A 140533-nucleotide genomic window follows, 5' to 3' on the forward strand; every position below is an offset into this window, starting at 1 on the left:
TACTAGCGTGGAAGCTGGGGTTAAGAACAAGCGTCCCAAGAAACAGATAGTGGAAGTTGACCTCTTCCTTTTTAAAAAACAGCTTCACTGAGATATTCACACACTATGCAATTCACTTATTTAAAGTGTACAATTCGGCGACTTCCCTGGTGGTCCAGTGGCTAAGATTCTGCACTCCCAATGCAAGAGGCCAGAGTTCAATCCCTGATCAGGGAACTAGATCCCCAATGCCACAGCTAAGACTTGATGCAGCCAAATACATAATTTTTTTTTTTTAAAAGTGTACAATTCAGTCTCTTTGGGTATATTACATTATTAATTTTTAAACATTTTACTAATTTTTTATTTTTAAATCATTTTCAAATGTACAATTCAATGTAATTAAGTACAGTAAGTGTCACACAACCACCACCACTGCCTAGTTCTTCTTTCATCACCTTTTGTACCTGAGTTCTTTCACTTAACATAATATCCTCAAGGTTCATCCAAGTTATGCCCTGTATCAGTGCTTCATCCTTTTTACGGGTGAATATGTTTTCATTGTATTGTTTTACCACATTTTGTTTATCCACTCATCACTTGATGGGTGGATTGGGTTGTTTCACATTTGGCTTTTGTGAATAATTGTCATAATGATCAGCATACAAATATCTGTTTGAGATATTTGCAAATGGAAATTGCTGGGTCCTATGATAATTCAAAGTTTTGCTTTTTCGAAGGAAGGCTGCCCATTTCTCAAGGGCTGGACCCAAACATTGGCCTAGCATTCACTCCAATCATATATTATTAATCAAGCAGCCGTAGAACACAGATTCAAGGACAGGAGATCTAGATTCCTTCCCTCCCTCCCAATACAAATGAAGAATATCAAAGGAGTTGAGGACATGTTTTTATCCCTCCCACAGAAAGTCTGGGAGGGAGAGGCGGTGGTGAGGGCCAAGGAGAGACTCTCAAGGAGTCAGACAAAGAGAATTAACTCAGACTCTGGGTCTTGGCAGGGGAAGCCATGCTCTCAGCTTGGGGTTCTTTCGCTGGTTTGGTAGTTTCAATCTTTATCGACTGCAAATATCAGCTGAAAGTTTACACTCTCAAAATATTTTTTCCTGACTCCTACGTTAAGTCAGATACTGTCATATCTCCCTCTTCTTTTCTCTTTCTCAAAGTTCTATTTCTTTTTTTCTTTTTTATTAAAAAATATATTTAATTGTTTTTGGCTGTGCTGGGTCTTTGTTCCTATGAGGGTTTTTCTTTAGTTGCAGTGAGCTGGGGTCACTCTGTAGCTACAGAGAGTGGGCTTCTCATCGCAGTGACTTCTCTTGTTGCAGAGCACCGGCTCTAGGGTGAAAGGCTTCAGTAGTTACAGCTCTCAGGCTCTAGAGCACAGGCTCAGTAGTTGTGGTGAACGGGCTTAGTCGCTCCGACGCATATGGGACCTTCCCAGATCAAGGCTCGAACCCGTGTCCCCTGCATTGGCAGGTGGATTTTTTACAACTGAGACACCAGGGAAGCCCTAAATTTTAAAATTTTTTTGCCATACCACAAGGCTTGTGGGATCTTAGTTCCCCAGACAGCAAGCGCGGAGTCCTAACCACTGGTGTTCCCTGGAATGTGTCCAAGTTTATCATGATTGTATCCCCAGGGCCTGGCCCAAAGTTGAATACATAGTTGGAATTTGGTAAATAGTTGTTGAGAAGTTGCATTAGTGAATGCCTTTGATGAAGTACTGTCTGTCCTCCCTGCTAGAGTGTCAGCACCACACAGGGCAGGTGTTTGCTTTGTTCACCGTATTTTCACAGGGCAAGATGTGTAGTCAGTGGAGTAACGTGCCTCCAGGATGGTCCCCAAATGATCTTTGCCCTCTAGTATTCACACCCTTGTATAATCCCCTCCCGCAATGAACAGAGCTGGCCAGTACGTGGCCAATAGCATACTGGTGAGAACGCGTGACTTTCAAAGCAGCTCTGAGGATCACTTGCTCTGGGGTATGCCAGTCGGTATGTCATGAAGACACTCTTAGCAGGCTGGTGGATAGTCCCAGAGGGAGAGGAATTGAGGTCCCCAGCCATCAGCCAACATCAACTCACCAGCCACAATTATGAGTCATTTTGGAAGGAGATCTCCCCGCACCCCAAGCCATCAGAAAGTTGTAGCCCCAGCTGCCATCTGACTTCGTCCCTATGAAAAACCTTGAGCCAGAACTACCCCGCCAAACTGCTCCTGAGTTCCTGATTCACAGAAACTCTAAGAGATAACAAATATCTATTGTTGTTTTAGGTCCTTAAATGTTTATATAATTTGTTCCATAACCATAACCAACACAGTAGGTATTGCTACCCTTTTCTGAATGCCAGAGTCATATTGCAAAAGGGGAAGAAATATCTCTCTCCGAGGTTCATAGAGAACGCACCTCACTGGGCAAGGTCATAGAACATGTGCGTGCATGTGACTATGTGCTAAGGTTGCTTCAGTTGTCTGACTCTTTTGAGACCTAGTGGACAGTAGCCCTGCCAGGCTCCTTTGTCCATGGGATTCTCCAGGCAATAATACTGGAGTGGGTTGCCATGCCCTCCTCCAAGGGATTTTTCCGACCCAGGGATTGATCCCATGTCTCCTATGTCTCCTGCATTGGCAGGCAGGTTCTTTACCACTAGGTCAGAGGACATAGTAAGAGCTTAATGTACCACCAGAAGTGTAACTTCCTGAGGAAGCATGTGGGCCTGGGTTTGAATCCTAGCTTCACTACTTCTAAGATATTAAGACTTTGTTTGGGCCACTAATACTTAACTTTGCTGGATCTCATACTCCTCAGCTATGAAATGGGAATACTAAAGGATATATCTACTCTTCCAAGGGTTAGAGAAATAATCCATGTAAAGCCCATTTAAGCTCCATGAGAGGGCAGATACTGTTTTTTCCTTTTCACTGTTCTATCCCTAGCACAAAGATTGGTGGTTGACAGTTTATTAATAAATATTTGTAGACTGAGCCATAAAAAGGCACTTTGCCTAAGTACACATTAGCTATTACTAGCCTATAACATCCTGCACGGGGCTTTCCAGGTGGCTCAGTGCTAAAGAATCCGCCTGCCAATGCATGAGACATAGGTTCAATCCTTGGGTTGGGAAGATCCCCTGGAGAAGGAAATGGCAACCCACTTCAGCATTCTTGACTGGAAAATTCCACAGACAGAGAAGACTAGTAGGCTACATTCCTTGGGGTTGCAAAGAGTCAGACACAACTTAGCGGTGGTGGTGGTTTAGTTGCTAAGTCGTGTCCCACTCTTGCAACCCCATGGACTGTAACCTACCAGGCTTCTCTGTCCATGGACTTCTCCAGGCAAGAATACTGGAGTGGGTTGCCATTTCCTTTTCCAGGGGATCTTCCCAACCCAGGAATCGAACCCTGGTCTCCAGCATCGCAGGCAGATTCTTTACTGACTGAGCTCGGAGGGAAGCCCCACAACTTGGTGACTAAACAACAAAAAAAGTCCTAGTGATTTCCCACCTGCTTCATTTTATGATTTAATCTTGTGCCATTTGCCACCCTCTCACTCTGCTCCATCTGCCCTCCCCTCTCCATAGCTCCTCAAATATGTCACATGTGCCAGCTTCAGGGCTTTTGCACCTGCTGGCCCCACCACCCCAAAGAAATACTCCATCTACATAGCTTGTTATTGCAGGTCCTTCAGCTCTCTACTCAATGTCACCTTTTCTGAGAGACCTCCTCTGGCCGCTCCTGTCACCCTCTAGTCCCATATTCTGTTTTACTTTTCTCCAAAACATTTACTGAGGGCCTGACTTCCCCTCCCCCTTCCCCGCTTTGGGCTCTCTTCAGTGTAATGTAAGCTCCATGAGGGCAGGGCTTTGTCTATTTTACTCGCCACTCTATTTCACAACTCCCGCGTTGCCAGGATTCAGCCGATTTCATTATATTTGCTGAATTAAAATGGCAACCCACTCCAGTACTCTCGTCTGGAAAATCCCATGGACAGAGAAGCCCGGTAGGCTACATTCCATGGGGTCACAAAGAGTCAGACACGACTAAGCGACGACAAATGACCACCTGGCTTCCCTGGTGGCTCAGACGGTAAAGCGTCTGCCTGCAATGTGGGAGACCAGGGTTCGATCCCTGGGTCGGGAAGATCCTCTGGAGAAGGAAATGGCATCCCACTGCTGTACCCTTGCCTGTAAAATCCCAGGGACGGAGGAGCCTGGTATGCTAGGGTCCATGGAGTCGCAGAGAGTCCGACATGATTGAGCAACTTCACTTTCCTTTGCTTTACAAACGACCAGCTGGGTAGCCCCGTGGGGCTAGAAGCCGCGGGGATTTTTGGCCAGGATTGGCCACAGACTCCGTCACATGACTGGCTGTGTCCCGCCCGCCTTGGCGGCTAAGGAGGTCCACGTGGTTTCGACTCCAGGGACGGGGCGGGGTGGGGGTGGGGCGCCTGGAGGCGGTACTGCGCAGGCGCAGTTCGTGGCGCAGGCGCAGACGCCTCCCGGGCGCGCGGCCGGCGGCGGTTGGCGGCGTGTGGGGCCGGCTGGCGGTTGCCGGGAGCGGGACCAGAGCTCAGGCAGCTAGAGCCGGCGCCATGGTGGAGAAGGAGGAGGCGGGCGGCGGTATCAGCGAGGAGGAGGCGGCGCAGTATGACCGGCAGATCCGTCTTTGGGGGTTGGAGGCCCAGAAACGGTCAGGGCTGGTGCGGCTTGTGGAGGCGGGGGGAGGGTGGTTGAGGATCTGCAGGGGGCGTCTGGCCTGAGGCGTTGGCGGCCTTCGGGGAGCCGGACGGTTTCATTTGAAAGGAGCAGGCGGGAATCGTGTCAGGCGTGGGCGCCCTCCTGAGAGGACTGGAGGGGGTAGATTTGGTCTGCTTCCTCAGAAGCTTTGGGAAGCAGGGACGTCCCAGGTGGTGGGAGGGTCGTTCCGAGGGGTTGGCGGCCTCTCGAAGGGGAGGTTCAGGGACTCGACGCCCGAAGGGAGTAATGGTGGGGTTTGGATCGGGGTTGCGGGCTTACGGACTAGGAGAGGGGAGGAATGCCTGGAAACGGTGAAGTGGGGGGGCATAGTTGATTCATTCATAGGTAGCAGGAACCTCGTCTCGGCTGGACGCTGGGGGAGACTGGCGAGCCAAACAGATGCGAACTTGGATTCATTCTTGTGGCCTCTAAGTGGTGGGCCAGTCTGAAAGAATGAGGACTTTTTTCTTTTTTTGTTTTTTTTGTTTTTTTTTTGAGGAATTTTGGAGCACTTTATTTCAAATGGGCATCCCGAGAGGCTCGGAGGGTCTCGGGGCGCTGGAGGTACCCGAAGAGGCTGCTTATGTGTAGATCTGGGGATGCCTCCAGAGAGGACAGGATTGGGCATGCCTTCGTCTTGGGCGAGTAATTTTCGGAGGGGATGAAGTCTTTCAAAGAGGTGATGGATTTGATCAGATATTTATTGAGCACCTACCACAGACACCGGTGTAGGCACTGAGCGGGTGTCAATGAACGATGGAGACTACATTCTTGTGGGGAACGCAGTAAACCTAAAGAAATAGCAAAATATTGGGCAATGCAAGAGCCAGGGAGAAAAAATAAAGCAGGAAAAGAGGGTCAACAGAGGATGGTGAGGTGGAAGAGCTATTTTAAAATTTTATTTATTTTTGGCTGTGCTGGGTCTTCCTTGCTCTGTGGGCTTCTCATTGTGGCGACTTTTGTTGCAGAGCTGGGGCTCTAGGGTTCTCAGGCTTCAGTAGTTGTGTCTCCTGGGCTCTAGAGCTAGGGCTTAGTTGTGGCACACAGGCTCAGTCGCTCCGTGGCATGTAGAATCTTCCCCGGATCAGGGATCGAATCCTTCATTGGTAGACGGGTTCTCCACCATTGAGCCACCAGGGAAACCCTGTTGTGTTTTTTTTTGTTTGTTTGTTTTACTGGAGTATAGTTGCTTTACAGTGTTGTGTTAGTGGGAGAGCTGCTTTGGTAGGGTGGCCAGGGGAGTTATCTGAGAGGTAACACTGAGCCTCGGTTCTCTATGCAAGGAAGGAGCCAAAGAGCCGTGTGGTCATCTCGAAGGACCTTCCAAGCCTAGATAACAGCAAAATCCTGGAGGCCAGGGCATGCTTGGCAAAACAGAGCAACAGAAGTGGCTGGAACCAAACCAGGGGAAGCTTTTTAATACTAAGTGCTGAGGAACCTGTTGGAGAGTTCTGAGCAGAGGAGTAACACGATCTGCTTTGTGTTCAAAAAGGATCAGTCTTCTCTGTTCGAGTGTGCAGAAGTGGGAAGAAGGATTCTGTTTAAGAAGTAGCTGCAATAATCCTCTTGAGACGGAAGTAGTGACGGCTTGGAACTCTAGAGAAGGGGTCAAATTAGATTCTTACAATTTGAAGGTAGAGAGAACAGGCTTTGCTGAAGGATTCAATGTGTGGGGTGTGAAACACAGAACTCAAGGATGCCTCCAAGGTTTTGGGCCTAAGCAAGTGGAAAGATGGAAGTGCCTTTACTGAGTGAGGTGGGGAAATTGGAGGTGTGGTGTGAAGAATCGGGAGTTCACTTTTGGACTTAGGTTTTAACTGTTTACTAGACATATAAGTAGCAATATGAAAGTGGTTGAGTTCAGTGATGAGGTCTGGGTGATGGGGAGTGATTATGTGATGTGAGGGAGTACAAAGTGGAGAATTACTTGATTGAAGGATCGGGGAGGCAGGCAGGTCACGAGAATTTAGTTTGAGGGGTGAGAGCTTGTAGAATTTTTGTGTGAGTGTGTGTGTGGGGGGGGTGAGGTGGGGGTTACTTCAGGCTCATTCTGGAATCTTCTCTGATTGTGGAGGAAGGTACATCATGAGGTATTAGTAAGCAGTGGTCCGAGGGTTGCAGGCACCTGAAATAGACGATTGGTAATTAAATAATGAGAATGGGCCTGAAGACATAGGTGGGGTGGATTGAACTTAGGGTCTCCTGATTGAAGGATTGAAGCATTAGGAGGTCCTAAAGAATTGGGACGCGAATCCTAGATGTTCTGGAAGGGTTGATCCAAGGGTTTAGGAGCAGCAGGTAGGTCTTATTTGAAGTGGTGTAGTGTCGGTGAGGATTAAAGGGAGCTGTCAGAGGCTTAGGAACCAGTGATTTATCCGAGGAGCAATAAAGGATGGATGGGGGCTCTTGAGGGAGAGAAGACCTAAGGGGCAAATCAGAGTCAGGGTAAGGAATTCTTGGGAGGTTGGAGTTATTCTGAGGAAATGGAGATGTACTGAGCTCAGTGGAGAACCTGTAAAGGGTTGGCTGAGGGTCCTGGGGGAAGGAAGGGGTTACCTATCGTTTGAGAGCTATAGATTTGTAGACAGTCTTACAGAGTTGATAAAATGCTCTTGAGTCTCATAGCAGCTCTTTGGAGAAGGAAGGCAGTGGTTTCCTCCTCTGTTCAGAAAGGAAGGAAGCACCACAAAGCAAACTGATTCGTCTCTAAGGGAACTCCAGGTGGGGTAGGAGAGCTTCGGAGACTGGAGCAACTTCGTGAAATAGAAAGCAGCCTGGGAATCGACAACTGCATTCTGGCTACAGGTTTGCCTCTGACTCTGTCATGTTGGACCAGGGTTGTCAGAGAACTGTAAGGGAGAGAAATTATAATAAAAATGGCCTTCAGGGGAACTCATACAGTCTGGAGGTTAAAAACGGGTGTCTCTCTCATACAGTGTTTTAATTTTTTTGAAATTAGTTGCCAGCATTAAAAATTCTAAAAGAATTGGCCAAATTTGGGACAATTTGAGCATGGAAAGAATAAAATCGACCTCACTTAGAAATATGTAATAATGTATTTTCTGATGTGGTGATATAAGAACCTCAATGTATCATCTTTGATGTTTTCCTACCAAATATCTTTTACCCTAATCATGTTTTTAGAGAACAGGGGAACAGGTTAAAGGACACTATTGAGGTAATGATGAGATGTCCAGCATGTGGAACATTTTACAAGACAGCTGCCCTGGTTCTCTTCCAGAAGTCAGTGTCATGGGAAAAGCAAGCAGTGGGACTGTTCTCAATTAAGAGAGTAAAGTGGTGGAGCCCAATGCAAGGTGTGATCCTAATTGGATCCTGGTTCAAAAAGAAAACTTCTATAAAAAATATCTTTTAGGCAATAGGGAAATTTGAGTATTTAGTCCTGTTAGACGATTTGGGGAATTATTTTCTAGATGTGATAGTAGTGTGGTTATGAAGGAGAACATCATATTTTTGGAGCTGCAAGCTAAAGGTGTGAAGTGCTGCCTCGTCAGCACATGGGTGAAGCCAACAGGGCAAAATATTAACTCTGCTTTCTATTTTTCTGTATGTTGGAATTTTTTAATGAGAAGTTGGGAAAATGTCTCTGTCTCCCAACTACTCTCCATGCTCCCCACATAAGGGGATGTCACAGTTTCTGATTTATGTCTTGAAAAGTAGTTAAGGTCAGACAAACAGTAAGGTCAGCATCTATCCCTATATCGGTTGGATCGAAGTGGAGGCTGCCTGTCTTACAGAGAGCTTATGTGGCCATCGTCTCCGTCAGCTCTGCTTCAATCACTGATGGAACTGCCCGGCCCAAAGCATGTGAGTTTGCAGCTCTTGGTGTGTCCCCAGCCCATGTTGTGGTTGAGGTTCAGGGAAGGGAGCCAGCTCTCCCAAGGTCACGCACCAAGTAAATAGAAGTGGGACTTCTATCTAAGCTGCTAACTTCAGGTTCACTGCCTGTTTCCATGATAGCTCATTTGCCACCCTGAGGGGGCTCATTCTTTCAATTAAAGTAACATAAAGGAGAGTGTTGAAGCTGGCAGCCCTGGTCGTTCTCAGACCATGTGCTTCAGTAGTTTTGCATTGCGTTTGTGCCAGAGACCCATTTATCCCCTGTTTCAGAGTGAGGAAGAAAGGTGCCTGGGAAGAGAGAAATAGAAGATAAGCTCTGTGAGGGTAGGTGCTTTGAAATGTCCGATAATTGAGATGTGGGTTTTGACTGGTCACTGTGAAATTCCCAGTGCTTTGTTGAGTGGATGGAACGGTTGTACACTGCAAAGACCTGGGAAGTCCAGAAACCTGGGTTCAGTTCCCGGCTCTGCTCACTGGCTCTCTGGCCTTGGGTGCGTCACACAGTTCCTTGGCCTTAGGTCCCACGTGTGCACAAAGGAGGGGTGAGTGTGACTAAATCTTTAAGGACTCAACGTTGAGTTTTAACCTTACAGGATTGGGACTCCCCAAAGCTTCGCTGTTTGGAAACACTCATTATCCTACACAGCTGCTGTTGAGACAGCACTTCAGTTGGATCCATGGGCACCTAGTTGTCATGAAAGTGACTGAGCTTGTACTGGAGGCCAGTCCTAATGGTTTCATATAAGGATCCATCTTGTAGTGGTTAATAGTTGAGTTTGAATCCAGAACTTCTTAGTTATCTAACCTTGGATACATTTCATAACTTCTCTGTGCTTCAGTTTTCTCACGTATCAAATGAAAATAACAATCTACGTTATAAGATTTTTGAGAAAGATGGGACTTCCTGGCGGGCCAGTGGTTAGGACTCCTGGCTTTGACTGTGAAGGACCTGGGTTCAGTCCCTGGTTGGGGAACTAAGATCCTACATGCTGTACAGTGCAGGAAAAAAAAGAGAAATGAGATGAAGCACGAATAGGGTCCATGCACAAATACCATTATTTGACAAATATAAATTACAGCCACAAAAGACAAGGAACTAAGTAGGAAATGGGTTGTGATAAATAAGATACAGCAGGTGTCTGTGGATGCCAGGAAACTCCAGAAGGACAAGCTAGACTGTGGGAGGAGCAGGTTTGCCCAAGCAGATTGAGGTGGGGAACAGTCTTAAGTTGTATCTTGGATTCTGACAAGACATTGATATAAGTATAATGAATAGGCAGTTGGATTGAGCAGGATCATAGATTTAAATGACAAGTTCTGTACTGTGTGTCTTGCCTGGTGTCTCAGCAGTAAGAATCCACCTGCCAGTGCAGGAGATGCAGGAGACTTGAGTTCTAGCGCTGGGTCGGGAAGGTCCCCTGGAGGAGGGCGTGGCAACCCACTCCAGTATTCTTGCCTGGAAGTCCCATGGACAGAGGAGCCTGGCATGGGGTCACAGAGAGTTGTATATGACTTAGCAACTAAACAACAACAACTGTACTGTTAATTGAAAAAGAGAAGTATTTTTAGAAGCAGGAAATGGTCAAATCTGCCAAGTGGTCCCATCATTTATCTGGTTGCACTGACCAGAAACCTAGGAGCTCTTTATTTATCTCTGTCCTTTCTGTCTTCGTCCAGTCTGCTGGGAAGTCCTCAGATCTCTGCTTCAAGGTTTATCTCACCTGCCTTTTTTCATTATACCCATCATCTCAGATCACCTCTACAGTTCCTCCTTGGTCTCCCCGTTCCACTCTTGACTCCTTATAATCCATCCTGCACTTAGTAGCCAAACTGATTTAAATGAAAAACAAACAAACAAACATCTTAACATTCCTTCTCAAAGCCTTCCCGGTGATTTTCTGAGTGCTCAGATCTTTTAAATCTGGTGCCCTTCTTGCCCTGCCTGTCTGTCCTTGCCTGCATCTCCCTGGCTTTCTCCATTCAAGCTAACGGTCCTTGAACCCCTCTGTTCCTCAGATATGCTAAAGCTCTGCCTGTCCTTGGGGACTTTGTGTTTGCCCTACTAGAAATAGTCCTATACAAGATTTTTGCATTAGACTCTCAATAAATGTGGTTTGAATGTGAATTTGGTAGTCTCAGAATTTTTAATCATGAGTGAAGTTCATTGGCTTGACTTACTTTGCAGTATGTTTTGTGAATTTAGATTATGGTATAAAGATTGGTTCCTTCCTTCCCAGAAATTTAAAAGGTATTTCTATACCAGAAGTTAGAGGGAAGTGAATCCACAAATGCTTATGTAGAACCTACTTTATCCTCATTGAAAAAGACCCTGATCCTGGGAAAGATTGAGGGCAGAAGGAGAGGAGGATGACAGAGGACCAGTTGGTTGGGTGGCATTGCCGACTCAGTGGACACAAGTGTGAGCAAGCTCCGGGAGATGGTGGAGGACAGGGAAGCCTGGCATGCTGCAGTCCATGGGGTCGCAAAGAGTCAGACACGACTGAGCAACAACATGCAAGGCAGCATGGGGGAGATGTTGAAAGAGGGAAAGAAGAGCACAGATCCTGGTTAAAACTGAATTTGGATCCCCAGTGCTGGACACCTGTTAGCTGTGAGAGCTTGGACATCTTTGCTGAACCTCGGTTTTTTTCCTTTCTCAGGATAGGCATGAATCCTTTCCTATGGAAACATAATGGCCCATGCTGGGGCCCGTGGAGCCACCTTGCCTTTTAGGGAGAGAAACTATATGCAACATTTAGTGTGTGTGTGCTTTCTGAGAGAGGAAAATGGTGAACCATAATCAAGGTTTCAGTGAGGCACTGTATGTACATATCTAGCTCAGTGCCTGTACCCTGTGAGCCCTCTGTGGATAGTAATTACTATTATTGTTACTGATAGACTGTACACAATATGTCATAATGTGACTTTACATTTATTTGCTATAGAGAGGCATATAACTTTATTTTTTCCAAAGATTTTCTTATGTGGACCGTTTTTAAAGTCTTTATTGAATTTCTTACAATATTGTTGCTCTTTTATGTTTTGGTTTTTTGGCCCCCAGTCATATGGAATCTTAGCCCTCAGAGCAGGAATTGAACCCGCATCTTTTGGAAGTATGGAGCCTAAATCCTGAGAGACATGTAACTTGATGAGCAGACTCTGGAGCAGTATTGTGCAAGTTGATATCTGCTTTGCTAAGATCCCACATCCCATGCTGCGGCATGGCCAAAAAAACCACCCAAAAAACACAGTTTTTGAATGCCAAGCACTGTTCTAAGCAACTTAATATATATATTAACTCTGCAAGGTTGGTAGTATTAGGCTCATTTTACAGATAAAGGAAGCTGAGAGTGGCAGACAAAATAATGCCTGTTGGGTAGCTGTTTTATCTTCAGCAAGGTCCCTAAGAACTCCGTGCCTCAATGGGTTAGTTTCCTTTTGGCAGCTGTAACGATTACCACAAATTTAGTGGCCTACAGCAGCCCAAATTCTGGAGGTCAGAAGTTTGGAATCTGTTTCCCTGGGCTAAATGAAAGTCAAGGCAGGGCTGTGCTCTCTGGAGGCTCTGGGAAGAATTTGTTGACTTGATTTTTCTAATGTCTAGAAGCCACCTGCATTCCTTGACTTGTGGCCCCTTCCTTCATCTCCAAAGCATCTTCAAGCCTCTCTTCTCTGAGCAAAGCCCTTGCTTTTGTCATCACTTCGCCACCTCTGACCCTTCTGTCTCCCTCTCTAAAGGACCCTTGTGATTATTTGGACCCACCTGGAAAAGCCAGGATAATTACCCCTGCCCCTCCCCCAAATGCTTAATTTGATTACATCAGCAAAATTCCTTTTGTCCTGAAGTAATTTATTCATGGACCCCAGGAATTAGGGGCATGGACGTGGCGAGAGTGGGGCTGCATTATTTTGTCTGACACTCTCAGCTTCCTTTATCTGTAAAATGAGACTAATAACGTAGCCTCGCGTTCTGGGAAACAAACTCACTCAGAAGGACAATGCAGATAGTGGAGTGGAGTTTATTACTCCGGTGGGCCCAAGGCAGAGTCTCCTCTTAGCCAAGGACCCCGACCAGTTTTAGTGAAAACCTTATATACCCTAAGTGTACATGCCCAAAGCCACCCCCCAAATTCCCTGAAACTAGTCTGAACAAAGGAAAAGAAAGATACAATCAAAGTTAACCCGTGATTCATATGCCTTAAGCCTGGGTAGGTAACAGAAGATAATTATCAATAGTCCTGTGGTCATACTCCAATAAGCATAATAGAATTTATGATTCTATTTGGTTGCGCAGATAATTAGGGTATTCTTTTAGGAGACGGAGAGTCTAGATACAGGCCCTGGGGCTCTTCCATCCCGGGGGTCTGGTTTTCCAGTTGGTATGTCATTTCCATAGATACTGGGCATATAGCTCAAAGTCCACAGTCCGGGCCAAGATGGAGTCCTGCTTTCAAGATGGAGCCTGTTCTGTTTCCTCCTTCAATAATACTACCAACCTTGCAGAGTTAATACACATAAGTTGCTTAGAACATGGCTTGGCATTCAAACATTGTGTTTTTCGGGTGTTTTTTTTGGCTGTGCCGTGGCGAGGCATGTGGGATCTTAGTTCTCTGACCAGGGCAAACCCATGCATGCCCCCCTGCATTGGAAGTGTGGATTCTTAAGCACTGAACTGCCAAGGAAGTCCCTCAGTAACTGTTTCCTAAGTGTCAACTACTGGTATTTCATTCTGTTTTATGACTGCCTCACGGGCTCCCCTGGTAGCTCAGCTGGTAAATCCACCTGCAATGCAGGAGACCCCAGTTCAATTCCTGGGTCGAGAAGATCCTCTGGAGAAGGAATAGGCTATCCACTCCAGTATTCTTGGGCCTCCGTGGTGTTTCAGATGGTAGAGAATCCACCTGCATCCGCCTGCAATGTGGGAGACTTGGGTTCAATCCCTGGGTTGGGAAGATCCTCTGGAGAAGGGAATGGCTACCCACTCCAGTATTCTGGCCTGGAGAATTCCATGGATAGAGGAGCCTGGCGGGCTACAGTCCATGGGCTCGCAAAGAGCTGGACGTGACTGAATGACTTTCACGTTGATTTTCCTAGCAGGTGCACACCAGGGCGCCGTGGCCTCTGAGCCCACCATCCCAGTCACTCCGCCTTGTTGTTGCCCTTCTCTGCTGCTGGTTCTGTCAGTTACTTTTAGCTGTGTAACCACTGTGTAAGCTAGTTCACTTCTTAGTCCCTGTTTGCTCAGCTCCAGAGTAGGGATAGCAAGGCACCAGCTCATGAGATCCTCATGGGGGTTAAATGGCATTATACAAGTGAAGAGTTTACAACAGAGGTGGGTGGTAGGGTGAGTGTTCACTGACTGTTAACTGTTCTTTGTTGTTGTTTTTTTATTTTTTTGCTATCTACCAGGTTTATGTAATTCTGCTGGGATTTCTTTTGCTGTATCTGTAACAGCTACTGGATTAACAGTGTCATATATTTCCAAGCACAGTCATAGACGCTAGAGATACTGTGGTTTCTGAAGCTCGCTTACACTCTAATGGAGGAATGAGCAATGAACACATGAACAAATAGCATAACTCCAGATGTGGACCTATTTTGGATGAGGTGGCCAGTGTGGACCTCTCTTAAGATGGAAACAGTTGAGCTGAGACCTGAAGAATAGGTCATGTTTGAGGTAGGGGAAGAAGCAGAGAGAACAGCTAATGCCAGAATCCAGCAGCGGGAGCCGACGTGGCGGCGCTTTCTAGGATCAAGGATGGCCAGCCGGGCTGTAGGCGATTACCAAGGGCGAGAGTAGGATGAGATGGCAAGGCTGACGGTACCAAGCTGGCCTGGGAACCGTTGAAGGGACTGAGCAGGAGAGTGGCATGATCTGGTGTCGGAGCTCTCTCTTCCTGAGATGGGGACAGCGGCTTGCAGAGGGCAGGGATGGGAGCAGGGAGGCTGGGTATCAGGGTGTTGCGGTTTTACAGGTGAGAAACGGAGGCCAGGGTAGGGTGGTGGCTGTGGAGTGGTGGCCCATGCTGCCGCGAACATCAGTGTGCCTGGTTTTGGCCCACCTCAGTATTTCTGTAGGCTTGATTCCCAGAAGGCAATTCCTGCCTTAGAGTGAGTAATGAGAGCGGACATTCTTTAAGTGCTGACTACGTGCCAGGTACTATTTTAAGTGTTTTTCATCTAATTGAGCCAGAAATAAGCAGTCCTCTCAGGGCCCTAGAATGGTTAAGGATTAAAAACATACCATGATATTCGGTGTTGTTGGCAGTTGAATAAAAAAACCTCCTGAGCAGTCAGAGTCCGAGGAGCTCTGTAGGATGAAGGGATCCTGGAGAGGCCGTGGGCTCCATGGGATTTCTGTCAGAGGTGTTTATATGGAGCAGGCGCTTGAAGACTTCAGAGAGAACACTGAGTCGGTTGTGATAAGGACTTCTTGAGGAAATGGTGTCTGAGTCGGGATTTGAAGTCTGCAGGAGAGGCTAGGCGAGGCCGAGGGAGGAAGACAAGGGTGTGCGTGTCAGCCGGGTGCAGTGCTTCGATTTAAAGTCTGCAGGTGGGGAACTGAAGGCATGTTGGGAGGAAGCTGGTAGTAGTGGAAGATAAGGTGGCGGAAATGGGAGAGAGCCAAGACTGAATGGATTTAAACGTCAGCTTAAATTTTGTTTCTCTGTCAGATTTTTTTTTTTTAATCAGAATCAAATCGATCACTGAGCCCTTTTGTAATTAAGGCAGTGGAGATTGAAGAGATGTTCAGGTAACTTTTATTCAGCATCTGGTAGTTGGCTGGGCCTACATTAGGTGGTTTTGCACACATTTGACCAGGTCTTTGGGGAGAGTTAATGATACAAAGTAAGAATGGGTGTCTCCATTTTACAGATGAATGGAATGAGGTTCAGAGAGATGGCTCAGTTTGCCTGGGTCACCAGTTAGGAAGTGGCAGAGCCAGAATTCAAACCCAAGTCTTCACCCCTGAAGGGCGTTAGTGCTGGGCCCTGCCTGTTGCCAAAGGAACGGCAAGGAGAACAGAGCCTGAGAAGTTAGTGGGTTTGGGGGCATCAATTTCTCAAAAGCAAGCGGGGCTGGTCTAGCTATATCCTTGGGGTGATGGAGCAGCCAAACCAGAAAAGACCATCACTCAGACTAAGAGGGACCATGAAACCTGGAATTCCAGGCACAGCAGTGTCGGGGCCAGGTGAAGGGAGATGAAGAACAGTGACAGCAGAGACCTGGGAGGTACCGCTGAATGCATGGCTGCTCAGCCTGTCTGATGTCAAAGGTTGATCTGTGCACAATATCCTCTTTGGAAACATTGCTTGTTTATTATCTGTGCTGTTTCTGGAGGGATCAGAGTGCCTCTGGAAAGATGCATAGCCTCTTTCCTCCTTCCCGCTGCTGGTGTGATGCTGTCAACCTGTAATAAGAGACCCCCCTCATTGCTAGCATCTCTGTTATTTATCTTGCTTGTATGTCATAAGTCCTTTGCCCAGTTACTCTGGTTAAGTGGAATTGTCGCATGAAAGGCTCCTCTCTGCTAGGGTGTGGTTGGCAGTGGCAGGGCAGTGTAGAAGAACAATAGTGAACAAGCTGGAACCAGACATATGTCTCTGAGGGAAATATTGTCAGAGTTCTTTCCCTCCCTCTGATTTTACCCTTTGAGCATACCACTGAAGGAAATCCCAAATCTGCTAGCATCAAGAATCAGTGCAGGACTTGATTTTATCAGCCCTCATTCCCATTCAAGATTTCTAGCCTGATGACATGCAAGTGTCCATAATTATTAGAACCATTTTTGGAAAAGAGTTTCTGCATGTTCTCCCTGTAGTGGTACTATATGAGAATGGACTCATTTCCTAAATTAGGAGCAGACTCATTGGCCAGCAGACCCTGAATTTATGTGTGACTGTTCTTAGTTCTTACTCATCCTTGTCAGTGTGAATAATCATAGATTTGCTGCAGAAATATTAATGGGTTTGATTACAAGGTGCTAAGACCTGAAAGACCCTGATGGGGTTTTTCATGATGCAAACTCTTTATTTCCTGTTTCCAATTGGAAAAATTCTGATTCTGAAACACTTTTGGTTCAGGAATTTCACATAAGGGATCGTGGACCTCTGCTGCTTTCTGCTGACCTCACAGTTAAGTCCAGGCTTCCTGGGATATAGCCTAGCCTCTGATTACTTTAAGCTTCCTCTTCTGTCACCCTACAGACTTAGAATGGTATAAACACTCCCCAGATGTCCCCTTTCTCATGCCATCTTGTGTGTGATAGCTTAAATAGTGCCCCTTCTCTTCTGCTGTCACACTAGTCCAAGCCATCGTCCTCTCTCAACTCGGACACTCTTCTAACCGCCCCCCCCCGGCCCCACTCCATGACTTTCCATCTTGTTTAAAGTCCAGCGTCCTGACGGTGCCTTTGTAAGAGCCTTCATGGTGTGAGCCCTGCTTCTCTCTGCAGCCTCATCCGTCATTCTTCCCTTTGCTGTCTGCTCTTCAGCCGCTGTCTCTGCCTTCCTGTTCCTGGAACATGCCGCGCACCCCTCTGCTTCAGGGCTCTCGCACTTGGCTGTTTTCTCTACCTGGCACGTGCTTCTCCCAAATACTACCTGTGTGCTTGTCCTTCATTTCATTTTAATTTTTGCTCAGCACCTCTGTGGAATGGCCTTCACGATCAGGCTGACAAAAGTAGCATCGTCCATCACTGATCCACGTCACGCTTGATTTTCGTCACTTTTGGACATGTTATGTGTCTCTCTTTGTCTCTACAAAATACAAGCTCTGAGAGGGCAGGGAGTGTGTCTGTTTTTTCACTGCTGTATTTCCACACTTTAGAGGGGTGCCTGGCATTGTAGGTGCTCCATAAACAGTTGTTGAATGAGTTGTTCTCTGTAGGATAGAGTGGAGCCTGTCTCTTTTCCAAGATCTGAGGTCTTGGTGCTTAAGTGCATTCAGTGAAAACCAAGGTTACTTCTCTTTGTCTTGTTTTGTTCTTCAGTGATTCGCGGTACTTCCAATGTTCTCTCTCATCCTGTTAACAATGTCTGCCTTGTAGGCTTCGGGCCTCCCAGGTGCTTCTTGTCGGCATGAAGGGACTCGGGGCTGAAATCGCCAAGAATCTCATCCTGGCTGGAGTGAAAGGACTGACCATGCTGGATCATGAGCAGGTGAGATGCGCTGTCGCGGGATCACTGTCCTTCACGGTCTCCACCCCCTCAGTATAAACACATGGAGATGGTGTGTGTTCCTGCTTGCCCCTTCGGGGCTGTGAAAGAGGAGGGCTGGCGTTAATGACACTGTAGCCGTGGAGACTGACAGTGCCGACGCCAGATTTGAATTCACTGCCACCATATCTTACATGGTCTGCCGGTGGAGACTCCCGTCCCCTCACTGAGCTTGCTTGTCTGTAAGGTGGAGTTACCATCTCCCTTGAAGGGTGATTGGCACCACAGTGCCCCCTAGTGGCAGGAACACCTCACCCAGAAGAAGAATTTGTGACAGAGGAGCCTGGTGGGCTACAGACCATGGGGTTGCTGAGAGTCGGACACGACTGAGCGACTTCACTTTCACTTTTCACTTTCATGCATTGGAGAAGGAAATGGTAACCCACTCCAGTGTTCTTGCCTGGAGAATCCCAGGGACGGGGGAGCCTGGTGGGCTGCCATCTATGGGGTCGCACAGAGTCGGACACAACTGAAGTGACTTGGCGGCAGCAGTAGCAGAGAGGGTAATGGAGAAGGCAATGACACCCCACTCCAGTACTCTTGCCTGGAAAATCCCATGGATGGAGGAGCCTGGTAGGCTACAGTCCATGGGTCGCTAAGAGTCAGACACGACTGAGCGACTTCACTTTGACTTTTCACTTTCATGCATTGGAGAAGGAAATGGCAACCCACTCCAGTGTTCTTGCCTGGAGAATCCCAGGGACGGGGGAGCCTGGTGGGCTGCCGTCTATGGGATCACATAGAATCAGACATGACTGCAGCGACTTAGCAGCAGCCACAGCAGCAGAGAGGGTAGTAGCGAAGGAGAGGGAAGCCTGGCATGCTGCAGTCCCCTGGGGTCGCAGAGAGTTGGACATGTCTGAGCAACTGAACAGCAAGAGAGGGTAAGAGTGGAGACCCAGGGAAGGATGGTTCCAAAACTTGGAGGTCCTTGGCGTGGAAAAACAAAACAACAGTGGGCCGATAGCGTCTTCATTTGGTTGTGTGATCTGAGCATGGGGAACCAGGAGAGAACGCTGAGGGCGAGTAGCCTGCTTCTGCCTCCGCCTCAGCCTGGGGACGAACGCCACTCAGTGTCGGAGCCACCCCTTAGCTCTGCAGTGCAAGCGCTGGTGGTGCTTTCTGCTTGGCTTCCGCTGCAAGGCCTAGCTCCTCTGACTGGTTTTCAAAAGCCTAACACGTGGTTCTCAGTCCCATCTGTGCTGTAGAATATTCGGGTAGTTATTTAAGAATAAAAGTTCCCCAGGTGAGTCTAAAAGTCAGGGAGGGTTGAGAAGCACTGCCTTCGTGTAACCTGGTCCCAGTCAGCTTACCCAGCCTGATGCCCATCTCATAAATTTCGTAGTTCACGAGCACGCCTCAGTAGTTCTGCCTTTTACAGTTTGCTTGAGCTTTTGTCCCTGACTACAGACATCTGTGGGAAATTCTGAAAGAGATGGGAATACCAGACCACATGACCTGCCTCTTGAGAAATCTGTATGCAGGTCAGGCGGCAACAGTTAGAACTGGACATGGAACAACAGACTGGTTCCAAATAGGAAAAGGAGTACGTCAAGGCTGTGTATTGTCACCCTGCTTATTTAACTTACATGCAGAGTACATCATGAGAAACGCTGGACTGGAAGAAACACAAGCTGGAATCAAGATTGCCGGGAGAAATATCAAGAACCTCAGATATGCAGATGACACCACCCTTATGGCAGAAAGTGAAGAGGAACTCAAAAGCCTCTTAATGAAAGTGAAAGTGGAGAGTGAAGAGTTGGCTTAAAGCTCAACATTGAGAAAACGAAGATTATGGCATCCGGTCCCATCACTTCATGGGAAATAGATGGGGAAACAGTGTCAGACTTTATTTTTCTGGGCTCCAAAATCACTGCAGATGGTGACTGCAGCCATGAAATTAAAAGACGCCTACTCCTTGGAAGGAAAGTTATGTCCAACCTAGATAGCATATTCAAAAGCAGAGACATTACTTTGCCAACAAAGATCCATCTAGTCAAGGCTATGGTTTTTCCTGTGGTCATGTATGGATGTGAGAGTTGGACTGTGAAGAAGGCTGAACACAGAAGAATTGATGCTTTTGAACTGTGGTGTTGGAGAAGACTCTTGAGAGTCCCTTGGACTGCAAGGAGATCCAACCAGTCCATTCTGAAGGAGATCAGCCCTGGGATTTCTTTGGAAGGAATGATGCTAAAGCTGTAACTCCAGTACTTTGGCCACCTCATGTGAAGAGTTGACTCATTGGAAAAGACTGATGCTGGGTGGGATTGGGGGCAGAAGGAGAAAGGGACGACAGAGGATGAGATGGCTGGATGGCATCATTGACTTGATGGACGTGAGTCTGAGTGAACTCCGGGAGTTGGTGATGGACAGGGAGGCCTGGCGTGCTGCGATTCATGGGGTTGCAGAGAGTCGGACACGACTGAGCGACTGAACTGAACTGAACTGAACAGACATCCCAGGAAGACAGTGCTGCATGATGCAAAAACTTTGGAATCGTGCAGACTTGGGCTCAAGTCCCACCTTCTGAAGCTGGGCAAGGGCATTAACCTCCCAGAGACTTAGTTTATACATCTATAAAATGAAGATATTCATTCCCACCCCTTAGAGTTCTTCATTTCAGTTACATCAGCACGCATCCAAGAACACCTGCTGGCTGCCTTGGAGTAGTCTAGGTAGGGGCAATAGAAAAGTCCACAAGAGGGACTTCCCTGGTGGTCTGGTGGTTCAGACTCTGGGTGCAGGTTCCAGCCCTGGTTTGGGAACTAAGATCCCACATGCCATGTGGTGCAGGGAGGTGGGGGGAAGGGAGGGATGCACAAGATTTGTTTCCCATTCTCAGTTTTTTCCAGAAACCAGAGAAGGCTCCCTGACTCAGGTTGTGTCAGGGAGACATGAAAGGCTTCCCGGAGTGGTAAACTCAGTCTTAAAAAACAAGTAGAGATTTTTCAAGGTTAGAGGGGCTGTGTTTTAGGCAGGGGACATTAGCACAGCATGGTAGAAATCAAAAATAACAAGCAGTTTGGTATTTGTAGAGCATGAAGCCCAAGGGATGGGGGTGAGGGTGCAGATTGCAGGTGAGGGCCAAGTCACGAAGGGCCTGCTGGTAAACTCCGCTATGAGCCTTCCCTTACTTCTCTCGGTGGCGTGGAGTCATCGGAGAGTTCCAGATGGGCGAGGCGGGCCTGAGCTTTGGGCCTTGTGTAGATCACTGATATCCTGTAGACTGGATGGCACAAGGCATGGGACAGAAGACTACTTAGAAGGCTGCCTTAGTAGTTTAGGAGAGTTGGAAAGAGTGAGGAATGGCAGTGATGATAGAGATGGCGAGAAGCACCCAGAGGTGAGAGGTGCTTAGGTGGTAGGGGCGGATGGATTCTGTATGGGGAAGCAAGGAGTAACCGCGGCCGCTGCCATGGACTGGAGGTGCTGGACACTGTGCTTAGGGCGGTAGGTGTAGTGTATCATTTAGTCTTCAAAACAGCTCTGAGATGCAGGGATTATCATCCCTCTTTTACACATAAGAAAACAGAAGGAAAGGAGGTGAAGCATGGCCCACCCAAGGTCTCAGTAGTTAGTGGGAGCACCAGAACCCAGGCCCCGACTCCTGGCAGAGCCCACCTGCTTAGTCCCGTCACCTGGTGGCTGCTGTCAAGGAAATGTCGAAGATACGAAGACCAGGTTTCTGGCTCTGGTGACTGAATGGGTGACTGGTGGGCTCATCAACAAAGACAACAAATGTAGGAATCACATATGATTGGCCCCTGGGATCTACAGCAGGAAATATCCAGTGGACAGTTTAACATAAGACTCAAATGGATCAGGACGTCTGTATCAGTAAAAGCAATTTGAGAAACAACAGTAGACTTTGGTAGATACTAAAAGGTATGGAGTTGGTTTATGGAGCTACATAGAGTGAAAATATGAGTGATTCTGAATGGAATCCTGAAGACAGCTGCACTGAAGAGGGCCATATAGAGACTGGGGTGTCCGGTGAGGGGGAAGGAGAGCTGGGAGCTGAGAGGCCAAGGAGCAAGGCCCAGATGACCCAGGTAAGCCAGGCAGAGTGTTGAGTAAGTGCATTGCTTCTAGTAAGGTCGTCATTTTCAGGCTTCTCTGTCCATGGGGATTCTCCAGGCAAGGATCCTGGAGTGGGTTACCATTTCCTTCTTCAGGGGATCTTCCCGACCCAGGGATTGAACCTGGGTCTCCCACATTGGAGGCAGATGCTTTAATCTCTGAGCCACCAGGGAAGCCCCGTTTTACATGGGATTTCTTCATATTTGCTCAAAATCACACATTTAAGTCCTTGAGCCGGGATTTGAATCACGGATTTGAATCCAAGCTTGATTATTCCAGAAACCGCTATGATGTACAATCTCTCTGTGTTGTGAGATCCCAGGATGGGTCACAGGTACTGTTAGACGGCTGGCCTGAAGCGGGAGGAGGACCAGCGCCGTGTGCTTGGAGACAGGATCCTAGGGACAGTGTGTGCTGTGCATAGTTGGCAGGAGAGCAGGATTTCCTCTACTGAGCCCAGTCTTGGTGAAGGTGGTGAGGTCATCCATGGAGATGAATGATTAAATTAGATGTTTGATGTGTGAAGAAATGCATTTTGAACAGTGGAATCTAATCCTACTTGTGGCTATCAGGGGATTATATTATCTGTCTTTGAGGCTCTCTTCTGGTGATGTCCAGCCTTCCGAGTGAAATTGTCCCTCTGCTCCAGCCTCTGCTCATCTCACCTCCTTTCTGAGTTTTAATTGAATTTAAGAGTTCGTTTCCAGCGTTCTTAATTGTGTCTGATTTTTGCATCGGTTTGATTTGAAACCACTTGTAGGCAGGGAGTGCATCTTTTAAGCTACTTATGTTTTTCTATGAATGCTTCAAGTTGGGCACATGGTAGGTATTTTTGGTCAATTCTTAGCACTCATGATTATGTCATTTTGTTGGCAGTTAAAAATTAAGAAAGCATGTACTTTTTTGTTTATAGAGTGAATTTTCATTATAAACACAAGGGGGTGCTCTTTAACCATCAATGCCCAGTTTAAAAAAGAAAAAAAAGTTAAATGTCTGTTTTAAAGCTTCGGGAGGAAAGAATATAGGGAATCTGCGTTGGACAGATTCCTATAGAAATAGTCGTAATACAATTAGATGGTAGATATTTTAGTTACTCTTTAAAATGGAAAAGTTCAGGGGAACTTCCCTGGCTGTCCAGTAGTTATGACTTTGCTTTCCAGTGCAGGGAGTTCAATCCTTGGTCCAGAAGCTAAGATCCCACATACTCTTAGCCAAAAAACCAAAACATAAAACAAGACACACTGTAACAAATTCATTAAGGAATTAAAAAAATAAAATGGAAAAGTTCATTTGTTATTTCCTGCCAAATTCAAATATTCAAAAAAAAAATTCCTTCCCAGGTATCTCCAGAAGACCCCGGAGCCCAGTTCCTGATCCGTACTGGGTCTGTTGGCCGTAACAGGGCTGAAGCCTCTTTGGAGCGAGCACAGAATCTCAACCCCATGGTGGATGTGAAGGTGGACACTGAGAATATAGAAAAGAAACCGGAGTCATTTTTCACCCAATTTGATGCTGTAAGTTTCATAGAGAATGTAAAGTCTACTGGAGGAATTAAGCCCTAGTTGTATGTATGTTAGGTCCCCTGGGGTATTAGACTCGAAAATCTGAGCTTTTCCCCCATATAGTTTGTAGGCTGTTCTGTTCTTCGCTTTTAGTATTGGGTGGGCCAAAAAGTTGCTTCGGGTTTTTCTGTACTATCTTAAGGAGAAACCCGAACCAGGTTCTTGGGCAACCCAAGCTGTTGCCCTAGTTAGGTGAAGTCTTATATTACCTTAGTCCATATATGCCTCATTAGTGTGTGGCCTTAGTTTACTGTGTGTGGGGGGTAGGCAGACCCAGGCTGTTGAATCTGCTTTAGCTGCTTGTGAGTTGCTGCCTTTTGGTTTCTTCTTTGGGCATATTTCCTCCAAGACCAGCTTTCATCATTGGTGTTTTGTCTTCCTTGCAGAATCTCCGCACACAGCTTTAATACATTTCACTGCAAATGTTTTCTTCGAAAAACTTAACAAGTTGGTGATTAATTTCTGTAGCAGAGTCATTTTTTTGTTAGAAATATCAAACTCCAGTCTGTGTTTTGTCTTTTGAAAGAGCACACCTGATCTTGGTCTGTCTATATCTCTCTCCTCCACACAGCCGCTTTGACCATGTTGCCATGGACAACTAGACAGAATCACTGCAGTCATAAGCCAAATGAAGCATATCCGACCTCACTTGATTTTACTGCCAAATCTCTGCAGAGGTGAAAGGATAAGTGAAATTCTGCTTCAGTGTCTACACGACCTTTCAGACATGGTTCCCTCCGCCCTGGAAAAGCTTAGTAAATGTTGGATAACCATGTAATAGTCAGAGATGATCTGCTTGGTTTTTCAATGAAAGACCCATTACATGAGAGGTTAGGATTTGAGTTTGGTTTCCACGCCGTTGTATCTCATATGTGCATGTATTCAAATGTGGGCTTCAAAGGACGGTTCATCTGTGCGTTTTGTCCCTTTAAGATTTTTTTTCACTCTGTTTTGTAAGTCCAGGTATTGGAACATTTTCCATTTGGACATAAGTCATCCTTCATTTCTTTATCCATAGCAACCACATTTGGTTTCTCTAGGTGTCCTTGAACTTCTAGCCACTAAAGCTTTGTTAGAACCGAAACAAGGGGTTGTTGCTTGTATTAATCTGAGGCATGTTCACAGGGCCAGCGTGACTTGTTTGAGCCGTGTTTGACTGGCCCTCATAGGTTTTCACACTCGATTTTGACTGCAGAGCTCCGTTGAGACAGTGTGCATGTTCAGCCGCACCTGTCTTGTCTTTTAGATTTGGTTTCTCCCTGGGTGGCTGTGTCCTTTGAATGGCAGTGGAGACACATGTTTCTCTGAAGCAATTATGTCAGTGTTCAGGCTCCCAGGCAGCAGCAAAGAGGTTTATCAAGTGAAAACATCCTTTGGTAATTTCTTCTCCAACTTTCTCTGTTCAGAAGAAAACATGTACGATTTAGAAGTTGTCTTCTGCTCCTGATCACAAAACTTTTCCTGAAAAGATGGTGTCCTGTGCAGTAAAACTTAGCCGTTTCCAATACCTCAACTTACTGGAACATGACCTGGAGGCCTCAGAGCAACATTGATGATTCCCCTGAGTGAATCACCAGCTCATTGTCTTAACTCTGAATGGGAGGTCACTTGGGCTATAACCTTTTCTTTTGTCCTTAAATTCAGATTAAGTTTCACATCGAAAACTGTGGAAAAATAATCTCAATGGGACTTGTTTACCTTCTTTATCATCACACATCAGTCAAAAGAAAGGGGGGAATAATGCCCTTGTATTTAAACATGACCTTTGGGTAAATTTTAAAAACTGGTTTTGTTTCTTGCTGTAGCTTAATCAGACTTTAATAGGTGTAATGATTTAGAAATAACTTAGTCTGAGTTATATTACTGTCTTTTCATGAAAACTGTGAAGTGTGGTTTATGTATGTTCATGGTTTAGGGGAAACAAATTCATTGAGTGCCTGTTACTTAATAGCTCAACGTGTTTCATTTTGGTCGCGGAACGTGAAATGATAGTCTCGATAATTTACATTTTCTGCACACTGAAGCCTGCAACTGTTCTTTTGTCTTCTAACCTGAGGATCCAAAGAACCTGTTGTACCAGTTTGAAACCGGCTTTAGACATGCCCAGAGAGACTGTTCATTACGGTTTATTTAGACATCTGGGCGGTGAGTCATGGTCTGCCTAACTCACATGCAGCCACTTTCTTTTCTTCTGCAGGTATGTCTGACTTGCTGCTCCAGGGACGTCATAGTGAAAGTTGACCAGATCTGTCACAAAAATAGCATCAAGTTCTTTACAGGAGATGTTTTTGGATACCATGGATACACGTTTGCCAATCTTGGAGAGCATGAATTTGTAGAGTAAGTTGAGGGAAAGAAGGAGAGAACATAGCATTTTAAAATGTACTTTTATTCACAGGTAGGAAATGACTGAAATGGTTAGATAGCATCACCGACTTAGTGGACATGAATTTGAGCAAACTCTGGGAGATAGTGAAGGACAGGGAAGCCTGGTGTGCCGTAGTCCATGGGATTGAAAAGAGTTGGGCGTGACTTAGCGATTGAACAGCACAACGGCAACAGGAAATGACCCGTTAAAGAAAAGTATTTTACTTTAGGACTTAGAACTTTGGGAAATCAGTTAACAGCTTATTGACTACACAGATTGTGTGTTCAGAATTGTAGGAGATGTGGCTCCTGCCTTCCAAATTGATGGTCTCCTCTAGAGCAGGGGTCCCCAACTCCCAGACCCCCGACTGGTCCCAGTCTTTGACCTGTTAGGAACCAGGCCGTGCAGCAGGAGGTGGGCAGAGCTTCACCACCTGCTCCCCATCACTTGCATTACCACTTGAACCATCCCCTGCCCTGACCATGGAAAGATTGTCTCCACAGAACTGGCGGTGCCCCCCCCAACCCCACACCGTGCCAAAAAGGTTGGAAACAGTTGCTCTAGATCATGAGACAGGCATTTCTAAGGTGATCAAAGCACACCACAGGGGTGTCTGATCAGTCTGGATCAGACTGATTTTGCTTTCTGTTTAGGAACGACTTGATTAGATTGTATACATTTGTTCCCCAGCTTGGGCTTGTGTGTGTTTAGGTTTGAGAGCTAATAAAACTGAGTACTAATTAGTTAGATGGGCAACTCTGGAGGCACTCTTAGCCAGAGTCTACCTTGGAACATCTCTAGGGTCCAGAGGCAGCTCTGGTGGAACAAACAGACCTCTTCTTGCATCTTGAGGTTGCAGATCCTGATAAGTCTCACATGATGAGACCTACCATATTTTGAACCTACAGCTTCTAGATGAAAGATGGTGATGATACCATTCTTGTAAGATGACAAGAGTTGGTTTGGGGGCTGTGACTTTTGACCACCGCCTTTCCAATGAGGGATAAAGAGAGACCCTGTGTGGTAGTGAAGCCCCCACCAGGAGTCAAGACAGGAACTGCTTTCTTTCATTGAACTTCTCAGGGGAGCCCCTGAACTCTCTTCAGTTTGCAGGTTTCTTGCCTGTGAAGTCAAGATGGGGGAAGGATAGACATGTTCAGAATCTCTTGTAACTCTAATGTGTGATGGCTTTAAGAAAATCTAGTCTTTGAGCATGTTCTAAATGGATAAAGAAGTCACTGTAGAGAAAAGAAGGCCAGATTATTTGAAGGTGAGCTCCCCATGGTAGATGGGAGGAATTGAATTCAGGGAATGTTTACAGCATTTCTTGAGAACATACTATGTGCTTGGCAGTCTGCTAACAATTGGTTATTTCTCTTAATAATCCTGCAGAGGTTATTATTCCCACATAGTAGGTAAATGCCACATCAGGTGGTCTTGGCTCCTGGGCTGGGATTTGAGCCCAGATCAGTGTGAGATGTTGCTCTTAACCACCATCCATTCCATGCAGTGAGCTGGTGATGCTCTTTTTGTTCTCATGGCATAATTCACAGAGTAAAACTCGATTCCCCCGCTTGTCATCCTCTAGGGAGAAAACCAAAGTTGCCAAAGTCAGTCAAGGAGTAGAAGATGGACCTGATACCAAGAGAGCCAAACTTGATTCATCTGAGACGACCATGGTCAAGAAGGTGTGTTGATGCAGCTGATTCACTTTGCTGTACAGTAGAAACTAACACAACATTGTAAAGCAACTGTGTAATTGTGTTGTTGTTGTTTTAGTTGCAAAGTCATACTGTTTTAGTTGCTAAGTCATATCTGACTCTTTTGTAACCCCATGGACTGTGTAGCCTGCCAGGCTCCTCTGCCCACAGGATTTCCCAGGCAAGAATGCTATACTCAGTAAAAATTAAGAAAAAAGTTATGTTGGGGGGAGTGTTAAGTCAAAAAGCCCTGGGGTCCTGTAGGCTCCAGGCCATAACCAGGAAAGGAAACATGTAGTCCTGAAGGGAGGAGTCTGGACAGAGTGGGCCAGCGCTTGTCCCCTTTAAAGGGGGGCAGATATGCTTAGTGCCAGCTAGCTGTTACCATGAGGTTGTGTGTTCAGTAGCTAAGTCATGTCTGAGTCTTTGCGACCGCATGCAGCATGCCAGGCTTCCCTGTCCTTCACTATCTCTCAGAGTTTTCCCAAGCTCGTGTCCATTGAGTTGGTGATGGCATTCAACCATCTTATCCTCTGTGGCCCTCTTCTGCCCTCAGTCTTTCTCAGCATCAGGGTCTTTTCCAATGAGTCAGCTCTTCACATCAAGTGGGCCAAATTATTGGAGCTTCAGCTTCAGCATCAGTCCTTCCAGTGAATGCTCAGGGTTGATTTCCTTTAGGACTGGTTTGATCTCCTTGCAGTCCAAGGGACTCTCAAGAGTCTTCTCTAGCACCACAGTTTGAAAGCATCAGTTCTTCAGTGCTCAACCTTCTCTGTAGTCGAACTGTCACATTCCTACATGACTATTGGAGAAACCGTAGCTTTGGCTATATGGACCTTTGTAGACAAAGTGATGTCTCTGTTTTTTAATATGCTGTCTGGGTTGGTCATAGCTTTTCTTCCAAGGAGCAAGCATCTTTTAATTTCATGGCTGCTGTCATTGTCTGCAGTGATTTTGGAGCCCAAGAAAATAAAATCTGTCACTGTTTCTGCTTTTTCCCCATCTATTTGCCGTGAAGTGATGGGACCAGATGCCATGATCTTAGTTCATTGAATGTTGAGTTTTAAGCCAGCTTTGTCACTCTCCTCTTTCACTCTCAAGAGGCTCTTTAGTTCCTCTTCGCTTTCATAGCTGAGGCTCTTCATATTTCTCCTGGCAATCTTGATTCCAGCTTGTGAGTCATCCAGGCTGGCATTTCACATGGTGTACTCTGCATATCAATTAAATAAGCAGGGTGACAATATACAGCCTTGACGTGCTCCTTTCCTAATTTGGAGCCAGTCTGTTGTTCCATATCTGGTTCTAGTTGTTGCTTCTCTCAGGGTCAGGTAAGGTGGCCTGGTGCCATCTCTTTAAAAATTTTCCACAGTTTGTTGTGATCTACACAGTCAAAGGGTTTAGCGTAGTCAATGAAGAAGTAGTAGATGTTTTTCTGGAGAAAATGTGGACCGAGTGATGCCCAGAGGTGATTTTTCTTTTCTTTTTTTTCCAGAGGTGATTTTTCAAGAGAGTGGGAAATGTAGAATTTTTTCATATGCCCTGTCCCAGACTTGTTAATGCCAGCAGCCTTTTTGCATGCTGTTCCCTTGCGCCGTGTAGAGACTGAAGAGAACATGTGCCCTCCTTACTCACCTGCTGTGGGCCAGCAGTTTGAACCTTTGGGGTATGGAGTAGCATAAAGAAGACTGTTGTTGAGCATAAGCCATTACTCTTGTACAGATTTTTTTGTTTTCAAATTGGTAGACAATTTAGTAGGCTCCTTAATGGGCAGGGAGACAGTTTAAACTTGAATTGCTTATTGCTTTTTTAAAATAAAGTTTTTGTTTTTTTCCCCACCAAATAACCTTTTAAGAAGAAAGGTCTTGCTATTGACAAGTGTTCTCAGGTGTATATATGTATTTTTTTAACGTAGTTTATGATACTGTAATTCATTTTACATAAGAAAGAGTGGAAAGGGCATCCGTAGATAGATGATGGTTTCATAGCTAGTGCTGGAATTTGAGAAGGGAATTCACGTGATGAGGAAAACAAATCCAAGTGGCCAGAATTGGTTTTGTTAAACCAAGAGGAAAGACATGGGCAAGCCCATATTTACTCTTTACTTTGTAGATTTAAACGTTGAGAAAAAAAATCAACTGGTCAGGGCGTTGAGTTAAAATTGCTCTAAAGGGGGGATTCTAAGAGTGCAGAAACCACAAAAGAGACTGCAAAAAACCACAAAAGTGGAACTCTTGAGTTTCCAGCAAAGCTGCGCTGGAGATTTTCTTTCTCTTGCTCTTTATGTTTGTGTTGGAATAGTTCGATGCTGTGAGTGCGATACAGAGGAATTATTAAGCCCTAATTTTAGTGTCTATTCACAGGACCATAATTATCCAGAGCGAACATTAGTGTTTTGGCCAAAACTTGCGTCTTTTTCTTTCTTCCTTTCTTTCTTTCTTCTTGAGGCCCAGTCAAGCTTTATCTGAATGGCTCCGTGAGTTTGGTTGGGGGAGATAAATTGTTAACTAAGGGAGGAGGACAAAAGCAGCTTTGTGGGTGCTGTCAATTTATAAATCACACCCTCTTACAAGTGTGACACTTGGCCTTGGTGTGAAGGGTTTTATGGCTTAAGGGCCTTCTCTGATTGAGGCAGGCCTTTCACATTCAAATAGAGAGAGCCCTAGCTTTGTGAGCCCTGCACAGCGGGAAGTTTCCTGGGAGTCAGTCTGCTGGTGCCCACTGGGGCGAATCTGGAAACCTCTTTTGGGAGCCACTTTAGCGAGCTATGAGGAGAATGTGGGCAGCCCTGGCAGGCCCTGGGTGGCCTCTGCGTACCATTCTGCGGGCTCTTCAGGCACACAGCTCTTTGTGTAGCCTCTTCCTCCACAGGGCCCAATTTGAAGGTATCAAAATATTCCCCAGCTGACATTGTTAGTCAGCTGTTTCATGGGGACAATTCAGGCTTGGATTCCAACCCTGAGCCGTGAAGGTCGTGAGGCATGCAGGGCATTCCTCAGGACAATCTCCGGGATTCCAAACCTTGTCTTTGTGTGGCCTCCCCGGGAGCTGCAGAAGGCCGGGGCTGGGCCGGGGCTCGGCCACCTTGCAAGAATGTGCCGTCTCCATTTTGGCAGTGACTGCTCCACAGTTTTGAAGTTTTCCTCCAATTCAAAAATCCCTGGGTTTAGATTCTGCCCTTTCAACTAGCTGGGCTATGCTCAGCCTTGCAGGATGGGGGTGGGGAAGCAGCCACTTCCTGTTTCCTGTGAAAGGCTTCTGCTGAGGGTTCCCTTCCCCTCCCCCTTTTCCTTAGTCTCAACCCTATGTTGTACACCCACTTGTGCTTGAGGGTACACATTGTGCTCCGAAATTAGAAACATTAAAAAACAAAGAGGAAAAACAGAGCTTGTGGTTTTCACACCGTCTAGGAAGATGCTTGGCCGGGCCTTTCTAGCACCTGTGCTATGGTGAGAACTACAGTGGTGGGCAGATGCCCAGCCCAGAGACTGGTGCTCAGGAGGACACTGTGCGCTTCCTTTGGTGCCCAGGAGGAGTCACAAGAGAGATTTCCCCAGAAACAGGTCTTGGGCACAGGCGTGAAGTGGGTACCCATATACAGCACCTAAAGGAGATGGCAGCGGTTTTATGACGAAGTGTCTGGAAAGGTTTCCCCGAGGAAGAGTTGTCAGAGTTGAAATGTGAAGAACAGACTGGCAAGCACCAAAGCCAGGATCCGCACCCAGTCACAGGAAACAGGGTCAAGAAAAAGCTTAGATGTTGAGACTCTGACTTCCCTGGCTCCAAACAGCCAGTTCTTTATGATTCTGTGAGTTGTAAAATGCCTACTGTGTACAAGGCACTGCATTGGGTGCAAGGAAGTACGTTAGTTGTCTTGTCTCCATTTACAGCAGACCCTGAAGCCCAGAGAAGTTAAAGGACCTGCCTGAGATCACACAGCTGTGTCAGAAGGAAGGCCTAGGTGGGCTTCCCTGGTGGCTCAGATGGTAAAGAATCTGCCTACACTGCAGGAGACCTGAGTTCGATTCCTGGGTCAAGACCCCCTGGAGAAGGGAATGGCAACTCACTCCAGTGTTCTTGCATGGAGACTCCCATAGACAGAGGAGCCTGGCGGCTACAGTCCATGGGGTCACAGTGAGTCAGACAGGACTGAGAGGCTGACGCAGGGAGGGGAGAACACAGGCAGTGGCCCAGGGTGCAGGTGCGCTGTATCACCACAAGGTGCATCCCCTTGGAGTTTCCAGGATGACTTGAAGTTGGGTTAGGATGCCGGGGTGAAATATGTGAAAATCAGGATCACTTCTGAAAACTTACGGGATGAATGACGACCAGTGTGCTCCCACATTGCTGCTCATGTTTCTTTATTGTTAGGGGGCTGCCGGACAGGAGTGGATAGATTCCTGGGGGTGGATACTCTCTGTGATAGCTTTTTAAAGATTAAACATAAAGATTTGCTTCTGACATGCTAAGGAATACAGACTTAATTTTACCCCTTCTGAAGTAGTGGGTGTCTAATTTTGGCCCTGGAAATCCCTTTTTTCATGAATTAGTTGTGAAATTCCACAGTTGAAGAGTGATTCATTGTTTTGATTTCTCCTTCCTGAGACATTTGTTGACAACTCTCATCCTCCTCTCAGCCCTTTCTTTACAGCAGCATTCCTGGTGGCTGGCTAGTGTGGCTCCCCCTCTCCTGTGGCATGTTGATTGCGGCACCCATTGCCCCTCCGATGACTTGGCAGTGTCTCCCTCGTTCACATAAACTCCATTTGACCTGGGCTGGGGAGTTGTGTTCCCAGCTGTGTCCTGGTGCAGCGCCCACACGTTCGCGTTCAGGACAGGTTCAGTGCGCGGTGGTAGTGGCTGTTGCAGCAGCATAATGTGACCCAACTTGGGAGATCATTGTCACTGTAAAAAGAATTTGTTCATTAGTTAGAAAGGATTTAACTTTCTTTGTGATTGAATAAATTGATTAGTGTTGTAGTATGTTAGTTCTCATAGTTGAGGTTATTTGAACTGAGCTGAGAGAACAGACTTAAAGAAGACAAGGTTCTTGGCGAAGAATTTGTAGAAGTCTGTTACTGAGTTGTTGCCTGGACCAGAACTTGCAGTCCAGAGAGTTCAAAACTCACTGTCAGAGTGACTTGGTATGTTTGTGGCTGGGGGGCAAGCAGGGAGGGGGCAGGGTGTACATTGCAGAGGATTTGGTGGGAAGCTGATGGCAGGTTTTCCAGGTAGAAGAGTTTTGGAGCGGGTGCTGCTGGTGCCTTGTCTCATTGGAGAGAAGTTTCTCGGTTCTATGGATGAGGAATAGAAGTCCCTGCCAGCATCACAGCACAGTGTGTGTGTGATATTTGATACACAAAAATCATGTGACATCAGTGCAAGTTATAAAACATAACAATAAAGCAAACACTATCCACCTTAATAACGAGAAGGTTTCCAGGACCCTTGTACCAATCTGCGTGTTCTTTCTCTGTCTCCTCAGGTCTGCTGGTACATTTGTGTGGATTTACTAAGGTATCCAGAAAGAGTAGATATTATAAGCCGGCTTGGCATAGTGTTTTATCATGTGTTTGTAAATCTCAACAATGGAATGATGCTTACTAGGTGATGATGTAGGTTAGAAATTAAGAATGTAGAGCGAAACCACTGTGAAACCACCACCCAGATTAAAGCAGAAAACACTATTGGGTGGTCGAGGCCATTTGGATGCCCCTCGCCCACATGAGTAACCTCTGTCCTGTCATGTTTTTCATTCCCGTGTATTTCTTCTTCCTGCTCGCCTATGTTTCCAAGCAATACAGAATTGTTTGGCGTGCTTTTTAATTTCTTAAAAATTGGTTTCACATGCTTTTTTTCCACATGCTTTTCTAAGAGCAGCTTTGTGAGGACATCTGTGTTTGTGTGTAGGTCTGGAGCTTTGCTGTCCATTATGGTAGCCACCAGCCATGTGTGGCCATTCAAATTAAAATTAATAAAATTTAACTTAAAAATTCAGTTCTGCAGTCTCACTAGCCACTTTTCACATGCTCAGTAACCACACACAGCCTATGGCATCCATATTGCAAAGCACCCATATACAGAGTGTTCTTGTCATCATTGCAAGTTCTCTTGGACAACAGTCATTGCAAGACAGTTTTTTTGGTGGGTTTTTTGTTTATTTGTTTTGACCACAGAGTATTTGTTGTGTGAAAACAGTACTATTTATTCTCCTATTAACAGGCATTTAGCTATGTAAGCTATTGCTGTTACAGATGGCGTTGCAGTCAGTGTTGTGTGCGTGCATAGATAATCTCTTTGGGTAGGTGTGTGATTTCTCTAGGGCATAGGAGAATTAGAATGTGCACACCTTCAACTTCACCAGACTCTAAAAAATAAGTCTTAAGGCATTTTCTCTATTTACATTCCAACCCAGCAGCATGTAACAGTAACATTTGGTAACTTTGGGCTCTTTTGCCACTCTGCTGAGTGTGAAAACTGTCTCCGGTTGTGGTTGTCAGTTGTTAAAATGCTTTTGAAAACTATAGTCTCTGATAAGCAGGTGTGGAAATTAGACCTCGAAATCTGTAGTTTGAAAGTTGTTTCAATTCTGATTTACATGCTGCTTTACATCCAGATCTTTATCACTTGTTATAGATGTTCAGCCTAATTTTAAAAAGTAAAATAGGGTACTTCCCTGGTGGTCCAGTGGGTAAGATTCCATGCTTCCATTGCAGGAGGCACGGATTTGATCCCTGGTTGGGGAACTAAGATCTCACATGCTGTGCGGCACAGCCAAAAAAAACCCACAAAAAACAAAATGGTTTCACAAGTTCCAATGTGGAAAATATAGAACAAACTGAGAAAATGTGAATCCTGCTACCCAATAATGTCACTATTCTTTTTATGCATGTACATAATAAATTGGAGTGCTAGTTAATATATGTAAATATATGCAAGACATACATAATGATCTAATGTATGTGGCATATATATATATATATATGTATTGTCTTTTCCTTTTTTCACTCCGTGTATTTTCATAAGCACTCCTCAAATCTTTGTGTCTACTTTGGAGAGCATGCTTCTGTTCTACTCTATTTTATTTATTGAGGTATAGTTGGCATACAATTGGAGAACATGATTTTTAAGTGGCTGTCTGGTAGGTCTTCCTCGCTTTGCCTTGCTGTGATCTATTGAGCCAGTTCCCTATTGCATAGAGGTTATTGCAGTCTCCCACAATCTAAATGGCTCAGCGAAACCCCTTAATTTGATAGCTGATAGACTGTGTGGAGAATTCATCTTTTATATTTACTGTTGGGCTTTCTGACAAATGAAAGGCAGGTGGGTCTTATCAGCTCCTGGGTATTTGTTGAAAATCTGCTCCATTCAATGCTATGCCTTTCACTGTGGTCTCTGCCTCAGGAAGCTGCTACCCAGTGTAAGAAGGCTTGTTATGAGTCTTAACTAGACTCTCAGATTGAAATCCTCAAGGCCCAGAATGATCAGGGAAGAAAATGGACAGTGGAGGGGAGTGGGTGAGGCCTACCAGACAGGGATTCGTGAGCGGAGGGCATGGTGGAACAGGAGGGGTTACTTCGTTTGGGTGAATGGTGGCAGCTGCTACCTGGGAGGAATGGTGGCAGCTGCTACCTGGGAGGCTTTGTGGCTGCTTCATCTGACGGCTCTTCACTCCCTGAAAGCACTGTCAGGCAGCATATTCTCTTTATAAACTCAATGCCGGTGAGGTGGGTAAGGTAGGCACTGCCTTTTGCATCTGTTCTACTACAGATTAGGCAGCTTGGTTAAGTTTTATTTTTGTTATGAGCCACAATAGTAGAATTTGGATACTTTGAATGAAAAAAGGGGGCATTAATTGAAGGCAGGCTGCAGTAGCCCAAGAAGCATAGAGTTTTATTCCTGTGATCTGAGAAGAGGAAAAAACCAGGGCAGCTGGGAAGCCCTGGAGGCAGCAGGAATCTGGCCTTTCTCTTTAGAGTTCTGCCATGAATGTGTCTCTATTTCCAGCTTTCATATTCTTGATTAAGGAATCTGGTGGGCCTGGCTTGGGTCGTGTGACCACCTCAGACTCTGTCACCTGTGCTGGTGGGTTGGTACACATTAAAGCCAAGGCCACAGGGGCCTCCTCCTTAGACCCCAGGAGACTTCTCTAAAAGTTGTCTGCCACAGACCCAAAAGAGGCGAAGTCATTGGTCCACGGTCACAGACTAGTGGCAGAACTGGGACTAAATCTGCCCTAAAGTTGGGAAGGGCAGAGGGCCTCTACCCTTGGCCATGGTGCTGTAGAAGGTCCCACTCCGGCCTTCCTCCAGCCGTTCCCCTCACAGGGTGAGGCTCCCATGAGATCAAGAAGGTGCATCTGCCTGGGTCCCATAGCCTTCCCCCAAGTTCTGAACCCCATTCTGGGTACCTGGACCCCTGGAATCTCCTGGCCAGATAGCCTCAGGCTCACTTTCTAGGCTGCTTCCCTGTCTGCCTCTGGAGTGTGGACCTTACCACAGCGTCTGAATGCCTCGGCCTGAGGATTGGATGTTTTGGTGGGGAAGGATGGGCAAAACCTTGTGCAAAGTCAGGTTCAAAGCTCCTTACATTGTGGGTGAGCCAGAATGAGACGGGGGCAACCTTCCCAGGGTACCTCCTCTGACACAGGACTCCCACGGAGTGTGAGAATTCCAAATTTGAACCTAGTTTTCCAGGTGGTTATGAAGGAGGTTTATTTGTCAAGGCAGGAGAATACAATATACTTTACTTAATAGCTTATTAGTGTGATTTATAACTGAATATGTAGACATGATATATGGGTTTTCATTTGTACTCTTACCCTCAGGCCCTGAAAGCGTTAGAGGCAGGCCTGCTTCAGACTGATTCTAAGAACCAACTTTTTTCCCCCTTATTCTTCATATAATGGCCTAACAAATCAGTAGATTCTTAGCATTGGTCTTGGCCAGGCAAACTACAAAAATTTTGAATGAAAGTCTTGGTGGGTTTTGAAACCTGGTAAGACTTTTCTTCATTGTGATGGCATCTCCAGGTCGTACTGCTGATGGCTTGATCTGTGTGGTAAGACTTGTCAGGAAGGGTCTGGCAAGTCTGTACTAAGCACTAAATGTCACTCTGGTTGACTGCATGACTTATCTGCTAAGGTCAGACAGACCCATTGACCAAAAGGTTTGAGGGCAGTAGAGGCATCTTGTATACTAGCTTTTACAGTGGATCCAAACCCCAGAGGAGTGATTATGGGGAGGCAGAAAGCCACCTTACACACCATGGCTGGTTTTTATTTTCACCAGCAGTTTGAGTTTTCATCTTTCAGATCCATTTTGATCTTCAGCAGGGTGTGGAAACTGCCTGGCAGCTAATGGATCTTGGCTCCCTTAGCCTGTAAATTGCGCCATTGTTGTCTTCTTTCTGTTTTCTTTTTCTTTCTGATGTGTGGGGGGGTGGGGAGTTGGTAAAGGAAAAAAAGGAAGACACACACCTCTGTAAGTGTGAAGTTTTATACACTTGGCGCACACACATGTACTAGCTTAAACTTGGTAGAAGTACCTAACAACCATATGAGGATAAGGTGCCACTGCCTTACTCCCAAATATTTTAGTCTGTATTTTCTCAAATAAGGTATTCTCCGTGATCAGAAACCAGCCATCACAGTCAGGAAAAATACATGGATAAGTCACTGCCATCTAAATCCTCAGACCCTGTTTCGGGTTTGCTAGTTATTGCCGTCATGTCCTTAACAGCAAAAGGATCTGGGTCAGAGTCATGGATGATCTAGATTTTCATGACATCTAAAGGTTGCAAGCCGGTTATTTTGTAAAATGTCTCTCAGTTTGGGTTCCTCTGATGTTCCTTGTAATTAGACTCTTGCTACACATCTTTGGCCAAAATAGCACAACATGGATGCTTCTCATTGCATCCTGTGGTCTGGTGCATGGTTTCCATGTGTTGCTTTACTGGTTGTGTTAATTTTGATAATTTGAGTAAAGTTAGTTTCCATACTGGTCCTTTGAAAACAATTTTTTTATCCCTGTGTGACTAATAGGTATTTTCTGGAGAAGTATTTTGAAAATATGTAAATACTTCATTCCTTAAAAAACTTTGCTCATTAGTTACTTTTAGGTCTAAAGGATTATAGTTTACTTAAAAGTATTATCTATTATCCTTTTCTTTTATCCTCAGATTGCTCCAGATTTGACCTGAATTTAAGCTGATTTGTTACCTCTTGACATGTCCCATCATTCTTTGGGGCACTTTTCCTTGTCTCAGGCTCCTCTCATGTTGCAGCTTTGAAATCAGTCATTTCTCCAAGGAGAAATGTGTCTCTTAGTGGTGATTAGAAACCAGAGTCTGTGTTTGAGATGTGCTCATTGCCGCTAGAGTATCATTGCTTTTAGACGTTTTCAGTGGACACAGCAGGTAAATATTTGTATGTGTACACATACACTTGCATTTACATTTATTTATCTGTCTGTATATATGGAAAATGAGTTCAGGGCAGTAACTCTCACCACAGGCTTCATTCTAATTCTCTCTGTTTCCATAGTTCTGATTCTCTTCTTTGACAGTGAAGCCTTGCTGCCCAGATTCTCAGCGCATTTTCTTGTTGCATCAAGTCCTTGGATGTGATCGGACTCCCGCTGCTGCCCTCTGGGGATGCCCTCCTTACCCTGCCCTGCTCTGTCCCCTCCAGTCCAGCCACCAGCCCTCCACACACACTTTCTTTACCTGTCTTCCTTCAGTCCCAGAAAACGGCTTTTGGACTTCATTGTTTAGGAAAGGAAAAGAAAACCATTTTCTTATTCATAATTAGTTGTTTGTATTTTAACATATATCTCTCATGGCATTTTTAAAAGAAAATTTGATGTAGGTTACTAGGTTTCAACTGTATTTCCTCCTGCCATAGGGAGAAGGAATGCTGTTATTTATGGGTATTGTTGTTTGTGTCTGTTTACTAACACAGAGAACATTTCATTGAGTATCTTTAGACACATTTTATTGGTCACTTGTGAAGGAATTTCCGTGGCATAAATACCGCCAGAATTCACCAGAGAGTCAGAATGGACAGAGCTTTGCACTGTCTTCCTGCAGTGAAGGGAGTCCGTGGCATTGATCTCTGTGAACCCGGTGCCCAGGGGAGCTCATAGTAAGTGCTCAGGAAGCATTTGTTGGATTTGAGTTGGCCTCAGCTTCTTTTCGGAGAAGGCAATGACACCCCACTCCAGTACTCTTGCCTGGAAAATCCCATGGATGGAGGAGCCTGGTGGGCTGCCCGTCTATGGGGTCGCATAGAGTCGGACACGACTGAAGCGACTTAGCAGCAGCAGCTTCTTTTAGTGAACAGGAAACCTAGTAATGGTGATGAGTTACTGCCTGGTGATTTGAAGTCAATGTATTTTATCCTTGGGCTTCCCTTGTGGCTCAGCTGGTAAAGAATCCACCTGCAATGCTGGAGACCTGGGTTCGATCCCTGGGTTGGGAAGATCCCCTGGAGAAGGGAATGGCTACCCACTCCAGTATTCTGGCCTGGAGAATTCCATGGACTGTATTGTCCATGGTGTCACAAAGAGATGGACATGACTGAGCAACTTTCACTATTTTATCCCTAAGCAATCTTGTCTTTTTTTTTTTTTTTTTAAACAGAAGGTGGTCTTCTGCTCCGTCAAAGAGGCGCTGGAAGTGGACTGGAGCAGCGATAAAGCAAAGGCAGCTCTGAAGCGCACGACTCCAGATTACTTCCTCCTTCAAGGTGAGCCCTGAAAGCAGTTTCTCGGCACGCGCTTTGTGCTCTCATTTCTGCATGTGAGTCTGCAGAACCCAGAAGGTTCCTTGAGGTTGCCCTGAGCCTAGTTCCCCCTTGGTTGGTTCTAAGTGGTCACTTAGGACAACAGAGTGAATGGAGAGGAGGCCCATCATTGAGCTCTAGTTTCTTTACAATTTCTGTTTTTTTTTAATCATGTGTTGAAATGAACTGCTTTCTGAAATTGAGCCCAAGATAACAGTGTTATAAATCAAGCTCCTGTCATCACTGTTCCCTCTTTAGAGTTCTTCCTGGTGCTCAAAACCGGCGTTCCTCTCCTGAGAGATTTTCTCCCATCTCTCACCATCATTCAGAGGGCGTTAGGTAGGTGTTGGTTGCCGTCTCAGTGTTCTTGTGCTTGGCACTTTATTATTATTTTTTTTTTTTTAAATATCCATGGAATGTGGGATCTTGGGTCCCTGACCAGGGATCGTACCCTTGCCCTCTGCATTGGAAGCACAGAGTCTTAACCACTGGACTCCAGGAAAGTCCCTGTACTTTAATTTTTTAATATTATTTTAAAAACAGTAATCATGAACATCGAGTGCTTACTAGCAAGAGCCAGTGGGAGTTGATGTGTTATCCCTTAGTTCACAGACAAGAGAGCTGAGGCACAGAGAAATTGAGGTTGCTCTTGTTCTCAGGGTGAGCAAGTATGTAAATCACATGGGTTTGTTAGCATAAAAATAATCCGTATCTGTTACAGAAAATACCAGAAAAGCCCCCCAAAAAAGAATCACCTTGACATTTTTGTACTGATGGGGATGTGCTTCTCAACTCCCCCTCCTCACTGGTGGTACATAGACACCCCTCTGTAAACAGCTGTTAATTTGCAGAGGTTTGGGCATAGCCTTGGTGTTTCTAACTGCCAGTTATAAGAGGAGTCAGCTAGTATTTGAGTTTACCATAACCTGGGGATCCTCAGCCAGGGGCAGTCTTGCCCTCCAGGCAAGTGTCTGGAGACATTTTTGGTTATTATGACTGGTGTTGGGGTGGGGAGAGAGCCCCCAGAGTCAGCAGTGTTGAGGTTGAGAGACCCTGATCTACAACCCTTTTGCAGTTTCCAGAGTACTTTCTTGTCCACCTCCTCATCACATCTCCCTCATGAGATGGACAAGGTAGGAATTATCCCCAGTTTGGTTTCCGGGGCTGAGGAGGCAGAGACCCAGAGAGGCTTGTGTTTTGCCTTGAGAGGACACCGAGTGAAAGTCACTCAGTCGTGTCCAGCTCTGGCCCTGTGGCCTGCAGCCGCCAGGCTCCTCTGTCCATGGCAGTCTCCAGGCAAGAGTGCTGGGGCAGGCTGCCATGCCCTCCTCCAGGGAGCTTCCCAACCCAGGGATCGAACCTGCATCTCTTACATCTCTTCTGCATTGGCAGCTGGGTTCTTTACTACTCGCGTCACCTGGGAAGCCCAAGAGGACACCAAATGCAGATGTAAAAGAGGTGGGACCTGAGCAGCCCGGGTCTTTGAAATCTAATGAATTAAATACCGTATGAGGTACCAGGTAATAAGAGCATGCATGCTCCATTCTCAGTGCCCTGTGAGTGTTAGCTCATTGGATCCTCGCCTCATGCACACGAAGCTGCTGCTGTGCGCTCCTCTATACACACAAGGGATAGATTGGTAAAGACACAGGCCCATGGCCATCACTGCCCTCAGGAGCCTGTCACTGAGATGGGGAGGCAGGACTCATGCCCTGGAGACAGGATGGGGGAACGTGTATATTTCATCCAAGTAGATTCTGCTGAGCATCACCATCAGAAGTTATAAGGGGCTGGGGAGTCAACAGGATGTGATGAAGAAGCAGGAGCTTTATATCACTTCGCACATGGCAGGCAGTGGTTCACGGTCATTCAGAACTGGCGCTTTGGAATCAAAACAGACCTGCCTTCCAGTCCTGGCAGGTGGGTGAGGTTGAGCCACAGACTTCAATTCCCAGAGGCGCCCTCAGATTCCCCTCTGACCATGGGGGTGGTGACAGTGCTGGCCTCAGAGGGCTTTTGTGAGGCTTGGATGATACCCGTGCAAGAGGCTTAGCCCAGAGCGAGTCCTAGAGATCTGTCTAATCTAGCTGTGTGCTTGGAGGTCGGAGGTGCTTTCTAGTGTTAGGGTTGACTCAGTTTACCCTTAATTCCATTCTTGAGTAGGTATTATCATAGCAGCAATCCTGTCAGGCTTTAGTTTTTTTGCCCGTAAAAAGCAGTTTGTTTTATAATACACTTCATGTGTTTACTTCCCTCTTCTAAATGGTAACTAATTCTCTTTTTAGTTTCAAAGCTTTGCATTTGGAGATTAAGACTATGTTCGTAATTAATAATATACAGTTTCTTTATTATGATAAAAACACGCACCATAAAGTTTATCACCTTAACCATTTTTATGTGTAGTTTTCTTTTTTTTTCTTTTTGGCTGCATTTGGTCTTCGTTGCTGCGTTTTCGCTTTCTCTAGTTGCAGAGAGTGGGGGCTACTCTCTAGTTGCGGTGCGCGGGCTTTTTATTGTGGTGGTTTCTCTTGTTGCAGAGCATGGGCTCTAGAATGAGGGCTCAGTAGTTGTGGCTCACAGACTTGGTTGCTCTGCGGCATGTGGAATCTTCCCAGACCAGGAATCAAACCCATGTACCCTGCATCGGCAGGCAGATTCCTAACCACTGGACCATCAGGGAAGTCCATGTGTATAGTTTTGTAACATGCGTGTGTGTGTGTGCCACTGAGTCATGTCCGACTCTTTGCGAACCCATGGACTGTATGTAGCCTGCCAGGCTCCTCTGTCCATGGGATTCTCCAGGCAAGAATACTGGAGTGGATTGCCATTTCCTTCTCCAGAGGATCTTCGCCACCCAGGGATCTAACCCAGGTCTCCTGCATTGCAGGCAGATTCTTTACCATCTGAGCCATGAGGGAAGTCCATAGTTTTGTAATAGGGAATTTTAAAAAAGGAGGCAACTTCACAAGTCATACCATCTTGGTCAAGGCTGGCAGCCGTGTGCTTCCCACTCTTCCCTCCACCCCTGGGGCAGATGTGGCTAAGAAATCGTCCTTGTTGACCGGCCACTTCTCCCAGAGCCTCAGAATCCTCTCGACAGCACTGCCTGCAGTCCTCTCTGACTGGGCATACAGATGAGTCCACTTCTAAGCTTATAAGAATAAGGCCTAGAAGGGAAGTGACTCCTCCTCCTCCTGGCTATACAGCACACCAGTGGCAATATCAGGCCTAAAACCCAATTCTCCTGATTTTGTTCTTTTACACCACCGCGCGCGTCCGCGCCCCACACACCCAATTCTCCTGATTTTGTTATTTTCCTTCGCTTTTCTCTCTGTAGCAGATGACGTGTCCTAACTTTTCTTGCATGTTGTCACCTGCGTATTCCTGATGTTTTGCTTTGTTTTGCCCTCATGGGTCATCCTGTGCCCTGTTTGTTTTTCCAGATATGCTGCACCTGGAACTCTTAGTGTCCCAGCAGTGAGCATAAGGGGCTGGTTAGCTTTCTGGGGGCTTTTCACATGTGATTAACTGCTTGATTAAGGACTGGACTGAGCTTCTGGAAGTGGAGGGCAATGGCTCTCATGATCTCTTTCCCTAGGGGAGTCTGGCTGGCAGGTTAGACTTCTGCCAGAATTCAGCTTGTAAGTGTTAAGCGACTTGCTTTCTTTCACTTGATGGCCTTACGTGCTTCGGAAAAGATCTTGGAGCATACATAGAATGACCTCATTTGTCTTGTTGGCTGCAAAATGTGTTTCTCTGGGTATGCTGTCTTTTGTGACTCGTCTTATCAAATGTAAGTTGTTTTCAGCTTTTCTCAGTCCTTGGAGTTTGTCCCCAAGAGCCTTTCTAGGAATGTGACTGATACACCTGATGATGCCTTAGGAATTCCTGGTGAGGTCAGAGTGCAAGGTCAGAGTACTTGACTGTTATACGTATAGGAGGATACCTTGCAGATAACCCAAATGGAACACTTAGTAGGTGCTCGACAAGTAGTTGAGTGACTAGTCTGCCTGTCTGGTCATTTCTTCCCCCTCCCTGCTGCTGTCCCCAGAGGCCCCTCCTGCCTCCCTGCTCCCCTGGGAGCCATCAGGCTTTCAATCCCAGTGCCACCCGGCTCTGGCTTGTCCCGCACGTGTGGACGGTCCTCACCCCATTCACCATCCAGCCCCCGGTGAGACAGTAGCCCTGCTGTCCGTATGCGTGTGTTTGCCTTGTTGGGGTGTGAGTGTTTTTCCAGTTTACTTCATAAGATAGTGGCCAGACTGCACGTTTCCTGCTGCATTTTCCACTATCTCAAGAGTCAGCCTTACCAACTGTGAGCAAAAGGTCTCATCTTTTTATTATTCTCCCATGGCATGTTGCAAAACATTAAGTGTGAGCTGGTTTCCTGTGGCAAAAAGTTGACTTTGATTTGTTCTTTTTGAGGTTACTGTGAGTTTATCATAACAGGAGTGCTAAAAATAATTGAGTCTTGTATGGAAACAGCATTCACTTACCAGCATGAACAATAACACGTAGGTTTAGCCCAGAGCAGGAAGATATGGACTTCATCTCGAGATGTGAATTACTGAGCAGAGAATCTTTGGCAATCCTAACTTTTCTCAGTCTGTTCTGACGAGTCATGGAAAAGTACTTGGGCTGTCTTTGAACCACAGAATTAATGCTGAAAATAATCTTAGACCATTTTTGGAGCACCTGCCATGCACCAGATCTCGTGCCTGGAGATCGTCACGGGAAGAAGAAGCCTCCTTGCCAATGGAAAAAGACAAGCATAGATAATCCTGCTCATGAGGGGAGCTGTAACAGAGGGCTATTGACAAAGCTGTCGTGTTGTGCTGGTCTGTTTTTCAATATGTGTGAATTATTCGACAGTCGAAAGCAAACTGTTCTGAGAGCTCAAGGAACTTGGGGTCTGGGTGTCTTTGGGGAATTGGGAAGGCTTCAGAGAGGAGGAGACACCTGAGCCAGATTTTAAAGAATAGGTATTTGCCAGGTGGTAGAGGGAGGTGAGAGCGTTGTGGGCCAGAGAAGCAGCGCCTGCAGGCGGCCAGCAGGGTGGAGACCGTGGTCCCGCAAGGCTGGAGCTTGGTGCGAGCCAGCCAGACATGAGACTGGGGCCTCACTTTTTTATGTTTTTATTCTTAGAGCCAGTGGTTTCCCCAGAGGATATCAGGCTCCCTCAGGGAACGTTTGAAATACAGATCCCTTGGCTGTAGCTCAGATGTACTGAATCGGAGCAGCTCAGAGTGGCTGGCATCTGCAGTGTTGCACACCTCCCAGGTTTCTAAAGGACCAGTCAGTCGGAGGGAGACCATTGCCCTAGGAGAAGGGGAGCCCTGGCCTGTGTCAAAGCCTCGCTTCACTCATCTGCAGTTTCATTTTAAGACATGTTAAATGCTGTATTTCAGGCGAGGACATGACTGAGGCAGGGCTAAGATGATAACCCCATGTGGCTCTTGAATGTGCTGTTTTGTCTATAGACCCTCATACTAAAAAAATAACTGTAAACAAATATTGAACTCGAGTTAGGTTTGTTTTTTACAGTGGTGTGGGTTAGAAATTCTGAAACTTATTTACTCTTTATTCTAGGATACCATCTCAGCCACCAGGGAAGCCCTGGATGGAGCGAATAGGCAAATATATTGTGGATAATGAGACTTGCATTTTTTTATTGCCAGAAAGGGGAGTTCGTTACTTCCCCTTGTTTTAGTCACTCAGTCGTGTCTGACTCTTTGTGACCCCATGGACTGTAGCCCTCAGGCTCCTCTGTCCCTGAGATTTTTCAGGCAAGAATACTGGAGTGGGTTTTAATTTCCGTCTCCAGGGGATCTTCCTGACCGAGGGATTGAACCCATGTCCCATGAATTGTCAGGAGGATTTTTTACCATTGAGCCACCTGGGAAACCCTCTCTAGTTCAATTGGAATTGGAGTCATCTGGATGAACTCATGGTTTTTTTATATGTAGGTACAGAAATAGATGCGTGTGTGTCCATGTATTTACATTTTTTATTATTTTTAAAAACATTTATTTATTTAGCTGCTCCGGATCTTAGTTGCGGCATGCAAGATCTTTTTAGTCGTGGGCGGTGGGATCTAGTTCCCTGACCAGAGCTAGAACTCAGGTCCCTTACATTGGGAGTGCAGAGTCTTAGCCACTGGACCACCAGGAAAGTCCTCATGTGTTCACATTTATACATATGTATTTTCCAGCTCTAACCAATTGAGAGGGCTTTTAGAACTAATAGCCATGAACAGACTTCATGGTTGTTAACATGCTGAGAACCAGGACTCCTTGGAGAAAGGGCTGGTTTTGGGCCTGGGGTAGGAAATGTACAGATGTGCTTGGAACATCCTGCACTGCCCGAAAGTGAGGACGTGTACAGAGAATCACAGTCGTGTCTGCGTGAAGGTCACAGGAGTCAGTTTGAAGGGGCGCCTACTGATCAAATCTGGGAGAATTTGAGGATCAGGTAAATCATGATCGTAGTTGATTACAGCCCATAGAATAAAATAACTCATGAACCTATACTGATAAATATATAAGTAAATGAGGGAGAATAAATAAATAAATGAGGGAGAGGGGAGAGTTTATTTTTTTTTTAAACAGAAGAAGAAGAATAAATACAGCAAGAATGAGGAAGATTAAAAGAAATCTGTGTTTGGCCATCATAGTAGTAGTTTTAAGGATCATTGTTTTAAGGATCATTGATGGATGCTAAAAGTAGGCTGTGAAGCAGCATAGATGTCTTCCCAAAATACTTTTTGATTTATTACAGAGAGAGACTAGAGAACCCAGCAGGTTGTCCCTCCACCAAGAGATCACAGTTAACATTCCAAGAATAGGACAGTAGGTCTCACGCGTCCCGTGTGGACGCACTGAGCAGGTAGGAGATAGTGTAAGTAGCGCCGCTCTGCTGAGCCAGCCAGCGGTGGCCTCTGGTTCTCGGCCCAACATGGGTGATCTCAGCCCAATTATGGGGAAACATCAGACACACTTGGACTGAAGAAGATTCTATAAAATAAATGGCCTGTACTCTTCAAAAGTGTCATTAAAGACCCAGGAACTCCATTTCAGATTAAAGAAGGATGGAGAGAGAGACAGGGTAACTAAATGGAACACGGACTTCCCAGACTGGATCTGAAAGCAGATATATTTTTTTTTGCTTTTGCTTTCAAAGACATCAGTGAGACTGTCAGTAAAATTTGAAAAAGATCTGTTGAGTACATAGTAATATTCTATCGATGGTTAATTTTCAGTTTTGATAACTTTTGTGGTTCTATGAGAATATTCTTGTTTGGGGGAAATACACAGTGAAGTGGGCTTCCTTGGAACTGGTAGGTCAGACCTGGGGCCCGCTGTGGGGGAATTAGAATCTTTTCTAAGGTGGCCGATTGTTCTTGGTTCATAAGTCTAGCCCAGCAAGTTTGGAGTTCATGTCTACTTTCTGCTACCCCTAGAACCTTGATGTCTCCAGATTTGGATTTGGAAGAAAGGCATTTTGGTTCCACTCTGTCGTATAGTTCACCTTATGGCCTCTGTTTTCTCATATAGCAATGGGGGAGACGTTGATAACCTCCTCCCAAAGATCATGTATAGGAGAGCCTTAGAAATTGTTCTGTCTTCTTTTAATGTTAACCTTCTTAGTAAAATACTCGGATGTCTCAGAGGAAACTGCCATTTCATGTGTATTCTTCCAGAACTTTCTAGTATTTTGTGCCTCATTCTTCCTCATCACTGCAGAGATTTCTTTGGCAAGGTTTCTTATAATGGACAGTTTTAACTTTTTTATGGTTAGAAAACTTAGTTTCCTTGACTCCTCCTTCCTCAGTTCCCCCTGCCCCCGCCACACTCCCAGCCTACCTGTTTTTATGATTTTTAACTGACTTTGTCTCTAGACCTCAGCTTGATTGGGTGATCAGTTCTCTTCAGGAGGAACTTCTTATTTTAGAACCTGTAACCTTTGCACACCAGCCATTGCCAGTAGCTGGGCCCGGTGCTACCCCGCCGGTGTTTTGCTGTCCAGCGATGACAAGAACTGCTGAGGAAGAGACGGCCACAGGGAAATGGGTTCCGATAATGGGGCAGCCTCTGAGTGCTTGTTGATTTGCTGCTGTCATAACCACAGATGTTTAAAAATAATTTGTAGGGAGGGAAGAAGAAAGAAGTGGTGGGTTTTGTTGTGTTTCTTTTTTTTTTTGTTTGGTTTTTTTTTTCTGGTGCCACTTGTCTTATCAGTGGTACAAAACGCAGACCACAGTCATTCAGAAAGGAAGAAGGCAGTGCCACACAGAGTGGAGAGGTGAGGGGGAGGGCAGAGGTGAGCCGTGAGTGCAGTCCTGGGCTTCACTGCCGTCAGCGGGTAGAGACTCTTGCTGGAGAACCAGCTCTGTTAGGCTTGTGCTCCATTCCTCAACCTGAAAAAGAGGCACATAACCTGGAGTCTGCCACTGGGGTCACAGGGATTAACAAATGCGGGCCAGGCACATCTTGTGCATTCATAATTTTTTTTACTTTTTAATTTTTATTGGCATATAATTGATTTACAATGTTGTGTTAGTTCCAGGTGTACAACCCAAGTGACTCAGATATACATATACATGTGTTCATTCTTTTTCAGATTCTTTACTGATAGAGATTCTTACAGAATATTGAGTAGAGCCCCTGTGCTATACAGTAGGTCCTTGTTGATTAACCAACAAGGCACTCTCATGAGAGCAGATCTTACTATGACCATCTCATTTTCACAGACGGAAATAGAGTCTGAAAGAAGCTTAAGTCATTTGTCCAGGGTCACCAAACCTAGTAAGTGTTTAAGCATCCCCCAATAAATACCACGTCCCTCAAAGCGCTCAGTGAGACTTCAGCTATTCACCTTACTAATTAATACTTATGGCATTATGTCCATTTTTTAAAGTCTGAACATCACAAGAACCCGTGACGTTTTCTTGCTCCACTTCTGCAGATGGGAAACTGAGGCCCACCGTGGCCAGATTGAAATAATGGGCAACATTGTCAGCAACCTGCCTTGTCTTCTCTGCAGGCCCGTGTCTCCCCCACCCCCGTTGTTAGCTTGTGTTTGAGCTGCTCTCGGGCCCCAGCCCAGCTGCGATTCTGGTTGAAAGCCTCACATCTCTTCCCTGACTGTCAGACAACAGTCACGGGAATGTCCTGTGCCATCTTCCCTGGGTAAGAGCGGTTGGTGGAGAGCAGCAGATGCCCAGAGTCAAGGTCATGTGCCACTCAAGTGCTGGGCTGGAGAAAAGCCCCTGTCTCCCTGCTGCTTGTGACCAGGCAGGGGAGTGTGAATGGAGAGGGTTCTGTCAGAACAGCTCTGTGAGCCGAGGGTGCGGCTGGCCACGCTGGGAGACGGGGCCAAGCACTCGGGGTCCAGGGAGCTCCACACTTGGCCTCTATATAACCTGCCTCAGCATTTCAGAATGTTTATGTCCCCTTCTTTTTGTAAGTTACAGACTTCTCAGACTGCTCCATTGTAAAGATGAGAGTCAAGCTCAGGAATCATTAGACCGTTGTTTTGTGGGTTTTTTTTTTTTTTTTTAAAGAAGAGAAATGGGGGACTTCCCTGGTGGTTGGGATTCATGCTTCCACTGCAGGGGTCACGGGTTTGATCCCTGGCTGGGAATGCTGCACAGCACAACTGGGGGGAAAAAATTGTTTTTAATTTTTGTTTTAAAATAATAATTGTTTTTTGTTGTTGTTGTCTTTTAAGGAGAAATAGAATATTTGGCCAGATGGAGTCTGAATGGGTGGTTTGCATTATTCTAAACTGATGGATTCTGGGATGGGAAACTAAGTTCATTTGAAGTGGTTTTCTTTTTTCTTTTCTTTCTTTTTTTTAAAATTTTATTTTATTTTTAAACTTTACAATATTGTATTAGTTTTGCCAAATATCAAAATGAATCCGCCACAGGTATACCTGTGTTCCCCATCCTGAACCCTCCTCCCTCCTCCCTCCCCATACCCTCCCTCTGGGTCATCCCAGTACACTTTCTTTTCTTTTTTTAAACCAGTCTGTATTCTCTCTTCTCTCTGCTTCCAGGGAGGCAGTACAACATAGAGGTTAGAGGTGTAGTGATTTTGGAATCTATCAGAAGCCCAAGCCTTAGTTTCCCACCTTGGACAGGAGGATGGTCACAGTTGCACCCACCTCATTCTGTTTTTATTAGAAGAGCTCGTTCTGAGTATAGGCTATTACCTGCCCCTGTTTTAAAAACCTAAATGTTAAGGAAACAAACATGTGACTAAAAACTGCTTAAACATAATTTTGATAGCTGAATAATACTCCATTTGGTCAATCTGTCATATTTTATATGCGTGCTTAGTCGCTCAGTCATGTTCAACTCTTTGTGATCCTATGGGCCGTAGCCCACCAGGCTCCTCTGACCATGGGATTCTCCAGGCAAGAATACTAGAGTGGGTTGCCATTTCCTACTCCAATCATATTTTATGTAATCATCCTATTATTGGATGTGAGATTGTTTCCAGATTGTGGCATAAATAACGGCGGCAACCATTTGCACATAATTAAATCACTGGCCACAGGGCCTGACCTTTTATAAAGCCGCTCAGTACTGCACCTTTGCACGGCTGGGTGAGCCAGTCTCTCCGCTGCATGCTCAGGTTGAGTAATCTGGGTCTTTCATTTGGTAGGCAAAACCCAGCAGGTCATTTCTGAGAAGCAGGACTCCCCTTTCTCCCATCAACAACTTTCATCCAGCTGCCTCAGGTTTTCTTCAGAAGACAGCAAGCTGTAAATAACCAGACAGCTTTCTTTCTCTCTCTGCTGAACTGAGATGGAATGTGGTCAGAGACTAGCTTTCATTGGCGAGATGAAAGGATGGCCAGGACTTGGTGCTCAGCAGGGGTGTTTCAGAAAAAGTCTTCAGGGCAGGCCAATCTGGGGGTGAAGTTCTCTGGAGAAAGAGGTCAAAGGCCCGGGCGGCCGTGGTGACAGACAGGGGCTTATGTGCGTGCCCTCTGTGGACTGTGATCTCTGCCTTTTGGGTCCCAGCACGGCTCAGCATATGGGGTGGAGGTGGTGTGCAGGTGCTCAGGAAATGTTTGTGGACAAGAAAATAAATGAAGGAATATGTGCATGCACATACTTTCAAGTTTCTGGGTTAAAGAGGAACACTAAGAAAGGTAAATGAAGCGGGTAGTGGGGTGGAGCTGAGCTGAGCAGATGACCAGATGCCACCAGATGCCTTGAAAGGTGAGAGAGGCTGAGAGCCAGTAGGCCCTCATGGGGGTTCCCGGAGACCGTGCCTCTGCTTCCTCCAGCCCAGCCCCTTCCCTCCTTTGAGCTCCACGCCCGTGGACCGGCTCTTCTGCATCTTTGGCCCTCAAATGTGGCCTTGAAAGGCAGGCTTCTATCTTGTTTCCCTCTTGAGGCAGATGTGGTACACTGTGTGTCTTTTTTTTTTTTTTTTTCCTTTTTTTCTCTGGCTGAACATTCCTTGGTAAGAAACAGAACCATCCTGGGTATCTTGCGGTCTCCATTCAGTTCAGTCAGCACAGGAACAGGCTGGTTAGATCTGTGGGGGCCTGTGCCACCTTGTTGTGAGCCTTCTCGCCCTGTGACTCCTTTCCTTCCTTCTCCAAGCACCGACACTTGCTCAGTGTGTGCCGTGGGGGCCCGCCCCGTGCTGGGCACTCAGTAGGTAATGGTGAATGTGACAGATGTGTGTCTGCCCTGCAGAGCCCCAGAGGCTGGTGAGGAGACGGGTCCATCTTCGTACAGGTGAGCCGACACTTTGACTATGAAGTTTCAAATTGTGATCGAGACCATGAAGGCCAAGAGCAAGGTGCGGAGAGTTACTGGAGTATGCACGATTTAGAGCCAAAGCACGGTCGCCTGCTGAGCTCACTGTTGAGTTGGTGGTGGTCTCAGTCATGTGAGGAGTCACAGCATAGGCCAGTGTGTCAGCCTCTCTGAGGGCCATGTGGGTGGGTTTATGGAGGTCGGACAGTTCCGGAGTAGCACCATGGACCCGACGCTCCCCTGGCACCGGCTAAGGTGCCTGGCCTGTATTCATTCTGTTCATCCTTAAACCGCATGAGTTCAGTGCTGTGATGCTTCCCATTTTATGGAGGAGGCTTAGGGATGTTGTCAGGGTCCAGTGTTACAGTGATTTAGATCAGGGGTCAGAGCTATCTGCTGGTTCCAGGCTGCCCAGGCCCGGGGAAGGGCTCTGCACAGAGAGGGCACAGTGGTCCCTGATGAGCAGCACGGGCAAGTTCCAAGGGCAGGAGGTGGCAAGGGTCAGCGTTCAGGCCTGGAGGACCTGCCGAAATGTGGTGGTTGTGCCTGGTGGGCAGGGGGTGTCCGGCTGCTCGGGGAGACCGCCCTCTCCTCCCCGTCGTGCTCGCTCAGCTCCTCCTCTCGTGCTGCCTCTCGTTACCGTGCGTTGTGATGTGTGTCGCCCTCACACATACTCGGAACGGCAGAGCGTGCAGCTTGCTCTGTTGCACTCGGGCCCCGGCACAGAGGCTGTGCTCGCTGTGTGTTTATTGAATGAACAGTTGACTAAAGAGGAGACCTGGTGTCTTGCCTTAGGAAATGGGCTGCTGGCTAAGAGGATAACTCGCCTTTTCATTTTCTTGGAGATGTATGTCACCCAGGAGTGGATCCGATTTCCAGGCCATTCCCAGAGATGATGAGTCTCTTGAGTGAGCCAGTTTGGGGAGAATGTTGGGAAGCACCAGTGGTGTGAGGCGGGGGTGTCTGGTATAGAACAGTTCTAGGCACCAGCCAGGCAGTTTTACAGAGATTTGGCTTTCTTCCTTTAGATGAATTCTTTTGGGGAACAGCAATTGGGTTGGAGCTAGTTTGCAACGTTGACTTCATTTTTTTTCCTACAAAAATAATGGAGTTTTTGAATGGCCTTAGTGATTATGCTAAATATAATTGTGCCATTTAAATGCAATGAAAGTTTTCAGAAAGAAATAGAATAATTAATAATATAGCTTCCCAGATTCCTATTATAACACTAATCTAGTAGTCTGATTCAGATTAAATTTGAATTTGGGTTAATTTCTCTTTGCAAAAGTAGTAGTTTATCCACATGTACAGTTTTTCTTCTAATCCAGGAAAAGGTGCTTAGTGTCTCCCTTTCAGAGTTTGTCTCCTCCGTTGCATGGGCGAGTCCTGAACTCTAGCAGAGACCCCAGTCTGTCCTCAGTAGCAGTGAATGTCACCCCCCACCTCCGGACTTCAGCAGCCTGAGTTAATTAAAAGGTTCAGAGGAAGTTAATCAAGTTTGGAACTTTGATTTTGTGCAGTGTTTTGATATGTTTCGATGAGTCATCTTTTGGCATCCCTAACAGTATTTGATCTTCACAGAATAGTTTCATAATCTGGAAACTGGCTGGGAGGTGCTCTCCAGAAATGCAGAGTCAACAGTGATGTGTGTATGTCTGGCCATTTGGGAGGGCAGATGACAGAACAAAGAGGAGACTTTAATAAGCAAGAACCCGTCAGGGGCTCCGGTCAGTTCTGAGGCTGCTGCCCGTCTAGAACACTGGGCTTCTTCCCGCCCCCTCCAGCCCTGCTCACTGGAGTGCTGACATTAAAGGAAGAAAAAAAAAAAAGAGTACAGAATACAGCCTCTGTTTGCTTTGCTGCAAATAAGTGGCTGGAGTGACTGGCCCCCGTCCCGGAGGCCCTGCGCGAACTTCAGATGTGGTCAGTGAGGCCTCTAGACGGTGCCAGGCTGCCGGCCCACGTCCAGGCGGCCCGCACCAGGAACAGGCAAGGGGCCCAGAGAAACAGCGGGGCCAGCTGCTGGCGGCCTCTGCTCGTCCTCTGAGCGCCGCCTTCTTTTTTTCCGAGATGAAACCGGTCTTACCCTCTGAAGATGGATGGGCCAGGGCTCGTATGGCCCCTGCCTCCTCTTCTCATCCGAAGAGCTAGGAACTTAAAATGAATGGACCAGTTGAGAGAGAGCAGGGCCCGTCTGGAAAATGCATCTCACCAAAATGTGGTCGAGCAGGAGTTCTCTTAAGGTGGCGGGCAAAGAGCCAGACCACCTGGGGTCCTTGGGCTGCATTCCTCATGGTCCTGGATTTCTGCTGCGTCAGTTAGGGTTCAGAAGCAGAGATTCTGAGTGCCAGCATTGGCAGTTCTGTGCCACTCCTCATTGGCAGTCCCATGGAAAAAACTGTTCAGTCTCTGGACTTCAGTTTCTTCACCTGTGAAGGGGGGAAGCGAGCGTATCAGGACCTCCCTCCCTCCCTTGGTTATTGTGGACATAAAAGGTTTAGAAAGGTGCCTGGCATGGAGTAGGCACTGTTTGTTTTGGAGTTGTTACAATAGTCTGAGTTTGCTTCAAGAGCTGTGTTCCATAACCAGAAGGTGAAAAGTTTTGCGGCGAGGGCTTAAAAAATGAGCCTCTCTGGTGTCCCTTGTGACAGTTTGTGCTTCTGCCCCAGTGACACAGAAGAGGCAGGGCCCCAGCCGCAGTCCTGCAGCCTCATTCGCTTCCCACCTGCTTCTCCCTGGCCCTTGGACTGTGCATTACAAGCATCTGCTCAGGCAACACTGACGTGCACACTGGGTCTGTCTTCTCCAGAGTGATGGACAGGATGAGGGCTGACATTTGATACCGTCCGCTTAGAATGTCCTCTTGACTGGACCGGAGATTTCCAGGTTCATTTGTCTTCACAGGACCTTGTTGGCAAAGAGGCTCGGTCTCAGTGATTCCTCACCACTTCCACAGCCTTTCCTCCACCCTGTCCCCACACACTCGCCTGAAGGCACTTGTTTAGTCCAGATCAGAATCCCAGCGACACATCTGCAGAGGTAGAAGTTGAACTTAGGTAATGGCATGTCCGTGTTAGCCAGCATCCGGATGGACATTGGCTTTGAGTTGGCTGCCAAATGGTCGGGCCGAATCAAGGGTTGTAGAAGCTGTATTCTTGGAAGAGAGAGGAGAGTAACATTCCCAGACTGCAAACAGTATCCGAAGCAGGTGTTCTGGAACCTTCTCAAGAAAAGAGGACAAGCCCTCTGATGTGCAGAGCCCTGTCCAGGGCGTGTGACTAGCAGTCTTTCTCTGATACTGGCACTGAGAAAAGCATAGCCCAGCAGCAGTTTGCATCTTCTTTAACCCGGACCTCCACTGTGTGGGGTCTTCTGAGAACTCTGTATAACTGTTTATGAACTTCTCTCAGGCTGCAGTGGAGCTGTCTGTCCTGGCCTTTAATATCCTGTCCTCCCCCATCACCTTCAGGCTGCAGAGACCTTGCTCACCACTGGACTCTGGCACCTAAGTCCACCGGGCACACCTAGGTCAGCCCTGCTCACTCATGCTGGCGAATGAATGAATTCTTACTACTTCTTGGAGAGCTGTTCTCCACTGGGCTGCTCATCACAAAAACTGTGTGTGAGTCTGAAGAAAACAAAGAGAAGGTTGATGATTCCCTAGTCTGAGGTTAGATCCAAACATTTGCATTTTTAAAGAGCCCCACAACAATTGCCCATTCACCTTTAACTTTTCCCATTCACCTTTAACTTTTAGAGGAGAGCTCCTTGTACTGAGAGGGAGGGAGTATGATTTGGGGGATGAGTTCACTTTTTCAGTGAACTCGTCAGCAAACACTGATGAGACTTAGTGGAAGCACTTGGTGAACTGTGAGTGTGAAGGGCCCTCCCAGGGCCCCCCAGGATCTACTATCTCTCCCTTTGCTCCAAAACAGCCTGTGTGCTGTGGGAGGAGCACTGCCTGGAGAGGAGGCTCTGCCTGCCTTGGAGAGCATGGTGGGGACAAGAGTGCCCCCCAGCCCACCTGCAATAACATCTGGACGAGGCAGTGGAAGGGGCTCATGTTTTGATCGGTCTTCTGTTCATGCCTGTGTCTTTTCATTTGGCTTACAAGTTCAAGTCTTGTTCAGGGCTCGTTCCACGGTAGCTCAGATTTGCTGCCATCATCTGAACACTTCCTCTAGTTCACATCCAAAATGAAACATCCCTTTCTGGAGGTTGACATAGCAGTAGTATTAAGTACGGGAGGGTTTGTTTGTAACGATCCGCCTGTCTGATGTGTCCGAGCCCTTGGCTGGCCTCTTCTGGCTGGAAGCAGTTCATCCTTTGAACTTGTGCCTAGCATGCATGCCTCCTCCACCTGACGTCTCTCCTGGGTCAGAACAGGGCCTTTTCCCTGCGCTAAAAGCTTCTTGGACCTTTCTTCCCAAACCCACACAGACTTCACTCATGGTGCTGACGCAGGGAAGCTTTGCTTAACAGACCCTATAGAGGATGTCAGACTCTGTTGTACTGTCATGGCTCTCGTCACAGGAATTTTAGTCATTTTTGTCATTATTTGATTACCTTTCTGACTATGTTTGTTGAATAAATGAAAAGTGTTAACCTTTCACTTGGCCCACATTTTAATTAATGTACTTCCTGTAGAATGAAAAAATTTTGTTTTATTATCAACATTTGTAAGTATTACGAAAAAAATTATTGAAGTACTGTTGATTTAGTGTTGTGTTAATTTCTGCTCTACAGCAAAGTTGATTCACATATACAGACATTCTTTTCCACTGTGCTTTATCACAGGTTATTGAATATAGTTCCCTGAGCTATACCTTAGGATCTTGTTGTTATTCCGTTCTATATATAATAACTTACATCTGCTAATCCCAAACTCTCAATCCGTCCTTCCCCTTTAGCAGCCACGAGTCTGTTCCCTGGGTCTGTGAGCCTGTTACTATTTCGTAGATAAGTTCATTTGTGTCGCATTTTAGATCCCACGTATAAGTGTTATGTGGTTTTTGTCTTTCTCTTTTTGACGTACTTCACTTGGTATGATAATCTCTGGGTCCATCCCTCTTGCTGCACATGGCTTTATTTCATTCTGTTTTGTGGCTGAATCAATATTCCATTGTGTATACACACCACAGCCTCTTTATCCGTTCATCTGTCGATGGACATTTAGGTTGTTTCCATGTCTTGGTTATTGTGAATAGTGCTGCTTTGAATATGGGGCTGCATGTGTCTTTTTGAATTGCAGTTTTGTCTAGATACATGCCCAGGAGTGGATTGCTGGATCATATGGCAACTCTTTTTTTTTTTTTTTTTTTTTTTGAGGAACCTCCATACTGTTTGCCATAGTGGCTGCACCAGTTTACATTCCCACCAGCAATGTAGGAGGGTTCCCTCTTCTCTGTAGCCTCTCCAGCATTTATTATTTGCGGATTTTTTTTTTTAATTGAGGGCCATTCTGACCAGTGTGGGGTGGTACCTACCTCTTTGTAGTTTTGATTTGCATTTCTCTGTTGGTTAGTGACATTGAGCGTCTTTTCATGAGCCTGTCAGCCACATGTATGTCTTCTTTGGAGAGATGTTCATTCAGGTCTTCTGCCCATTTGAGTTCTATGAGCTCTTTGTATGTTTTGGAAATTAAGACCTTTTTTGATCACATCATTTTCTTTTCAGTTGTGAAAAGACTTGCTTTTTTAACCTGGCTTCTTCCTTTCCCAGTGCTCCTGAAGTTTCGCACAGATAAAGGAAGAGATCCTAGTTCTGATACCTTTGGGGAAGATTCTGAGTTGTTGCTCCAGATACGGAATGATGTGCTTGACGCCCTGGGTGTCAATCCTGATCTGCTTCCTGAAGACTTTGTCAGGTTGGTCTGACTATTTATCACAGTTGAGTTTAGATTGATAAATGTCTGTGTTTAGCATTTGCCCTAATTTGGAGAGATGCTTTACTAAGACTGAAAAGCCCTGAGGAGAGAGCCTCCTTTGCCACATTCTGCCACACACACACCCACACCCACACCCACCCCGCAGCCCTCCGCCCCTCTGTTGGTATAACAACAGTATATGAAAAATGGAGGTGACCTTGTATGTGTTCAGATATAACTGCAGGGTCAAGGGAGTGGCGGGTCAGAAGGATGGGTTTATCATTTGGTAGATACTGCCCTTGCCCTCCGCTGATGACCCATCAGTTTATACCCTCGGCTGCAATGGCATCCTTGTTCCCAGCATCTTCACCCCTGGGCACTGCGATGCTTTCAGCCTCAGGGACCAGTCCTTTGTTCTTATACACAGTCAGGTTTTGGGTTTGTTGGTCTCTCCAAAGGGAGACTAAGTTAGGAATCCCTCCCAGACAGTTTTGGGATCATCTGCTTACTTCCACTCTCTCTCCGCATCTTTGAGGGACTCTGTAAGCTGCCTTGCTGTGCCCCGCTTGTAGCTGCAATAATGATGGCTAGAATCTACTGAGCAGCTATTACAGTACCAGGCACTGTGGTAGCTGCTTTGTGTATGTGCCCTGTCTTGACAAGACCCCATTTTATAGGAGAGGGGAAGCTGAGTTAGAGCTCAGAGAAGTCCAGTCACTAGCCTGAGGTTACACAGATAATAATGGAAGCACGGTGTAGTGAAGGCTTTCAGTGCTTTACCAGTGCAGCCATATGGTTGTTAAAGTCCTTAAAGGGTGTATTATTATTTCCCTGTGAGTTAACTGAGGCTCCGAAAGATACATCACGTGTCCAAGGTTTTAGTAAGTAGCTGACCAAGATTTGCCCACACCACTGATCCCTGGGGACAGCCTAGTACCTTGGTTCCTATTCAGCAAGAAAGTGAATGGTGGTCCCACCCTTCCCTAGTCTTTTCCTTGTTACTCATGTCTGGGGACCTCACTTAGACACTGACAAGCCTCAGCCAGTTTAAGACCAGCAGTGGGGCTTGGAATCGCCTGCTGAGCCCTCAGCCAGAAAGAGGCACCTGGATACCAGGCACTCTTGTAAGTTGGCAGCGGGAGGGAGTTCAGGGGCTAATGACACCACTGCCTGGGATGGGGTCCCTGTCCCGGGGGACGGCCCACGGAGAACAGGTTCCCACAGGTGTCCGGCTTCAGTAGTCCCATCCGGGCCAGTGAGCACACCTAGTGCCAGTGCCAGGCCATGAGTGTACAGCCGAGTGACCGATTTGGGCATTGAGAGTGATGAATGACCTGCTTAGGCATCACCAGCCAGTGGCAGAGCCCCCACTTCCCAGAAGGAGAGAGCCACAGCCTCACTGCTCACAGCCTGTCTCGCTGCTGGCTGGTTTCCTCTCCACAGAGTGTTGTATTCCCCCCACCCTCCCAGTCCTCTTTGCAGAAACAGCTCTCCCGTGTCTATGCCCTCATGTCTATGCCCTCCCGTGCTCAGGCACTCCCTCTCTATTGCCCTTTAAGTGAGAGGTGTTTGATGGCCTCTTAACAGCCGGCCATGGCCAGTGCAGATAAGGCTGGGGGAGATGCGCTGGGGATGTGGCGGGGAATCGAGCTGCCGTCTGGCAGCTGAGCTGCCTGCACAAATTGCCCACTGCCAGCTCCAAGCAGGGTGCGCTCACTTGAGGAGGGAAAGCTGTGCCCAAGTCTCCATTTCCCTCATCTGTCTGTGATCTGCTTGTGCCGTCCTTCATGTTATTTATTCTCTTCAGAGAGCTCAGTTGCTTTTCTGATTATGAAGGTAACAGATGCCCATTGCCAAAAAATAGAAAAGGGAAGAAAAGGATCTCCCATAGCTCCTCCCAGTGAGAAGTCACCAGTGCTGGCTTGGGGTTTAATTTGGGGGTTTAGCCTCTCAGACATCTGTGTGTGTATTTACTCATGTGTCTTCTCTTTTTAAATACCAAAATGATCACACTTTTCATACCACAGCCTTCCTTTTCCAGCATCTCATGGATCTGTTTGTGTCACAAGTAAAGACCCGTAACCTCGCTTGTACTGCCGCATGTGTCATTGTCTACTGAATGGTTTTCATTTAACCGTTACCTGCTTGGTGGGTACTTCAGTTATTTGTAGTTTTTCACTGTTATAAACATCTATGACAAACATTCATAATGTATATATGTAATATAACTTGTGCTGTTAAATTTTTGCATTATGGTAAAATGCACACATCATAAATTCTAACACTTTAGCCATTCTTAAATGGACAGATCAGTGGCGTGAAGTCCATTCGCACTCTTGTCGCCTGTCACTGATACCCGTCTCCAGAACTTGGTCCTCATCCCAAAGTGAACCTCTGTCCCCACTGAACACTGACTTCCCATTGTGTGTCCCCAGCCCCTTGCAGCCTCTTTCTTTCTTGATGAATTTGACCGTTGTGGGCATCTTGTTTAAGTGGAATTGGAATGTAGTATATGTCCTTTGGTGAACTTACTGGTCCTTAAGTTTCAGAGATAATAGACATATTATGGAAAAAAACAGATAGTATGGAATGAATCCAAAGATGGAGATGAGGGGAGGTGGGAGGCACAGAGGGTGGGATATAACATAGGCTCGAGGATGCACTGTGTAACACACGGAATATTAGCCAGTATTTTTAATAACTGTAAATGGAAAATGACCTTTAAAACTGTATAAAAAATTTTTAAAATAGGGACTTCCCTGGTGGTTCAGTGATTAAGATTCTGCACTTCACCACTTCTGGGGGTGCAGGGTCAGTGCCTGGTCAGGAAACACATGTGGGATACATGCTGGGTGGTGTGGTCAAAATTTTTTTGTTTTTAAAATAATTTTAAAAGAAATTTAAAATTACTCATTCCATGAACCAGAGAGGGGGGAAAATCACTGAATTTGTCCTGTGCCGTACTACACTGTCTTGATTACTGGAGCTTTGTAGTAGGAAGTTTGAAATTGGGATGTGGGTTCTCCAACGTTAGCTCTTCTTTTCCAAGATTATTTGACTATTCTGGGTCTCATGCAGAATTTTAGGGTGGATTTTCCCATTTCTACAAAAAAGGTTAGCTGGAATTTTGAGAGGAATTATGTCAAATGTATAGAATAATTTGGAAAGTATTGCTGTCTTAACAAAGTTAAGTTTTCTGATCCATGAACATGGGAATATCTTTCCATTTATTTAAGTCTTTTATTTCTTTCAACAGTAGTCTTCATAGAGTAAGTCTTAAACATCTGTTGTTAAATTTATTCCGAAATATTTTATTCTTTTGGATGCTGTTGTAAATGGAATTCTTCATTTCATCTCGAGGGTGTTTGTTGCTGATGTATAGAAATAGATTGGTTTTTTTTTTTTTTTTTTTTTGTATGTTAATCTTGTATTCTGCAGCCTTGATTCAAATAATTTCAGTAGTTCAGATAATTTCTCTGTGGTTTCCTTAGTACTGTCTGTGTACCAGATCATGTCATCTGTGAAGACATATCACTTCTTTCTTTCCGGTCTGGATGCCCCTTGTGCCTCTTTCCTGCCTTCCTTAAATGCCCTGGCTGGAACCTCCAGGACAGTGTTGAATAGAAGTGGTGATAGCAGACATCCTTGTTTTGTTCCTGATATTTCAGTGTTTTGCCGTTAAGTGTGATATTAGCTGTGGATTTTTGTAGATGTCCTTTATCAGTTTGAAGAAATTTCCTTCTGTTCCCAGTTGTTGAGTGTGTTTATCACGAAAGGGCACCCTGTGTTTTGTCCCATGCTTTTTCTGTGTCAGTTGAAGTGATCATGTGTATGTTGCTGTTTTGATTTACTGGCATTTTGTTGAGATGATACTCTTTATTTTTTAAGATTATATTCTTTTAAGAGAAAAAAAGTAGAACATTAAATTTTTATAGTAGGATCACATAGAATAAAGGAGAATTTTTTTAAAGGAAAAAATTGACTATCTTTGAGGAGTAGAATTATGGCAACTAGTTTCTCCTGGCTATAGTTTTCTCTGTTAGGTTTTATAGTTCCTCAGAGGACCTTGGTATGCAAGAGGAAAAGTTGCCTCCGTAGATTAACAGATGGGGGTGCTGGTCCCAGCCAGGGGGTAAGGAGATGGTCACCCCGAGCCTAGTTAGTGGGAGTTGAATGGATCGAGCCTTTCTGGAGAGCATCAGGACTCAGCAATTCTATATTTAGGAATTTGCCATAAGGAGCTGTTTGGACGGCTCTACCAAGGTGTATGACCACAGAGTCCACCAGCTTAAATATCCCTCCGTAGGTCATGGGGCACAGTGAATAGTAGTTGCTGTGACCTGGGTTTTCAATTATATATATTTAGATATGTGCCCTTTTTTTTTTTTTTTTTTTAGATATGTGCCCTTTTAAAAATGTCTGGAAGGGTGTGTACCAAAGCAAGAAGACTGGAAGTGTTCTCTCAGTAGGGCTCCAGAGAGAAGTTTTCCGTTTAACTTGCCTGCACCTCAATCTGCTCATTCTAGAAACCCCTTTGTGTTCAGGAGTGGGAGCTGGCGAGGCAGGCTTCCTGGAGGGAGGTGGTGGGAGACAGCGTTTGACTGTCTGGGATGGATGATTGGGAGGGGCAGGTGACAGTATTAGCTAAAATTTGTCCTCTGGGTTCCCCCTCTTGGCCCAGAAGGGTTGGTATCTATGTGGGTAGTGAAGACTTTTCTTTCCTCCCGTGCTTTAATTTCAGACCCCGACTTTGCCAAGCTGTCTGCATGTTAACACAGGCCTGCTCCGGACATTTGTCTGGGACTAGCATATTGAACCCACTGCCCATTGTGGGACAGAAGAGAATTGCGAGAATGTGACCGGGGCACCAAAACATCTGGTATTTGTAGGGCTTTATTTTTAGGATGCACAGATATAGTCTTATCCTTTAACTTCAAAAAAAAAAGAAGTTGTGAAACAGTTCTTGCCTGCCAAGGTTCAGATGTCTTTCTCGCCACCTACTAACCTGGATCAGATTTACTTTTCACACCTAGATACCAGTATTAGCATTGCTGTCTGAATTGACTCCTCCTGGTGGGAGATGTTTTCATTCAGGCAAACCCACCACTGACCTCTCCCAGATGTCCACACCAGCCTTCCTGTTGCTCAGAGCTCTGTTTCACATGTCTTCTCTTTTAGGTACTGCTTCTCTGAGATGGCCCCAGTGTGTGCAGTGGTTGGAGGGATCCTGGCCCAGGAAATTGTGAAGGTAAAAAGTCCCTGTGGCATGGAAGATCATTGGCCCTCCGCACTAGGACCTTGGATGTGCCGACAGAGAACCCAGAGCTGTCTTAGAGAGCTGCCTGGTTTCTCAGACCCAGTCATCCTTGTCTCCTGACCTCCCTGTTCCCTTTCTCCCTCCCTTTTTCCACTTCATCCCCTTCTCTCCAGCCCATTCACGTGGGGCCTTCAGCAAATGGCCTTGGGAGTGCCTACTTCGTGCTGATAAGCCCAGAACTGGACACAGAGCCCACGGGGCTGTCTGCCGTCCCCTAACTATACCACCCAGCTATCTGGTGTTGTGACATTTGCCACAGATTCTGCTCACAGCTCTGTAAAGTGGGCACTGTCCTGATTCACACTTAAGGGGTGGACACTGAGGCCCAAAGAAGGGCCTCCACAGCCTGTACTGCTCCTGTCTGCTCCAGTTTCCCTCCGTTCATGCCATGGCGTCAGAGTTCCCTCTCGTTACTTCGCACCCCGTGGGCGAGTGTAGAGCAGGGGAGTCAGCACCAGAGGAACTCAAGCCCTGTGCCCAGAGCCCACAAGGCTCTGCCCAGCGTGCCCTGTACCCACGTTAGGCAGATGTCCTTCTCCCTCTCAAAAGGGGAGCTTTCACACAGGGTCATGTGTTTAGTACCTGGCACGGCACTTTGAAGTCTCTTCTGGAGCATTTGGGTTATCAGAACTGTAGCATACCCCCCAGTATGTGTTCCTTTCTTGGGGGACTTTGATATTTTCCTAAAGTGATGAATTTGCCTTGTGCACATCTTAACCACCGAAGTGGGCTTGGAACAGTGGACCAACTTCCCCTGCTTTGTCTTGGTTTGCACACTTGCTTCAAAAACAGTTGACGCAATTTCATGGTCCCACCATCTTCTTAAGGCTTTTTCCCTCTCTTTTCTTCCCTGATCATTCTCTGGATCAGATTCTTTCTGAGTCTCACTCTGTGGCGTAGGCAGTGGGAGGCACAGTGGGAGGAGAGGAGAGGCATGCGCTGCTGTGTGCGGCCTCACCCCGCTTCTGCCTGCCCAGGCTGCTGGCAGGGTTCGGCTTGGGCCCCCGGCCTGGGGAGCTGGTGGTGGCTGCGGGAGGACTGTGTTGAGAAGGACTCTGAGACTGCCTGTGGAGAGACTTGGCAGGAAAGAGTACAGTGATGGAACAGCAAGGGGAGAGTGGGAACCTAGTATGTTTTTGTATCCTACGATGATGAGAGAATAGATAACACTTATTTATTTTAAACATAGTTTTCTCTAGGACTTTCTTTTTTTGACTCTGCTGGGTCCTTGTTGCTGCCAGAGGGCTTTCTCTGGTTGCAGAGAGTCAGGACTACTCTCCAGTTGTGGGGCATGGACTGCTCATTGTGGTGGCTTCTCGAGGACATGTGGGTTCCCTAGTTGTGGTACACGGGCTTAATTGTCTGTCCCTTGGTGCGTGGAATCGTCCCAGACCTGGGATCGAACACGTGTTCCGTGCATTGGCAGGTCGACTCCCCACCACTAGACCATCAGGGAAGTCGCTAGATAGCATTTGTTGAAAGCCCATTCTGCACCCACTGCTTGGACTCCTTGTTCTCAACTTGATAGACTCGTTTGATCCTCACAACAGCGCATGAGGTAGGAGCTGCTGCGATCCCTGCACTGAGATGCAGAGCAGCGGTGAGGCCGGGATTCAAGTTCATGCCGTCCGGCTCCTGGGCCCATGCTCTTCAGCCCTTGGCCAGCAGGTCTTGGGTGCCCTCAGCCTCACCTCCACGCATCCCGCTGAGATGCTGCTTCCTGACTTTCTTGCATGGGATGGAGGTGGTGGGCTGGGCAGGCGGTCTTGCCCCGCTGTGTGCAGGGGCACGCGGCGCCTGCGCCCCAGTCCCGCCTCCGGGCGCCCCTCCTCCTGCCGCCGGGCACAGCTGTGGCCCGCATCTTGTTCCTGTCTGTCCCATGGCCAGAGCATTCTGCGTTCCTGGCTGCAGGCGTGTTTGGAATCTCCCCTCCCCCTTCGGAAGTACGTTCCCCCTGGCCCCGCGTTCACCCCATGCCCTGCTGTCTTGTCCCTGCCACTCCCCCTCACTTAACACCGGTCCAGCTCCAGCCAGCTGGCGGTAAAGGCCTGCCATCTGAGGGCGGCAGACCTCCGCCCTCTCCCTGGTGGGGCCCTCTGACCACGGTAAAACGTAAACATTGGGAGATGGGGGCAGATGTACAAGTCTGTTCCCTGGGAATCGTCTGTTCCCCTCCTTCCTTGTATCTTTCCAGACACCACACATTCTAGTCCTGTCCTGTCTCATCCTCCTTCCTTGGGTTTAATCATTCTTCTTTACCTTTCACTGTTGGTGGGCAGTCTCCCCTCCTACAGCACTGGAGGTGAGAGTTGACAGCAGCAGCCTTACCAGGCTCCATGTGAAAATGCGTCGTGCCATCTCCTGGAACGTGGGTTCTTGCGTCTGGGATCCACCTGTGTGTCCTTCGACCTGGCTGAGTGCCTGGGGGCCTCAGATATTGGGAAAGGACCTCCTGTTCGAGCAGTAGCAGCTCCCATTTATTGAGAATCTACTCTGTGGCCGGCATGTTACAAGCTGGATCGCGTTTCATACTCACCAGGAACCCTAATAGGCTGAGGCCGTTTGTTTGGGTTTTCCTCTGCAAGCTCAGAGAGCCACCCTCTGACACCAGGTCAACACCTCCTCTCCAGAAGAACAGTTTGTTCCAGAGTAAGCACTTGGAATAGGTATAATCATCTCCCTTTTACAGACGAGGACTGGAATTGGCGCTTAGTTCAAGGAGGAGAGGTTCAGGGCCCAGCTTTGTAAAGGCAGGCCTGCCTGAGGAGTGACTGCATGGAGCTCCCGGGCACCTTGGCAGGTTGCAGTTTGCGTGGGTGATGTTCTCCTCTTTAAACAGTAACCCTTCTTGGGTTGAGAATGTCTTAGAAAACTCACTGTCACCTCTGGACCTTGCCCTGGTCCACACAGGTCACTCGTGGTCCAGCATGTAATCCCAGGGACTGTCACTCCGTCTCTTAAAAGTGCTCTGACCTGTTAACCCGATGAAATGATGACCATTTCCATGGCCGACTAGAATCTCCCAGGCCCTCTGGATGCCCACCCTGGTGTGTCCTGTGGAGGGCCAGCAGCACTGCCTTCCCCTGGGAGTGTCGGTGTGTGTCCCCCCAGGTGACAGAGGCTGTGCTCCCAGATGGGTCAGAATGATCATTCACTGCCTTTCTCAGTGGAATGTTCATAAGTAATTATTACGGCCATTTGCCATTGGTGCTTCTCTGAGTTAAGCATTGTTTTAGATATTGGAGGTAAAGCATCTCTCTTAATCCCCAGGATAAAACAGTTGTTGTTTTCATTTTACGCGGGGAACGTAAAGGTCTGAGAGGCTAAATGGTCTGCTCAAGGGCACACAGCTGGTAGGGGACAGAGTGCAGGGACAGGAGAGTCACAGTCAGAACTGTTTTCTGACCTGGCCAAATAGCCCCTGGGGAGCAAAGTCGGCCTCTTTCGAGAACCACTCTCCACGTTGCTTTGGGAAGGTCTCGGTTCAGGGGTCTATTCTCTTTTCTCCCTCGTATCCCCTTTTAAGCACTTGAGCTGAACCTTCTTATTTCCCTCCGCAGGCCCTGTCTCAGAGGGACCCCCCTCACAACAACTTCTTCTTCTTCGATGGCATGAAGGGGAACGGGATTGTGGAGTGCCTGGGCCCCAACTGAACCCAAGACTCTGCGGCCCCAGAGATGCTGACCGCACGGCGCCCTTGTGCGATCGATCCCCTCCCCTCCCCCATGAAGGCCTCTCCAGGCGAGGGAAAAACCAAGTCACTGAACCAGTACCAACCATTTCCTGTGAGGCATGAGGCTGCGCAGCACTAGTGGCTGCACAGGGGCCTGGGTCCTGACAGTCTCCTCCTCGCCCCAGGCCTCCCAGCTCGCCTGCGCGGCCAGTTCCTGGAAGTCCCCAGCCAGGAACCAGCACACTTGGTTGCCTAGGAGCCTCTCGCCACCTTCTTGTCCTCAGTCCCCACCTGATGTCACACAGCGAGGAGCGTGACTTCAGGTGGGGAATAATGCCCTGGGCCGTGAAACCACACGTCAGAACCACAGTTCCAAGTGTAGACAGGTGCCCTTAAGAGAGCCAAAAACATGGCGGGCGGAGTGTATCTCCACCAAAGGTTGAAGCTCTGCGAAACAACAGGTGCCATCTGGTGTGCTGTTCTTGAGTTTTAGTTTAGGATTAGTTGAGTTCCAGCCTGGATTTTGAAAGAGAGGAAGTATTACCAAATTCTCTTGGGTATTAGGGTGAGGCCTTGCCAGTGGAATATTAATGGGAAAGCTTGTTTAAAAAGGCAGATTCCTGGGTCCCACCCCTGGGAAGCCAGCCTGACTCTTTGGCTTTGAGGTGGGACGGGGGAGCCGGCCTGTCTTCCTGCAGAGCCCCTCACAGGTGAAGGCAGTCGTGCTGCAGGCTGTCGCATTGAAGGGCTGTGTTGGTCCTTCTTGTTACCCCCCTGAATCGCAGCTGTTTGTGTGTTTTTTATATTTTCTATATTTCTTTGGTTCTTCAAAAAGGAATGATAGAAATAAAGTTATTTGCTTTAAGATTTGTTTTTCTTCCATGTGAGAAACTTCTTCCTCTGACAGGGAGCAATGGCCTGTTTAAACCTGAAGATGTATCCCTGGATGCTTGAACACAACACCGAGGCCCTCCCCTCTGTCACCATTCCTGCCACTGTTTTCCTGAGCAATGCAGCAAAAGTTAGCATGCTCGTATTCTAAAGCACATAGAAGCTTGAGTCTTGTTGTCAAATAATTCCGTTAAGTAGTGGCTGTTCGCAGTGACAGCAATTGTAATGTAATAATAGTGGGAAAGGAGTAAAAGTGAGCAGTGATCTCATAGCAGTTAAGTGAGACCGAAGTAAAATGCCCCAAGTCCCACAGCTGGACGGGTCAGAGCGGTCGCTGGAGTGCCAAATGTATCTTTACTCAGCGGCCCGAGCGTGTGTCCACCTGGAATGCGTTCCTCACCCACACTTGGCTTTCTCCCCATATGTAAATTGGCTGGTTAGAATGAATAAATCAGCTTCTCTGTTTCAGCCCTGTTGATGTCAGTGAGAAAAGAAAAGCACGGATCTCCTCTGGGAGGAGGGACTCAATTCTCCCCCCTCCTGGTTCTCTCTGCCCCCTCCTGAGGTGAGGCTAGGCTCTATTTCTGGAGCAGCCCTTTTCTGGGCCCTAGAGTGTTGAATCAGGGGTTCCTTGCAAAAATTTCACAGGGTCTTGGAAAATCTGAGCTAATTACACCCTTTATTTTGCAATGTGGGGCGTCGGTCACAAGGGGGAGCAGACGGGTCTGGATGGATTAAAAACAAAACTGTCTTAGAATCTTCTCTGCAACTTTTCAAACTTTTCCACCCCTGTACCTGTAATGGCAGAGACTTGAGTGACCCCGAAATGACCCCTTGGGAATCTGGAGGGTGGTGCTGAAAACTTCCAGCCCTGGACAAGAAAAAGGCTTAATTCGCCTTGCTTTCAGATTTCATATTTTTCCATATTACAAGTTGGTGTTACCTTAAGAATAGATTTCCCTAAGTCTCCAGGAAGTCCACGGTGATTATCCTGTGGGTTCAAACACCTCGGGACATGCAGCCCACTTGGGAAGAAGGATCCTGTCTGAAGGTAGCGTATGTTTGGTGGGGGAGGTGCTGAAGTTAGCAAATGAAATGGTTCTGCCAGGCCTCTCCACTCCAAACCCCACTTCTCTTGTCTCTGGTGTGCGTAATAACCAAACTTAGGTTCTCAGTGGTTGAACATTCTAGTGAACAGGTGGCTACTCAGAAAAGCCTCCCTTGTCTTAGACGTTAAGAATCCACCTGCCAATGCAGGCGACCTGCATTCGATCCCTGGTCCAGGAAGACCCTACATGCTGCGGAGCGGCTATGCTGGAGCGCCACAGCTGCTGAGCCCGAATTCCAGAGCCCCTGAGCTGCAGCTGGAGGAGGCTGGTGCACAGCAGCAAAGACCCAGCGCGGCCAAAAATCGTAAACTTTGGCCCCATCACAGCCTTACAGTCCATGATTTCCCTTTCCACTGCGGACCCTTTTTTTCAGTTTCTTGCATTTTATTGAAAAGTATAAATGTCCCATCTATTGAGGTGTCCCCTACTTGGCCCTCCACAGGTAGGGAAATGTAAGTTTATGTATTAGTTGGCAAAGAGTGTAATAATAGCTGAAGTCCTCACACGACCCACTTGATACCTTTCAAAATAATGAGACTTCAGCTAAATTGCTTGAATCCTCACAGCAACTATGGGGGTAGATACTGTTGTACCCATAGCACAGATAAGGCAACAGCCTCACCCACCCAAGTCTGGCGTAAATAGAGAAAAAATTTTTTTCCTTTTATTTCTGACTGTTTAAAGCAAAAAATACATGTCTAAGGACGTCCCTGCAGGGGGACCTGGGTTTGAGCCCTAGTCAGAAAACGAAATCCTGCAAGCCACAGCTAAGACCTGGCACAGACCAGTAAGTACATATTTTTTAAAAAGTTAATACTTGTGGGCATTTGTAAGGGGTGTTGATATGCTCCGTATGACAACTACAGCATGAAATGATGGGGAGAAGAGGGTTAGCAGGGCTGTGTGTTGGCAGAGCTTCTGCGCTGTAAGTGACGTGACAATCCATAAATAACGAATAGGTAAGGATATGTTTGTGATCCCGGGAGCAATACTAAAAGATGCTGATACACCTAAAGATAAGTTTAAAAGAAAGTATTCAAATAATCCAAGAGGAGGCAGGAGAGAGGAAACACAAAAACCTGATGAAGAGAAAACAAGAAAACGACCTGATCCAAACAGATCAATAGTTCAACGAGGGGACTTCTCTGGTTGTTCAGGGGTCAGGACTCCCAGCTCCCACTGGGCGTGGGTGCAATCCCTCCCTGGTCGGGGAACTAGGATCCCACAAGACTTGTGACACAACCAACATGCTCTCCGCCCCCTCCCCCCCCCCCCCCAAAAAAAAAACCTTGGGGCCTTGGGCCCTGTGTGTATGTAAGCATGAAGGAAATACAGAGAGGCACAAGGTGAATACCCAGTACCCATCCACCATCATTTCGCTACTTGCTGTTTCTGCTCACCATTATTTGCTGTTTATTCATCGTGATAAATTTCAAGTTTATTCCAGTTCACTGCTGTGTGTTGTATTGTGTGACAGCAGACTTGATTTACCCTTCAAACTGATGGCTCTTGCTACTTAGATGGTGGCTTTGTGTCTTGCCAACCCTTGGACACCTGTGCACGTCCCCTTCTTTTTATTTATTTCTGGCTGTGCTGGGTCTTCGTTGCTGCACAGGCTCTTTTCTATTTGCGGAGAGTGGGGGCTCCTTCCTAGTTGCGATGCTTGAGCTTCTCTTGTGGAGCACGGGCTCTAGGGTGTGCCGGCTTCAATTGCTGTGGCACGTGGGCTCAGTAGTTGCGGCTCCCGGGCTCCAGAGCACGGGCTTAGTTGCTCGGTGGCATGTGAGATCCTCCCAGATGAGGGGATCGAAGCCGCTTCTCCTGCACTGGCAGGTGGATTCCTTACTGACCCACCAAGAAAGCCCCGAACATCCACTTGTGAAGGAGACACCCAGGAAGGCGCTTATTGCCATAGGCAGGTACATCCTCAGCTTGACAAGCTTTTGCCAAATTCCTGTCCAAATGATGGTTCGCGTTTCCGTTTCCCTCAGCCTGCCCTTTGAGAAGAGCCACTTCCAGGGAATGTCCTGGTGGTCCAGTGGTTAGGACGCTGCTCTTCCACTACAGCGGGTGCACATTCGATCCCTGGTTGGGAAACAAAGGTCCATGTGCACCACACCCCCACCAAAAAAAAAAACATTTTCTCTGAACTGCCCCTTTACTGGGATACCCAGGGGAAGGGGCAAGGCTGGGGTCTGAGCCTGTCTGGGCCAGTCCTCTGGAAGATGCCACAGGAGAAACATTTGGCCCATTACCCTGTTTTCCAGAAGATAGCAGTAGCAGCTCCCCTTCTTATATTTTCCTTTTTGTGGGGGGCGGCCATACCACTTTGCTCTTGGGATCTTAGTTCCCCTGACCAGAAATGGAACATGGGCCCCCTGCAGTGGAAGTGAGGCATCCTAACCACTGGCCCACCGGGGAAATCCCTCCCCTTCTTGTATTAATTCAACACAGGGCTTTTGTGTTTTTAATTTGGCTGCACCTAGTTGTGACATGCAGGAATTTTGGCACTTGGGATCTAGTCCCCTGACCAGGGATCGAACCCAGGCCCCCTGCATTGGGAACGTGGAGTATTAACCACTGGATCGCCAGGGAAGTCCCTCCCCTTGTATTAATTCAACACAGGGTTTTAACACTAGATTAGAGTGTCAGACTTTATTTTTTGGGACTCCAAAAATCACTGCAGATGGTGACTGCAGCCATGAAATTAAGACGCTTACTCCTTGGAAGGAAAGTTATGACCAACCTAGATAGCATATTGAAAAGCAGAGACATTACTTTGCCAGTAAAGGTCCGTCTAGTCAAGACTATGGTTTTTCCAATAGTCATGTATGGATGTGAGTGTTGGACTGTGAAGAAAGCTGAGCGCCGAAGAATTGATGCTTTTGAACTGTGGTGTTGGAGAAGACTCTTGAGAGTCCCTTGGGCTGCAACCAGTCCATTCTGAAGGAGATCAGCCCTGGGATTTCTTTGGAAGGAATGATGCTAAAGTTGAAACTCCAGTACTTTGGCCACCTCATGCGAAGAGTTGACTCATTGGAAAAGACTCTAATGCTGGGAGGGATTGGGGGCAGGAGGAGAAGGGGATGACAGAGGATGAGATGGCTGGATGGCATCACTGACTCAATGGACGTGAGTCTGAGTGAACTCCGGGAGTTGGTGATGGACAGGGAAGCCTGGCGTGCTGCGATTCATGGGGTCGCAAAGAGTTGGACATGACTGAGCGTCTGAACTGAACTGAACTGGAGGGTGCTTTGGCTTCCCAAGTGTCACTGGCGGTGAAGAACCTGCCTGCCAGTGCCCACCAGGTCTATCTCAGGACTGACACATTCCCCGGGGCTCCTCACGGTGGGACTTCTGAGTAAGTTAAAGGTCATTCACTCATTCTGTGAATCTTGAGCCCCCTGATGTTTTATCCAATAGGAATAAAGTGAGAAAGTCCCCCCAAAGCCCTGTCTTTGCAGGGCTTAGCTTTTAGTGGGAGCCCAGGTGGGGTGCATGAAGGTTGGGCTCCCACAATGGCACAGAGCCATCTTTTAACCAGAGTGACAGACACCCCAGGGTGCTCCAGGCACCACCCACCCACCTCCTCCCAGCAAAGGGTCACAGGCTGGGCCCAGGCCCCGCCGCGGGGAAGGACAGCTGACAAGAGTATCCACTGTTCCAATCTGATTTTATTGAAAAGGAAACATACAAAAATCATGTACAAAAAAAATTAACCAAACATGTACAGAAAATTCATTCCGGTATCTACAGCAGCGCATATACAGTATTTTACAGGCTGGGCCATCCCTCCCCACTCCCAGACTCCTCCCTCTTCTGAGATTTTCCCCCCCTCCCTGACTCCCCGTCTTCCCCCAGCGCTTCGCCCTGGGGACTAAGGCTGGGGTGGCTTCCGCCAAAATATCCCACCCCCCAAATGAATGCCAGTGGTCACGCGTGCTCTCTCTAAACCTATGCAATGGGATTGATGGGGGGAGCGGGGGGTGGTCACGGGCAGAGCACAGGATTCACAGTCTGGGCCCCTCCTGGCCACCCACCCCCAGATGAAGGTGAGGCAGGCATGCCCACCACCTACCGGCTGGCTCAGGGAAGATGGCTGGGCGCTGGGCCGGGGCACCCGTCAGGACGCACCCCACTCTCTGGCTCCAGGAGGCTAGTGGTCACGTTTGGCTCATTTGCTCTTCATGGGCCCCCTCCCCAGGAGGAGGGGGGGAAGCACCAGGGGCCTGAGGCCAGGCCCAAAGTGAAGGAGCGCCGGGGGGAGAGACCCCCGCTCCCCAGTGTCACCGCTGCAGCTGGAATGGGCAGCCAGCACCAGCAGCCTTTCCTGAGATGGTGGTGGGCAGCAGAGGGAGGCAGCTCAGGCCCTGCCCCCTTGGTCCCCGCCGCCTTCAGACGCCAAGTCCGTCAGCCCTCTCTCCCCTGGCCCCTCAGCCAGGGGCCCAGGAGTCCACGTCTCCATCAGTGCTCCCCGGGGCTACGCCAGGGCTGGGTCGGGAGTGGCTGCCCTGGCCCGCCCCTGGGTCGGGCAGGGCTGTAGTCCAGTATGCTACATGGTGCAGAAAGAGTCCCCCGCGCTGGCCAGGGCATCAGGAGTTGGGAGGGTCCTGCCCCCCTGGGTCCCCGACGTCCACCGGGCGGGTACAGGCACCTAATTGGGCTCCACCTCGGGGGCTCCGCGGCCCCCGGGAAAGGGCAGGAGTCCCATGATGAGATTGTACAGGACCCTCCAGGGTGAGGGGCGGTGTCGCTGCCGCTCCTCTTGTCTCTGGGGAAAGGGAGCAGACAGGAAGTTAGACGGGCTAGAGCCGGACAGGTGGGTGGGGCGCGCAAGGGGGTCAGGCTGAAGGGCAGCGAGGCAGGAGGCATAGACCCTCCACCAACCTGCTCAGGGCGGTACTGTTATTATCGTTCATTGGGTCATCTCCTGGCCTGGAAGAGACTAGGAGGGACAGGATGTGGACGAGGCCCTCAGCATAGGGCCCGTGGGTATCAGCTCTGATCTCCTAGTTCCTGGTCTCCAGATGAAGACAGTCACTCGACCGAAGTCACCCAGGCTTGAGGGGTAGGCTGGACCACAGCCCACCTGCCCTCCCATTGAAAGCTGATGAGACACACAGAAGGGAGCATAGAGTCCCCCTGTCTCAGTGATTCTAGAACACTCTGTGTAAGAACCGGGAACTATTCAGTGCTGAAGCTGTACAGAAATATGTTTGGGTCAAGCAAACCCCCAGCCCTTTCCCGAGTGGCAGGATAAAGGCTGGGGGCAGCCTCCGGGACTGTCGCAGCTCCACAATGCTAGAAAAGGGAGAACGAAGAAAGCTAGATACAAGAAAAAGTTGCCCTCCAATAAAAATCAACAATACTCAATACTTATGGAGAGCTACAGTTCTCTCCACTCTGTGCTGAGTGCAGGCCTAGGTCCTGTGCCAAGGAACTAATCTCATCCCCACCAGATGGGAAGAAGAAACCCATTTTACAGATGCGAACAAGAAGGTCAGATCAACCATGCTAATCTTACTGGGTGCCTGGGGGTGTGCTGCCTGGTACCAATCTGTCTCTGCCTCAGTCCCCACCGAATTTTCCAGCCAGGAGAAGGTGACCAAGGGGTCACATGAGATTGGCAGAAATGCCACCGTCCCACTGTGGAGTGCCACTTGGCATAGTCACCTTGCTGAGCAAGCCAACTATTATTTACCAAGGCTAGGGGCTGGCAGACCACCCAGGTATCTACTGTGGAGACATGTGTGTGCCTGGAGATACGCATTTTTTGGAACAGCCAAAAGAAATAACAATAAAATTAAATTACATTAAAAAATTTGAGACACTTCTGGACTATCCTAAATACCCACCAATGAGAAAATGAAGATGGATACTACATGGTGATCCAACAGAATGCTACGCTATGTGGCAGTGAAAATGAATGAACTGAAGCTCCCTTGCCCGTGGATGTATCTCAAGCACAACACTGAGGGGGTGGGAGCAGCTTTGAGAACACACCAGATCACGTTTATTAACTCTGAAACGCCTGGCAATCCTAAGTATTGTTTGTGGCCTGGTGAATGTGTTGTAAAAGAATCAACACCTACAGACCAATGGGACAAGCCAATCTGTGAGGTTTCCTTTGAAAGGGGGGGGGGGTCAAGGGGCTTCGCAACATCCGGTTTTTGTTTTTTGCCTCGAATAAGCAAGCAGTGTGGCTGTAATGTTCAGGTTGGACAGAGCTGGGTGGTGGGCGCCCCGGTGTCTGTTATTCTCCGTTCCACCGCCTTAGGCTTCAAGTATCTGGTAGTAATGAGAGGCCTGGCTGCGGGCCCCGGGGGCGGGGCCTCCGGCGGGGCGGAGCCCCAGGCCCCGCCCCCAGCCCCCCGGGAAGCAGGGTGGCGCGCCGCCGCCGCCGCCGCGCTGGCGGGCGGGAGGGGCGGGCGCGGTCGCGCCGCCGCTGCTGACTCATCGGCTATAAATAGCCCGGGATATATGAGCCGCTCCACCTAGCGCCGCCCTCAGTCCCCACGGCCGCTGGCCCCGGGCGCGCAGCGGCGCTCGCGGACGCTCCGGCCCCGGCCCTCAAGCCGGGCCGTGCCGGCCGCGCCGCGGGCCCTACGGCGGCGGCTCGGCGACCACGCCGCCCCTCCCAGCTGCCTGTCCCCGGCGCGACCCCGCCGCGCAGGGCAGCAGCTGCCGCACATCTGGCTGGGCCGCCGCAGCCCCCTCCCCAGCGGGAAGTCCCACCTGCCGTCTGCCCCTCCCCCAGCACTCACCCGCCGCTCGTATAGCGCGTTGAGGTCGTCCGCCATCCGCCGCAGCTGGGCCCCGATCTCTCGGGCCCACTGCTCCTCCTCCCCCCGGACTCCCGGGGCCGCTTGGGTGGGGCCGCCCGCCAGGGCCCCCGGGGCGCTGGGCACTGGTGATTCCAGGTGCTGCTCCGCGGGCGAGAGTGAAGGCTGAGGACCTGGGAAAAGCCGGGGCTGGGGTCACACCCACCACCCCTCTAAGGTCCTGCAGTGGCCCGGAGGAGGGCCGGCTGGCTAGGACTTGCTTCTCCCTTTTCCCGTCGCCTGACTTCTCTTCGGCTCCCCACCTTATCTCGAGCGATGCCACTTTGCCCTCTTAAGAGCTAGATGTTTTAGCTCCTACTTCCCGGGGGAGAACAAAAGTGCTGGGGGGGCCTTCCTGGGCTCACCTGTCTAGCCAGCTACCACCCCACTCCCCGTGTTATTCTGGAAGTGCTTCCTCTTATCCTACCGAAGTTGTTTGTTGATGTTTAAGTCGCTCAGTCGTGTCCGACTCTTTTTGCGACCCCATGGACCATGGCCGGCCAAGCTCCTTCCAAAACGATTGCCAAATTTTGACTGCTCTACTCAACCGACAGGGAAACTGAGGCTCCCCCTAGGAAGTGGCCCAAGGTCACACTGGGACACGGTGACTGACTACACCCCGAGTCACAAGCCTCAGGTCTCCTGCCCTCTAGTGTCCAACCACAGTGAGGCCACACCCCCGGATGTGGCAGAGGCCTGGAAACCCAGAAGGCCGGCCTGTGGCCCACTGTGAGCCTGGAGGATAGGATGCGGGACGTCCCCACGCATTTTCTGAGTTCCTCTGACGACTCTTTCTCCCTCTGTCACGCCGGGTCCTGGCTTGAGGGATCCCTGAGAACTAACCTCAGGGCCTCAGTTTCCATGCCTGTCACTCTGGTCTAGGAACCGGGTCTCCTCCAGCCTCCGCTGGCCAGGGAAGTCTGCCCTCTCCTGACCTCTCCGGGCTCCGGGGACAGGTGGGGAGGGGAGTGGAGACAACCTCTCCCTTGCCAGCGTGCGGGCCGGCCGGGCACCACGGAGTTAACAGCCCAGCAGGCAGGGGACCTTTAACCCTTCCCTCCCCAAGACCCGCCCCCCCCTACCCTTTCCCCCAGACAATGGACCCTCCCCCTCCTTCCTCCTCTCTGACTGCAGAGAGGGCGGGCCCTGGTCAAAGAGATGCAGATAAAGGCACCAGGCCACCCTCGACCCCTCCCCGAAGTCCTGAGAGTGACAGTCCCCTCTGCCCACACTCTTTCCAGCTGCAGTCCTCAAGAGGCTCCCGGGGACCCAGAACTGGAGAGGGTGGGGGGCTGGAAAACAGCTGTTGCCCCGGGCCCGGAAAAGGCAGTGGGCTGCAGCTCGCGGACTGCAGTCCGATTCCAGGAGGGACTTCCCAGTCGGCCTCCCCCCACCCCCCAGCCTCCCACTCCGTCTTCCTGCTTCTTGCAACACAAAGACCACACTGGCCACACCCTCCCAGTGGCCCCGCCGGCTCACCACCTCCCCCGACTCGCTCCCCTTTCCCGGGTTCCTCGGGGTCTCTCTTTCCCCAGCTCCCGGCATCTCGGGTTGGGGTCAGGCACTCACCGTCGGGTCGCGGGCCTCGGGGCCGGCTGCGGGGACCCCCAGGCCAGCGGGGGGCCCCCAGGGCGGCGGTGACGGCGGGCGGGGCGGTGGGGGCGCAGAGGTAGGCGGCGGGCAGCAGGGCGGGGGCGGCGGGGGCAGCAGGCAGGCCGGGTTCGCAGAGGCCGCAGGACACCGCCGAGGGCACCAGGCGGCTGAGCGGGAAGGGGCGCGGGCCGTCGCGGGCCAGGCCCTCTACGGGCTCCGGGGAGCTGCCCTCCTGGCGTGCTCGGGCCATGGCGCTCCCTGGGGCCTGCGGGACAGGGCAGACGGGCGCGGTCAGCAGCGGGGCAGTGCAGGGGGAGCCCCACAAGGTACACAGGGTACCCCACTTCTGCCCGCACGGCGGGCTGGGGCAGCCCACGAGGGTCCACGACACACAGAGCTGTGATGGAGGGAGCTGTAGGTGTGTGTGATGGCCCCTCAGACAGCCCCCTCCCCAGGCTGACCCCAGGCCCAGCCAACCCAGACAGCCTCCCCCAAATGTGGTGACCAGCACACAGGAGGGACCAGGGACAACATGGTGACCGGCATACAGAAGGGACCAGGGATGAGGAGGCACAGGACGGTTCTCATAGCAAGGACAGGGGCTCACGCAGGTCCCAGACTCGTGGGCCTGTCAGCAGTGTGTGTATAAGGGCTGACAGCCCCCTAACACAAACTCACCCAACCTGGGACTCACAAAGGGCCTGGGCTGGCAGGGTTAACTTTTGGAACACAGCGATGGGCACGCGCGCACGCACACACACACACACACACACACACACACACACGGAGGGCAGCCAGGCACTGCGATTGCTCCCACAACAAACACCAGGACTCACACAGGACCAAGAGGAGGTGTATGTGGAGCGAACACAACGCACACACAGGACTCAAGCAGGACTGGCCCGCCCGACCTCCCACCAGGCCTCCTATTTGCACCCCAAGACACCGAAAGGTCCCAGGACACACATACACACAGACCACGGAACAGCTATCCACACACTGCATGCTGGCTGGTACACCCCATCTCAAAAACACAGATACGCAAACTGTCAGGATGTCACCCACTGACCCGCTGTTAATATACCCACAGAGCCACAGAGACTCACAATGTGGCCGTCACAAGCACAGACAGAAACACATACCAGCTAGGGCACTGTCCCTTCTCAGGCACACGTGCCCCTCCCCGTAACGCACCCGCAATAGATAAGACCTACACCCCTCAGGACTCACACACATATCAACACAAAACAGACCTCCGTGGACACACAGGGAGCTGTACAACTGCAACACACCCACTTGTCACCAACTCTTAGGTCCCGGGACACATGTAAAGCAGGCACACATGTCATGAGATCCGGATGAACCACCGCATGCCAGCAGCAACACGGAAACACAACAGCAGACATCAGCCTACCCTCCTCCCCGAACCTCCAAACACCATTACCAACTGTCAGCCCTGGACACACGCGCGCACACACACTACAGCTAATCCCACACTGGCCTGGCAGGGCGCACACCTGAAGCACCCTCAGAAAACACTGGTCTCACGTGACTGACATAAACACTACACACACACACAGCCCACATGACACACACGAGCCAGCCGATCACAGAGACAAGCCCCTCAGACTCAACACACACACTCTCTCTCTCTCACAACACACACACACACACACACACACACACACACACACACACACACACACGGGCTCAGACACATCCCTGTACAAGAGGCTGCCAGCAGCATCTACTGACTTTCTACTCAGACCCCACAGAGCCTAGCTCCTCAATTCCCAGACGCGATGCCAGACACACAAGCCAAACACAGACTGAGACAACCCCCCACCATACACACACACACACACACACACACACGACGCAGAACTCACACAGACACCTGGACAGAAAACAGACATCCGCAAACGCTGAGCTGAGCCAGATGCCCTGGAGATAGACACAGATACAGTCCACACTGACAAGACACACAAGCACTCACAAACACAGCCCGTCGGGCAAGACGCACACGTAAACACACAAACAGCTCACTCAGGCAACGCGCACACACACTATAGCGCAAGCAGGCAACCAGGAGCCACAGACTCACCCCCAAACAGCACACACAGACAACTCTCAGAGAGAACACACACAAGTACACCACACATCAACAGAGCGCCCAGCCCTCAGGCGCGGCAGCACACACGGAGAGAACCCCCTCACACACACAGGGGGACGGCGCCGCACACCCCGACGGGGCCACAGTCCCAACATGCCCCGGGACTGGCACAACCACTCCCTGCAGACCCCAGCACAAACTCGGAGCCAGACACGCGCACACACCCAGGCGAGACACCTGCAGATCCACCACCCCGCACACGCGCGCTCCCACGGCGGGCCCAGACGCCCCCCTGCGCTGTCACAGTCCCCCCACCCCCCACGCCGCCGCCGCCACGTGCGCCCGCCCCGCCCGCCAGGCGAGCGCGGGGCCAATAACCGGCTGTTGCTGGGGCGCAGCCCCCGCCCGCAGGAGCCGCAGACTCCACGGCCCGCGAGCCGCCCCCTGTCGCCGCCCCCAGCGGGCGCGCGCCCGGGGTGTGGCTGCCCCTCCACGCCGTCCCCCCCACCCCCACCCCCCGCCCCTCCGGGACTGCAGGGGCCGGGGCAGTCCGGGGCGACTTACTTCCCCGGGCCCGCACTGGCCACCAGGGGGCGCTGCCGAGCCCGCACCCCATTGTTTGTAAACAAACCCGCCGGACCGCGGAGGCACCTGCGCTCTTGGACCCTCAGTGCCTCCCGCCCAGGGACCCCAGCCTCGTGGAGGGTGGGGAGGGCAGGGAGAGAGGGGAGCCCGGTGTGGGGACGCAGCGCGCCCTGCCCCCGCACTGTCTATCCGAGTGCACTCCCGCCACCTCCTCCAGGGAGCCCACCCGGCCTGGCCAATCGCGGCTGGCGGGGACTCGGGGTGCGCACACTCACCCCGGGGGCATGAACACGCCGGAGGGGATGGTGATGGGGGGCGGGCGGCTTCCTTCAGGAGGGCGCGCCCGCCGAGCGCCGCTCGCTGAGGCTGCTGCCGCTCTAACTGCAGTGGCTGTTGCTGTTGCTGCCGCAGCTGCTCCTCGAACCTCAGGCGCGTTCGCGTCCTGGACGCTGCTGCTGCTGCTGCTGCTGCTGCTGCTACTGCTTGCTGCTGCTACTATCGCTGTTGCTGCCGCCGCCGCTAGGCGCCCGCTCGCATGTGGCTCGCGCCGCGTCTCAGGCCGCCCGGCTGATCCCGGGCCCGCTCGGAGGCCGCCCCGCCCCGCCCCGCCCCCGCCTGGCGGGTCCCACGCCCCGCCCCCGAGTGACGCCACGGCCGGGCCCGCCCGCCCGCCCGCCGCGGACAAGTCGGGACTTGCAGGCGCGCGCCGCGCCCCCTACCTCGGCGCGGGGGGTTTCCCTGCAGCCGGGGGCGGGGCAAGGCTTGGGCCTGGGGGCGGAGGCGCGCCGATCGGCCGTCCAGGCGGGCGGGACAGCTGGACACACACACACTGACACACTGACACACTGACTGGGACCCACAGACACACACCCCGAGACGTGTGTGCGGGCTGACCGTCTGGCGCTCCAGGGTACATAAAGTCACGTGCTGTCAGGGCCACGGGGCCAAGCCCACTCGCAGACACGCCAGATACACTCCCTGGACAGGGGCGTGGACACACAAACTCACGCACTGACGAGGCACTCTCCCATTCAGGCACAAATACATACGTAACATGACTTCCTACCAGTCTCACTGGGACGCAGTGTCACAGACACAGAAGTTGCACAAACACCCGCACCGCTGAGCACACCTAGGCTCACAAACCAATCCTGTTCACAAGCTCTGTTTAGGTACCCACAACACACACACCCACTAAGAGCTTGTCTTGTCGGCACACAGAAACTTCCTGATAGAGCAGGACACACACACACACACACACACACACACACACGACACCTGTCACTGGGACACCTGGACACACTGCTTGATCTATAGTGTGTAGAAACACCTACAGGGACACACCTCCAGCAGCTCACACACAAACACACCCCCAGCAACTCATAGCTGACACATGAAAACTGTCAGAAATTGACCCTCCCGGACACAGATCAAGCTAGACATAAAAAGACGGACTCCCCCAACAGACAGTCACAAAGTCACACCTGTGACAGGTTCCTAAGTGGCCCACTGCTGGGACACGCTCCGGAAGCATGTGCACCTGTCCGCACTCACCACGAATCTGGTGGGGGATCCAGGGGGAGAAGAAAGCCCCGGGCAGCTGGCACGGGACATGCCCGGGCAGCCTCTGCAGTGGCTCTCACCCGGGGTTTTCTGCCTTTCAGTTCCCTTTCCTTTCTCAGTCTCCCTTCGTCACTCCTTCCCCCACTCTGATGTGGTGAGGTGACGCAAGGTGGTGTCTAAAGGCTCTGGGGCTCTGTCTCCCCTGCACCCTCCATTCCCTTTGCATCACCCCCCAAACCCCACGGCATCATCAGAGGGCAAGGGGCCTCTGAGTGCCCAGCAAAGGGGGGTTCTCAGGGGGTTGTCCAGGTTCTCAAGTTTGGCCAGATGCTTCGATTTCCCAAGAGCAGAAAAGGCAGGTCTCACATGTGATCTCCCTCCTTCAAATACTGGGGACCAGTTCACCCTCCCTCTCTGCTTCCTTTCTTTCATTCATTCAATCATTCATTCATTGACCTTTCCTTCCTTTCTTTCTTCCAGTGTGTTTTATTTTTCTTTTCTTTTTTTCAATTTATTTTTATTTATTTATTTTGGCTGTGCCACCCAGCTTGTGGGATCTTAGTTCCCTGACCAGGGATTGGACTCGGGTCCTTGGCAGTGAAAACAGTGTAGTCCTAACCACTGGACCAGATCATCAGGGAATTCCCCTTCCAAGCTGTGGGTCATGACCCATGTGTGTGAACCATGTATTGTGAAATCACTGGTGTGGATCTTATTCTGAGTTCACTGAGATGTATTTACATATCATAACATTTACTCTTTTTACGTGTATAGTTTGGGGAGTTGGGACAAATGGACACTGTTGCACATCACCACATCCAGATTTGGACCCTGTCTGTCGCCCTCCGCAAGACTTCTCTTGTGCTCCCCCTGTTTTATTTTTTGATATTTTATTTATGTATTTATTTGGCTGTGTAAGGTCTTAGTTGCGGCACACAGGATCTTTGATTGTGGCATGTGAGCCTTTGTTGTGGCATGTGGGTTGCTGCAGGCAAACTCTTAGTTGCCACATGTGGGATCTAGTTCCCTGACCAAGGGTCGAATCCAGGTCCCCTGCATTGAGAGCACGGAGTCTTAGCCACTGGACCACACCAGGGAAATCCCCCCTTGTGCCCCTTTATAGTTAATCCCTTCTGCCTGCAACTTTAGTGGCTCTTGACCAGACTCAAAACAAAACAAAATGATCCCATTTTAAAAATGTTGAAGTCAAAGGAAAATATTGTTTTTGTGAAAATTTTATTATAGCGGTTACATCCCAAGTCACAAAGAAAATGGATGTATTGCTGCCTCTGGATCGAACTTAAAGGCGTTTTAGAAATGCTGCTGTAGACATTTATTAAATGAGATCATGCGTGGAAGTCAGTGAGCACAGTGTCTCGTATGTATGTGCATGTGTATATGCTCACAGGTGTAAGTGCCTAATAAATGTTAACTCCAGGGAGGTTTCCAGGTGATGCTAGTGGTAAAGAATCCACCTGCCAATGCAGGTGATGTAAGAGACATGGGTTTGATCCCTGGGTTGGGAAGGTCCCCTGGAGGAGGTCATGGCAGCCCACTCCAGTGTTCTTGCCTGGAGAATCTCATGGAGGGAAGAACCTGGCAGGCTATAGTCCACGGGTTCACAAAGAATCAGACACGACTGAAGTGACTTGGCACGTGTGCACACACACTGTATCACTAGTATAACTAATTATTGTCAATGTTTGCTCTGGACCTGGCAGTGATGCAATCGGGAGAAAGGCTCACAGACCAGCCTGGACTTCTTATCCACTGGCCAGTGCCCTAAAGCTGCCTTGTCTCTGGCTGGACACCAGGAGGTCAGATGTGCTGGAATGTTCTTCTGAGAAGAAAATGAGGGTGAAGGAATCTGGCTTGGTGAGTAAGGGTGGGAGAGGAGAAGGCCAAGAATCTACCAGGCCACAAGCAGTGGCACCAGTCAGGACCCTTCCCACAATCTAGTCCGGATCCTGTTCCAAATTCTGGTATCCTCTCACCCACCAGACCGGAGGGTCTCAAACTCAAGACCATCATGAAATAAATGAGAGAAATGAGTCCAGTGTAAGACAACAGGGCATGGTGGGGACTGTGGCTAAGTGGAAAAAATATGTGTTTTTTTGGAGGCCTACAAAGTCAAAATTAGAAACTATATGAGCAGGCTTGCCTGGCAGTCCAGTGGTTAAGAACCTGTCTTGCAATGCAGGGGACACTGGTTCGATTCCTGGTCTAGGAAGATCCGACATGCTGCGGGGCAACTAAGCCTGTGCTCCACAACTACTGAGCTCGTGCCCTAGAGCCTTGGAGCCGCAACTGCCGAAGCTGATGCGCATAGAGCCTGTGCTGCTGCGCAATGAGAGAAGCCACTGTAAGGAGAAGCCTGAGCACTGAAACTAGCGGCTCCTCCTGCTCACCGTAACTGGAGAAAGTCTGTACAGCAACAAAGACCCAGCACAGCCAAAACTAAAAAAATAAATAAAATTTAAAAACCCTATATGGGGGAAAAAAAAATTGTGACTGGCTGAAGGGCTGCCTTTTTGAGACCCGCATCCTAGGGGCCCAAGGAGGGATAAGTCCCAACCTCCACTTTCCAGACTAAATTTCCGCCCCCCACCACCCCAGCAGATCTTCTGAGGGACCCAGGGACTCCCTCCTCTAATTTTCTGAAGAACCATTCCCTCCAACCCTGCCTCTGGTCCCTGCTCCCCTGGAGAGGGGACAGAGGGTTCTGAAGCTCTGAGGGGTCACCAATACCTTTGACAGAGGACGAGCAACAGAGGCAAACAGAGATACAAACAGAGACAGGAAGACCCAGACCAGGGGAGTGGAGGGAGTTGGAAAGAGACCAGGTGGAGAGAAAATAAGAGGGGTCAGGGATGGGTTGGCTGAGGGTGGGGGAGGTCAGGCTTGGCAGAGAGCAAAGTTCTGCTTTTCGGCCCACCGGCACACAGGATCTTAGTTCCCAGACCAGGGATGGAACCCATGCCCCCTGCAGTGGAGGCGCAGAGTCCTAACCACTGGACCGCCAGGGAAGTCCCTAGAGCAGCCTGTTAATCTCCTCTCTACTGACATGTGAGGTCGGATGAGTCTTTGTTGTGGGGACTGTCTGGTGCTTTGTAGGATATTTAGCATTCACCCTGACCTCTATCCCCTGGAGGCCAGTAGCAGCCTCTCCCTTTGTGACAATCAAAAATGTCTGCCAAAATTAAAAAAGTCTGCAAACACTGCTTAATATCACCCACATGCATGCTAAGTCGCTTCAGTTGTGTCCGACTCTTTGCAACCCTATGGACTGTAGCCCGCCAGGCTCTTCTGTCCATGGGATTCTCCAGGCATGAATACTGAAGTGGGTCGCCATGCCCTCCTCCGGGGGATCTTCCCGACCCAGGGACTGAACCCTCGTCTCTTACATCTCCTTCATTGGCAGGCAGGTTCTTTACCACTAGTGTCACGTGGGAATCACCTGGGGGAGGCAAAAATCATTGAGAACCACTGGCTAAAAGAAAGTCACCAGAATCTCCATAACTGAAGCTCATTTCCCCCCTCCCCCAAGAATGCACAGAATCTCACCAAGGAGCTGATGCTCTGTGGACTTGATGGTCTGACCTAGAATCTCCAGCTCTGCCACCTTCGGGCTGTGTGACCCTGGGCAAGTGGTCCCATCTCTGTTCCTCGATTAATTTCCTCCCCTGTGAGTTGGGACAGCACAGGTCCCTACCTCAGAGGATTCTTCTGAGTAAGGTCAGTAAAAATCACGCACTGGGCTCTAATAAGTCCTTCACACATCATTTCTGTGTGGGGGAGCTATTGATTCTGAGAATCCAGACAAGGTCTTCCTGCTAAGACCCTCAGGTTGGGGAAGGGGTTTCAAGTCTGGCCTGTGGGCCAGCCATTAGTGTGTTTCACTGGCTGGCACAGTTTCTCATTTTGAATGTTTTCTTTATTTATTTGGCTGCACTGGGTCTTTAGTTGTAGCATGTGAGATCTAGCACCCCAACCAGACCAGGGCTTGAACCTGGGCCTCCTGCATTGGGAGTGCAGAGTCTTAGCCACTGAGCCACCCGGGAAGTCCCTCATTTGGACTATTAATGCCTCTCAAAGGGACAGTCAACACAGTGAAGATATACACCATCCAGATTTTGGATCCAGGCTGCCTAGGTTCAAACGATGACCTTGAGGAAGTAGCTTCCTCCTTCTGCGCCTCAGTTTCCCCACGTGTACAAAGACGATCGCCATAGGACCCCAACTTCAATGTGAAGATTAATAAATGAGTTCCGATTTGTAACGCAGGTAGGACAGTATCGTGTCGGGCAGTGCTGGGCTCCAGGTGAAGTGCTGGGTGAAGAAAAACAACGTCCCAGCTAGTTTACTGCGGACCCGCAACCTGCCCCGGTATCTTGAATGCCGTTCCGGAGAAGGAGATTTCTCAGCACCGGAGAGGGAGTTGGGAAGGACTTAACTTTTCAGAGCAGGCTGTGAGTCCTGGCTTTCCGCGGTAGGGAGGGGGGCCTCCTGGGTCCCCTCGGTGCGGCCGGCCTCCCAGGCCCCGGGGCTGGACTGGAGCCGGGTGGGGGCTGGGCGGGGGCGTCGGTGTCCGCAGGGTCCGAGCGGCCGGCGCGTGTGAAGGTTACCGCTCCCCGGCGGGGCGGGGGCCGCGCGCTGTTGCTGGGGTCTGCGGGGCCTGCCCGTGCCCGCGCCCCCCCTCCTTCCCGGCCAGCCAGTGAGCGGTACCCGCCGCCGTTGCCAGGGGAAACTCGCCGCCCCGTTACCCAGCAACAAGCCTGGCCCAACCAGGCGCGAGGAGCCCCCAGGCCCCGCCCGCCGCTGCCCACCGCGTGCCCAATGCCAGGCGGGCAGAGCCGGCCCGGCTCCCGGAGACGGCGAGCGCGCTCATTGGCCGCCGACGCGCCCGCGCGCCTGCCCGCCCGGATCTGGGGGAGCCCTCGGCGCGGGGGGCGGGGAGGCGGGCCCCGGGGAGCTGCCGGGCTCACTGCCTGCAAGCCTGCGGCCGGCTGGGGTGAGGCCCGGGCTGGGCACTGCCGCTCTCCCTCCCCGCCCCCCCGCCGGCCTGCCCCGTACTCGCACTCCCTGACGAGGATGGGCACTTGGGATGGGTTGGAAATAGGGGCCGCGCATCCCGTCCCTCCCCAGGACGGCACGCTGGAGGCGGCCTTGTGGAAACAGGGAGCAAGCCTCCCCTTCTCAGAGGGAGACCTGGGCATCCTGACCCCGCAAAGATAGGAGCTGGTTGTCTGCACATAAACCCCCCAGACCCTCCCCAAACAGGATTAGGCATCTTGACTTTTTAAAAAAAACAGGGGCTGGGGAATCTCTCCCAGAAAAAGATCCCATAAAAATAGGGGTCTCCCCTTCTCCCCAAAGGACTCAGGCATGCCCTGTCCTGTGACAACGAAGATATGAACCCCCCACCAAGGGATGCTAGTTTCCCAGCCCCTGGAAAGAAGCATTCAGGATGCCCCCAGAAGGGAACCCAGGCAGGGCTGCTTCTGAGAAAGTTAGAACTGAGCTCCCCACCCCCACAGGAAGCAGGGACTCTGGTCTTTGGGCTCTCAGGCAACGAGATGGCTCAGAGTCCCTGGGCATCCTGGCGCCTCACCGTACTGATGCTGGGAGACCCCACAGGTACACCAGTTACCAGATCCTCAGGTGTCCAGTTCATCCAGAGTACCCCCTGCCCAGCCCCAAGGGGTAGACTACGAGCTCGCCTCCCCTCCGAGTCATTTCCCCCAGGGTCTAGCTTGTTGATCTCCCAGGTCGCCAACATCTGACCCCACAGCCACGCCCTCTGCTCCCTGGCACTCAACCTCCCCCCTTCCCCCACCACGCACATGCCAGGAACCCAGGAGTCTAAGCCCCAAGTGTCACAGAGACTCCCCCTCCTCCAGACACCTGGCGAAGTGACCCAGCCCCTCACAGTGTCCAGGGGGTCCTTTCCAGGTCCTGGGGTCCTGGGATGCCCAGGACCCTAGGTCTGGTAGATCCTGTCTCCCAGTGCTTTTAGTTGGCCACCAGGGATCCGGGACTGCGAGCCTGCAGCCTCAAGGGACCCTGATGTGAGCGCCCAGGCTACTCCAGAGAGGCTCAGATTCCTCAGTCCTCACCCCCAGGAGACCCAAGCAGCCGAGCCCCCAGCTCCAGACTCGGGTTGAGTCCAGGTGCGGCCCGCCCCTACCCTGGTACCTGGGGGGGTGGGGGGTGGAGTCGAGGATTACTCAGCCTCCAGAATGAGGCGATGACATCATCCTGGGGGGGGTGACTAATGGCCGCGCTGGGGGGGGGCGGGGAAGTTTACCCGGTAACAGCGGCTGCCGCACGGCCCCGCCCCCGGGGAAGGGCCAGGAGAGGGAGGCATAAGCACATACACACATACACACATACACACAAGCACACACATACATACACAAGCCCACTTAGCATTCCCCCTTCCCCCAAGCATCCCACATCACACACATCCTATTGGGGCAAGGGCAGGGATGAGTGCCTGTGTGTGTGTGTGTGTGTGTGTGTGTGAGAGACTGTGTATTTGCGTGACTGTGTGGTTTGTGTACTGGAGAGTTCTCTGTCAGTCTGCTGGGCTACTGTGCTGTGTGTCCAGGGGTTGACTTATCTGAGCTGTGTTTGTGTAAAGTTGTGGTGTGGGACTGTGTCAGTGTACTGATGTGTATCAGTTGATGGTGTGTGTCAGAGGGATGATGTTGTATGATGGCATTTGTCCCACGGGATGGCTCTGACTCTGCGATTGTGTGTCAGTGTGCTATTTGGGCATGCTGTGTGTGAGTGTGATGGTGTATCTGTGTGTTTGTGTTCATGTGCTGTTTTGTGCAACTTCCTGGTGTGCATAGATGAGATGATGTATGTCCCTGTGGTTGTGTTGGTGTGACAGTGGGATTGGATACGCATTGAGTGCTGTTGTGCATTAGCAGAAATGTTTGTGGACGTGCTGTCGTTGTATGCAACAGTGTAACACTGTGTGGTTGCATCACTATGATTGTGTCTGCAATGCGTCTGTGACGGTGGAATTGTGTGTGTGTACCATCATGGTTGTGTGTGTGCACAAAACTTCACATCCTTGGGATTATCTAGGCCACTCTGTGCCTCAGTGGAATTGTGAGATTTTGTGTGGTATGTTTGCGTCACTGTGATAGTGTGTGCCTGAGTGCTTTGCTGTGTGGCAAGGGGAAAATGTGTGTGCCTGTCACTGCTAATGGGTATGTTTGGACAATGCTGTGTATAGCAGGACACGCTTGTCATTGTACTGGAAATGTTGTGAGTCTGTGGGACTGTGTGTTACTGAGAGTATGTACATCAGTGCAGTGCTGTGTGTCCTGATTTTGTGTGTCGTTGTGATTGTGTTTGTCAGTGTGGTGTGTGTCCATGGGACTGTGCCTTTGTTAATAAGGTTATGTGTCTGTGCAGTCTTGTGTCACTGTGATTGAATGAGTCATTGTGATTGTGTGTATCACTGCGATAATGTGTGTGCCATGACCTCTGGCATTGTGTGTGCCACTTATATTGTGTGCTCTAGGGTCTAAGTCGTGAAGAATGCATGGGTCTGGGCAACACTGGGTTTCAGTGTGCTGTGTGTTAGGGTAATGTTGTGTGTCATTGTGATTGTGGATCTGGGCAGTGTTGTGTGTCCTGGAACTGCGAGTGTGTCCCTGAGATTTTGTGCGTCTGCGATGCTGTGTGTCTCTGCGTGTTCCTGGGGCCGCGTGTGTATGACACGATGTGTGTCTCTGTAATTGTGTGCGTATAGGGGGCAGGCGATGCTGCGTGTCCCTGGGACAGGGTAAGTGTGTGAGCCACTGTGATTGTGTGGCCGCGTGCTTCGCTGGGTGTCGGGGGAAGGTGCATCTCTAGGCCTCCTGCCCGAGAACAGCGACGCTGCTCTCTGATTGGCTGCGGCCTCGCCAGTGAGAAGCTTCCGAATCCTGCGGTAACTTGGTAACTCGGAACTCGGCCGCCGCCGCCGCCGCCGTGGTGGGGATGGGGGGGTAGGGAGGGGCCCCGCCTATATCCCGCAGGGCCCGCCCCTGCAGGCGACCCTAACCCCGAGTGCCCCTCCCGATCGCCCTCACCCCACCGCTCCCCAAACTCACCTCGGTCTCTGCAGCACTGACTCCCTCTCCCTCTCCTTCCCCATCTCGGCCACTCGCTAGGACTCTCTCCGCCTCTGTCTTCCCCGTTTGTTTCTCCCTATGTGTGTGTCCTCGTTTGTCTCTTTCTCTTTTTGTCTCTGTCTCCCACCTCCCCAGCTCTGTCTCTCCCTGTCTCTCCCCTACCTCTGTCTCTCCTTGATCTCTCTCTCCCCCCCATCTCTCTCTTCCTGTCTCTGTCCCTCCTGAGACTTTCTCGGGCTCTCTCTCTGTCTCCCCCTCCTCTGCCTCAGTCTCCCCATCTTTGCGTCTTCCCACGTCTTGGCTCTGCCTCCCTCCCTTCCCCGTCCCCTTTCTCTCTCACTCCCACACCAAGCTCAGAATTCACTTTTCATTCTGCGGAAGCCCGAGGACCGACCATTTGCTACTTCACCCTCGCCCCTCCCCGCAAACCCAGGCAGGCTTCAGCCAGCAGGCCCCACGCAGGGCAGACTTCAGGAAGGACTTCCCTCCCTGGTTCAGCACTGGAGTTTTATCGCTCGGGCCAGGCAGAGCCCCGGAGGCCCCGTGGCTTCCGGAGGCGCCCGGGCGGGATGAGCTCACTGCAAGTTGGCTTGGATTTCATCAGCTTCCTCCGCCGGAGTTGCCCCCGTTCCTCATCCCGCGCGGGCCGAGCCGGTGAATCCGCTGGGCGCCTGCTGCCTCCGAGCGGCGAAAGGAGGAAGCGCAGGCTCCGGCGTAAAAACCCAACCTTTGCAGTTAACGATGTCACCAGCTCACGAGTGCGGCAAATAGGAATCCATTTCATCCTCACAGCAACCCCAGGAGACAGAGACAATTTTCTATCCCATTTACAACTGGGAAACTGAGGTCAGAGCCTTGAGGTCGGCCGCCTGAGGTCACATATAGGGTCATAAAGGGTGAATGGAGCCCTTTAGAGGTTCACATGTGAGAAGGGAATGCTAGTAATCACCCAGATGTCTGCGGTCATTTCTTCTTTTTGTTTTTAAGATTTTTTTTTGATGTGGGCCATTTTTAAAGTCTTTATTGAATTTGCTACAGTACTGCTTCTGTTTTATGTCTTGGCTCTTGGCTGCCAGGCATGTGGGCTCCTGGCTCCCCGACCTGGGACAGAACCCTCCCCCCCCCCCCCCCCCCCGCAACGTTGGAAGGTTAAGTCTTAACCACTGGACCACCAGGGAAGTCCTTCATTTATTCGTATATTCAGCAAAGATTTGACTTTCTATGCCAGGCACTGTTACAGGCGCTGGGGACACAGGAGTGAAGAAAACAGACAAAAACCCCTGCCTTCCTGGGGCTGATACTCTAATCTGGAGGAGATAGGCAATGGATAATAAAATTAACAATACAAAGTGAGTCTCAAAGTAGATAAAAGAAGCAGGGAAGGTGGACCGAGAGTGTTGAGAGTGATCTTAATCACCACAGTGACCAGGGAAGATCTTCCAGAGAAAGTGATACTGGAAGGAAGAGCCCAAAGGAGGTGCCCCTGCAGAGGGAAAGGCAGGTACAAAGGTCCTAAGGCAAGAGTGGACATGTCCAGAAGAAACAGGAGCGTCTGTGGGGCTGGAAGGGCGTGAGTAAAGAGAGAGGGTGAAGTCCATACAAGATTAGATCGTGGTGAGGACTTTACTTTTTACTCGGCGTCAGGTGGCAGCCACTGGAGAGTTCCCAGCAGAGACGGGAGGTGAGCTGACGTCGTTCTTAAGGCGCCCCCTGGCGGCCAAATGGGAAACAGGTTGTAGGGTTGTGGGCGGAGCGAGCAGAGAGCCCCGGGAGGATGCGACAGGTTGGGATGGTGGAGATTGGACCAGAGTGGGTCCTGTGGAGTCAGGCTGAACGTGGAGCCGATAGGATTTGCCGAGGCACTGGGTGTGGATGTGTGGGAAAGAGGGATTTAGAGGGTTTTGTCCTGAGCATCTGGAAGGATAAAAAGACGGGGATGATAATAATATCATTATAATGGTAATTCCCACATTCTGTGCACCTACTATGTGCCAAACTCGGTGACAACTCACCACTTTAACACCCGTCCTGGTTAAATCCTTCTGACCATCCTGAGAAGCCAGAGGTGGAGGGGGCCAGTGTAGCATTCTGGATTTATTGAGATTTTATTTTGAAAGTAGAATCTACATGATTTACTCAGTAGCTATGTGTGGATTTGATGGATAATAACAATAATAGCTTACACATAGAGTGTGTGTCTGGAACTGTTCTCAGCACTTTAACTGTATCATCTTATTTAATCCTCACAGCCTGCCATCATTAGCACCATTTTACATACGTGGAAACCGAGGCAAGAAGGATTAAGTATCTTGTCTAAGCACAACTAGTAATTACAAACACTTATTATAGAGGTGTTAGTGTGGGCTCTAGGAATTAGAAGGATAGCTTTGGGTTCAAATCCCAGCTGGATGTATGACCTTAAACAGCTCACAAGGACTCCGGGTTTTGGTATCCTGCTTTATAAAATGGAGATTGCAAGAGTACCATTTTCACCAGGACTTGGGAATGAATTGCTGAGGAACAAAAGAGAACCACAGAGAGACTTCACTGGCGGTCCAATGGTCAGTGCATTGGATTGCCATGCTTCCAATGCATCAATGCAGGGGGATGTGGGTTCGATCTCTGGTCCGGGAACTAAGATTCCTCATGCAACACGACAAGACAAAACAAACAAACAAAAAACAAAACTCAGCAGCAAGAAAGACATATGTTAGTACAGACTCCTTTTGGGGCTTCTCAGGTGGCGCTAGTGGTAAAGAACCTATCTGCCAGTGCATAAGAGATGCAGGTTCGATTCCTGGGTTGGGAAGATCTCCTGGAGGAGTGCATGGCAACGCACTCCAGTATTCTTGCCTGGAGAATCCCACGGACAGAGGAGCCTCGAGAGCTACGGTTCACAGGGTCACAAAGAGTCAGACGCGACTGAAGCGACTTAGCAGGCACACACAGACTCTCTTTAAGGCCTGGGGCTACAGAGACACGATCTTAAAACAATCCTGATAAAACAAATATTCAGTCAGTCACCTCAGAGGGCCTACAAGGTGTCGTGGCCAGAGGGCAAAAGAACAAGATAAGCCCAAAGGGCCTCAGAACGCAGGAACGGAAAGCAGCAGACCCTTCCTGCCTTTCCCTCCAGGTTGCAGCTGATGCAGAATATCTGAGCCCTTTTTGTCTAAAGGTATCTGTCCTGTGCTTCTTCCCCATATAAGGAAAGTATACATACCTCATCCAATCAGCAAAGGACTCGCAAGCTGTCTAGCCCATTCTTTCGTTCCCTGGTTATAAAAACAGGCAAATGACCCATATTCCTTATCGCGCTCCCTTGAGCTGGCCTGCTGTTCTAAGTGTCTCCCACTCTGATAAATTCTATTCTCCTCTTGTTCTGCCTCCTGTCTGAAAATTCTTTTCAGGGACCACAACACAAGGTTTGAGTCTTGCGAGGACTCCTCCAGGTAGGACTCCCTGGTTGCCTCCTTGCTTCCCCAGGCTCATAGGAGCTCTGTCTTGTCTGTAGCTCTGCCTGCGCAGCTTGTGTCAGGGAATATGCCTCCCAGTGCCTCTTACTGGGCCTGGATGGGCCTACCTCAGCCTTCCTTTCTATCTTACAGCTGGGAATGGAGCCACCATATTCCCTCTCTTCACCCGGGACACGGCACTATTCACTTGGCTTGCCCCCACGTTTCACTCTGATCTCTACTGAAATCGCCTTCTCCAAGAAGCCTTCCAGGACCATCTTTGTCCCCTCACTCTGCCTTATTTTGCTCCACAGCTCTCCTTTTACATATTCATTTGTTTAGCTAGTTACAGTCTGTTTTCTTTAGTTGAAAGTCACCGCCATGGCGGCAGGGACATAACTGTACCTTCGACTTTCCATTTCACAAATTGAAAAAAAAAAACAGATCAAGGCTCCTCCGCAAAGCAGGTTTCATGGTTCAAGGACTATTTGTTGAATGAATGCGTCTGGGGTGGAAAGCGGAGCGGAATGCGCCACACCGCCCCCTGGTGGCGAGTGAGAAACTCGCACCGCGGAAGTACCCTGCAGGCTGTCCCAATTTTCTACAGACGTTCAGGCCTTCTGTTATTACCTGTGTACTAATACTAGGACGTAACTCCATTTCACGTTAAACACCAAGTATTGTTTACGATTATTTTTTGAACTTTCAAATTTTACTTTTAAAATGCTTTAAAACGTTGCTTCAACTGAGGCATAACTTCCATACTTTTGTAAAGCTCACAAATCCCACACGTGAAACTCCATGTAATGCGTACACTCTGCCCAGGGTCCGAGATGGGGGATGCAAGACACAGACATTACCCCTAGGAGCTTCCCTCAGGCCCCGTCTAGTCACTTCCCCCGGGGGAACCATTATCCTGAATGCTAACAGCAGAGATTAGTGTTGGCTTTTCCAGAACTTCAGACAAACGGCACCATGCATGTGTGCCCCTTGTTGTCTGTCTGGCTCTTGTCGCTTGGCTTCATGTCTGTGGCATTCATCATGTCGCTGTGCATCATCGGAGGCCGTTTGTTTTCTGTTTCCTTTTTGGCTGCGCCTCGCTGGCACGTGGGATCTTATTTCCCTGGCCAGGGATCGAACTCACAACCCCTGCATTGAAAGCGCAGAACCTTAACCACTGGACCACCGGGGATGTCCCCGTTTTCGTTTTCGTATAGTATTCCCTGGTGGGAAAACACCACAGTGTGACTATCCCCTTCGCTGACAGGCATTTGAGTTGCTTCCGGTTGGGGATTGGGTTAGTCTACTTAGGGCTGCCAGAAGAAAATAGCACAGACTGGATGGCCTAAACAACAGATACTTATTTTTTTCAGAGTTCTCAGACATCCGGATGTCTGAGATCCAGGTCCAGGTGGGGTTGATTTCTTCTGAGGCCTCTCTCGGTTGGTAGAGGGCCACTTTCTCTCTGTGGGTTCCAGTGGTCTTCTCTGTGTGTGTCTTAACCTCTTCTCATTCACTTTTTTGGCCTCAGCACAGGGCATGTGGGCTCTTAGATCCCCTACCAAGTATTGAACCCACACTCCCTGCATTGGACATGCCAAGTCTTAACCACTAGATAGCTGTGAAGTTCCCCTAATCTGCTTTTCTTTTAAGAATACCAGTCATATTAAGTGATCTCATATTCACTTAACTACCTCGGCAAAGAGCCGAGAGACACGTAATCTGTCTCAGTGAGGTCACACGCTGGGGTCCTGAGGTGGGGGTTAAGACTTCAAGATACACATTTTGCGGTGATACAAATCAGCCCCTAAGAGGGTCTATTATGTAAAAGCTGCTATGAACATTCTGATTCGTGGCATATCTTTTGGGGCTCACATGTATGCGGAGCATGTGTTCTCAGTTGCTTCAATTGTGTCCGACTCTTGCAACCCCATGGGTTCTAGCCCACCAGGCTCCTCTGTCCATGGGATTCTCCAGGCAAGAACACTGGCGTGGGTTGTCCTGCTTGACCGCAGACTAGGTCAGGTGCTCCTCAAGGCTGACCCTGCCAAGGAGGGCTTCCTTGCTTCCCTTTTTTGTAAATTATTTATTTATTTGGCTGCACTGAGTCTTAGTTGGGGCACATGGGATCTTTCATCTTAGTTTCGGCATGCAGGATCTAGTTCCCTGACCAGGAATCAAACCCAGTCCCTTTGCACTGGGAATGGGGAGTCTTAGCCACTGGACCACCGGGGAAGTCCCAAAGGAGGGCTTCCTGGAGGAGGTGACATCAGAGCTGAGCTCTGAAGGATGAAGACGACTTAGTGGAAGAGGCTGTGAAGGGTGTTCCAAGCAAGAGGAATGGCTTATTTCCAAGGCTCAGATGAGGGAGAGCATGTTATTTTCAAGGAGCTAAAAATATTGTTCTGTATGGCTAGAGGAGTGTTTCTCAGCATCAGTTCTATTGACTTTCGGGGCTGGATAAGTCTTTGTTGTGAGGGCTCTTCTGTTCATTGGAGGATGTTCTACAGGTTCCTGGCCTCGACCCAACAGATGCTAGGGGGACCCTTTCCTTAATCTTCTCTAATCCAAGATGATCTGGGCTCCACCTCCTTGCTGTAACCACATTGGCAAGGCCCCTTTATTTCAAATAAGGTCACAGTCTGGGGTTTTAGTTGTGATAACCAAAAATGTCTCCAGACATTGTCAAATGTCACCTGGGGGGCAAAATCGTCCCTGTTGAGAACCAGGAGGTAAAACCGTGGAGGGTGAGGATGGCAGAAAGGGAAAGAGGAGGCCCGAGAGGTCAGCAGAGGGCTGGGCACCCTCAAGTCTGCTCTTTCCGCCTGAGGGACTCTATGAAAGATGGGCCATATGGAGGCTGGCCAGCCTGGGGACTGGGTTCAAATTCTGACCCCACCACTGCAGTGACTGGATTGTGGTGTCCAAGATAGGTCCACTTGGAACCTCAAAACGTGACCTTATTGGACTTCCCTGGTGGTGCAGTGTATGAGAATCCATCTGCCCACACAGGGGACACAGGTTCGATCCCTGGTCCGGGAAGATCCCACGCAACAGAGGAAGTAATCCCGTGTGCCACAACTACTGAAGCCCGTGCGCCTGGAGCCTGTGCTCTGCAAACAAGAAAAGCCACCACGATAAGAAGCCTGTGCACTGCAACTAGAGAGTAGCCCCCACTCAACTAGAGAAAAGCCCGTACACAGCAACGGAGACCCAGTGCAACAAAAAATAAAACAAGAATAAGTACATTTAAGAAATGTGAATTTACTGGGAATAAGGGTCTTTTCAGATGTAGTGAAATTTAGGAACTCAAGCTGAGATCATTCAGGATTAGGGTGGGGCCTGAATTGAATGACAGGTGTCCTTATAAGAGACAGACAAGGAGAAGATACAGAGAAATCCAGAAAGGAAGTCCTGGTGAAGGCTGAGGTGGAGACTGGAGCCATGGGTCTGTAAGCCAAGGGGAATACTTGCCGGCAGCCTCCAGAGGCTGGGACAGAAGCAGGGCTTCCAGAAGGAAGCATCTCTGCTGACACCTTGATTTCAGACCTCTGGCCACCAGAACTGCGAAAGAATGTATGTCTGCTATTTTGAGTCATGCTGTTTGTGGTCATTTGTTACCCGACACCAACCCAGCCGCTCAGCAGCTGTGACACCGTGGATGGAGAAGCCTCACTGCCCTGTCTTCTTTTTCTGTAAAATGGGTATAAACAAGGCACCCACCTTTTAGGACTATGACGCAGATGAAAAGAGAGTATCCTTTTAATCAATAAGTTAGCAAACATTTGTGACATGTTCATAGATCATCAGCTGGCCTGTTATGTCGTCAGTGGTATTACACGTAACAGAAATATAATCAAACCCCAGTCTCCCACATCGTAGGCAGAGTCTTTACCAACTGAGTCACCAGGGAAGCCCAACAGAAATATAATAGTGGCAGTTAAATGCACTTAATGTGTTCTGGGGACAGGTTTTTTTTTTTTTTTTTTTAATTTATTTAGCTGCGCTGGGTCTTTGTTGCAGCACATGGGATCTTCGCTCTTTGACGCAGCTTGTGGGATCTTTTAGCTGTGGCACGTGAACTCTTAGCTGTGGCATGTGGGATCTAGTTCCCTGACCAGGGATCAAATCCCAGCCTCCTGCATTGACATTATGGAGTTTTAGCCACTGGACCACTAGGGAAGTTCCTGGTTGCAGTGCTAAGTGCCTCTTGCTGCTATCAAACAACACATGTGTATTCTCTTACCATTCTGGGAGTCAGAGATGCAAAGTCTATTTCACTGGACCAAAATCAAGGTGTCGGCGGGACCACACTCCTTGCAAGGCTTGCGGGGAGAATTGCTCACTAACCGTTTCCAGCTGCTGTTCCAGCTGTGGTCTGTGCATTCTCTGACTTCTGGTTCCTTCCTCCCTCTTCAATATGAGCAGTGGCTGCTGCTGCTGCTGCTAATTCACTTCAGTCGTGTCTGACTCTGTGCGACCCCATAGACGGCAGCCCACCAGGTTCCCCCGTCCCTGGGATTCTCCAGGCAAGAACACTAGAGTGGGTTGCCATTTCCTTCTCCAATGCATGAAAGTGAAAAGTGAAAGCGAAGTCGCTCAGTCATGTCCGACTCTTAGCGACCGCATGGACTGCAGCCCACCAGGCTCCTCTGTCCATGGGATTTTCCAGGCAAGAGTACTGGAGTGGGGTGCCATTGCCTTCTCCCATGAGCAGCGGAGCATTTGCTTTATCGGCATGTGACCTTCTTCCTTGTCAAATCTCCCTCTGCTTCCCCCTCTTTTATTTGAAAAATGTAATTAAATTAATTATTTTAATTCCTTGGTCATCCCGTGTGGCATATGTGGGGGTCTAGTTCCCTGACCAAGGATTGGACCTGGGCCTCCTGCACTGGCAGCATGCAGTGTGAGCCACTGGACCACCAGGGAAGATCCTGCTTCCTTCTTCTGAGGACCCTTGTGATTGGCATTGGATCCACCCTGATGGTGGATGGTGCAGGGTTCTCTCTCTATCTCAGGTTTCTTGACATGATCATATCAGCAAAGTCCCTTTTGCCACATAACATAATGTTCTCAGGCTCCAGGGATCAGAAGGTGGGTATCTTTGGGAACCACTATTTATATGAGATCCTTGGTGGCTCAGTGGTAAAGAATCCACCTGCAGTGCAGGAGATGCAGGTTCGATCCCTGGGCTGGAAAGATCCGTTGGAGGAGGAAATGGCAACTCACTCCAGTAGTCTTGCCTGGGAAATCCCATGGACAGAGGAGCCTGGCAGGTTACAGTCCACAGGGTCACAAACAGTTGGACATGACTTAGCAACTAAATTACGACTACTATTCAGCTTGCAACACCCCCTGGCCGGTAGCCCACTGGGGTGGGCACTTTATTTGTCACTCTACAGATGAGGACCCTAGGGTTCAGAGAAGTTAAGTGACTTCCTTGTGGTCCCACAGCTCAAGTGGCAGAGCAGGGATTTGAACCTAGACAACCCGGTCTCAGAGCCAAGATATCACTTGTTCTCCTCACTGTCTCTCTGGGGTCAGGCAGCCTCAGGTTCAAATTCCAGGTCGGCTGCTGATCAGCTGGATGACTGGGGGCCAGCACCACCAGCTGAGTCGTCATGTCTAACGTGTGTGTGAACACACTACTCCAGATAAAAGTGATAAACAATAAGTGTCTACTGTAGAGCACCGGGAACTGTATTCAATATCTTGTAATAACGTATAACGGAAAAGAATCCAAAAAAAGGACACATAGGTATGAGTACTTATGCTAGGTTGCTTTAGTTGTCTCCACCTCTGTACGAGCCCATGGACTGCAGCCCACCGGGCTCCTGTGTTCATGGGATTCTCCAGGCTAGAATACTGGAGTGGGTTGCCATTCCCTTCTCCAAGGAATCTTCCTGACCCAGGGATCGAACTTGGGTCTCCTGCATTGGAGATGGATTCTTTACCAATCTGAGCCACCAGGGACATCCACTTTATATCAACATATATACACAACGGAATCACTTTGCTCACCTGAAACTAACACAACATTGTAAATCAACTATACTTCAATTAAAAATTAAAAGAAAAAAAAATAGAGACGTCTCTAATGGTCCAGTGGTTAAGACTCTGAACTTCTACAGCAGGGGGCGTGGGTTCGAGCCCTAGCTATGGAGCTCAGATCCCACAAACCCCAGCAGTGCAGTCAAAAGAAATAAAACTAAATAAAAAATTTATTTAATAAAAATATAAAATGGGAGTGAGAATGCTCACCTCTTTGACTGGCTGGGTGGGGCAAAGGGATCAAGACCATGTGGGGCCTAAACCCGTGGCTTTGCTTCAGGCAGCGACCCAGGCACTGGAAGCTTTGTGGACCTTTGAGTTCTTCTTACTGGGCCTCTGTGCTCTCCTCTGTAAAGTGGAGACGATAAAGAATTCCCTTCATTGCCCGGAGTTCTGGTGAAGATGCTGAGTTTCTCAAGGAGGGATTCTCAAGGTCTGGCTCACTCTTACATCTCATCTTCTCATCCCCAGTAGACATACCAAAAGTGCTCAGTTTCCCTTTTGAAAAATAATTAATTTTTGGCTGTGCTGGGACCTCATTGCTGCGTGGGCTTTGCTTCAGTTGCAGTGATCGGGGGCTACTCTTTAGATGCGGTGCACGGGCTTCTCATTGCAGTGGCTGCTCTTGTTGCGGAGCACGGGCTCCAGGGCGAGTGGGCTTCAGGAGTTGTGGTTCACGGGCTTAGTTGCTCAGAGGTGTGTGGGATCTTCCAGGATCAGGGATCAAACCTGTGTGTCCGGCACTGGCAGGCGGATTCGTTATCATGGAGCCACCAAGGAAGCCTGAAGTCTCACTTTTCAATCAGAGAGTGGCCAAACTACACTGAGACAGACTCTTTGGCTGTGATATTGGCAAAGATCAATGAGTGAGAATACCCCTGTCTGTGAGGCTGCCAGGGGACCGTGCACCACTGTCCTGCCTGGAAAAGTGGAAGTGAGCACTAGGCCTTTCCTGAGTGGCCACCATCAGAGGTGGCTTTCCTGTGAAACGGAGGATGTGCAAGCCTCCGGGTCCCCCCTTTCCACAGCTTTGCCCAACACCCTGGGAGGTGCCCTTGAGGTCTTGTACATTTTTTTTAAGGCTGTGGGATCTTAATTCGCTGACCAGGGATCGAACCCTGCCCCCAGCAGTGAAAGCGCCAAGCCCTAACCACTGGACCACCAGGGAATTTCCTACTCCTTTTTTTCAGGAGGGTTTCCAACTGGTATAAACTTCAGGTTCTACAAACCCTGGGTCCACCTCTTTTCATTCTTTTTTCCCCTGGAAAATAAAAATGGGAATTAACCTGTGATTCAGCAATCTGCTTTCCTAGAAGACAGAAGAATGGTTTCCATTTATTGAGAACTTACAATATTTCAGGCCAAGCACTGGGTGTCTATTAATTCATGAATCCATTGAATTCTGCACAACAAACAGTAGGATGGTGTTATGATCTCCGTTTACAGATGGAGAAGATGAAGGCCAGAGAAGTTTCCTATGCGTGTTGCCCAAGATCACACAGTTGGTAAATGACAGAGCCAGGATTCAGAGCCAGATTTTCTGGCTTCAGAGTCAACAGCCTTAATCATGACATTAGGAGCCCTTTTTTGAACAAGATCACAGATCCTGTGATCACATCAAGCTATGTGCCTATAGAAATTCAGTGCCGCATTGTTGGCAACCTCCCCAGTTGGAAACAACTCGAACATCCACGAGACCAGTTGGACTAAATTATGGCTCATCTATAGGGCAGAATTTCACATGGCAGTTTAAAAGGCAGTCAACCATCCATGGCTAACTTCAAGGTATAGAATTTCAGTGCATACGTTCTGTTTCATAAACAAGGAAGAAAATAATAGTACTAGCCAAGATTCAGTCAGGGACTTCCCTGGTGGTCCAGTGGTGAGGACTCCTCGATCTCACTGCCAAGGGTTGGGTTCAGTTCCTGGTCAGGGACCTAAATTCCAACCCCCTGCCCCCAAAATCACTCATTTATTAAATAAATAGATTTTGAGAGACTCTTATGTATGAAGCACTGTTGGAGGTACTGGAGACATAACACAGACAATATAGTCGAGAAAAAAGTCAGTAAACAGTCAATCCTATAGGAAATCAACCTTCAGTATTTACTGGAAGGACTGATGCTGAAGCTGAAGCTCCAACTCTTTGGCCACCTGATGCGAGGAACTGACTCATTGGAAAAAACCCTGATGCTGGATAAGATTGAAGGCAGAAGGAGAAGAAGATGACTGAGGATGAGATAGCTGGATGCCATCAGTGATTCAATAGATATGAGTTTCAGCAAACTCCAGGAGATAGTGAAGGACAGGGAAACCTGGGGTGCTGCAGTCCATGGAGTTGCAAAGAGTCGGACATGACTTAGAGACTGAACAAGAAGACAATAAAGTGAAACATGGTAGTTTAGAGGATAAACAGTAAGATAGAGAAATAAAATTGAAAGAGAAAAGGATGAGAGATTTTGAAATTTTCAAACGAGTGGTTTCAAGGAAGACCTCTAAGAAGAGGCGACAATTGAACGCACAACTGAAGCAGGTAATGCAGTGATTTGGAAGGTATTTGAAAATTTTTTATTTATCTATTTATTTCTGTGGCTGTGCCTCGAGGCTTGTGGGATCTTAGTTCCTGATCAGAGATTGAACGTGGGCCCCATCAGTGAAAACACCCAGTCCTACCCACTGGCCCACCAGGGAATTCTTGGGGAATTTTAACAGAATTAAATTGTATGTGTAGAGAAGGTCTCTGAAAGGCTGTTAATGATAACCATATAGGGGCAGTGGGTTGCCAGGTATTTTCCCTTTCCATGTTTTAGACCACAAACTAAATTTATCACCAATCTCAGGAAATCTGGTCTGCCCACTTACAACTGTCATCACCTCCTGTAAGGGTGTTCCATAGCATTTATCGTCACTTGTAACAATAAATTATGTCTAAGCTTTGTTTAATGTATGTAACCCTCTTGACTCTGTAGCCAAACCCAGTAGATCCTCCTCTGAGCATCTTCCAGTTCCCTAGAAGCACCAGTTCACCCACCACAGGGCCTTTGCACAGGCTGTGTCCCCTGCCTTGACAGCCACCCCCTCACTCTATCCTCATCTCTCTCACAAGACATCCCCACAGTTCTGTTTTCTGTCATTTCACATGGACTTGTGAAGAGTCCAGGGATGGGGTCTGCCTTGTTCATCACCTTAACCCCCACTTCCCTATCCCCCCAGTACAGAGCTGGCACTCAATGCTGATTCAGAGGATGAAGGAGAGATTCCTTCCATTGAAAACTGTGAGCTCCTACAACTAACTATAAGGTTTCACTGGCAGGAGGGGGGGGACCCCCGCCCACCTCCCAGCACAAGCTGGCAGGTCAGGCTTTCAGGAGTCAGTCCAGCGCCTGGCACTACTTGTAGGAACCAAGAAAGACGAGACGCAAATAGAGACCAGAGAGAGGATGGTGTTTCCTTTCCCTGGAATGAGGTCATTCAGGTAGAAGACAGTAGAACAAGCTTGCAGAACACTCTGTGCACCCGCTCAGCCCACTCCCGCTTCACCGGCGTGGGGGGTTGGGAGGAGGGGGAGTTGGAGAGGAGGAGCGCCGCGCCTTTAAGGCTCCCGGAAACAGGCCTGCAAGACCGGAAGTAACCCGCTTTAGTTCCCTTCTTCACGTGGTGCAGGCCGGAAGTGACGCGCGTGGCCCGGGAGCTGCAGACGCGGAGGCCGACGGAGCCGGAGTAGCGGACGCCGCGGGGTCTCCGGGACAGGTGACCGGGGGAGGGGGCCGGGAGCGCGCCCGGAGAGGGCGGGGCCTGATGCCCCACGTGGGGGGAGCGGGCGCCGGCGCTGGCGGGGTAGCCCGCCGCCCGCGGGGCGGGGTCAGAGTACTCCGCGGGGGGCGGGGACTGGACGCCCACATGGGAAGCTAGAAGGGTGCTGAGGGGGCGGGCCGTCGGTGGGGCAGGGCCTGGGTGGGCCGGGCTCCGGACGCGTCCGGAGCTTTGGTGGGCAGCTGGGGCGGGCCCGAAAAAAGTTATGCCGCGGCTGGGGGCGGGGCCAAATAGTACCCGGCGGACTAGGAGCGGGGCCGGAAAGTTTCGCGTGTTCTGGAAGTGGGTCCTGGAAGTCAGGGGCGGGGCCAGGGGCTGACCCGAGGGTCGGGGCGGGGCCAGGCGCCGGTAGGGCGGAGCCAAAAAGTTGCGCAGGAACCGGGCCGCTGAGCCAGAATTTAGGGGCGCCGGGTACGGGGCCAGATACTGACGTGCGGGGCGGGGGCGGAGCCAGGGGGCGTGACCAGAGGCTGGGCTCAGCAAATCGGAGGCGGGGCCAAAGTGTTGGCCGGTGAGCCGGGGGCGGGACCGGTGCCAGAAGGCGAGGAGGAGGGGGCGGGTTTAGGCTGCTGCCTGGGGCTCCTGTGGGCGGGACCAGGAAGTTGGCCGGGGCGGTCGGACGCCGGAAGGGGGTGGGATTAGTGACGCGAATGTGGGCGGGGCCAGAGGTTTGGCGGGAAAGGCGGGGCCGGAAAGTTTGCCTCTCTTCGGGGCGGGGCTGTGGCGTTCTGGACCGGGTGGAGACTGGAGCCTTTCCCTAGAAAGCCGCGTGAGGGCGGGGCAGTTTTGTCTGCGCCTGGGCGGGGAGGGTATTCACCCGGGAGACCGAACCAGACCCGGGAAGCCTCGCCAGGGGGTCTTGGGTCTGTTGGAGGAATCTTTGTTTGGGTGCTGGCGGCGGGGCTTTAATATCCCTTAGGGTAGGGGCAGCGAATAGGAATGGGGCTCGGACTATTTTTTGAGTGTAGGGTTGTAAGACGTCACTGAAATTCTGGGGGAAGAGTTAGGTGTAGATTATTAAACGGGATGTGAGCAGCACCAGGTTGGGCATGGGGAGTCGGGCTTTCTCGCTTAGGTTGTGGGAGAGGCTCTTCCTAAAGCTCTCTTGGGGTAGAGGCCTGGGTTTTAAACTTCCGGCACAGGGGTGTGGAGACTGAACTAGGATTTTCGTTTTGAAGGGAGCAGTGTCGGGTGTTTCCCTAAGTGGTGGGGCGGGCCCAGAACTTTCCCAGGGCGTGTGTGACTACATTGTTTACAGAGGAATGGATGGGTCCAAAACCCTCTGGAGAGTACTGAGTCTAAACTTTTCCTGGTAGAGGGTGGGCTAGAAGAGGGGCTTCGAAAAGAGGGACTGGGAGTGAGGGCGAGAATTCCCTTGGAGTGAAGGGGGTGTGTGTGTGTGTGTGTCCCTTGGAGTGAAGGGTGTGTGTCTGTGTGTGTGTGTCCCTTGGAGTGAAGGGGTGTGTGGTGTCTGTGTGTGTGTGCGCACATTTGAGGAGCCCCCAGTCTGGGACAGGAAGAGACAGATTGAGTGGAGCCATTGGCCTTAGTCCTTCTGTTCCCTCTGCCCTCAGGAGCCCCCAGTGCTGTGTCCAGATTCTGCAGGGGAGGTTTGCTGGGACCCAGGTCCCACCCTGCCAGTGGAATGGTGAGAAGAAAAATGGGGTGTTTGAGATCTGAGCTTTGGGGCAGGGGGCTTGGGAGGAGAGGTTCCCGGCCCACAGACCCTGGGGCGGGTAGAGATTTCCAGCCTCTTATCTGTCCGCCCCTCTCAGTCAGCCGCACTGGATCTGAAATCGAAGGAGGAGAAGGATGCTGAGCTGGACAAGAGGATCGAGGCTCTTCGGCGGAAGAATGAGGCCCTCATCCGGCGCTACCAGGTGCCCTAGCCCCGCCCTGGGAGACCCCATCCCCTCTCCTCCCCGCAGTGAGTTTCCCTCACCTCTCCCTTCCTTAAAACGTTTTCATGACTCCTCATCACTGTCAGGGTAAAAGCCGAGGGCCTTAGCCTGGGATTCCTCCTTTCATTCCATCATTGGTTTGTTCGTTCACAAATATTCACCAGGGCCCATTGCTCAGTGGCACTGTGGTGGCAGCGGTAATGGAGGGGACCCCGGGCCTGCCTTTCCAGGGCTCACAGGCCAGTAGGGGCCCAGCCATGGCTTCAGTCAGTGATGAGCGAGTGGGCCAGCCTGGGATGGAGGAGCTCAGGGTTCTTTGAGAGCCCAGGTGGGGCTCTTCACCCAGCCTGGGGGATATTAAGGAGGACTTCCTGGAGGAGGGGATTCTGAGACTTGAAAGGTGAGTAGATGTTAGCTGGTCTTTTTTTTTTTGGCTGCACTGCATGTCTTGTGGGGAGTCTTAGTTCCCTGATTAGGGACTGAATCCAGGCCCATGAAAGGGGAGCATGGGGTCCTAACCACTAGACCACCAGGGAAGTCCCAGCTAGTTGAAAAGGAGAGCAGAACACACTTCACACAGAGGGGACAGTTTGTGCAAAAACTTGGAGCTTAAAGTTGGAGGGTCAGATGGAGGATATTGACCTGGAGAGACCCTCTGGGGCCCGGCCACGCAGGGCCCAGAAGGCCATAAGGCTAAGAGTTTGGACTTTTTCCTAAGGACACTGGGGAGCCATCGAGGGCTTTGAGTGGAAGTGGGGCCAGGTCAGAATAGGTTTGTAGGAGGACTCCTTTAGTTGCTGTGTGGTGGTAGATGGGAGGAGAGGACTCTGGAGACAAGGAGGAACCTGGGGCAGGGACTTTGGGGGGGGTGAGGGGTGGGGGCCATACGGAGAGGAGGTGCCTGGCCTGGGACAGGGCTGTTGGGAGGGACTCAGTGACTGATGGGCGGTGGCGGGAGAGGATCCAGGATGAGGCCCAGGTCCCTGTCACAGGTGTCAGAGTAGGTGTTGGGGCTGTCCCTGAGATAGGAGGAGGAGTAGGTTTCATTTATTCATTCTTCATGCATTCATTCATTTAAAAAAAAAAAAAGGATGTTGAGCCTCTGTTGTGTGCCAGGCGGTGTTCCAGGCTTGGGGTATACATCAGTGAACAATACAGATATCCCTGACGCAGAGTAGATTCTGTTATGGGGAGGAACCAGATAAGAAGCAAAATAGACATAATGTCATGATGTGAAGGGGGCGGGTGGTGTGTGGAGAATGGCAGGCGAGCTGGTCAGGGTAGGCCTTCCTGAGAAGGGGACCTTTGAGCAGAGACCTACAGGAGGTGAGGGACTGGAGAATCTATGGAGAAGGGGCATTTCCAGCAAAGGGAACAGCAGGTGCAAAGGCCCTGAGGCAGGTTTGAACCTGGTATGTTCCAGGCACAGTGAGAGGGTCACAGTGAGCCAGAGGAGAGAGTGGGAGATGAGGATGGGATGGTAACGAGACCACACCCTGTGAAGCCCCATTGGCTGTGGGGGAGCCTTTGGCTCAGCCTTTGGCTGAGCAGGGGCACCGCCTGGTTCGCTTAGAGGGAAGAAGTGACCAGCTTTCTTGTCTAGAGCTCCAGACAGAGGTCTGCGCTGGGGCCGACTTGGGGCTATTCAGGGGACTGTGGGAATCTGGCTGGTACACAGGACCCCTGATAGCCACTGTCTCTGATCTCCCAGGAGATTGAGGAGGATCGGAAGAAAGCTGAACTGGAGGGAGTAGCAGTGACAGGTCCCCGGAAGAGCCGCTCGGTGGAGAAGGAGAATGTGGCAGTGGTGAGCTCCACGCCAGGGTGGGACTCGCGAGGACGGGCGGGTGAGAGTGAGACCTAAGAGCCTTCCCCGCTGCCCCAGGCCTGTGGGGCCTCGACCCTGGCAGCCGCCCTCTGGGCCTGTGGTGTCCTGGTCTCCCTGCCCCAGTGACCTTTCCCCCCTCCCCCCTTTCCAGGAGAAGAACCTGGGTCCTTCCCGGAGGTCTCCAGGGACCCCTCGGCTTCCAGGGGTCAGCAAGGGAGGCCGGATCCCCCCTCAGCACGGAGGCCGGGCAGGCATGGGCCGGACATCCCGCAGCTGGGAAGACAGTCCCGGGGAGCAGCCTCGGGGAGGTGCTGGGGGCCGCAGCCGGAGGGGTCGGGGCAGGGGGTCCCCTCATCTCTCTGGAGGTGGCGATGCCTCGACTGCCGACCGCAAATCCAAGGTAGGAGCCGAGGGGGCTGACGTCTGCCTGAAGTCCATTGGGAAGGCTCAGTGTTGCCTGTTGCTCTTTCTGTTCTGCTCACAAATGGATTTTCTCCTTCATCCGTCGTTTACTGTCTCTGTTTTCTTTTTTGGACCCTCACTCCGGCTCTTTTTCACCTCTTTCCCTTTCTTCTTCTCTCCCCCAGACCAGCGCTGTGGTCCCTGTCTCTTTCTGTCTCCCATTTTGTGCTCTGCTGTGTGCTTGGTCATCTGCCTTCTCTACCCTTTGTCTCTTTTTGGTGGTATCTGGTGGGTTCTGTCTAGCGTGCGTGCTTTGCTCATTCGTGTGTGCGTGCACATGTGCTCTCTCTCTGTCATTCTCTGAATTAGTTGGTAGGGAGCAGTGAGGTTCTTACTGTACCTGCTCTCAGCACCCCACCACGCAGATTAGCAGAGTGGGAAGTTGCCAAGCCTGGTCATTTAGAGGACAACTTTCTATGAGTTCCGTGTCCTTGGGCAGCTCACTTCCCCTCTAGGAGATTCCAGTTCTCACTCTTAAATAGGAATGAAAATCAGGTTTAAAGTTTTTCATAAGCATCGTGTGACATCAGGCATAGAAACCCTCAGATTAAACGCTCAATGTATGTTGCTTAAGGATGTTTAGAAAGACGCCAAAGTGCCATGGCGTTAATCAAATGGAAGTTTATTTCTCTCTTGCATGCTGAGTCTTGGAAATGCAAGTGTTCCCAGCATCTTGGGCACATGCTCATCTAAAATTCTGTTGTCACCTAGAGGGGGAAAATTGACCTAAGAAAGGGAGGAGAGAGGATCGTGGGGGTCACCTGGCCATCTGTCAGGTTGTTACTGTGGCAGCCATTGCAGGGGTCCCCAGCCCCTCTCCCAGGTTCAGCATTTTGCCAGAAGAATTAACAACTGAGATTTATTACAGGGAAAGGATAGAAAGCAAAATCAGTAAAGGGAAAAGGCCCATGAGCCAGAGTCTGGAGGATACCAGGCACTAGCTTCCAAGAGTCTGCGTCCAGTGGAGACACAAATTGTTGTTTAGTCACTGAGTTGTGTCTGCCTCTGTGACCCCGTGGGCTGTAGCCCGCCAGGCTCTTCTGTTCATGGGATTTTCCAGGCAAGAATACTGGAGTGGGTTGCCATTTCCTACTCCAGGGGATCTTCCCCCCCCACCCAGGGATCAAACCTGTGTCTCCTGCATTGGCAGGCAGATTCTTCACCACTGAGCTACCAGGGAAGCCCAAAGACACATAGGCTGCACTTAATTGTTCTTCATTGACAACATATGTCAAAGTTCATCTACTGGGGACTCATTAGAGAGCTAGTACCCAGGCTTCTTATCCGAGGCTGGTCACATAGGTCCCCTCTGCCTAGTACACACCCAAATTCCAGACCCTAGAAGGAAAGTGGGTGTTCAGCATACACTGTATTGTTTGCAGAAAAAGTCTAGGCACGTGAAGCCCCGCTTACTGGTTAACTGTTGACAGGGGAGCCAGTGTCCAGGTGCCAGCCAGGGGCTGCCTTGCATAACAGGTCTAAGGAGGGAGCCTCAGATGGTGACGAACGCTCAGATTGAGTGGTTCTTTCTGACGCTCTGTGTGTGTCTCTCTCTGTCCTCCCCTCCTCCCCCGAACAAGGAGTGGGAGGAGCGGCGGAAGCAGAACATCGAGAAGATGAACGAGGAGATGGAGAAGATTGCAGAGTACGAGCGCAACCAGCGGGTCAGTGCCACGGGCGCCCCCTGGCTGCGGGGCGGAGCCGCCGGGTCGGGGGAGCGCTCCAACACCCCCACCGCCAACTAACTCCGCCTGCCCGCAGGAAGGCGTGCTGGAGCCCAACCCGGTGCGGAACTTCCTGGACGACCCCCGGCGACGCAGTGGGCCCCTGGAGGAGCCTGAGCGGGACCGCCGGGAAGGCAGCCGCCGGCACGGGCGCAACTGGGGGGGCCCTGACTTTGAGCGGGTGCGCTACGGCCTCGAGCAGGAGCGGCAGGTGGGTGCGGGCGGCTGGGCCATGACTGCTGCCCAGCAGCCGGTCCCTGGGTTCCACGGGGAGGGATGTGTATTGAATGCGGGGCTCAGAGTAGGAAGAGGCTGCAGCCCTACGCTCAGGCTACCCTCCAGTTGATGGTTGCCCCAGAGCCATACTACATTCTTTTTGTAGTTTTATGATCTGTTTTGGTGTGATTTTCCTCCTTACTAATGTTAATGATGTTTACTGGGTACCGGTCGAGGGCCAGGCACTGTTTAGGGTGCTGGGGCTAAATCAGTGGCCATATAATAAGATGTCAGATAATGCTGAATGTTGGGAAGAAGGCTCCAGCCCAGCCAGGTGAGGGCACGGAGAATAGAGAAGGATCTGGGGTGGCCTCTCTGAGGTGCCACGTGAGCAGATACGGCTTTGATCTCCATCCTGTCACCTCCTCCTCCTATGACCTTGAGCCAGGGGCTCTACCCAGGAGCTTAGAAGGCCTCAGGAAAGGGGTGCAGGGGCGAGAGTGGTGGGCGGAGCCCTGACTGCCCATCTGCTTGGGGCAGGGCCGCCGGGCCGGCCTGGGTGGCGCCGGGGACATGACGCTCTCCATGACTGGCCGAGAGCGGTCTGAGTATCTGCGCTGGAAGCAGGAGCGGGAGAAGATAGACCAGGAGCGGCTGCAGAGGCACCGCAAGCCCACCGGCCAGTGGCGGCGGGAGTGGGATGCTGAGAAGACGGATGGCATGTGAGTCTCCGCCCTGCCCACCCCTGTGGGGCTCCTCTGCCTTCGCGCTGACTTCTGACTCCTTGGCCTTTCTTGGGTTTCTCATCGTGTGTATCAGTTAGCACGAGCTGGGTAACACTGCATAACCATCACCAAATCTCAGGGCCACAGAAAGCGTTTCTTTTTCTTAAACACCTAAAGCATTTTGTATTGGGGTATCGCCAGTGTAACAACAAATGTGATAGTTTCAGGTGAACGGCAGAAGGACTCAGCCATACTTTTTTACAACCGTTTGTTTATTTATGTATTGGCTGCGTCGGGACTCAGTTACGGTGTGCGGGCTCTTCACTGTGACCCGCAGGCGCCAGGGGGCCTGGGCTCAGCTCTTGCGGGAGGCAGGCTTAGTTGCTCCAAGGCCTGTAGGGTCTTAGCTTGCCCGATCAGGGATTGAGCCCAGATCCTCTGCCCTGGAAGGTGGATTCTTAACCACTGGACCGCCAGGGAAGTCCCGAAACATTTCTTTTTCCTGTGCTCACCGGTCTTCTAAGTTGGGCTGATTCAGGCTGGACTGGAAGCTGTGGGTCCAGCTGGGGTTGAACTCACTTCTGCCCTGCATGTGTGCATTCTAGGGTTCACGCTGAGGGATGGGGCTACTGGGGGAAGCACTGGCCATAGTATTGGCAGATGTGCAGGAGGGAGAGTGAGACACTTCCCCGTTCTGTTAGCCAGCAGACCCCACCTTGCTGTGGCAGGAAATTAAACTGTCAGCTCGATAGTACTGCCGTGGTTCTACACCCAAGGGTGCGGATGTGAGTTCTCATGCAGGGAGGGCATGAAGAATTACAGCGATGGCCCCTTGGCATCCTCCTTTCATCCCTCTAACTGTGTCCCCCACCTACCCAAGCACCTTATCCTGGTGGCATCATTATTCTCAGGTCTGACTCTGTTGCTTTTCGGGTCCCAGGAAACATCCCATTAGTCAAAGCAAAGGCATCATCCACAGGAGGGCTAACTGCCATAGCAAAGGCGGAGAAGATTCCGGAAGAGCTGTTGAACGGCAGTCTTAAGATGGACAGCTGTCGTTTTTACATCATCCTCTATCCTTTGCCACAGCGTTGGCTAAAGAAAGAGGATCTTGTCTGTGTGCCTGGAGGTCGGAGCATTTATTTTTGGATTGTGAGCTAAGCCTTTGCCAGCGTGAGAAACATTTTGCACAGATACCGTAGCTGATGTTTCTGAGGGGGAGGCAGGTGAGCTTTTTGGAGATGTTCTTGGGCTTAAGACTGAGAAAGTCCTCTTACGTCCCCACAGCAGCCTGCATCAAGTCTCACGTTTGCATTGAAGAGAGCAAATTGTGCAGTGAATAGAGCTAATGTCACATGCTGAAGAATAATGAAGCAGAGTATGGAGAGGTTTGGAGGCTTCTGTTTTAGACCTAGATAATGTATGTAATTGGGCTTCCCAGGTGGCACTAGTGGTAAAGAACCCGCCTGCCAATGCAGGAGATGTAAGATATGAGGATTCAGTCCCTGGGTCAGGAAGACCCCCTGGAGGAGGGCATGGCAACCCACTCCAGTATTCTTGCCTGGAGAATCCCATGGACAGTGGAGCCTGGTGGGCTGCAGTCCATGGGGTCGAAAAGAGTTGGACACGACTGAAGCAACTTAACACGCAACACAGTGTATGTAATAATACGTGATTGGAAAGGTTAGGAAGGCCTCTGAGTTGAGGCCTGAAGGAGGTAACGGAGCGGGCCCCGGAGAGATCGGAGGAAGTGAGCCCCAGAAGCAGCACGTGCAAAGGTCATGCGGCAGGAGCTCTGTGGTAGGAGAACTTGCTAAGCTCGGGAGGTGAGAGAGAGAGATTTAGATGAGGCTGGACAGGAAGCTGGCGATGTTGAACTTGCACATTCTTGTTGAGGTGGGGAATTGCTGTCAAATACCATTTTTCTGCGTTTGTACTACCATGTCACACCTGCCTTTTGTCTTTCACCTGATTCTGAGCTTTAATCAGTGACATGCTCCCCCATTCGGTTGATGACCTTGTGGTCTGTGATCTTGATTTCTAACCGTGGCCCCCACCTCCCCCGATGACTCTTCCTGCCCTACCTGTTCTCCCTGTGCCACCAGCTGCCTGCTCACCCCTTTCTCTTTACCCAGGTTCAAGGATGGCCCAGCTGTGGCCCTGGAACCATCCCACCGCTATGGTGAGTGGGAGTTCTTGGGTGGGGTGAGGCAGCTGGCTGGGCCGGGGGAGTTGGGGCAGGGTGGGGTGGGGGTAGCTTGTACTGTGCCCTCCACCCCTGACTTCCCCTGGGTTTTGTTGCAGATGACCAGGCTTGGGCCCGGCCCCCCAAGCCCCCCACTTTCAGGGAGTTCCTGTCCCAGCACAAAACTGAGGTCAGCCGCAGAAAGAAGAAGAGCAGCCGACCCCAGCCTAAGGCAGCGCCCCGTGCCTACAGGTGGGGGCCCCCTTCCCCTTGCACGTGCACAACCCTAGCGGGCCTGTGTGCCTCTACCCCTGCTTGTTCTCTGGCTGTGGGTTTTGGGGATATTTCTGTCCTTTCTTGGCCCTATCTGTCTCTCAGGCACTTGTCTCCTTGTGGGTCAGGCACTTGGTTTCGGGGGTGTCGGGGCCTGGCTGTCACTTTACCCTCATCTGTCCCCTCCTGCCCTCCCACCCATCTCTTCTGCCTGCCTGGCCCCTCTCTGCCTGGTCACCTCTGACACTGGGACACACGCCCTGTTTCCTCCTCGGTGCTCTAGCCTGCCGGCTCCTTGTCTGGAAATCCCGAAGACCCGCTCTCTCCACCTGTTGAATTTTGCAGCTCCGTGTCTGGGGACGAGCCTGGTGTGGGAAGCCCCTTCCTCCTGTCCATCTGGGTTTTATTCCTTTCCTCTGTGCCCTCCAGTGACCACGATGACCGCTGGGAGATGAAGGAGGCCGTGTCCACAGCTCCTGAGCCCCCGCAACCTGCTCTCCCCAAGGAGGCGCCCACGCAGGTAGGGCGGACTGTCAGCTCCCAGCAGGCAGCACGGTGTGGGGGTGCCTGGGGCCTGCAGCCTCTCCCTGACCTGCCTTGTGTTCTCACAGCTGCCTGAGACCCCGGCCCCTGCCCATCGACCTCCTGAGGAGGAGGGCGAGGAGGGCGAGGATGAGGGGGAGGATGAGGAGTGGGAAGACGTGAGTGAGGATGACGAGGAGGAGGAGGAGATCGAGGAAGAGGAGGAGGCTGATGATGAGGAAGAAGAACCAGCCGGAGATCACCAACCCCAGGAGGCTGAGCCCAGCGGGAGCCCCAGCGGGAGCCCCGCCAGGGAACATGGTGACAAAGAGCCCGCCAGGCCGGAAGAGCCCCTGCCGCTCCCCCAGGCCCCTGCCACGCCTTCCAGCCCCTTCTCGCCCCCTGGGGGCCACCAGCCTGTGTCCGACTGGGGTGAAGAGATGGAGCTGAATTCTCCCCGGACCGCCCACCCGGCAGATGCTGTCTCTCCGGGTGAGGCCTGGCCGTTTGAAAATGCATGAAGCTGGCTGCTTGTGTGTGTGCTCGAGGGGTGCATGGAGGACCCTGGGACCCTGTGTGCCCTGGTGGCTAGGGAGGACAGTCCATGCCTGTCTCTAGAAGGCCCACCCCCAGATCCTGCCCTGCCCTGAGCCATTCAGAGTGCCCTCCCCAATAAAGAGATCACTTCCTCAAATGACACTTCCACGTGTGTCCTTAAACCCCCTCTCACTCCCCCAGAGCCTTTGTCTTGGTGGGGGGCGGGGGCGTGGTATTTGGAGGGGAATGGGCTTGATTGGGCCTCCCCCTTTCCCAGGAGGTGACCAGCCAGCCCCTGCCTCCTTGGAGAGTGGGCCCAGCGCCCCAGGAACCCAGAAAGCTGAAGAGGAGGGGTCTGAGGCAGCTCCAGGTTGGGGGAGTGGCTGGGGTGGTGGAGGTGGCTTTCCTTCCGCTTCCTCTTGGGTTGAGGGGAGGAGGGTTTGGGGGCAGTAGAATGGAGTGGATGCGTCTCCATTATGGGTGTGGGGTAGCTGCTGGCCCGGGGATGGGGCGAGGGGGGCGGGGCTAGGCTGCTGGGTGGGAACGAATCCAGGGTCAAGGGGGTGGAGCTATAGGGAGGACCTCCTGGAGGAGCCACTAGGAATTGAGTGTGTTTGGGGGTGAGGGGGTGGAGCCAGGGTGGGATTAGGAGGTAGAGGGCTACCCCAGGGGTTCTGCAAAGTAATCTAGAAACAAGGGGGTGGGTTAAATTGATAGGAGCTCAGAGCAGGATTTGAAATACAAATCGGTCAAAAAGAACCAGGGAGGAGTAATGGATCTAGCTGTGGGTGTGGTTACAGTTTGGAGGTGTAAATTAGTAAATGGGGTAAATTAGAAATACGTAACATATTGAGGTAAAAATTGTGGAGTCTAGCGGACCTGGAGCAACAGGCAGAACCCAGTCTCCACCTCCACCAGGCGGAAGCCGGGTTGTGGACCTCCGACCTCCCCAAGGAGTAGGGGTTAGGATTTGGGGGCATAGCCAAGGAAGGTCTGGTTAGGACTCAGAAGGTGGGCAAGGGAAGTGGAGGTAGATCCTGTAGGGCAGGCTTGCTAGAGGTTGGCATATGTCCGTGGGGTGAGTCTGGGATGGGAGAGGACAGAGTTTAGGATGGCGGATGAGGTCGGGGCATCCGAAGCGCTTTGTCTTTGGGTCACGTGACTGCGATCTCGCTCTGTCAGATTATGTATTCGATTGTAAACAGGTATCTGTTGCGGGGGGTGTGTGTCTCCGTAGATCCTCTCCGAGGATTAAAGGAGCCTGAGACTCGTAAACCGCTTAACGCAGGGTGGGCGGCAGCCAGGGTTGGTGGGGCAGAGGGGCGGGGCTAGGGTGTTCCGGGCCGGCGGTGGGGGGCGGGGTTACTGTTGCCCTCAGGTGACCGCCCCTTCTCTTCGCAGAGGCGGACCCCGAGGGCCAAGAGACAGCAGAGATCGCCGACTTCCAGAGGGTGCGTTTCTGCAAGGTGGTAGCGGCCGCTTCGCCACCGGGGGCCGCCCGCTGACCGCGCCCGCCGACTGCGGCCTCCGCGCTCTGCACTAACCTTCTGCCGCCTCGCTCCTCTACCCTCTGCTTCCGCCACTCCAGCCAGGAGAGGGTTAAATGTAAGGGCGGGGGGAGGAGCCAGGGATAGTGAACCGGGTGGGGCCAGGGCAATAGTCCAGTCTCACAAATAGGGGGCGCCGTGGCACCAGGGTGTCTGAGACACCCCCGAGTTACTCACTTTTGGAGGCCATGGGGGTATAGGTGCCAGTTCCCGGGCCGTTTTCCGCCTCCAGGAGCTTACATCTGGGGCATGGCTTAATAACCGGTGACTCTTGACGGACCTGATTTCCCCGGCCGCAGAACTGGTCCTTATTAAACGCAGTGCTTCCGCTAACCTTTGAACTGTGTTTCTGGCGGGGGCAGGCTGGGTTGCTGTGCTTGTGGGTTTGTCCGTGGCGACAGAGGCGGGAGGAAGGGGCTCGCTCTTTCTCCACCCCCCTGATACGTCTTCCCTCCCCCCCTCCCACAGGCCTCCCCGAATTCCTGAAGACGCTGCTGGGAGGGGACTGACGCTTCCCCGCCTTGATGGGGAGGGGGCGGCAGGAGGGGATTAGTCTGGATCTCCGAGCTGTGCTCTGTCCTCCCCGGAGCCCACTTTGGACCCCATGGTTTTAGAGAGGGAGAAATTGAGGGTGGTGGGGAAGGAGACGGGGAGGGGGTGTGGCTGGGTTGTGGGGCGGAGCTGGAGCTTCGGGGCCTGAATTTAGACCTGAACACAGAAAATGTGGAGGAAGAGGCGCGTCCAGCGAGGGGCGTGGTTAGGGTGTTTGGGGCCCGCATTCTAATGGAGTTTAAAACAAGGAAAGGTGTTAGGAAGTGAGGTAGAACCACAGCGCAGATTTAGATGGGAATCCCTAACGCTGGTGTGGGGCGCAGCCAGCATCAGAGAGCTTGGTTTAGAATGGGGTGCTCAAACTAGTGGAGTGAGGAGGAGAAAAGAGGCGGAATCTGGATTGAAGATAGATGAGGGTAGGGGGAGAAGACGGCGAAATCGAATGCTGGAGTAGCGTTTAACTTGGCTAAAGGCACATTACAACTGGGGCAGGACTTAAAAGGCTTGAGCTTGGCAAGGGAGCGGCGGAGCTAGATGCCGGGGAGAAGTCTGAGTTCCGAAAGGGAATGGGTAGGGCGTGGGGAGGAGAAGAAGAGAGCGGAGGTAAGCTCCGGGGCCGGTATAACACCGAAGCCTGGTAGAAGTCGGCTGGGCCGAGACCAGCGTTTGAGAAAAAGCGAGGTATTGCATGCTTGGGGCGGGGTCAGAACGCTGTGGTTAAGCCTTAGCTTGCTAGTGTTTGGCCGGAGGCTGAGGAGGGGGCGGGACTAGAGCGCGGAAGAGGCCCGCCCTGCAGGGGCGGGCCCACGCTGGCGGGGGCGGGGTTGGACGGGGGAGAGTTGGAGGCCGCAGGAGGCCCGCCTGCGCGGGGGCGTGGCCACGCTGGCGGGGGCGGGGTTGGACGGGGAGAGTTTAGCGCGGAGGCGGGCCTCCGGGGGGGCGGGCCCTGTGCGGGCTGTGGCTCCGGGCCGAGTGGGCTGCGGGGATGCGGGGCACGAGCTGCGTGGGCGGCGGCGGCGAGAGCCCGGGTGGCGCAGGGCTGAGCGAGGGTCCGCGGGGCCGTTGGCTGCGCCTAGCACCGGTCTGTGCCTACTTTCTCTGCGTCTCGTTGGCTGCCGTGCTGCTCGCTGTCTACTACGGTCTCATTTGGGTTCCCACGCGGCCCCCTGCAGCCCCAGGCGGCCCACCGCCTAGCGCGCAGTCCTCTCCGTGCGGCGGTCGCGCGGGTGCGCTGCCTGCCCCAGCGCCCCCCGCCGCCTCGGTGTCTTGTCTTCTGGGAGCCCCTGGCGGGCCGAGACCCCAGCTCGAGCTGCCGCGCAGCCGCCGCCGCCGCCGCCACAGCGACCCCAGCCGCCGCCGCCCGAGCCGCCAGACGCTGGGGGAGACGCCGGAGGCCACAGGGGGGCGAGGACCCGGGTAACCTTCCTTTTCACCCAAAATGGACCGCCAGCCTTCGAGAGCCTGGCGCCCTCGCCGCGGATGCGCCGGTCCCGAATTGGTGTCTGGCTCCTTCTTCATGACATCGTCTAACGTCTGCGGAGCTGTCATCCTGAAGAATGGGGGGCGAAGGAGAGCCGGCCCTGGTTCTCGATCGTCGCAGCTCCTCCGCCGTCAGGCCGGGTCCTCCACCAGGCAGACCCCATACTGATCACTGCCTCCTGCTCCTCCCTCCTAGGATTCTGTGCACGGACCCCTCAGCCTGCCCCTCTCCTTCCTCCCTGAATCTCCGTGTGCATCTATCTACCTGCAATAAACTCCAGCCCCAGCTGCCTCGTGCTTGTTTGTCGTGTTGTCTGCAGAGGGGCCTCCCCTCTCAAGTTTGTGAGGGCAAGCCTTTCCTGGCATCAGGGCATCGCCTCTCACTCTGGGTGGGCTGTGTGCGTTCTCCCCTTCCCTGGCGGGGTGGTGGTGTCATTTTTTTCTTCCATCACCATCGTGTATTTTCTGGGTTGGGATGAGAAGACGCTTATCCGCAATAAGGTAGTTGAAGGTCAGACGGTATGAAGGGCTTAGCAGGTTTTTGCATGCTTGCAGAGGACAAGTGCCTCTGGAGGGGAGAAGAGGCCTGGCCTCCGGTAATAGCACAGGAGACAAGACAAGAGATGGGGTGATCTCAGCGAGAACTGGGTTTCTGGGGACTGTGATTTGTATAACTATAGTGTCCGGCACGGAAGCTAAATCACCTGGAGAAGTCAGGATACTGCTGGAAGAGCATGAGTTCACATTCCTGGGAGCTGAGAGATGAGCGTGGACAGGGGTGGTGGTAGGACCCTTCTGGAAATCACAGAGAAAGCTATCAAAGCACCCAGCTGTCTTTGAAGCTTAGTACTGCCTCTCTGGTCTGCCATGTTGCCTGCAAACCAAGGCTGAGCAACCTGAGTCCTGCTAAAAGAGTCAGAAGTGGCTGAGTCTGTTTTCCTACCCAGACGACTAAGGTCTAGCTCTGGGCAGGGTATAGGACCCTACCCTAAGCAGGAAGTGATTTCATGTCTGACCACCTCCCTTGAACTGGAGACTTCCTTAGGATGGTGAAGTGGAGCCTCCTCCTTCAGACTGGGACAGCTGTCCCTCTGTACCCGGCTAGGAACGTCAATCTGTTTACATCCCCTCCTTCCTTCTACGCCTTCCAGCACCACTTCCCAGAGGGTGTCTCCAGGATGAATGGAATTCAGGAAGCTGGCACCCCTTTCCAGTTAGTATAGATGGTGGTTAGGAGCACTGATCTTGGGGCCAACATACCCAGGTTCAAATCCCAGCTCTTCCTCTCACTAGCTGTGTGACTGGGCAGCTAACCCAACCTCTCTGGTCCTGTAGAATGAAGATGATCATAGTATTTATCTCATAAAGTTTTTCTGAGGATTGAGGAAGCTGGTGATCTGAAGCCTTTAGAGTACCATGACATGTTCTCGCTCACCACTCTCCTCTGTCCTTGGGGCTTTAAAAGCCACAGCTTGGATCCCAAGGGATTGCCAGTCAGTCTAGAGCTCTGGACCTCAGCCAATGGTGAGTTAGAGGGAGGGACTCTATCCTTGTTCCCACTGGCTCCCCTCTCTGATTCTCAACGCTCTTCTCCCAGCCCGTTATCCTGCTCTCTTTTCTCTGTGTTTCCCTCACCACCTTCTCCTCTATCTTCTTTCTGTTTTTGTCTCTTTATCTTTCAACGTTTGTGTGTCTCTGTCTCTCTCTCACGTCTCTCCATGTCTCTGTTTCTATCCCTCACTCTGTTCTGACTCATTTTCTCAGCTCTGATGCTCTTGCTTCAGCTCTCTATTTCTTCTCCCTTCCTCACTTTTCTCCTCCATCTTTTTTTTTTTTTTAAATTTGGGCTGTGCCACATGGCATGTGGGATCTTCCCTGACCAGGAATGGAATGCACCCTCCCCCCCACCCCATTGGAAATGTGGCGTGTTAACCACTGGATCAGCAGGAAAGTCCCCCCTCCTAAACATCTCGACCCAACCCTCCTTCTCTCTCTCCCCTAGTTCAGCTCCCCTCACTCCCCTATCTCCTCCCCGCCCCCTCCCTTTTTGGTCTCTCTTCTCTCTTCCTGTTCCTCTCAGGCTCTGTTTTGGTCGCTTTTAATCTTTCATTTAACAAATATTTATGCAGCATTTACCATGTGCCAGGCTCTATTTTAAGCACTGGGGAAACAGCAAACAAAACAGGGAGACATTTATACTCAGTGGAGCCAGTATATCAGTGGGGAGACAGACAAGAAACAGAGATGAATAACTTACGTATGTGTTATGTCAGGTAATAATAAACACAGAGGAGAAAACTAATCAGGGGATAGGGAGTGATGAAGTTGCTGGTTACTGGCTAGAAGCCTCAGAGAAGTGAGGGCAGGACCTGCAGGTCTTGGGGGAATAGTGGTCTAGGGATCGGGAACAGCAAGTGCAAAGGCCCTGAGGCTGGAGGTGCTCAGCTTGTCCAAGGAACGGCAACGATGTCAGTGTGGTTGGACCAGAGTGAATGAGGGGGCTAGAGGGAGGAAAGAGAATGCAGGTAGTTTGTACAGAACCCCATGGGCCGGGGTGAGGAGTTTGGCTTTTAGTGAGGTGGAGGCTTAACCTCTGTTAAGAGGTCCTCTTAACGGGACCCTCTGACTGCCCCGTGGGGAATGAAATGTAGGGCCCAGAAAGGAGATCACTGTGGTGAGTTGGATGAGGGACAATGGTGACTAGACCAGGGTGGTGATGGAGAGGAAAGGAGGGGTGGGTGGTCAAAATGTGTGCGTATGAAATACATATGGCATGTGAAAGAAAGTGGAAAGTGAAGTCGCTCAGTTGTGTCCGACTCTTTGCGACCCCGTGGACTGTAGCCCACCAGGCTCCTCCGTCCATGGGATTCTCCAAGCAAGAATACTGGAGTGGGTTGCCATTTCCTTCTCCAGGGGATCGTCCCAACCTAGGGATCCAACCCAGGTCTCCCACATTGCTGGCAGACGCTTTAACCTCTGAGCCACCGGGGAAGCCCGATACATATGGCATAAAAGTTAATATTTCCACCAGTCTGAACTGTGCAATTCAGGATATTAAGTACAGTGTGTGCAACCATGACCCATCAGTCTGACAGTTGTGAAAGGACAGAGGGAGGGGCTTCCCGGGTGGTCCAGTGGCTAAGACTCTGCACTCCCAATGCAGGGGTCCTGGGTTCGATCCCTGGTGGGGAACTCGATCTCTTAGATTGCATGCCGCAAGTAAAGATCCTGCATGCCCAAACGAAGATAGAAGATCCCACCTGCCGCAACTAAGGCCCGATGCAGCCAAATAAATAAATATATAAAAAAATAAAAAAGAGAGGAGGGAATGGGTCAGGGGAGCCTCTGGCTGTACCTCTCTGGGTGCGGTGGGGCTTATGTGTCTATGGAGCTGTCCTTGAGAAAGAATTGCCCATCAGAGGACTCCTGGATGGGGCTGCAATGGACTGGTGTAAATACCCACTGTGTTGAGCCCAAGGGAGGCATGGCCTTGGCACCAATGCGGTAGGGCTGTCAGACGGCTGTGCTGTCAACCTTAAAGGAAGAGCTGCTCAGTGCTATTCAATGGCCACCAGAGGGATCTAAACTGTTCCCGGTTCTTTCTGGCCTCATCCCCAAGCGACTTCACCTGGTGCCCACAGATCCAGGCACCTAAGCACTTCTCATTACCGTCCTTCAGAGATAAGGGAGGCCTGGTGGCTTTCCTTCAATCTGATTGGATCAGCTTGGGTCACATGACAACCCCAGAGCCAATGCTTGTGCCAGCGACCTGTCCCTGTCAGTTGCTAATTGGTTAAGATGTGGGTCCCTGAGCCACTCACTGTTAAGTGAAGGCGGGATTACGCTGAAGGTTTAGACCAATCAGGACCTACCGCGGTATCTGGCCCAAGCCGGTAGACAGCCCAACTCCTCAGCCAAACTGCAAGGACTGGGGCTGCCAGGAAGGGGCGCTAAAGAGCCGCCGTCCCCCAGGCTCCTGGCGTCTTCCCTCACGTCCAAGTTGAAGTCGAAGATCGTAGATAATGTGTGAAGGGCCTCCGGAGAGAATCCGCTATTGCTTATTTGAAATTCCGAATTTCAAAAATCCCTGAAAACCAAAAAAAAAAAAAAAATTTTTTTTTTTCTTCTTTTGGGGGTTATTTTGGCCCAGACTCACATGGTGGCAAACCAGCTAATCTGCATTCTTTTTTTTTTTTTATAATTTTATTTTATTCTTAAACTTTACAATATTGTATTAGTTTTGCCAAACATCGAAATGAATCCTCCACGGGTATAATCCGTGCTCCCCACTAATCTGCATTCTTAACAGTCTTTATTTATCTCCGTTGGCGTGAATTTTCACACGTTTTGCTGCAAATATATTAACATGTCTGATGGAGAGGGGTCGGCTTCAAGCCCCTGGGAGTGTTACATAATATACGGCATTCGCTCAGAATTACCCTTCTAAAATTAGAACATTTCTGAGTTCTGAAACGCGTCTGTCCCCAAAGACTACAGCTAAGGGATTGTGGGCCTCTAATTGGGCGCGCTGCCAAACCTAGATTCATCTTAATTATTTGTTCAACATTTATTTAATGGCTTTGGGAAGAAACTCATTTTCCATTACAATCTTTTTTTAAAAATAGAGGATGATGTTCATTTACTTGGTCCCCTTTGTTAACAACGCGCTATTTTTAGCGTGTGTGTGTGCATATGAAACTGTCTGTGTGTGTGTATGACTCTATGAGTGTGTCTGTGTGTGAAACTGTGTCTCTTTGTGTGTGTGACAATATTTCTGTGTGTATGTATGGGGGGGTCTGTGTGAGAGATTCTGTGTAAATGAGTACATTTGATCTTGTCTGTGTGACTGTATTTGTGAACACCTACTTATGTCTGTGTGTAATTTTGTGTGTGTGAATGTGACTGTGGGTTTCCGAATGAATATGTGTGTGTGTGTGTGTGTGTGTGAATGTGCAGGAGAGGAGGCATAGTTCAGAGTTTAAAGTTAAAATGCTGAAATAAAGTCCTCATTTCATGAGACCATCTCTGCCTCCGTTTTAGAATTTCAGCAAACTACAAATGACTCAGAAATTTTGCGTTGCCAAGCAATACCTTATATGTCCACCAGAGGGCGCCTGTCTACTTGAGCCAGAAGAAACTTTAATTCCTGGGAGTTTGCAGATTCTTGCAATGGCATCCCCCTCCAGTACTCTTGCCTGGAAAATCCCATGGACGGAGGAGCCTGGTAGGCTGCAGTCCATGGGGTCGCTAAGAGTCGGACACGACTGAGCGACTTCCCTTTCACTTTTCACTTTCACGCATTGGAGAAGGAAATGGCAACCCACTCCAGTGTTCTTGCCTGGAGAGTCCCGGGGACGGTGGAGTCTGGTGGGCTGCCGTCTATGGGGTCGCACAGAGTCGGACACGACTGTAGTGACTTAGCAGCAGCAGCAGCAGCAGCAGAGAAGTGCCAGGGGCAGCTAGCTCAGGCTCACCTCAGTTGTACGTGGAACAGCAGTTCTCACACTTGTTGGTCTCAGGATTCATTTTACACCCTTAAAAATTCTTGAGGACCGAGGAGTTTTTTTTCTTTTTTGTATATGTGTTACATCTATCCATAATAAGTATTACCATTGAGAAGTTTAAAAATTTAGTAATTCATTTAAAAATAACCATGGTAGGTCCATTGCATTTCTTCACCGATTTAATTGTGGTAAGAGATACACAAAAATTTTGTTGTTGTTTAGTTGCTAAGTCCTGTCTGACTCTTTTGCAACCCCACAGACTGTTACTCACCAGACTCCTCTGTCCATGGGATCCTCCAGGCAAGAATACTGGAGTGGGTTACCATTTCTTTCTCCAGGGGATCTTCCCCACCCAGGGATGGAACCCATGTCTCCCGCACTGCAGGTGGATTTTTACTGCTGAGGCACCAGGAAAGGTGGTATAAATGGTTAAAATGGTACATTTTTTAAGTATATAAGTTCAGAGGCATCAAGTAAATTCACATTGTTGTGCAAGCATCGCTACTATTCATTTCCACATCTTTTTATCTTCCCAAACTAAAATTCTGTACCCATCAAATAATAATTCCTCATCTTCCCAATCCCAGGTCACTTCTATTCTACTTCAGGTCTCTGAGAATTTGCCTATTCTACTACCTAATGTATAGGAAATCATGCAACATTTGTTCTTCTGCATCTGTCTCATTTCACTTAGCATCATGTTTTCAAAGTTTATTCATGTTGTAGGTGTCTCAGGCTTTCCTTCCTTTTTAAGATTGAATTGTATGTTATTGATGCCGCATTCACAGATACCACATTTTGTTTACCTATTTGTCTGTTGATAGACATTCAGAAATCAAATTTTGACATAACACTTTAAATGAGAAATGCTGTATTGTCCAAAATAAAAAAAATTAATGAGAAGATTGACAGTATTATACATTTCTGAGAATGTGTAATGTCTGGCTCAAGAGAAAACAACTGGATTTTCACAGTCGCTTCTGCATTCGATCTGTTGCAATATCACAAGTCATCTGGCCTCTGGAAAAATCTGGGTGAAGTCCAGTCAAGTCATGGGGAATCCTGAGCATGGGCTTTTCCAGCCTGTTAACCCCCAACCACACTACCCTGAAACTTCTGTGGTTGCAAAACCGCCTTTAGCCTTCCTTGTCATCTGCACTTAACATCTGGTCTGGGTACAATTAATTACGATTTTGCCAGTGCCATCTTGCTATGTGGTCCATGGATCAAAAATAAAATAAAAATAATATGGAGGTCATGAGGTCACATTGTAGCTATGTAATGATGATAAGTCTATGGATATATAAGTCTGGTAATATATCAGATGGGCTTCTCCTCTGGCTCAGCAGTAAAGAATCTGCCTGCAAAGCAGGAGACTTGGGTTCGACCCCTGGGTCAGGAAGATCCCCTGGAGAACGAAATGGCTACCCACTCCAGTGTTCTTGCCTGGGAAATCCCATGGACAGAAGAGCCTGGTAGGCTACAGTCTATGGGGTCACAAAGAGTCGGACACGACTTAGTGACTAAAACAACTACAGTATGTCAAATATATTAAAAAACTATTTAGTAATAATTGAGTAATTAACTATCGTTGGGTAACAAACAACCAAAACCTGTGTGTTGATGTACACACGTTGCATGTAACTGAAAGTGAATGGGGTCTGGCTGCTTGCCATTCAGAAGCCAACAAAGAGGCAAGGTTGGTGGAGAGGAATGTTTGCTTTATTTTGGATGCCAGCAACCAGGGGTGGGGGAGGGGAGACTGCTCCGCTGACATTCAGTGGGTAAGAGCGTTTATAGACAGAGGGAGGCGGCTCCACACAGAAACAGCACAATCAGCTCTGACAGTCACCTTGAAACGGGTCATCGATGGTGTGCTTAGCGTCATCTTAAATACAGTCAGCCTTCAGGTCCAGTTCCCATTTCCTTGATGTGAACTCTCAGAATTGTGGCAGCGTGTCTCAGGGCTACACTTTGGTCATTATGTAGTTAACTTCTTCCACCTGGTGGGGGTTTCAGTATCTACCAGACAGCTCACAGGATATGGCTCAGAATATTATCCATAGCCCTTGAGGAGAAAGGTCCTTGATGATGCTGAATGACTCAACTATTATTATTTAGTCTTGTGGGGCTGTTTCCCTTTGCTTCTGCATTTTCTCACTTCTCTGATTAAACTGATTCTTTGGCTAAAGTTTTTCCACAGACACCAGGCAGGTGGAGGACACGACGGGGAAGGACCATAGTGTCCTGCTCCATTTCAATACGAACATGTATTGAGCTCACGCTGAGAGTCAGCTGATTGTGGCTGGAGGCTCTGCTGATCTTGGCTGGGCTCTGCCGTGCGTCTGAGGTCATCTGGGGCTGGAGGTGACTGTCTGCCTTGCTGATCTTGACTGGGCTGCCCCAGGTGGTTCTGGATGGGCCGATCTTGGCTGGCCTTGGCCGGTACAACCAATGCTTGGCACTTGCAGTCTATTCCAGGAATGTTCCTCTTACTGTGATGGCAGAAGTGTGAGCTTAACTATACAGGTACACGTCAAGCCTCTGTGTTCTGTGTACCATCATGCTATTGGCCAAACAAGTCACACGGCCAAGCCCAGTATAGAGTGGCAGAAGTACATTCCTTCCAAGGTGATGAGGTGGATGGAGTGAAGGTTTCCAAAGAGGAACCTAATCTGCTGTGTGCTAAGTCACTTCAGTTGAGTCTCTCTTCTGTCCATGGGATTCTCCAGGCAAGAATACTAGAGTGGGTCGCCCTGTCCTCCAGGGGATCTTCCCCACCCAGGGACCGAACCCTCATCTCTTACGTCTCCTGTGGGTTCTTTACCAGTAGCGCCACCTGGGAAGCCCCAATCTAATCTGCCACAGGTGGTCATGTCCCGGCCTAGGCCACATGGAGGACAGTAGGGGTCTGGAAAGGACCTGGATATTGTGCTGAAACTTGAAATTGAGAACCGAAGTATGAGCATCCAGCAGGGATGATATGAATGCCATTAACATTAATATTGTGCCTCAGAGGGGTTTGATAGCAATTTGCAGAACAGTAAGTGTGTGTGTTGGGGTGGTGGGTGGGTGGGAGGATGAAAACCCAGGCCATCTGACTCTGAACAGTTTCATTTCACTATTCATTTTGCTTCTTAGCCCAAACCATATGGAGAGCCCACATGTAGGCACTCTGGTTAAAAATCCCTGCTGTGCTCCCACTTGACAGACAGAATCGACTGCCAGCTGGGTGAGCAAGCCCCCTGCGAAGGTTCAGTCGAACCTTCAGATGAGTGCTGTCCCAGCCCACATGTGATTGGCCAAAGGAAAATTCACAGGATGGTCAGGCATGTGCATGCTCACGCACGCTCAGCATTGTCTGCCTCTTTGTGACTCCACGGACTGTAGCCCACCGGGCTCCTCTCTCCATGGGGTTCTTCAGGCAAGAATCCTGGAATTCTTCAGGGTTGCCATTCCCTCCTCCAGGAGATCTTCCCCACCCGGGGATTGAACCTGCATCCTCTGCATTTCCTGCATTGGCAGGCAGATTCTGTATTCCTGAGTCACCTGGGAAGCTCCAGGTCGAGCATGTGGTAGTTCTTAAAATCCCCATACTGAATTGGCACGTATTCCTTCTTCTCACATTTCACTGGGCAAGGAAAGTCACATGGCCCCGCCAAACCTCCAACAGGCAGACGTGTGGAACCCTACTGTGTGCCCCGGAGGGCTGGAATGTTTGAGACCATCTTTTTTTTTTTTTTTAATTTTATTTTATTTTTAAACTTTATATAATTGTATTAGTTTTGCCAAATATCAAAATGAATCCGCCACAGGTATACATGTGTTCCCCATCCTGAACCCTCCTCCCTCCTCCCTCCCCATACCCTCCCTCTGGGTCGTCCCAGTGCACTAGCCCCAAGCATCCAGTATCGTGCATCGAACCTGGCCTGGCATCTCGTTTCTTACATGATATTTTACGTGTTTCAATGTCATTCTCCCAAATCTTCCCACCCTCTCCCTCTCCCACAGAGTCCATAAGACTGTTCTATACATCAGTGTGAGACCATCTTTAATGACTGTTGCAACGGGTTGTTTCTTGCTCTGAAATACCAGTCACACCTTCTGCAGATCCTCCTGTGAAAGGCACACGTTTTGACTAGTAGTTGGGCTTGTTTTCTTTGTTGTTCAGTCGCTCAGTCGTGTCCCACTTTTTGCGACCCCACGGACTGCAGCACACCAGGCTTTCTTTATATATTTTTCTAAAAGAATAGAATCATCATCATCCATTAGTGTCACAAGTAAAACGTGGCCAAAATCCCCCTCACTTACGCCCTTTGAATTGTGACTTTGCAGGTCCTCCTTTCAAGGGGTAGGATCAGTTCCCCCTCTCCTTGAACTAGAGCTGGCCTTGACCAGTAGAATATGGCAGACGTGATGCTATGTCAGTTCTGAGTCTACATTTTGAGAGTCTTTGTACCTTCCATTTGCTTCCCTGGAAAGTTGTCACTGCCATGGGAATAAGACTCGGCTAAGCCTGTTGCGCTATAGTCCCTGGGGTCACAAAGAGCCGGACACGACTGAACGACTTTCACTCACTCACAGCCTGCTGCTGCAGGAGGGCTTCCCATGCGGCCCTAGAGTTTGTAAGGAACCCACCTGCCAATTCGGGGGGAGTAAGAGATTCGGGTTCCATCCCTGGGCTGGGATGATCCCCTGGAGGAGGGTATGACAACCCCCTCCAGTATTCTTGCCTGGAAAATCCCATGGACAGAGGAGCCTGGCGGGCGACAGTCCATGGAGTTGCAGAGTCAGACACGACTGAAGTGACTGAGTTCGCACACACAGCCTACTGGGGGATGAGCGCCTTCACCAGACAGACCACAAGCACCCATTGAGCTCCCAGAACAGAGCCGCCTACCCAGCCCCCAGTTGACTGCAGATGTAAGGATGAGCTCACTCAAGACAAAAACCCATCCAGCTGACCCATGGACTTGTAAGCAACAAAAATAGTTATCGGGGCTTACCTGGCGGGTCCAGTGGTTAAGACTGTGCTTCCACTGCAAGGGGCATGAGTTCAATTCCTGATTGGGGAACTAAGATCCCCCTTGCATGCAGAGCAGCCAAAAAAACCCCACCTCAGAGTAGTTATTGTTTTCAACCATTATTATTTGGGGATATTTGTTACACAGCTGTTGGGGTCCATTTGGGCTCCTGTAACAAATGATCAGAGACTGGGTGGCTTAAACAACAAATATTTATTTCTCATAGCTCTGGAGGCCGGAAAGTCTAGGATCAAGGGCCAACAGGTTCCGAGTCTGATGAGGGGTCACTTCCTGGTTTGTGGACACCTGTGTTCTTGCAGAAAGAGACAGAGAGCTCTCTGAGATCTCTTTTATAAAGGCACCAACCCCATTCATCAGGCTTCCTTGGTGGCTCAGTGGTAAAGAATCCGCCTGAAAGGCAGAAGACTCGGGAAGGAAATGGCAATCCACCCCCATATCCTTGCCTGGGAAATCCCACGGACAGAGGAGCCTGGTGGGCTATAGTCAGTGGGGTCACAAAAGAGTCAAACACAGCTGAGCGACCAAACAACAATGCCATTCGTGAGGAATTCCTCATGACTTAGTCACCCCAAAGGCCCTACCTCCTAGTTCTATCACATTTGAGATTAGGTTTCATCATATGAATTTTGAGGTGGGAGACATAAATATTCAGTCTGTAGCAATAGCCACAGTTAACTGATACGCTATGGGTTCTTCATTTTTTCTCTTGGTGCGACAATAAAGGTCTTGGAATGTTTTAACCCTCTGTTATCCTGTCCTCTTTCAGGACAGGAGAGGAAAAATGTGCAGACCATGAGAAATCTCTTTGTTGTCGGTCCCTACCGCCTAGGAACCCTGGGGCTTGCGGCTGTGGACGATTGAAGAGTCCACTCGCTGGCAGAGGACGGGAGCATGAAGGTTACCACCTAGGGATTCTTGGCACTGAGTTTGATAGGGAACCAGGGAAGAGTGTTTCTTGTTATCTACTCTCTGTTTTCTGATGTTCTAAAATCCCCACTTTGTTGTATTATTATAAAAATAATCAAAGTGAAGGGCTTCCCTGGCAGTCCATTGGTTAGGACTCCACACTTCCAATGCAGGAGATGCGAGTTTGATCCTGGGTCTAAGATTCCACATGCTGCAGGACCAAATAAATAAATGAATCTTAATAAACATAATCAGTGTGTGGTTTACATCAAGAGAGAAGAGGTGGCTGTAATTCTGGCCATCAGATCAATAGAAAGAGAAGGTGTTGTGAGGAAATGGAGAAGAGGGAGGGACAGGGAAAATGAAACGTGGAAAGACCTGGGAGATGGGTTTGGGAGATGGAAATAGAGATGGAGACTGAGATGAAACTGAAATGAAGTCGCTGGCATTCTGAGAAGTATAAACCGAGAAACATCTAGACATGTGTGTGGGGTCCCCAAGACAACTGTCAGGTCCGGAGATTCACTAGAAGGAGAGCTCACAGGAGTCTGAAAGGCTGTCATGACCACGTTTATGGTGTACTGCCGTGGAAAGCTAGAGATTAAAATCCGCAAAGGTGAAAGGCGCACGGGCTAGAGTCCAGGAGAGAGCAGGCACAAGCTCCCCAGGGGTCTCTCCCAGGGGAGTCGTAGGTCGGTGCTTCTTCCTTTCAGGCATGTCACGTGATGACCTGCACAGAGTATTGCTAGCCAGAGACGCTCCCCTGAGCCTCTGGGTCCAGGGTTTTCACTGGGACTCAGTCACGTAGGCATGAAGAAGCCAGGGACCATTATTCTACCACACTGTTCCATGGAAAGCTAGAAAGAACAGAGGTATAAACTCCTGGTACTTGCAATGACATGATGAACCCCCCAGTGCGTTATACTGAGTGATAGAAGCAGGTCAAAAGAAACCCGTCCACATACTGTATGCTTCCACCCATGTGAAATTCTAGAAGACGCAAACTAATCTGTAGTGACACCACCGAGGGACTGAGCTGAACTGAACTGAATCTATAGTGACAGGAAGCAGATCAGTGGTTTCCTGAAAATGAGGGTGGAGGGAGTGAGGGGTAGATCGCAAAAGGCCTCAGAGGAGCTTCTGGGTACCATGGAAATGTTTGTTAAATCGATCGTGGTGATGGTTTCCCATGCATATTTCATTGTAAATATATGCTCTTTATGGTACCTCAACTATACTGCAATAAAGCTGCAAAAAAGATAGTGTCTAGTGACTGTATTATTATAAGGTTAATGTATTTACCAAGAGACTAATTAAATATCTTACTTCAGTTTCAAATCCTCAGCTTTTAGTCAATTGCCATGGTCACCCTACAGTCATTAAAACAATTTTCTATTTGACCATGACCTTCTGACAATAACTCTATGAGGTAAATGTTCTTCCTCTCACTCTACGAATGAGGACTAGGGCTTACAGGGAGTCAGAAACCTGTCTAGAGTCATATTTGTTGTTGTTGTTCAGTCACTAAGTCGTGTCCATCTTTTTGTGACCCCTCCAGGCTCCTCTGTCCATGGGATTCTCCAGGCAAGAATACCGGAGTGGGTTGCCATTTCTTTCTCCAAGGGATCTTCCCAACCCAGGGATCAAACTGGCATCTCCTGCAAAGGCAGGCGGATTCTTTACCTCTGAGCCACCAGGGAAGCCCCCATAGAATCATATTTCAAAGTTTATTTATCTGACTGCAAAGACCTCTGTGAGTTCTGAATTCTTTAAAAATATTGATATATAAATGACATAACATTATATTAGTTTCAGGGGCACAGCACGAGTCAACATTTGTATATATTGTGAAATGATCGCTGCAATAAATCTAGCTGATATCTATCACGATTTATTGTTATGACTTGTTTTCCTGTGATGAGCACTTTCCAGATACGACCCTGGGAGCTCATATCTCACTCTGGTTTGCTTTGCATTTCCCTGATAATTAGTCAAGGTGAGCATATTTTCTTGGCCCTGTTGGCTATCTGTTATGTCTTCTTTGGAAAAACGTCTGTTCAGATTTTCTGCCCATTTAAAAATTAGACTGGATGAACTTACTTAACAAAACAGAGACAGACTTTGAGAGCGAGCTTATAGTTGCCGGTGGGAAGGGGAAAGGATGGGGGAAGGGGAAAGGATGGGGGAAGGGATAGTTAGAGAGTTTGGGATGGACATGTACTCACTGGTATATTTCTTCATTATTTTTTAAAATACGAATTCTTTTTGGCTGTGCTGGGTCTTGATTGCTGTGCGGGCTTTTCTCCAGTCTCGGTGAGGAGGGGCTGCTGTCTAGGTACCGTGCGTGGCCTTCTTGTCCCGGCTCCTCCTGTGGTGGAGCGCGGGCTCTAGGATGTGTGGGCTCTAGGTATGTTTCGGCTCCCGGGCTCCAGAGCACAGTCTCAGTAGCTGTGGCGCACAGGCTTAGTTGCTCCGGGGCATGTGGGATCTTCCTGTATCAGGGATCGAACCTGTGTCTCCTGCACTGGCTGAGGGATTCTTTACCACTGAGCCACCAGGGAAGCCCACTCACTGGTATATGTAAGACGGATCACCAGCAAGGACCTACTGCAGAGCACATGGAACTCTGTGCAGTGTTATGTGGCAGCCTGGATGGGAGAGGAGTTTGGGGGAGGATGGGTACATGTACATGCATGGCTGAGGCCCTTTGCTGTTCACCTGAAATTTTCACAGCGTTGTTTTGTTAATCGGCTATACCCCCGTACAAAATAAAAAAGTTAAAAAAATCATTTGCTCTTTTGCTATTGAGTGGTGTGAATTCTTTACGTATTTTGGATGCTAACCCCTTTTCAGATATGAGGTTTGCAGATGTCTCCTCCCGTTCGGGACACTGCATTTTAACTCCGTCGATAGCTTCCTTTGTTGTGCAGGAGCTTTTTAGTTTGATGCGGTCCCACTTGTTTATTCTTGCTTTGGTTGTCTTTGCTTTTGTGTCCACACCAGGCTCTCTGATTGTTTTTTACTCCCATGTTTCACTGAGTCTATCAGTTATATTCCTGCTACAGCTTTGAAAATTTATTTTAAAATTCACTTTAGTTTTAAAAGGTTCTTGGCTGCATTGTGTGGCATGTGATGTCAGGGATCAAACCCTCGCCCCCTGCAATGGAAACTCAGAGTCTTAATGACTGTGCTGCCAGGGAAGTCTCTGAAAGTTTTAATATCATCCTTTAGTGATTCCCCTTATTGAGAGGCAATACTGAATTCTTATTTTTTTCTTGTTAGTGTTTGAATCATCAGGCTTCGATGGTAGCTCAGCTGGTAAAGAATCCTCCTGCAATGCAGGAAACCCCGGTTTGATTCCTGGGTTGGGAAGATCCTCTGGAGAAGGGATAGGCTACCCACTCCAGTAATCTTGGACTTCCCTGGTGGCTCAGCTGGTAAAGAATCCACCTGCAATGCAGGAGATCTGGGTTTGATCCCTGGGTTGGGAAGATCCCCTGGAGAAGGGAAAGGTTCACTCCAGTACTCTGGCCTGGAGAATTTCATGGACTGTATAATCATATCAGTATCTATGTTTTCCCCCTAAACAAGACAAAATCTAAGCATCCTTTCTTCTTCTCCTCCACACAGTCCACCCACATCATGCAACTCCCATTTGGATATCATCTTGAGTTTTATATATAAATTTACATGGACAAGCATTTCTTTTCCTGAGTGGCTTGGGTGGTAAAGAATCTGCCTGCAATGTGGGAGACCCGGGTTTGATCCCTGGGTCAGGAAGATCCTCTGGAGAAGGGAATGGCGGCCCACTCCAGTATTCTTGCCTGGAGAATCCCATGGATAGAGGAGCCTGGTGGGCTACAGTCCAGGGGGTCGCAAAGGGTTGGACACAACTGAGCAACTAACATATTTTATTTGGATAAACATTTGTTTTTCTGATAATTACCTTTTAAAAAAATTCACCTTATTTCCAACAACTTGTCATTTCCTCCTGAATTAACTTCTGCTCTTGTTTGTTTCAAGTTCTTTCAAAAAATGTCTATGGGAAGCTAACTTTCTGAATTATCAAATATGACCTTCCAGTTAAATGACCATTCATCTGGTTGTACCATTTTACACTGAGACAGCAGTTTAGCATTGCATGGAGAATGTCACTCCATTATCTCTTTGCATCTAGATTTGCTGTGGTAAGTTAGATGCTCTTTTTGGTGTTCTGAGACTCGCTCCCAGCGTGGGGGAGAGGTTTCCCACACTTCCAACAAACAGTTCTCAGAACATCAGCTGGGTGTCTGAGAATTCACCTCAATTCTGACACTACCTACACGGAGATAGTGTCAGATGCGATGGGTCGAGGGCTAAGTCCTACAAGAATTCACACCCACCTTCTCCCACTTCCCCCACTTCATTTATTTTATTTTATATTTTTTGGCTGCATCACGCTGCAGCATGTGGGATCTTAGCTCAGTGACCAGCGATCGAACCCTCACTCCCTGCACTGGAAGCGCAGAGTCTTAACCATTGGACTGCCAGGGAAGTTCCCCCACTTCAGGTATCGGTTGCAAGCCTGTGCCTCTGATCACCCAGCTACAGATGGAGGTTGTTATGACCTTCTCCTTGGACTTCAGACACCAGTCACCAATCTAGGTTGTTACCTGAGCTTCTGACCAACTGGGCATAAACCAGAGGTTCCCAGGATCCTCTTCCTTGGGTTTAATTAATTTACTAGAGCAGCTCACAGAACTCAGAGAAACATTTTACTTACTAGATCAATAGTTTACGATAAAAGGGTATAACTGAGGGACAGCCAGAAAGAAGAGATGTATGGGGCAAGAAACAGGCGAAGGGGGAGGGAAGGGAGTGGACCTTCCATGAGAGGGCACCCCACTACCCTGCATCTCCTGTGTTCACCAACCCAGAAGCTTTCTGAACGCCCTCCTTTTTGTTTTGGTATTTTATAGAAGCTTCACTGGGCTTCCCTGATAGCTCAGCAGTGAAGAATCTGCCTGCAGTGCAGGAGATGCAAGAGATGCAGGTTTGATCCCTGGGTTGGGAAGATCCCCTGGAGAAGGGCATGACAACCCACTCCAGTATTCTTGCCTGGAGAATCCCATGGACAGAGGAGCCTGGCAGGCTACGGTCCATGGGGCATGAGTCAGACATGACTGAAGCGACTTAGGACACACACACAGAGGCTTCACTACATAGACATGATTGATTAACTCATCAACCATTGGTGATTGTTTCAACCTCTCTCCTCCCTGGAAATCAAGGGCCGGACTAAAGGTTTCAACTCCCAGTCATGGTTGGTTCCCCTGGCAACTAACCCCTATCCTTAGGTGCTTTGCAGAAATCACATTCATTAACAGAATCTCAGTTGTGATGGAAAGCAGCTTGTTATGAATAATAAGACACCCATTTCACCTTTAAGGCTCTGAAGCATTTTCAGAAAACCGAGGACAGGGAACTTCCCTGGGGGTCCAGTGGCTAAGACTGTGCACTCCCAGTGCAGGGGGCCTGGGTTTGATCCCTAGTCAGGGAGCTAGATTCCACATACAGCTAAAGATCTAGCATGCCGAATGCTGCAACTAAGAGTCGTTGTGACCAAAAAATTAATTAAATAAATAATAAATATTAAAAAAAGGAAAGAAAATGAGGATAAGAGATCAAGTACTTAAACAAGATTCACCTATTGCTCTTAGTACTCAAGAAATTCCAAGGGTTTTGGGAACTGTGAGCTAGGAACTATGAGTGAAGACCAAATACACCTGAGAAATACATTTTAGTCATCTGAATGATTAAATAGATATATTTCTTATAAATCACAATATTGCAGGTGACAATCTGATTTTTATTCTTTAACAAAGAATCTTTTTTTTTTTTTTCTTTTCCTTTGCTGGAGACTTTGTGATTTTTTCTCTAGTTCTTTGGTATATTTTTTAGAAACCTTAGGAAAGTATTAATTTTTGGGATGTGTCAGGCCTTAGCTGTGGCATGTGGGGTCTTTTGTGGTGGCCCATGGGCTTAGTCACCCTGTGGTACGTGGGATCTTAGTCCCCCAACGGAGGATGGAACCCACATCCTCTGCATTGGAAGGAGGGTTTATAACCACTGGACCATTAGGGAAGTCCCTCTAGTTCTTTGGTATTTAAAAATTCCACAAATATTTGTTCGATTTTCTTACTCCCATCCCCTTCTCCGCCACAGGTATCTGGCTCGCTGTACAATAAATATTTCAGCATGAAGTATTGTGTCTTTAGTTCTTGGTTAAGATTCTTAGTTATTATCTATAACAATATATTAGCTGTAAAATTCTCACTACTTTGTTTTGTGTTTCTTTTTTTTTCTCTTTATAGTTAGTCTTTTTTTCACGTAGTGTTACCCTATCTCTCTTTGGTCTTCCTCAGAGAGATTCTATATGCTAGAAATGAGAATTTTTACTTATACCTTCTGCACGTCTTGATTTTTTTTCCTTCGAGGGTTTCTCTCTGTCCTTTACAGTTGCCTGTTGGGAGAGTTTTTTCAGCTCACTCATTTATTCTTCAGTTGGATCTGTTCTGCCATTTAACACACCTATTGAGTTCTTTATTTCAGTAATTATATTGTTTATATCCCTTATTACCAGTTAGGTTCTACTTCATAAGGCTTCTTCAAATTTTCGATACCCTGCCATATGTCTCAAAGGATATTTATTATACTTGTTTCACAGGCCTTATTAGCTCCACTTCATTGGGCATGGTTTCTTTCAAGCCTGACTGAGCTCTTTGAGCCTCCTGGGCATGCTGGTAATTTTACACTTCAGAAAAGGGAACAATTCAGTGCTCCTTAAAGCTGATCGTTTTAGGTTATTTTTTCTCTGAGCATTGATGGAAAGGTGAAGGAGAGAAACTGCTTTTTATTCATAAAAAAAAGTTACGGGGAGAAGGGAAATGATCGCTTCTGGCCACAGAGGAGACCCACTCTTCTGATAAAAATAAATCGTCAAGGATCATTCGTGTGTCGTAGAACTGTGGGTGCCCCTCCCCACCCCGCTTTGACCCACCTGCAGCCGGAGCGGACAGCTCCCACCACGGACAGCTTCTCACCTCATAGAACTGTGGGTGCCCCTCCCCACCCCCCTTTGACCCACCTGCAGCTGGAGCAGACAGCTCCCACCACGGACAGCTTCTCACCTCATAGAACTGTGGGTGCCCCTCCCCACCCCGCTCTGACCCGCCTGCAGCCGGAGCGGACAGCTCCCACCACGGACAGCTTCTCACCTCAGGACCCGTGTCACTCAGCACCCACGTCGTTCCGAGCGACTTTTTCTCTGGCATCACTCAGTTTTCTTGTTAAGTTACAGGAGGAAGAATTTAATGTCTCCTGGGGCGACCTGTACCCAAAGGCAACGAGAGTGACCGCATTAATGCCCCCACCTCTCCATCCTTCAGTAGCAACATCCCGAGGCACGTTCTGCCTGGTTCCTCCGAGTCCCAACAGGGTTGAGCCCAATTGCCTACGGCTGCACCCCACAGATTAGCTTACTCTTTTATTTTTATTTTTTGGCTATGCTGGGTCTTTCTTCCTGAGCCCGGATTTTCTTTAGTTGTGGCAAGCCAGGGCTACTCTTCCTTGCAGTACGCAGGCTTCTCATTGTGGTGGCTTTTTCCTTTTTTTCACTGTTGTGGAACACAGGCTCTAGGCACATGGGCTTAGTTCCTCCATGGCATGTGGAACTTTCCCAGACCAGGGATCGAACCCGTGTACCCTGCTTTAGCAGGCGGATTCCCATCCACTGCTCCACCAGGGAAGTCCTAGCTCACCCTTGATTGACTCTTCTCCCTTCTCTGACTCAGTTCTCTATGTCTCCAGTCCTCCACTCCACTCCTTGGGACCGCCACTCCCAAGGTCACCCCCTAAAGAGTTCATTTCAGTTCAGTCGCTCAGTTGTGTCCGACTCTTTGTGACCCCATGAATCGCAGCACGCCAGGCCTCCCTGTCCATCACCAACTCCCGGAGCCTACCCAAACTCATGTCCATCAAGTTGGTGATTCCATCCAGACATCTCATCCTCTGTCATCCCCTTCTCCTCCTGCCCCCAATCCTTCCCAGCATCAGGGTCTTTTCCAGTGAGTCAACTCTTTGCATGAGGCGGCCAAAGTATTGGAGTTTCAGCTTCAACATCAGTCCTTCCAATGAACACCCAGGACTGATCTCCTTTAGGATGGACTGGTTGGATCTCCTTGCAGTCCAAGGGACTCTCAAGAGTCTTCTCCAACACCACAGTTCAAAAGCATCAGTTCTTTGGTGGTCAGCTTTCTTCACAGTCCAACTCTCACATCCATACATGACCACTGAAAAACCATAGCCTTGACTAGACGGACCTTTGTTGGCAAAGTAATGTCTCTGCTTTTCAATATGCTATCTAGGTTGGTCATAACTTTCCTTCCAAGGAGTAAGCATCTTTTAATTTCATGGCTGCAATCACCATCTGCAGTGATTTTGGAGCCCCCAAAAATAAAGTCTGACACTGTTTCCCCATCTATTTCCCATGAAGTGATGGGACCGGATGCTATGATCTTCATTTTCTGAATGTTGAGCTTTAAGCCCACTTTTTCACTCTCCTCTTTCACTTTCATCAAGAGGTTTTTTAGTTCCTCTTCACTTTCTGCCATAAGGGTGGTGTTGACTGCATATCCGAAGTTATTGATATTTCTCCTGGCAATCTTGATTCCAGCTTGTGCTTCATCCAGCCCAGCATTTCTCGTGATGTACTCTGCATATAAGTTAAATAAGCAGGGTGACAACATACAGCCTTGACGTACTCTTTTTCCTATTTGGAACTAGTCTGTTGTTCCATGTCCAGTTCTAACTGTTGTTTCCTAACCTACATACAGGTTTCTCAAGAGGCAGGTCAGGTGGTCTGGTATTCCCATCTCTTTCAGAATTTTCCACAGTTTATTGTGATCCACACAGTCAAAGGCTTTGGCATAGTCAATAAAGCAGAAATAGATGTTTTGCTGGAACTCTCTTGCTTTTTCAATGATCCAGAGGGTATTGGCAATTTGATCTCTGGTTCCTCTGCCTTTTTTAAAACCAGCTTGAACATCTGGAAGTTCACGGCTCACGTATTGCTGAAGCCTGGCTTGGAGAATTTTGAGCATTACTTTACTAGCGTGTGAGATGAGTGCAATTGTGCAGTACTTTGAGCATTCTTTGGCATTGCCTTTCTTTGGGATTGGAATGAAAACTGATCTTTTCCAGTCCTGTGGCCACTGCTGAGTTTTCCAAATTTGCTGGCATATTGAATGCAGCACTTTCACAGCATCATCTTTCAGGATTTGGAATAGCTCAACTGGAATTCCATCACCTCCACTAGCTTTGTTCATAGTGATGCTTTCTAAGGCCCACTTGACTTCACATTCCAGGATGTCTGGCTCTAGGTCAGTGATCACACCATGGTGATTATTGGGTCATGAAGATCTTTTTTATACAGTTCTTCTGTGTATTCTTGCCACCTCTTCTTAATATCTCCTGCTTCTGTTCGGTCCATATCATTTCTGTCCTTTATCGAGCCCATCTTTGCATGAAATATTGCCTTGGTATCTCTAATTTCCTTGAAGAGATCTCTAGTCTTTCCCATTCTGTTGTTTTCCTCTATTTCTTTGCATTGATCACTGAGGAAGGCTATCTTATCTCTCCTTGCTATTTTTTGGAACTCTGCATTCAAATAGGAATATCTTTCCTTTTCTCCTTTGCCTTTTGCTTATCTTCTTTTCACAGCAATTTGTAAGGCCTCCTCAGACAGCCATTTTGCTTTTTTGCATTTCTTTTCCATGGGGATGGTCTTGATCCTTGTCTCCTGTACAATGTCACGAACCTTCGTCCATAGTTCATCAGGCACTCTATCTATCAGATCTAGTCCCTTAAATCTATTTCTCACTTGCACTGTATAATCATAAAGGATTTGATTTAGGTCATACCTGAATGGTCTAGTGGTTTTCCCCACTTTATTCAATTTAAGTCTGAATTTGGCAATAAGGAGTTCATGATCTGAGCCACGGTCAGCTCCCGGTCTTGTTTTTGCTGACTGTATAGAGCTTCTCCATCTTTGGCTGCAAAGAATATAATCAGTCTGATTTTGGTGTTGACCATCTGGTGATGTCCATGTGTGGAGTCTTCTCTTGTGTTGTTGGAAGAGGTTGTTTGCTATGACCAATGGGTTCTCTTGGCAAAACTCTATTAGCCTTTGCCAAGCTTCATTCTGTACTCCAAGGCCAAATTTGCCTATTACTCCAGGTGTTTCCTGACTTCCTACTTTTGCATTCCAGTCTCCTATAATGAAAAGGACATTTTTTTTTGGTGTTAGTTCTAAAAGGTCTTGTCTCCCAAGTCATATTCTTGGAGTATACTCTTGGGGAAACTCCAGCGAAACTCCATTTCTCTCCAGATCTTGTCTATTTTAATTCTTCTTATGTGTGTGTATCTGTGTGTGTGTTTTCACAGACTTTGTTGTCTTCTTAGGGGAGCATATTAAACAGTTAAAAATTAGAGAGTAATATATATATTACTCATTTCCAAGAACACATCTCTGCCTTCATTTCGGATTTCCAGCAGATTACAAACATATGCACCCACAGCCCATTACAGATAGACTCTGAAAAGGAGAGGGCTTCCCAGGTCGTGCAGTTGGTAAAGAACCTGCCTGCCAAAGCAGAAGATGTAAGAGACATGGGTTCAATCCCTGGGTCAGGAAGATCCCCTGGAGTAGGAAGTGGCACCTCACTCCAGTATTCTTGCCTGGAATATTCCATGGTCAGAGGAACCTGGTGGACTGCAGTCCACTGGGTCACAAAGAATCAGACACGACTGAGCAGGAACACACACTCAGGATGAAAGGGAGAAGGCTGAGAGTATCTCCACAGGAGGGCAGCATTTGCATAGTGAGGGCTGACGGCACACTTGATCAGTTTCTCCCAGGCATGCTCTGGTCCAGCACCTCTTAGCCCTTAAGGTGCCCAGGAACCACCTGGGTCTCTTCTTAAAATGCAGGTTGTCATTTAGTAGCGCAGGGGCGGGGTCTGAGATTCACATTTCTTACAAAACCAAGAGATGCTGGTTTGTGGTTGCCCCTTGACCAGTGAGGGGCTTAAAGATGGACTTAAAGATGGATAACCTAAGGAGGCACCATGTCACCCCACCTGGCCCATTTTATCTGGTTTCCCCTGAACCCAGCTTTTTTTAAAAAGTGAAATCTTTTAAAAGGGATTGAACCGATCCCCTTGCACGTGAAGCACTGGACTGTCAGGGAATTCCCTCAATTTCTTATGAAATTAAACATGCACTCACCATATGACCCAGAAATCCCACTCCTTAGGGACCTACCCTGAAGCTTCTCTGAGCCTCCATTAGCCTGTCTGCAAAATGGGAATCTCAGGTGGCCCAGTGGTAAAGAATCCACCTGCCAATGCAGGAGATGCAAGACATGTGGATTCGATCCCTGGGTCGGGAAGATCCCTGGAAAAGGAAATAGAAACCGACTCCAGTTTTCTTGACTGGAAAATCCCGTGGAGAGAGGAGCCTGGTGGGGTATAGTCCAGGGGGTCACAAAGAGTCGGACACAACTTAGTGACCAAGACCAAAAACAACACAGGATCACAGAACACCCTGTGGAGAATATTCGCAGAAGCTTTTAAAGTAATTGTTCCAAATGGGAAACAACTCATCCTTCCACTGGTAAATGGATACACAGAGTGTGAAACACCCAGACAATGATAAACTCCTCAGCTATTAAAAGGAATTTGTGGTCCATGCCATGACATGCATGAATTTTAACCATCGTATGCTACGGGAAAGAACTGACATTCAGAAGCCTGCATACTGTTTGCTTCCATTTATAGGACATTCTGGATAAGACAGAACTTTGGTGATGGAGAATAGATCGGTGGTTGCCAGGGCTTACAGGTGGCAGTGGTGTTGACAGAGAGGAAGCCCCAGGGGAATTTTGGAAGGCAATGTGTCTTGTTTCTGGTAATGGCTACGTGACTCAATGCCTTTGTTAAGACTCATAGACTGGGAATTTCCTGGCGGTCCAGTGCTTAGGATTCTGTGCTTTCATTGATGAGGGCTCAGGTTCAATCCCTGGTCTCCAAATTGAGATCCCACAAGTTATGTAACTGTAGCAAAAAAAAAAAATCCATAGACCTGCTCCCCCAAATGAGAGGAGTTCATTTGTATGTAAGTTAAAAATAAATTAATAGAAAATTTTAAAATGACAGAATCTTTCAGTTCAGTTAGTTCAGTCAGTTCAGTCACTCAGTCGTGTCTGACTCTTTGGGACCCCATGAACCGCAGCATGCCAGGCCTCCCTGTCCATCACCAGCTCCTGGAGTCCACCCAAACTCATGTCTATTGAGTCGGTGATGCCATCCAACCATCTTATCTTCTGTTGTCCCCTTCTTCTCCTGCCCTCAATCTTTCCCAGCATCAGGGTGTTTTCCAATGAGTCAGCTCTTCGCATCAGGTGGCCAAAGTATTGGAGTTTCAGCTTCAACATCACTCCTTTCAATGAACACTAAGGACTGATCTTTAGGATGGACTGGTTGGATCTCCTTGCAGTCCAAGGGACTCTCAAAGTCTTTTCCAACACCACAGTTCAAAAGCATCAATTCTTCGGCGCTCAGCTTTCTTCATAGTTCACCTCTCACATCCATTCATGACCACTGGAAAAACCATAGCCTTGACTAGACAGACCTTTGTTGACAAAGTAATGTCTCTGCTTTTTAATATGTTGTCTGCTGCTGCTGCTAAGTCACTTCAGTCGTGTCCGACTCTGTGCGACCCCATAGACGGCAGCCCATCAGGCTCCCCCGTCCCTGGGATTCTCCAGGCAAGAACACTGGAGTGGGTTTCCATTTCCTTCTCCACTGCAGGAAAGTGAAAAGTGAAAGTGAAGTCGCTCAGTCGTCTCCGACTCTTTGCAACCCCATGGACTGCGGCCTACCAGGCTCCTCCATCCATGGGATTTTCCAGGCAAGAGTACTGGAGTGGGGTGCCATCACCTTCTCCGAATATGCTATCT

At 49.6% G+C, this 140533-nt stretch overlaps 4 protein-coding genes across 15 annotated transcripts; 3 read left to right on the plus strand and 1 right to left on the minus strand.

Annotated features, from left to right (window-relative positions):
• Positions 1-4482: 4482 nt before the first annotated feature.
• Positions 4483-66806, plus strand: SAE1 (SUMO1 activating enzyme subunit 1). 4 transcript variants are annotated; one of them, XM_019979620.2, is made up of 10 exons: positions 4487-4689; positions 17647-17758; positions 23236-23409; positions 25655-25797; positions 27414-27513; positions 39163-39268; positions 39563-39643; positions 56807-56951; positions 62130-62199; positions 65829-66806. In XM_019979620.2, exons 1-10 carry the CDS (start codon positions 4592-4594, stop codon positions 65919-65921), a joined length of 1122 nt encoding a protein of 373 aa, XP_019835179.1. In that variant the 5' UTR covers positions 4487-4591; the 3' UTR covers positions 65922-66806. The 4 variants fall into 4 exon arrangements, with proteins under 4 accessions (XP_019835181.1, XP_019835179.1, XP_019835182.1 ...); XM_019979621.2 differs by lacking the exon at positions 39563-39643 and having other exon boundaries at positions 4490-4689; XM_019979622.2 differs by lacking the exons at positions 25655-25797; positions 27414-27513 and having other exon boundaries at positions 4483-4689.
• Positions 66807-71597: 4791 nt separating this feature from the next.
• On the minus strand, positions 71598-80674 carry BBC3 (BCL2 binding component 3). 3 transcript variants are annotated; one of them, XM_070771325.1, is made up of 4 exons: positions 80538-80674; positions 76332-76620; positions 74706-74896; positions 71598-72712 (listed from the first exon to the last, which is right to left on the minus strand). In XM_070771325.1, the coding sequence occupies exons 2-4, from the start codon at positions 76603-76605 to the stop codon at positions 72596-72598; spliced, it is 582 nt and encodes a 193-aa protein (XP_070627426.1). In that variant the 5' UTR covers positions 76606-76620; positions 80538-80674; the 3' UTR covers positions 71598-72595. The 3 variants fall into 3 exon arrangements, with proteins under 3 accessions (XP_070627426.1, XP_070627424.1, XP_070627425.1); XM_070771323.1 differs by having other exon boundaries at positions 80608-80656; XM_070771324.1 differs by lacking the exon at positions 80538-80674 and adding an exon at positions 79329-79655.
• Positions 80675-101899: 21225 nt separating this feature from the next.
• CCDC9 (coiled-coil domain containing 9) lies at positions 101900-115334 on the plus strand. Of its 7 annotated transcripts, XM_019979929.2 has the most exons (15): positions 101900-102007; positions 103645-103718; positions 103846-103950; positions 105683-105778; positions 105951-106199; positions 107842-107925; positions 108023-108196; positions 108742-108923; positions 111062-111108; positions 111231-111363; positions 111814-111904; positions 111996-112398; positions 112721-112813; positions 113845-113894; positions 114459-115334. In XM_019979929.2, exons 2-15 carry the CDS (start codon positions 103716-103718, stop codon positions 114474-114476), a joined length of 1728 nt encoding a protein of 575 aa, XP_019835488.2. In that variant the 5' UTR covers positions 101900-102007; positions 103645-103715; the 3' UTR covers positions 114477-115334. The 7 variants fall into 7 exon arrangements, with proteins under 7 accessions (XP_019835488.2, XP_070627430.1, XP_070627432.1 ...); XM_070771331.1 differs by lacking the exon at positions 114459-115334 and having other exon boundaries at positions 101950-102007; positions 113845-114032; XM_070771327.1 differs by lacking the exons at positions 101900-102007; positions 114459-115334 and adding an exon at positions 102222-102352 and having other exon boundaries at positions 113845-114033.
• A 140-nt stretch (positions 115335-115474) lies between these two features.
• On the plus strand, positions 115475-116312 carry INAFM1 (InaF motif containing 1). The gene has a single exon (XM_070771332.1). The coding sequence runs from the start codon at positions 115528-115530 to the stop codon at positions 115960-115962; it is 435 nt and encodes a 144-aa protein (XP_070627433.1). The 5' UTR covers positions 115475-115527; the 3' UTR covers positions 115963-116312.
• Positions 116313-140533: the final 24221 nt, after the last annotated feature.

This window comes from Bos indicus, chromosome 18 (genome assembly GCF_029378745.1).
Source record: "Bos indicus isolate NIAB-ARS_2022 breed Sahiwal x Tharparkar chromosome 18, NIAB-ARS_B.indTharparkar_mat_pri_1.0, whole genome shotgun sequence".
Taxonomy (NCBI): domain Eukaryota; kingdom Metazoa; phylum Chordata; class Mammalia; order Artiodactyla; family Bovidae; genus Bos; species Bos indicus.

Coding starts and splice junctions, on each gene's coding strand:
- BBC3 (XM_070771325.1), bottom strand. CDS start 76,605: ATGGCCCGAGCACGCCAGGAGGGCAGCTCCCCGGAGCCCGTAGAGGGC. Junction 74,897..76,331: donor CCGAGGCCCGCGACCCGACG/GTGAGTGCCTGA, acceptor GGCTTTTCCCAG/GTCCTCAGCCTTCACTCTCG. Junction 72,713..74,705: donor ACGCGCTATACGAGCGGCGG/GTGAGTGCTGGG, acceptor CCCTTTCCCCAG/AGACAAGAGGAGCGGCAGCG.
- INAFM1 (XM_070771332.1), top strand. CDS start 115,528: ATGCGGGGCACGAGCTGCGTGGGCGGCGGCGGCGAGAGCCCGGGTGGC.
- SAE1 (XM_019979620.2), top strand. CDS start 4,592: ATGGTGGAGAAGGAGGAGGCGGGCGGCGGTATCAGCGAGGAGGAGGCG. Junction 4,690..17,646: donor GGGTTGGAGGCCCAGAAACG/GTCAGGGCTGGT, acceptor TCTGCCTTGTAG/GCTTCGGGCCTCCCAGGTGC. Junction 27,514..39,162: donor AGACGACCATGGTCAAGAAG/GTGTGTTGATGC, acceptor TTTTTTAAACAG/AAGGTGGTCTTCTGCTCCGT.
- CCDC9 (XM_070771331.1), top strand. Junction 103,951..105,682: donor CCCTCATCCGGCGCTACCAG/GTGCCCTAGCCC, acceptor CTGATCTCCCAG/GAGATTGAGGAGGATCGGAA. Junction 111,905..111,995: donor CCAAGGAGGCGCCCACGCAG/GTAGGGCGGACT, acceptor GTGTTCTCACAG/CTGCCTGAGACCCCGGCCCC.